This window comes from Serinus canaria, chromosome 17 (genome assembly GCF_022539315.1).
Source record: "Serinus canaria isolate serCan28SL12 chromosome 17, serCan2020, whole genome shotgun sequence".
Classification (NCBI taxonomy): domain Eukaryota; kingdom Metazoa; phylum Chordata; class Aves; order Passeriformes; family Fringillidae; genus Serinus; species Serinus canaria.
This window is the reverse complement of record NC_066330.1, coordinates 1,487,629-1,612,291: the sequence shown is the minus strand read 5'-3', so window position 1 is coordinate 1,612,291 and position 124,663 is coordinate 1,487,629. Positions and strand designations below refer to the sequence as shown.

At 45.8% G+C, this 124,663-nt stretch overlaps 7 protein-coding genes and 1 non-coding gene across 15 annotated transcripts; 3 read left to right on the top strand and 5 right to left on the bottom strand.

The window, feature by feature from the left end:
- Positions 1-6,623: 6,623 nt before the first annotated feature.
- PTGS1 (prostaglandin-endoperoxide synthase 1) lies at positions 6,624-17,073 on the top strand. The gene is made up of 11 exons (XM_030233470.2): positions 6,624-6,762; positions 11,320-11,436; positions 11,559-11,699; positions 12,435-12,578; positions 12,932-13,113; positions 13,200-13,283; positions 13,555-13,801; positions 14,085-14,371; positions 15,021-15,168; positions 15,532-15,904; positions 15,982-17,073. Exons 1-10 carry the CDS (start codon positions 6,654-6,656, stop codon positions 15,885-15,887), a joined length of 1,815 nt encoding a protein of 604 aa, XP_030089330.1. The 5' UTR covers positions 6,624-6,653; the 3' UTR covers positions 15,888-15,904; positions 15,982-17,073.
- Positions 17,074-19,919: 2,846 nt separating this feature from the next.
- Positions 19,920-24,023, bottom strand: PDCL (phosducin like). 4 transcript variants are annotated; one of them, XM_009093340.4, is made up of 5 exons: positions 23,932-24,023; positions 23,380-23,423; positions 22,895-23,069; positions 22,220-22,401; positions 19,920-21,559 (listed from the first exon to the last, which is right to left on the bottom strand). In XM_009093340.4, the coding sequence occupies exons 3-5, from the start codon at positions 23,061-23,063 to the stop codon at positions 21,008-21,010; spliced, it is 903 nt and encodes a 300-aa protein (XP_009091588.1). In that variant the 5' UTR covers positions 23,064-23,069; positions 23,380-23,423; positions 23,932-24,023; the 3' UTR covers positions 19,920-21,007. The 4 variants fall into 4 exon arrangements, with proteins under 4 accessions (XP_009091588.1, XP_030089345.1, XP_030089346.1 ...); XM_030233485.2 differs by lacking the exon at positions 23,932-24,023 and adding an exon at positions 23,805-23,927; XM_030233486.2 differs by lacking the exon at positions 23,932-24,023 and adding an exon at positions 23,825-23,921.
- A 179-nt stretch (positions 24,024-24,202) lies between these two features.
- Positions 24,203-50,258, bottom strand: RC3H2 (ring finger and CCCH-type domains 2). Of its 3 annotated transcripts, none has more exons than XM_050980879.1 (21): positions 50,119-50,258; positions 42,726-43,022; positions 41,248-41,365; positions 40,565-40,798; positions 39,561-39,736; positions 39,259-39,459; positions 38,745-38,877; positions 38,387-38,505; positions 37,893-38,005; positions 37,122-37,430; positions 36,163-36,377; positions 34,776-35,203; positions 34,185-34,355; positions 32,954-33,109; positions 32,467-32,680; positions 32,217-32,301; positions 31,623-31,704; positions 31,341-31,475; positions 30,718-30,825; positions 30,158-30,306; positions 24,203-29,548 (listed from the first exon to the last, which is right to left on the bottom strand). In XM_050980879.1, the coding sequence occupies exons 2-21, from the start codon at positions 42,954-42,956 to the stop codon at positions 29,350-29,352; spliced, it is 3,576 nt and encodes a 1,191-aa protein (XP_050836836.1). In that variant the 5' UTR covers positions 42,957-43,022; positions 50,119-50,258; the 3' UTR covers positions 24,203-29,349. The 3 variants fall into 3 exon arrangements, with proteins under 3 accessions (XP_050836836.1, XP_050836837.1, XP_050836838.1); XM_050980881.1 differs by having other exon boundaries at positions 29,385-29,548; positions 30,177-30,306; XM_050980880.1 differs by lacking the exon at positions 32,954-33,109.
- On the bottom strand, positions 38,966-39,079 carry LOC115484730 (small nucleolar RNA SNORD90). Its single transcript, XR_003945438.1, has one exon. It is a non-coding gene; the product is annotated as a small nucleolar RNA SNORD90 (small nucleolar RNA).
- A 782-nt stretch (positions 50,259-51,040) lies between the features above and the next one.
- ZBTB6 (zinc finger and BTB domain containing 6) lies at positions 51,041-54,250 on the bottom strand. Its single transcript, XM_050981109.1, has one exon. The coding sequence runs from the start codon at positions 54,070-54,072 to the stop codon at positions 52,777-52,779; it is 1,296 nt and encodes a 431-aa protein (XP_050837066.1). The 5' UTR covers positions 54,073-54,250; the 3' UTR covers positions 51,041-52,776.
- An 83-nt stretch (positions 54,251-54,333) lies between these two features.
- ZBTB26 (zinc finger and BTB domain containing 26) lies at positions 54,334-61,972 on the bottom strand. The gene is made up of 3 exons (XM_030231549.2): positions 61,908-61,972; positions 61,628-61,690; positions 54,334-59,790 (listed from the first exon to the last, which is right to left on the bottom strand). Exon 3 carries the CDS (start codon positions 59,778-59,780, stop codon positions 58,464-58,466), a length of 1,317 nt encoding a protein of 438 aa, XP_030087409.1. The 5' UTR covers positions 59,781-59,790; positions 61,628-61,690; positions 61,908-61,972; the 3' UTR covers positions 54,334-58,463.
- Positions 61,973-61,989: 17 nt separating this feature from the next.
- RABGAP1 (RAB GTPase activating protein 1) lies at positions 61,990-122,506 on the top strand. 3 transcript variants are annotated; one of them, XM_050980853.1, is made up of 27 exons: positions 62,036-62,062; positions 64,817-64,875; positions 68,357-68,558; positions 72,831-73,062; positions 73,472-73,676; positions 74,238-74,412; positions 74,686-74,843; positions 75,066-75,176; positions 75,806-75,872; positions 76,813-76,915; positions 78,112-78,281; positions 80,864-81,038; positions 81,665-81,758; positions 84,456-84,606; positions 105,343-105,456; positions 106,175-106,249; positions 108,419-108,544; positions 109,470-109,613; positions 111,161-111,202; positions 111,527-111,655; positions 114,247-114,339; positions 115,293-115,403; positions 118,094-118,198; positions 118,671-118,754; positions 119,566-119,637; positions 120,121-120,318; positions 121,128-122,506. In XM_050980853.1, exons 3-27 carry the CDS (start codon positions 68,409-68,411, stop codon positions 121,248-121,250), a joined length of 3,207 nt encoding a protein of 1,068 aa, XP_050836810.1. In that variant the 5' UTR covers positions 62,036-62,062; positions 64,817-64,875; positions 68,357-68,408; the 3' UTR covers positions 121,251-122,506. The 3 variants fall into 3 exon arrangements, with proteins under 3 accessions (XP_030087407.1, XP_050836810.1, XP_030087408.1); XM_030231548.2 differs by lacking the exon at positions 62,036-62,062 and adding an exon at positions 64,054-64,132; XM_030231547.2 differs by lacking the exon at positions 64,817-64,875 and having other exon boundaries at positions 61,990-62,062.
- GPR21 (G protein-coupled receptor 21) lies at positions 90,970-99,644 on the top strand. The gene is made up of 2 exons (XM_030231551.2): positions 90,970-91,051; positions 91,418-99,644. Exon 2 carries the CDS (start codon positions 91,786-91,788, stop codon positions 92,830-92,832), a length of 1,047 nt encoding a protein of 348 aa, XP_030087411.1. The 5' UTR covers positions 90,970-91,051; positions 91,418-91,785; the 3' UTR covers positions 92,833-99,644.
- Positions 122,507-124,663: the final 2,157 nt, after the last annotated feature.

The following is a 124,663-nucleotide window of genomic DNA, read 5'->3' as shown; positions in this document are numbered from 1 at the left end:
ACATGGGCCAGAAAGCAGCTGGGCTGCTTCAATATGGATCAGTGATGCCACATCAGCCACCAAATGGTCTGGCCTTGGCAGGACAGAGGGTGAGGGAGGGCCATGGCCAGACCCTCTGCTGTGCCCTGGGCTGTCCACACCCTCTGCTGACAGCACCTGCCAGCCTGGGACACTGGCAGGGTCCCTCCTGGTGGGCACTGCTGTGGTCTGGAGGGGTGGGGGTCCCCTGGGGGTCACACTCCCAACATCCCTGTGCCCATCCCTGCTCAGGACAGACCTGTGCCCTGCCCAGGCTGCCCAAAGCCACTCTTGGCTCCACCAGGATGTTCCAGTGCTCCAGGCTGGACCCACCAGGGCAGGCCCCGGGCTCCTGGCAGCCGCTGGCCCCAGCCCCGTGGCCACAGGGGCACACGAACAGAGGCACAGGGAAGGAACAACTCCAAGGAAGCTGGAAGCTCTCGACATAGTTAAAAAACAACATTGCTCTTCAAAATAGATGTGATTGCGCTCCTTGTGAGTCACGGAGCAGAGACACCGAGATTGCTTTGTGCCAGGGACGGGCGGGCGCTGATTGTGCCGCCCGGATTTGTATCCACAGCCCTGGATGGCATGTCAGAGTTTACAGCGAGCATACATTTTCAACAGTGAGCTTTGCAAAATGTATCAATGTAATCTCTGCCTCCTATATTCCGTGTTGATTAGACACGATTTCTGGCTGGATTTTCAGAAAGCTCAAGTGCTTTTTTAATCACTACAGAAGCTCATTATTGCTTTCCAGTGACTCTTATGTCCTTCACTTCTCCTTTCAGATTAGAGTCTATAGTCAGATGAATATTGGATGATTTCATTACATACAAATGCAATCAACAGTTTTGCATAAATTTCTCCTCTTTTCTTGAGTTTCAATTGACCTCAGCACCCGTGGAGGCAGGCGCAATACACATGTAAATGAGCTGGCGTTGCTGCAAAGACACGGATTCGAGAAACAAGATAAACTGTCAGATAATATTCAGGATTTTTAACAGATCAAAAAATACTTCCTCGTTCAGCCCAGCCATAAAAATGGCACCTTCAGCTGCTGGGGAATTTGCTTTTGTTTTGCTCGTGTCTGGCTGTGGACAAAGAGCAGGAGTGGCAGGAGGGGCTGAGCGGAGCCGGGCTGGCCGCAGTGGTGGGGTGGGGTGGGATGTCCGTGGGGTGTCCGTGGGGTGCAGAGGTGGTGGCACAGCTCTCCTGCCACTCCTGCTGGAGTCGTGTACCCCCGGCACTCTGGGAAGGTGCCCGTACAGCCCCGTGCCTGCTGCAGAGCTGGGTTTGGTGCTGCCTGTGGTGGTACCAATGGTGATGCTGCCATCCCATTCCTGCCCTGCTGGGACAATCGCAATGGTCAGTCGAGCATTGGATGCTGGATGCTGAGTTCAGACCCCTCGGAGCCCTGACCCCTCCTGGGCAGTCCCGAGCAGCAGCCCAGCAATGGGGGCACATGGGGAGCAGGGCTGGGCCAGGGGCTGCCCTCCTCACCCTGTGCTACCACACACAGGGGAACCACAAATATATTTAAGCTAACACTCCACACGAACAATCAGGGCTAATTTTAAAAAAACTGTAATTAAAAATAAAGGACCTCTTGGTAGAGAAGTCGGGTAAACTGTCAGCAGTCACTTTGGATGTGAAGCCCTTACCTTTAAAAGAATCATTTTTGTGCTAATGTGAGCAATCCAGCACTCCCACACTCGCCTTCGGGGGGCCTGTGGGGAAAGAAACTCGTGGGTTTCTTTTGATACCTTTACGTGCTAATCTTCTTAACAGATTTTTAATTAATGGGAACAGAGCACTTTGCAGCCGTGAAATCTATTGGTGTAATTGCCTGGTGGATTAGTCCCATTAACCACACAAATTACCTGTCTCCAGGCCGCCAGCCCCACCGGGGAGCTCCCTGTGCTGGACACACTGAGCAGCCCCATTCTGAAGCAATTTTGATAAAATAAACTCTCTAATCAGGTAAATAATTCCATAAGGGAAATTGCTGCCTTCCCGCAGCCCCCCTCCAGCGGGACCTGGCTACTTTCAGGGGAATGCAGCACGCCTCCAATTACAGACAAACCTCCAGCTCAGAGACCGTTTGGGAGAAGCCCACGGCACACGGGACCCCCTCGAGCCACAGGGGCTGAGGAATTAGGGCATTTAAGCTGTCAGCTGGAATCTGGCCCGGCCCCTGATTACCTGGGGGGACGTGCAGCCTATTTAGGTTGGTGTCCGTTGTAATTTCCTGACCCCCAGCGTTGATCCCGAATGACTCCTGGCCGTGTCAGTGTCGGGTTCCTGCCCCGCAGTCCCTCCGACACGTGGCCCCGGGCTCGGGGACACCGACCTTTGGGCAATTAAGGACATCCAGGCCAGCCTGAGCCTGGAGAAGTGGGAACGTGCAGCTGTCCCCAAGAGCCACCTGTGCCCATTTCACCACCATGCCTAGCGAGGCTGTGTGGCTGCGCTGGCTGCCGTCCCCCTTGGGATGGACCCTTGGACCATTCCCAGCCCTGTCCGTGGGTTTCCATGTCCCATTGTGATTTTGGGCCTGAATCTGACAAGGCTCGCACATCTGTCCTCTGCTTGGGGCCTGAGGTGGGGGTGAGCTGCCCCAGGGATCCTGTGGGACCCACACACAGCAGGCCCAGAGGGGTGTGGGGCACCCACGTGCTGTCACACGACCATGCACAGCCCCAACACGCTTCTCCCTGCTTGGTGAAGGGCTGCCCAGTGCTCAGGGCTCTGCCAGCCCCTCGGCCAGGATGTCTCCAAACCTGCTGTACCAGCTGAGGCCCTGCCAGGGAGCAGGGAGGAGGGTCCCCGTTGTGAGCACGTGTGTGGGGACAGCCTGAGAGGGAGTGGCAGCAGTGACACGCTGGTGGGGACAGCCATATGGTGAGGGGGCCTTCAACCATGACTCGAAGCGCTGGGATGATCAGTCCCAGTGCCAGGCCCTTTTAGGGGATGGAGGAGCCCAAAGCGTGGGGTTCCTGGGCTGCCCTTCCCCCGGGGCAGAGGCTGGAGCTCTCCCCTCGGCTGCCCCCATCGCTCCTGGCTCTGGGAGCAGAGGGTGACCCGTGGGGCCACCCCGCCCGGGAGGGGAGGTGTCGGTGGCCGGGCAGGCTGTGGCCGGGGCAGAGCCGGAGTGCAGGAGCTGCCCGGGAACCCTACACCGCGGGTAATTGGCATCAGATGCTCCCTGACCTGCCGCATCCACCGGGAAGCTGGAAGCATTTATTTGTCTGAGCCGGCGGCTCTATCTGCGTGCGGGAGGCGTTGGCGGTGGCGGGGCTGGGCTCCGGAGCCTAATGAGCCTGAGCTGAAGATGATGAATATGATTGCTGAAAGCGCTTTCCTGAGTCCTCCTTTCCTGGGGCTCAGGTTACGAGTTCCCAGACAGCCTGTCCAGCCCCGGCTTTTCAATTCTGATTTGTAGCCCCCCAAACTGTCTGTCAGCTCCCCATGCCGGAGGAAATGCTGGGTCCTCCTCTGCTGTGCCCCCCGGAGCTGGGGAAGGGGCCGCCAGCCCTGTACAGCCACCAGGGAGGGTTTGGCCCCCCGTGCTGTCCCACTTGGCCCTGTGCCCACACAGCCCCCTGAGCCAGAGGGGACTAGCCCTGAGCACTGTCCCGTGAGGGGTCTCCAGCCACCAGCATCTGCTGTGCCCTTGTTTCTGTGGCTGTTGAGGACCTTCCCCACAGGGACTTGCCACCGGTGACCTCTTAACCTCAGAGCAGAAAAATGGGGGGTTCACCTTCCGTGTTCTCTGCCCATCCCCTGCAGCCCACGGCCAATGTTCCCCCGCTGAACCACATCCCACAGAGAAACTGCTCAGGAATGGACAAGGATGGGTTAGCCCAAGGATGCTCCATGGCCATGCAGATCCCCTGGGATTAGAGGGACACAGTCCTGACAGGCCTGGTTTGGGATCTGTGGGGTGCCCCTGCCTGGTGCCCACAGCTCTGCTCCCTGCGTGGGGCTCAGAGTGGGTGGTCTCCCTGGGTGGCTCCTTTGCCCCTTGTCTCACAAGGCAGAGCACCAGGTGTCCCTGTGGCACGGTTGTTCCCATGGCTCCAGCATCCTCGGGCAGATGGGGGGAAGGATTTTATGAGGGGAAGGATTTTGAGTGCTGACCTGCCGCAGGTTCTTGTGTCCCGCTCTCCTGTTCCAGTCACGTTTCAGATTCCGGGGGCAGCACCACCCCAAACACGGGGAATGAGGGGCTCATGGGACCGGAGGGGAGATGCGGGGCGGCCCAAGGCAGAGCAGCAAAGGACCAGAGATGCTTCGTGCCTCCCAGCACCTTCCAGTGCCTCCCAGCGGCTCCCAGCGCCTCCCGCCGCCGCCGCCGCGCTGCCATCGGCGGTGTTCTGCTGCCTCCCTACGGAGGACGCGCCGGCAGCACCGGGGCCCCGCCGCCCCCGCCGGGACAGACACGCGGGGCCGTGACCGGGGCGGTGACCTCTCACCGGTGCCTCAGGCGGGGCTCTGGTGCATCCCAGAACGGCTCCGAGCCTGCCTTCTCCATCCTGTCCTGCACCGCGGCCGAAGGGCCGCGGCCATTCCCACACCATCCCCTGGGTCTGGGGCCGGCACATCCCCGGGGCAGCACTGGCACATCCCCGGGGCAGCCAGGGCCCCAGTGGGGTCTGTTTGTCTCCTGCTGTCCCCCATGACATGGCAGTGAGGCACACACGGCATTTGGCAGCACCTCTCTGGAGATCCCCTTTCTACCCCGGAACGGTGTCAGAGCATTTGCTGGCCAGACCCAGTTCCCATTTTGCCTGTGGCAAATGCCCAGATGTGCCCTCTGTGTCTCAGGTGGCCCTGGCCTTGCACCAAGGCTGTGAGACCACAGTCTCCCACAGCGCCCCAGCAGCACCACCCTCCTTTGCCCTGGCTGGGGACAGGAACTCCTCTGGGCACCCAGGGCCGGCTGCCACCCTGGGACTTGAGGGCAGACACCCTGGGCCACAGCTCAGACAGAGCCACGCGAGGTCTGGGGGCAGCCGGGGCCAGCACCAGGGAGTTCAGTGGCTGCTGGTTTAGAGCTGAGCACTGAGCACTGGAATGAGGGGTCTGGCTACTCGAGAGACACCAGGAGTGGTGGGAGTCTGCAGAGCCCCCTCCCTCCCCAGCAGTGCCGGGACAGCCCCTCCATGGCAGCCCTGGCGAGACGGCGGCCCCGGGCTGTTGCAACCGTTTCCGGCATTGTGCAAGAGAGCGGTTATTGGAACCTGGTGACAGGGAAAGGAGGGGGCAGTGAGAACGGAGCGCGGCTGGAGCGGGACATCCCCAAGGGCTGCGGGGCTGGCCCGCGGCGGGAGGGGGTCAGGCTGTGCCGGGTCACACGTGCTGCGGTCAGCAGCGTCAAGCATCGGGTGCAGGACAGGAGGGGGACCGGCCAGAGCTGGGGCTGGTGGTGCTGCAAGAGGAAATGGAGGGGAAATACAGACAGCCACAGGGTGGACCACTGCCTCCCTTGGGGCTTCGACACCCTGGGGAGGCTGGCAGGGGGCAGGAGCAGCTGTGACTGCACCGACTGCACACATACAGCAAAACCTGCCCAATTCCCGGTGTGAGCTCCTCAGTGGGAGCAGAGGCAGTGTCCCCACCCTGCGTGAGCGCATCCAGAGCCTGCTGAGCTCATGTTTATGTCATGGCTGGTGCATTTGCCTGCTGAAGCTGGATCTGGGGCCCTTGTGCATTTCTGGACACCTGTGAAAGCCACTTGCCCTGTGAGGACACTCCCTCCCTGCTGCTGAAACCACCACAGAGGAATCAAGCGGGATCCAGGCGGGAGCTGCGCTCCCCCAGCCTGCCAGGGCTTCCTGCAGCTCAGTAAAACCCGCGATAATCCTCTCACACAGCCGGCCTGCGCTGGGGTCTCTGCCACTGAGAGGCTCAGCAGGCTCTGAGCTCTGGGTTCCACAGTCTGGGGACATCCCAGCCAGGTCTGCAGCTCACCATGCCCTCGCCTACCCCAGAGCCATGCAGAGCCTCTCCCAGTCCCACACGATTCCTGTGGGGTGGCTGGTGCCTGCCCGGGCCGGGCTGGCTGAATCCTGTCCTGCTCCCAGCGGCTGGTGCTGGGAACAAAGCACCCGGCAGGAAACACCCAGCGATGGTTTCACCGATAAACTCAACTCTTCTGGCAGCTGGCAGCTGTGGGCAGCCGGGCTCCTGGCATAGCCGGGCAGCACTGCCAGGGCAGCCTCTTGCGGCCACTCGGAGGAGCTGAGCCAGGCCAAGGAGATCGGGGGTGGGGGGCATGGAGTCCTGGGGGACCTGGGATGTGGAATTGGGATGCAGGGGGACGTGGGAACAAGGGCGTGGATGTGGAAACCAGAAGTTGGGTATGGAGATGTTCGGGTAGGTGGGCACTGGGAGGGAAACGAGGCAGCCTGGGATTCCTGGGAGAGACACGGACCGGGGCACGGCTGGGGATGCAGGGGGGGGCAAGCGGACCAGGGAGGGGAGCGCAGCCAGGGCAGTCCCCCGGCGGGCCGGGCTGTCGGAGGCGGCCCCGTCCCGTCCCGTCGGGGGCGGGAGGCAGCGCGGCGGGGGCGGGGGCGGCGGGGCCACGCCGGGTGCGACGGCGGGACGCGGCGGAGCTGTCTCTCGCCATGGGCGGTGGGTGCCGGGCCCGGGCCCCGCCGGCCGCGGGGCTTCGGCTGCTGCTCGCCCACGCCGTGCTGTTCTGCGCCGCCGGGAGCGCCACCGGCACCGGCTCCGGTACGCGGGGCGGGACCGCACCGGGAGGGAGGGAGGGAGACGCGGTTAGTCGGCACCGCTGGAGCGGCGACATCCCGAACGGGGGACATTCGGCACCGGGGGCCGTGAGGGGTCCTGGTCCCTCAGGGTCCAGTACCGGGAGTCCCGGGGAAGCGGGGAGCGCTGCGGGGCGGGCGCTGCGGGACCGGGCCGCGGTCCGGCGGGTCCCGGCCGGGATCGCACTGGCCACCCCCGGCTCGTCCTCGCCTGCCCGTGCCCTCCGTGTCCGGGGCGGAGGGCAGGCAGGGTGGGCAGGGGCGGCTGGCAGGAGCCCCACGACCACCGCCCGGGTCAGGGTGCCCGCAGGTTTTAAGGCCCGTCACGCACGGCTGGGAGCAAAAGCGCCCGGCTGGAACAAACTTCCCCTCCGCCTCCCGCAGGGACCACACGCAGGGCCCGGGGGAGACATCGCTGGCCCGAGGCGGCCGGGGACGCACGACAGGGCTGGGCCCCCGCCAAGACCGCGGCCACCCCGGGCCGGCTCCACCACCGGGCTGAGGGACAGTGCCCGGCTGCTTCCTGCAGCCTCCCGGCCTGCCGGGGCTTCTCGAAGGAGAGGGGTACAATGCCCGTGCGTGCTGGCAGCCAGGGGCCCTGCCGCTGTCCCCATACTCACGCCGGGTGACACTGCGGTAGGGAGCGAGGATGGAGGGCTGGGAGCAGCAGGGATGGCTCTGGTGGCCTCAGCCATCCCTTCCTTCCCAGCACCACGTGCTGCCCAACCGCGGGCACACCAGGAGATGTTGAGGAATAATGCTGACTATGGCAGGCACTCATGGAGCATGTGGTTCAATAAAACCATCCTCAAACCCATGGCCAGCTCTGAAGGGGACTCCAGGAGTTGGGGTGTGACCCAGCAGGATGTAACAGGTCCAGCCACAAGAAACAGTGGGGCTGGGTGACCCCCGTGCTGAGTGACCGCAGTGTGGCTGGGGAGGTGGCAGGCACCCCATTGCAGGGAATATCAGCCACATCTGCTGAAAGGAGAGCCCCCAGGGGATGGACCTGGCTGTCACTGGATGGGCTGGACCACAGGTGGTAGGGACAGGCAAGGGACAGCCTCTGCTCTGCTCCTTCTCTAGCTTGGCCATCTCTTTACATGTTTTATCTTCCTGAGAAGTTCCTCTGGGAGCTGAGTACAGCTGGGTCAGCATCTGTGTGTCCTGCTGATCACAGGACAGGGCCTGGGGACGTGCTGAGGACCCACGTGCCTGAAGCAGCTGGGACAGATGCAGCGCTGGAATGGTGCAGCCCTGGAGCTGACTGCTGCACAGCATGATCAAAGCAGATTTCTTTATGTGGGGGAAAAATAAATACCTGCAATACATGATGTACAGGAAAAGACTGCTTTTTTCCAAGGCTTAATTAGGGAGGAAGATATCTGATTGAGAAATTAGGGGAATTGTGCTGTGCCCCGAGGTGCTGTCAGCAGAGCGTCTGGGCTCTGCTCCTCCCCAGCGTTGCACCAGGAGGACCACAGCCCTAATCTAGTCCTCGTATCTGCTCTTGAAGACCAAATAACAGGATGTTGGGCTGAGGCTGGGATCTCCTGCTCACTTGATATTTGTTGCTCAGAGCACTTTACTTGACTCCTCACTGGCTTCACCTTGGCTCTGAGCCATGGTGTTTGTTCTCTGTAGACTTTTCCTCTGGCTGTGAGCAGAGCCAGGCTGCTCCCAAGGTGTTTCTCAGTTTTCCCTGCAGATATTGCCCTTGGCTGCTAACTTGCCTTCAGGGGTGTAGTTTTGTTCAAGCCTTCTTGCAAAGTAAACTTGACTGTCCTCTCAGCAGCCATTGCACGACTCACGCTGCCAGACAGGAGCAGTGGCAGCACCCCAACATTGCTGTGTGCCCGAGCTCCAGGCATGGGGCAGGTCGGGCACAGGCCCCGCTGTGTGGAGACAGGTGGGCACCTCTGGCAGAGCTGCTTTGCATTCGTGGCTGTTTCCACTGCCTGTGGTCTGCATCTCCTCCCAGCACATCCCCTCCACAGTGGGGCTAACAGAGAGCCAGCCCGGGCTGCAGAGTGAAGCCAGCTACCACACGAGAGCCCTGGGGCTGTGTCACCCCTCCAGCCCATCCTGGGCAGGCAGTCTGGCTCAGGTGCAGGGGGAGGATCACTGAGCCCATGTGGAACGCAGCTGTGGGCCTGGCACGCTGCTCCTGCTCATGGTGCTGCCAGAAGTGGTTGCAGATGACAATCTGGCTGTGGTGTGTGCGCTGTGAATAGTTCGTGGGCCCGAGAAACCTTCCAGGATCAGACAAACAAGTGCGTAAGCGTTCCATGGTCTTCAAAGCCCGCGGCAGCGCGGCCGTGTCCCATGGAGCAAGCCCGGCTCCGTCCCGGCCGTGATTCACCCCAGGTTGCTTTGGCTGCGGTTTGTGGAGCGGATGTTGTCCCCGAAATCTGGCATTTTTCAGCAGTGATGGAGCGTGTGCACCAGCCCTGCCGGCACGGAGGGGTCGCGCTCCCCGCGCACGCTGCAGCGCCTTTCCCCATACCTGGAGCCGTCCTGGCAAGGCCAGCGCAGGATTCCTGGCCGGGGTGTGGAGAGGCACGGAGCTGCTGCAGAGGGAGGCTCCGTCAGGATGTGATGGGGCTGGTGTCGCGGGCCAGGACACGCTCCAGCCCCTTCCCACCCTTTTGGCTGGAACACGCTGCTCCCACCCCGCCTCGGGGACCCGGCGGCACTGACACTACGGTGAACCGTGGGAGGCGCGGCCCGGCCCGGCCCGGCTCGCTGCCAGAACCGCCTCGGAGGAGGGCTCGACACGACGTGCCATCGAGCCCCGCACCGGGGAGGGCCCCGGCGAAGCAAAATTCTCCTGACTCCCCATATCAGCTGGAGAGACGGGGCAGGACTCGACCTGCTGTGCCGGAGCATCCTCCCAGCCCCGTGGCTGCGGCGGCCGCAAGAGCCCGGCTTCCCCCGGGTTGCGGCGGGCACGGCACGGGGCTGCTGGTCGGGGCTTTCACCGGGTCTGCAGCAGAGCCAAGTGTGGAGCGACCGGCGTGGGAATAGCCCAGAGGATGCTCCAGCTGTGCTGCAACACCTCCCCCTTTCCAAAAATTCCCATCTTGCAAAAATCTGAACGGGTGGTCTGACCTTAATTTGTCTGAGATAAATAAGATCCTGCCTGCTGCCTCCCGTCTGGAGACATGAAAAGATCCAAGATGAAAGGGAGCCTGATGGAAGTGCTGGGAGCTGAACACGTCTTTGCAAGTTGGGTCCTGTGCCGGGAGGGCTTTGGGACCACAGGGCTGAGCACAGCCAGGCAGAGCTGCTGGCTGAGCCCCGGGCTCCCTGCCCTGCCCTGAGTATGTGCCTGCTGGGAGACTGAGCAACTTCACAAAATTACCTTTATTTTCCGAAGATGTTAATTTTTAGCTGCAATTTCCTATGGAAAAAATGTGGTTTCTGTTCTGCATGCCCATCCCACCACGCTAGCAATGGAACCTGTTCCCAAATTCCAGAAGAATCTGAAGCAAGTCTGGCAGGAATCTGGTGAGGTCAAGAGTCACACAGAGCAGCTGATGGGCTCAGGAGACCTTCCCCCATCAGCTGTGGCACTGGGCACACTGGCAGTGGCTGTCAGTCTCTTCAGCACTCGGGGTGTGCTGCCTGTCCCCCATTCCTGCAGCCAGCAGCTCCAGAGCTGGGCACTGTGTTGGTGGCACCTTGTCCATGAGTGCTGTGTGCCCTGGCGGGGCTGGTGGCCTCCAGTGTGCTCTGACAAAGCCAGGTGTGCAGCCAGCTCTGGGCTTTAGGCACTTCCCTCCTGGCACAAAGGCTCTGTCCAGACCTGGCTTGGTGAGCTGAGAATGCCACTGGTGGGGATTTTAGGAGGCAGCAGTGACAGAGAACATCCCAATTTCCAGAGCACTCCCTTGGCTGATGGAAGGCAGAAGAGTCTCTGGCCACCCTGGACTTTCTATATCTCCTGAGGATTGCTGCCCTTGGAGGGGCTGCAGATGGTGGAGTTACAAGGATCTTCCTGCTCCAGGACAGCCCGGAGAGGCTGGGTGGGGATGGAGCTGTTCGCCGTGGGAGCTGCTCTGTGCCAGGGGGTCTCCCTGTCCCACGTGATCCCACCACCCTGGGAAGGGCTCCAAGGGGCCTTATCTCATCCCTGCAGGCTGGGCATGAAGGTGGTGGAGGAAGGGGCCGGGCGGGAGCCGGGAGTGAGCACAGAGAGGCCCTTTCCATCCGCTGGGGGCGGCGGGGCCGAGGGGCCCTGCCAAAGCAAACGGCCCTGACAATGGCTGTTGTCATTAGCACAGTGGCTGTTTGCATGGCTGTGGCCCGGGCTGGGGCTCCGGGGGCACAGCAGCCCCCAGGAACGGGGGAGACCACCCCAATAGGGCAGTGCTTGGCTCCTGCAGCACTGCACCTCCTCTCCTGAGCTGGACCCGGCTGGGCTGGCTCCGAGGCACTGAGCCCTTGCAGAGCAGGGAGCCAGCAGATGCAGCAGTGTGCTGGCTGCATGGTGATGTTCTCTCTCTCTCTTCCCCTGCAGTGAATCCCTGTTGCTATTTCCCCTGCCAGAACCAAGGGGTGTGTGTGAGGGTCGGCCTGAGAGGATACGAGTGTGACTGCACACGGACCGGGTACTACGGGGCCAACTGCACCTCCCGTGAGTCCCTGTCCCCAGGATCTGGCACCCCTGGGTGCCAGGGCAGCACTGTGCCCACAGCACTCACTGCTGTGGGTGGGCTGGCTCCTCAGCATGGAGAGTGACGGGTCTGTTTCCCCCAGCTGAGTTCTGGACACGTCTCCACAACTTGCTGAAGCCCAGTCCTGCCTTCTACCACTTCATCCTGACCCACTTCAAGTGGTTTTGGGACATTATCAACAGCACCTTCATCAGGGGCACGCTCATGAGGCTCGTGCTAACAGGTGAGGGGTTGGAGAGGGTCTTGGGGTTCAGCAGGACTCGAGGACCCCCTGGCATGCACAAATGTGTGGGTGGGGATAGCAGGGCTGCAGCGATGCTGAGCAGCTCCTGTGAGCAGGGTGGGCATTGGGCTTGAGTCACCTCACCAGGAGACCCAGAAGGTTGTCACCCTGTCCTTCCATCACCCTGCCACACTGTCACTGTGCCCGGGGAAGCTGCCCAGGCAGGTTGCAGTGGGGTGTAGGGGGTCCCCAGCACTGTGCCAAGCTGCCAGCTGGTTGGAAAACACAAGGAGTTCTTAGCATGCTGCACTCCCTAGGCCAAGGAGCTGTTTCACAGCTGCACAGAAAGCAGCCTGTGGAAATGTGGCCCTTGTTACTCATGTCCCCCTATTCATCACTTTGCATAAATATTTAGGTTCCAGCTCTTGGAGCCGTGGTGACAGGCTTACAAGGCTCCGGCTGTTGGCTTCACCATTTCTAAGGGTTTGTCATCTCATCCATCATCCAAGAATCCACTTAGCACATTAGCAGGAGCCCTCCTTTTCTGCAGGGAATTGCAGCCTTTAAAAGGCTCGGAACAAAGCCCAGGACACCCCTGTGCCTCCCCTGCTGGTAGCTTTCTGGGTTTTGGGGTGTCAGGGGCTGTCTGGCAGCACAGAGCAGGCGGGCAGGTACCAGGGGCAGAGCCTGTGGTGCCTCAAGCCCCACAGTGGTGATCCCCCTCTCTCCTTTCAGTTCGTGCCAATCTCATCCCCAGCCCCCCCACTTTCAACTCTGACTATGGCTACATCAGCTGGGAGGCCTATGCCAACGTCAGCTATTACACCCGTGTCCTCCCGCCCGTGCCGGACGACTGCCCCACGCCCATGGGCACCAAAGGTACGTGGCTGCTCTGGGGGACCCACACCCTGAGTGTTTCCCACCCAGCCATGGCCAAGTTTTGCTGCCATGGACACATGTGCAAAGCACCACTGGCAGTGCCACGTGCTACCACTGTCCTGCCCAGACTGGCTCTGCAGCAGGAGGAGATTGATGGCATCTGGATTGCTGCTGGGACAGCTCAGGCTGAGCTGTTGGGACATGTCACAGCCTGTGTGAGAGGGCTGCAAGGTCTCTGTACAGATGAGTCTGTGCCTGATGCTGCAGCAGACACCACCAGCAGTCCTGCAGACAGCACCGGTACCCGGCTGGGTCGGCACTGGGCATCTTCCCTCAACCTCCATCCTTTGCAGGGAAGCTGCAGCTCCCTGACCCCCAGCTCCTGGCAGAGAGGTTCCTGCTGCGGCAGAAGTTTGAGGCTGATCCCCGAGGCACCAACATGATGTTTGCCTTCTTCGCCCAGCATTTCACCCACCAGTTCTTCAAGACATCTGGGAAGATGGGACGTGGCTTCACCAAGGCTCTGGGGCACGGGGTGAGGGCGTGGGGGCACCAGAAACGAGAGGGTGCTGGGGTCCCTGTGCCTCTCAGAGCAGCCTTGATGCCCTGCTCTCTCCACAGGTGGACCTGGGACATTTGTATGGGGACAACCTGCAGCGGCAGCACCAGCTGCGACTCTTCCGAGACGGCAAGCTGAAATTCCAGGTACCACCCAGCACAACAGAAACACATCCCAGCCCTGTGAGCCAGGGTTGTTTGAAGCCTGTGTTCCTCTGGGCAGTTCTTGGCAGACCCCAGCCCTGATGCCCTGCGTGGCTGCTGCCAGGGGACAATCTTTGGGGTGCAGCTGCTCAGATGGCTGTATGAGGTATTTCCATTCCACACACCTCTTGCAGGAGAGCAGATGTGGTGTCCTTAGGGAGGCTTTTACTGGGATGTTTTTGTCCCCTCTGCCCTTTCTGCCCTGCGTCCCCAGGTGGTGGATGGAGAAGTGTACCCGCCCATGGTCACCGAGGCCCCGGTTCACATGGTGTACCCGTCGGGCGTGCCCCAGGAGCAGCAGCTGGCGGTGGGACAGGAGGTGTTTGGGCTGCTGCCCGGGCTCTGTGTGTACGCCACGCTCTGGCTGCGCGAGCACAACCGCGTCTGCGACCTGCTCAAGCGGGACCATCCCACCTGGAGCGACGAGCAGCTCTTCCAGACTGCACGGCTCATCCTCATCGGTGAGGAACTGCCCCCGCCCTGTCCCACCCCCTGGGCAACCCCCAAGGACTCACACGCTGGCCACCCTCCTTTTGAGGGTAATGGCCAAACTGCCCTTGAGGCAGTTCTTCTGGCATCCTTCTGGGAATCGTTTGTTTTGGTCCACATAGCAAAAAAAATGGCTTTGGTCCATCCGGAATGGTCAGGAGGAGGCGGATGGCTGCTGTGGTAGATGTGGGTAACCTCTCAGGTGCAGAGCTGGTGGCTCCTGCTGCTGCCAGCTGCTTCTTTTCTCCTGCCCAGGGGAGACCATTAAGATCGTTGTTGAGGACTACGTGCAGCACCTCAGTGGGTACTACCTGAGCCTCAAGTTCGACCCCGAGCTGTTGTTTGGGTCACAGTTCCAGTATCGGAATCGCATCGCCGTGGAGTTCAACCAGCTCTATCACTGGCACGGGCTGATGCCCGACTCCTTCATCATCCAGGGACAAGAATACAGCTACAAGCAGTTCCTCTACAACACCTCCATGCTCATGGACTATGGTGTGGAGGCACTGGTGGAGTCCTTCTCCAAGCAGGTGGCAGGAAGGGTAAGGTCCTGCTCTGCCCTCCCCAGGAGGGACTCGTGCAGTGGTGCCCGTGTCACACCGAGTCTGCCCAGGGCAGCACCCGATGGGCACGTCAGGAGTCCTCCCACCCAGCACCGTGGCAAGGCCGGCCCTGGCAGCCCCAGCTGCTCGCCCTTGCTGCTCTGCAGTAAACATTCCGGTGATGCCAGGAGCCTGTGGAAGCCGGGATGTCCCCGCCCGGCTGTAAAGCAGCGCCTGGCACTGTTCTCTGCTGCCATCGCATGGATGTTTTCCTCCAAGCGATTGCAGCTCCATTCCTGACCCTCTTTGCTCGTGCCAAGCAGCCCAGCTGAGGCAGAGCCTGAGGCCCTTTGGGCATTTGGGTTCTCCCAGTGAGCCTGAAATCTCTCTCATCCTCCCAGGTCAATGGGTCACTGTCCATCGGGGACTTCTCCTGCCCTGTGCCCTACCCCAGGAGCAGGGCTGACCTGACCAAGCTGCTCCACAGCTGGTTTTTGCACTGCCCACCTGCTCCCCCTCCTCCTGCTGCTGCAGTGACCTGCTGGTGTCACAACACGAGCCCAGGATGCTGTAGTGAGGCGGCCCTCTGGAGCTGATGCTGGTGCTGCCTTGTGCCTGATGTGTGCTCCTCCTTGTCTCTCCCCTCCAGATTGGTGGGGGACACACCATCAATGCCAATGTCCTGCACGTGGCTGTTGGGGTCATCAAGGAGTCCCGGCAGCTGAGGCTGCAGCCTTTCAATGAGTATCGGAAAAGGTTTGGCATGAAGCCCTACAAGTCCTTCCAGGAGCTGACAGGTAGGGCTGCACTGCTGCTCCTGGGGCTCTGCTGGGCCAGGGCAGGGGCTCTGTGCCCATGGGTGAGTACAAGGCCATGAGCTGCCCCTCTGCCACTGGGCTTGGAGCAGCTGCTCCTGCCCATCCTAGCGCTGCTTGCTCATGGCCCCACAGTGGGGCAGACTGGGCTGAGGCAGGGGTGTCAGGGGATGCAGGGGTCCTTCCTCCTGCGGGCTGGAGCACTGGTCCAGAGTACAGCCCCTGGCCTGGAGGTCAGCCTTGCCACTGCCTGCGAGGGAGCCACCCTCCCTTTGCCCGCTGCAAGGCCAGTCCTTGCCAGGTGTGATTCTCTTGCTAAAGCACTCTGATGTTCACTTGGTACAGGAGAGGAAGAGAAGGCAGCAGAGCTGGAAGAGCTGTATGGAGACATTGATGCTCTGGAGTTTTACCCAGGCTTGCTGCTGGAGAAACCCCAACCCAATGGCATTTTTGGGGAAAGCATGGTGGAGATCGGAGCTCCATTTTCCCTGAAGGGGCTTTTTGGAAATCCCATCTGCTCTCCAGAGTACTGGAAACCCAGTACCTTTGGTGGAGCAACTGGCTTTGAGATTGTGAAGACGGCATCCCTGCAGAAGCTCGTGTGCCTCAACGTGAAGAAGTGCCCGTACGTGGCGTTCCACGTGCCGGACACTGCGGAGCACGGCAGCCCTCGGGCTGCTGGGTCCTCTACAGAGCTCTAGCGGGCTGACCTGCCCAGGTAGGGACTGTCCTTGCCCTCCTGCAGGCTGAGCTGAGCTCCCAGCCTGGTGCTGAGGATCCTGTTCCTTCCTACAGCGAATGGTGGGGATGCAGGAGCCTGCTGCCCCTGTGCCGAACAGAAACAGGACAGGAGACGGTCCCACCCTGGGTGTCCTCCATGCCAGCCCTCCAGGAGAGGCTGCTCCCTGCTCTCTGAAAAACTCGAGTGCCTTGGGAGTGTGGCTGCCAGCTCTGTCCTCAGCAGACCAAGTTCTCTGATAGTGAATACCTTGCACAAAACAGCTTTGGAGTTCCCCAGTGGACACTCTGGGCTCCCCAGTGCTTTGTCACCTTCCGTCCCCGCTGCCTCCCGGCACCAGGCCACCAGCAGCCCCTCTTCAGAGGGGTCATATCCACGTTATGCCTGAAAACCATGTTTAGAATTAGTGAAAAGTGTAAGACTGAAAAAAATTGCATTTTAGTTATTAACCAGTTAGCACTGACTTAATTCTTACTCACCAGGAGTCCAGTTTTTCTTCACACAACATTTATTTCCAGTAGAGACTCTCTTTCCTGCTCAGAACAGGAGCCCAGAGCCCAGGGAGCACTCCCTCCTCCCCTGCTGCACCTGGTGAAGCGATGAGCTGCCCAAGGGATGCAGAAGAGGTGGCAGCATGCAGAGGGATGGGGAGGACACAGTGTCTGTGCTGCCCAGTAGTGGCTGAGCTTGTAGTAGAAGCCTGTTCTGATCCAATTCTGCAACAGCCTACCCAGCACACAGGCACAGCTGGGAGAAGGAACCAAAGCAGTGTCTCTCCTGGAGGAGACCAGAGAGAAGGATGAGGTCAGATCCCCAGACCTCCTGCGTCATGCTGGCTTGGACCCTGGCACGTGCAACTGGCTGCCAACCCGGGGCTGCTCAGAGCAAGATGCTACCTCTGTGCACACAAAGGGATGGAGTCTCTTCCATCCCAAAATCATCACCCTTCTCTGCACTAACAGCTCAGCAAACACATCCTCACAGCACACACAGCCTGCTTCTGTCCTCCTCCTGAAACAGAGCTCAGGCCTTGCCCAGCCCAGCCATGTGGTAGCTGGCAGCCACTGTCACTGGCCTTGATCCCCATCAGATTCTGGTTAAGCTCCAGGAAAAAGGACATTTAAAATAATAAACTATTTTAAAAACTCCTCTAGTGCCCAACAGCGCTGTGCTGGGCCATTGCTGACTGCACCTGAAACAAAAAATAGAGCAACTTCTCCCTTAGAAGCTTCCATGGGGGTCTCTGAGTGTCCTGAGGCAGTTTGAACTTTGCTCTCCTCTAGCCACCCCCCAGCCCTGTGCTGCTCAAATGCCACAAATCAGTGTTTGGCCACTGCTCTCAGGCACAGGGAGGGATTGTGGGGGTCATCCTGGGCAGGGCCAGGGGTTGGACTGTGATAATGTTTGTGGGTCCCTTCCAGTTCAGGATATTCTGTAAGTCCATGGTGACACTGCTTAGACCAACACTGTGTATTTCTCTCACATAAAAACTATCCACACATAAATCTGGCTGCCTGGGTGTTTTGTAGATCCTCCAGCAGGATTCCCAGGGAGGTGTTACAGGAATTTTAAACTAGGGAGGTTTAAAGGGCTGCTGCCTTGGCAGGGATGTGGTAGAACATCATAGCAAGGGAACGTGTGCAAGGAGAGACTCCCAAGGCAAGAGCCTTCTCACTCACTCTCTTTAACCCTTCATTACCAGGATAGCATCTGGATCTTAGTTTCCTAGGGGATGTGGGGAGGCAGAGAGGCCAGCAAGACCCCGAAGGCACAGCAGGCAGCTTCACCTGCCCTGTGCTCCCCTGGGCTGGCCCTGACCAGTCCTGGCACATGGAAGCCCAGTGCTCCCAGTCCCACTGTGCCGTGCAGAAGTGCCGAGCAGCAACGCGAGGAGCGGACACGGTCGGTCCTTCCCCCGCCCCCAGCCAGCCGAGCACCGAGCACGCTTCCAGATGTGCCTCCAGCTGTGCTTGTGACCGCCCTCCCCGGCAGGGAGCTGCTCCAGCCCCGAGCATCCTTCCCTTCCATCTGGCGACAGGCACAAGCTCGGCTCGCTGCAGTTAAACCACAAACATCCTGCGTTTGCTCCTGGCTATCGGCGGCTGCCAGCGGGGCTTTGGGACAGCTGATAACTGCACGAGAGCCCTGGGGCACAGCGAGAGCTCTCTCCAAGGAGGAATGTTCCACTGGGATAGCTCGGCTGAGCCACCACTGGCAAACCTGGCACCTCTTCCAACCAGTCCAGGACAGCAAAGCATCTCCCTCCTGCTAGCAGGAAAAGCTTTGAAATGGTTTCTTTGAAGGACCAACATGTACCAGCCCCAGGCACAGCATCCAACACACTACTGAAATCTCCCCCAGGAGCCCAGGCACCCACGGCCCTGCACACAGAGCTTCCCCTAGCCCAGCACTGCTGAGCTCTCCTGTTTTCTGTGCTGGTTTTCCAGCCATGGCAGCAGAAATTGCTCCCACCATCACCAGTTTGTCCAACACGAGGTACAGCCACATCCAAGTGGGATGCACCACCTTGTGCACCCACACATGGTGGTGTTTGGTGTGGCCACCAGCATCACCAACCATGACAAGGGCTCCCTGCTGTGCTCTGGAGAGAAGAGTGCTGCCAGAAGTGCCCTCTGTTTGAGCTCTTGGTAAACACAGCTCGTGGGACAAGCTCTGTTTTTAAACATGCCTCTGAGGAGCCCAGCTGTGGCTTGCCTGTGGTGGGGATGGATAGGGACAGGAGGATGGGGCTGCCTGGGTTCCTGCAGCAACAATGAAAACATGCATCTGGGGTTGTGTGGCCTCAGAGGCAATGATTCACTGAGCAGGAGGAGCAAAGCAATCTCCCCTTGGAGGGAATCTCCAGACTCTCCCAGCCCTCCCCAGCAGGCCCCCCTGCCACAGGATCAGGCCAGTGACTGCTCAGGAAACCTTGTTTGGATTTTCAGCAAAGGCATATTTTGAACATTTTACAAAGAAGAGGGAGATGGGAGGCCAGAAAAACTCAGGTAATCTTTTGTAAGCTAAATTTTGTCCTGCAGTGTTGCTGGATTAAATGTCCATGCTGAGCTCATCCTGGGATCTCATTCCTGCTCTTGCCAAGCAACCATCCACACTTCCTTGTGCCCTCACATCCCGTGCCCAAGCTCTGCTGTTTGTATTGGACCATGAACTGTGAGCAAAGCCAGGTGAGGGCTGTAACACCCACCCTTCCTGGCTGCCTCCCTGCACTGCACTGCTCCTTCCAAAACAGAACATTTCCCAGAGGCTACACACCTACATGACAAGTGCTTTTTCAACTCCTATTTATAGAACTCCTTGAAAATTCAGCTTCAGGAAAGGGCAAAAGCAGCAGCAGCTTTTCCCCAGCTCAGCCTCCTCTCCCTGCTCACAGCTGTGAGGCCTGTGCATCCACGAGCAGCAGGGTCAGGGCACAGCTTCTCTCCCCTCACTCCCTTGCTTGTTCTATTCTTCCAGATCAATGATTAATTGGATTCACACCTTTTTTTTCTTCTCCTTTTTGCTACTGGCACTGCAAACCACCTCTCCCCTACCTGAGCACAGGAGGTTCCTCACCAGGAGTCACCTTGCTCCAGGCCAGTGGACACAGAGCAGCAGGGGAGGGTTTGATCCTGTTACAGTTTTGCTGCCATAGGGGGCAAAAAAAAAACCACTTTATAAAAATAAAACCTCAAAGCAACTCAAGCAGACAGCTCTGCCTTGATCCCCTCTCCAAGACAGGTTTTATGATGATGCTAAAATGCATCTTGTCTGCACAAGAGACTTCACTGAATCTCACCCTGGATATGAGTTACAGTTGCTTTGATATTTTCCTTAAATGTGCTGATATCCACGCTCAATGATTTAATTCCATAGAACTTACACAGGTTTCTTTTCTGCAATTCTCAGATGAAAAGAAATAATCTCTCACCACATTTGAAAACCTGGATTTCTGCCAGTTTCCTTAAAACAGCTACAATCTGTGCCAACTCAGTCATTTTAAATGACAGATTATTTATTTTTCTGCTCATACTACTTTTTAAAACACAGTTCAAATAGATACAGTTAGAAAGTCTTCTTTTTCTAGCCCAAGATCCATTCTTATTAAGATCCTATTAGGATCCACAGACACATTTGCAATTCTTCCTGGTGTTCCAAAGTGCTTTACATAAAAATTGCAATTAAATTTAATCATTAAACATGGCATTACACTGGGTCATGTATTTAGGTAATGATAGTCTACTTACTACTCCTGAAGGCAGACAGAAAAGAACTTTATCACTGATTTAGTAATTTTAGCATGGGATGAAATTCTGAGGTTATTCAAGTCCTAATTCTGCATTTTGCCAACAAAATTCTCCTTGCTGCTGTTCAGCACACACGCTGGAGCTCTTTGTAGCAGGGAGTCTCTCTGAAGAGGCAGAGCTCATTTTCTCATCAAGTGACTACTATGAACTACAAGGATGGGTTTTAGAACCCAAGAATGGATTAAGAGCTGTAATTGCATTTATGTCTCAGGGAAAGTTAAGGGAAGAAGAACTCTGCAGCTGAAAAGTAATTTTCAGGATGAAGCCAGGGGTTGCTGTTATTTGTAACTGAGAAAGGAACAAAAATTTAAGGCCAAGTGTTAGATACTCCCAGGAAGGAGACTGCAAACTGTGGAATGGAACATGGGACCTCCCACTTGTAAGTGGCGCAGTTCAGCACTAAATTAGTAAGTACTGAATGTTAAAAACTCTTTTATTTACAGTCTCAGTTCTTGTCTTAGGGAGTTGGTGGCCACATCTCAACTGAAACGTGCAAGGATGCTGAGACATTGCAACAGACAATTTCCTAAACCGACTGAATCATGTTAGAACTTTGTAGAACACATTTGAATTGCATAGAAATGAGACTGTTTTAGTTGTAGCTATGGAATTAATTTAAGAAAATGTTAGGAATTTGTTGTTATTTTTAATGAGCAAAAGTCAAAGTGCATGAAGGGGAGGAATACATACCCACACGATGGAGGAGAGAGAACAATCCCTAGCACAAGAACATCCCACAGCACAACTACACCTACGGGCCCTTGGCATAAATGGCTCAGTCTATTTCCAGATCACTGTCTTCACTGTAACATGCAGATGGATTATGTATAGAAGTCAGGAGCAGTAGGTCTTTTTCTGGCAGCAAACCACATTCCTGCAGAAAAGCCTCCAGGTCTACAGCAAAAAAATCTTCTCCAAGCTGGTCGGTGATGCGCACGAAGTTGCCAATGAGCTCCCCTGCCTTGTAGACCAGCAGGGCTGGCAGGGCATTGTTAGTGAAGCGAGTGCTGGCACCAATGAGAGAACTCTTCACTCTGCAGAATTTCACTGCTGGGTACTCTGCAGCCAGGCAGATCATGCAGCCATTCAGGGATTCAGTGCCAGGGATATCATCTTCATAAATATGGATCATGATCAGTGTGCCCTTATGCTCTTTGTCCACGGTGTCCAGGAATGCTTCCCCACTGGTGATCTCAAACACCTGCTTGAATTGCTGCCCACTGTACAACTGCTGCCTCATCTCCTCCATCCGCTGCTTCCTGTAGCGCTGCAAGAATTCCTCATCATCCTCATCATTGTGGATCATGCTGTATTCCTGTAAAGTCATCTAAAAAACACACAGAGATTCCTGAAAAAAACATCTGCACCACTATATGGGTCACTTACATAATGAGAACATAAATCAAGAGGATTAATGTGGGTCGCTCATCTTTAATAACAGCAAAGTGCAACCCATGAAGGCTCAAGCACCCTGTGTATTACACTCCATTCTGATCTAATTAGAAACCATGTCCAGGGGAACAGCGATTTCAGCCCTGGGTATTCCAGTTTCCACAAGCTGCACTAATAACACAAGTGGCTGCTCCCACTTTAATCCAGGTTAATGGTGGCCATGTGGTTTCACCGAGCTGGGAGCGCTGATTTGGAAACTGTGCTTGACCTGAGATGAGCTTCTTTCTCATCAGCTTTTCATTTAGTTTTTCAGTTAACATTTGTGGCATCACTGTGCCTGTATACTGAAACACCCACTTACTAAATAGTAAATTAATAAGGGCTCCTAGTTTCGGGCAGGGGAGGCAGCATTCACAGTTTTGCTGTACAACTCTTCATTTTAATCCCCTGAAGTTGACTTGATCAACAGATGAGAAATCTGGAAAAAGCTTTTGGACTTCTTTAATGTTGCAGCTAAATCACTTATTTGTTATCACAGGTAAACAAAACTGTTAAAATACTTAAGTAGCATTTTAATTCCTTTGTGCCATCCTACCTTTCCATTGATTTTTTCCTGAAGCTCTTTCTGCTTCTGCTGCTCAGCCTCATCATCCAAGTGAGACCTGCACGTCATGGAGAGCTTCTTGATGAGCCTCTCCATCTCCCTGCGCTGCTCCTGCCGCTGCTCCGTCTCCAGCTGCTTAAACCTCCGCCAGTCATTGATCACTCCCTTGGGACCTGCAATCAGGTGTGGAGCCATTTCGTGTAAAAAAGACAATACAATTTTACCTACCAGTTATAATCAAGGAGTAATTTATAAATCAGTAAAACCTGGTCATAAATGTTTTTGTAACTATGCAAAACACTGAAGTAAGTAATTTGCCACTTGCAAGTCCTTGAGTTTCTATCTATTTTTTTTAATAAGAAGGCTACAATTTACTTAACTAGGCTACTCTTGTAATTGTCCCAAAGATTAATATCTGTGCTCTTGGAATAGAACCACCAGCCCACAAGAGTCCCCTATTGTTAGCATGGCTTTCATCAATGATATATTATCATCCAAACTGTACGAATCAGCCTCATCTCAGCTTTCTGTCAAAAACCTGATCACCCTCTGACTCAAACATGCATAAACCCATGAATTTCATTTCAAAAAAAGAGTTTTAGAAGAAAGCACAAAATTTCCAATCAGCAAGGGATTTACAAAAGAAGTACACTGATATGATGATACCTGTGTTGACAGCGCTGCCATCGCTGCTCAGCTCCACCTCGCCCACACTTTCAGGAATGCTGCTCTCCCCTTCTTTATCCTCCTTCTCACTGTCTTCATCCTCACCCTCACTACTGCTGTAATAATACTGCAGCTTCTCACCAAGCAGTTTATCATCCGCAGTAGTCATTATGCTCTAAAAATAAGGTAACAAAAGAGAGGACGCGTTTCTGATCAAACATGCATCACCAGGGTCCTTTATTTCCTCATGGCAGTTTTCAGCCCCAGGAGAACACAGCCCACTCTCAAACAGCCCTTGATGCTGTCAGTCACACCTGGGTTAATTCATAAGCCACAATTTAAAACTCAGTTTAAAACCTCAAAGCCTCACTGGACAGCTCCATCAGGCCAACTCCCAGCTACTGAGTATTACTTGCATTATTTAACAACAATTTATTAGAGCTGAAAACCTATCAATGTAATTAAGCAAATTAAAGCGTTCTGACCTGTATTCCTTTCCAGTCTTTCAGAGACAAGCTTTTAGCAAGACCTGGAAGAAGAAATTTCAATCAGATCAATTGATGTGGACTCACGCTCGATGGCGCAGGGGTCTCCCAGCCAGCCCAGGCCGTGTGTGTGACACAGCCCCGCTCCGGTTCTCCTGCTCACGGACACAGCCCGGCTCCCGGTTTTCCAGGCGGACGCAGCAGGCTCCGCCGGAGCTAACCCCAGATTCAGCCGATTACAGCGCCAGATGGCCCGGGATTACCGGGACCGCCCCGCAGCAGGGCCGAGCCTGGGGCAGGCTGGGGTTGATTGGGGCCGGTGATCCCGGCGGGCCCCGAGCGAACCGGCTCGGCTCCCCGCGCCCGGCCCGGCCGAGCCCCCGCCCCGCGCCCTCCCCGGGCTGCCGCCGCCGCCCCTCGCCCACCCGGGGAGCCGCGCCCCGACCCGGGATTCTGCGGGGCCCCGGAGCACCGGCCCGAGAGGCGCTTCCCGAGCGGAGCGAAGCGAAGCGGCCCCGCCGCCCCGGCCCGGCCCCGCTGCCACCGCCTCACCGATCGCGCCGCCTTCCGGGGCCGCTGCGCGGGGCACGGCGGGAAGGAGGCGGCCGGAGGAGGAGCCGGGCCTGGCCCCGCTGCCCCCGCCCCGCGACGGGAACAGCACTGACACTGACACTGACACCGACACCGGCACCGCGGGACCGCCCGCCCAGGGAACGGCACCGGCACCGGCTGGGCCCCCGTACCGTTCCCTCCAGCCCGAAGTGGCTCCGTTCCCTCCGCTCCCCCCGGACCTCCCCAGTCCCCGCTGACGACAAACAGCCCGTTAAGGTGGACAAATAATTTTTATTCGTGCATGCAAATACATGTCAATACTGCAAACTTCTTCCATCGAGTCTCTCAAACACCGAACCGGGATGCTCTATCCGTGCCCAGCCAAAGCTACAACCTCTGCACGTCAGTGCTACAGCGACACACGGGCCCCGCCGGGGCCCCCCTACTCTAACACGAAGGGAAACATTACCATTGGGAATCAAAACCGAAATAAACGGAATAGAATTTACTCCCCCATATATCCCCATTTCATTTTACAGATTTTTTTTTTCTTTAAATTATAGTTTTAAATAGAAGCTGAGAATGCGCCATAAAAATGAGCATTAAATCCATCGTAGCGATGGTGCCTGCTTTATACATGATGGGTGTACACCATCTTTTATTTCATTTACATTTCAATCGAACAATAGATTTGCAAAGAAAATGTCTAATACAGACGTAAAAATATTCACACTAGAGCTTCACAATCGGTTGTACAATTGACAAACAGGCCTCTTTTCCCAAACTTTCCAGCTAAGCAAATTTATAAAATGTAATCAATGCAACAAGAAAAAAAAATTTTCTTTAAAACTTCCAGGGAAAAGAATACGCAGTAAACAGTATCAATGCGACAGCAGATGCTGCAAGCTAACCACAATACTTCGGAGTGGCTGTACAGTGGGTATGTGCAGTACAAATCAAAGCCACGTGTGTTGTATCACAACTACTGTATAATGTACTTGTTTGCCCAGCTAAGAAAACGCATGCATTCCCATGCCTTGGGTAACGGAGATCTACTCTGGAGAAATCCATGGGCTATGTGCAAATGACCTTGGCTTTTGGCAGTAAGAAACGCAGCCAGGCTCTGCTTTATTTCAGCTTTTACAGCAGAATCTTGAGTGATTAAAAGCTTCCACAAGCATCCTTAAATAAATGGGGTGTAGAATTATGTTTGGGCATTGGGCACTGAGATTATTCAGATTTGTTTCATTTCATCAGTGACAGTTTTGGGGTTTTCCCCCACCCTTGTCCTGCTCCCTTGCCAGCAAAGAGATGCAGGGGGGATGACTACTGCCAAAGTCAGCTGTTCGTTTACACTGGGAAATTGGGTCATTTAAAAAAGCACATTTATTGTGTTCTGCTTGCAGAAGAGGTCCCTCAATGAGAGGGAACTTCCTAACAAAGGGATTAAACTACAACATAAAAATGGACTTTTACATCCTATAGATCATCTGATCATTTCTCATTTTGCTACACTCTCAAATTCAACACCTTCCTTTAATACCAGTCTAATAATGAAAAGTCTGTTCACAAATATGATCAAGGAGCTGCTGGCATACAGTGTTTATGTACAGCAACAGGTACAACTTGACAACTTGTGCTTTAAAAAAGCAAACAAAATCAATGTTTGGAACTATTCTGAGTTTAGATTGAGTTATTTTAAGCGTTCTTTCCTCAGCTGTTTCTGACCACTGTGCATTATTTTGTACCTCATCCAGCCTAGTACACTATTATACAAGAACAGCATTCAGCTCTTGAGTACAGGAGAAATTAAAATTTCAATTGAGTTATCAAAGCACTAAAACCTTCCAAATTAGACTTCTACAAAGAGCTTAATTAAGAGGTTATTCAACATAATCAACTGTGTGCAACTGTTTTCTTTTTTCTAAATCAAATGCCAAACTTTAGTGTCCCTGTACTAGACTACCAGGAACCAACGCCAGTTTGCTTTGCAAAGAGTCTAACCTTGCCTTTGAAGGGTCTAGTATACATTCTACAATGCAAAATCTGCATAAACACTAAGATTCATTTCTTGTCACCTGTTTACAGGAACAAAATATCAGCAGCAGGGCAATAACTCTGCTCTAAGTATATGTTAAGAATGTACAGATAGTTACTTTCTCACACAAGCATTCTCCCAGCACAAGCATTAGTCTCTTTTAAGACCTATGTGGGAAATGAGGCAAACCAAGGAATGAATCCAGGTAGTGAGGCAACACAATTAACTTAGATACTAATAATTCCTGTCTCTCTTGCATGTGAAATCCCTGCTGTACCCCTAATGGGGAAAAAAAAAAAAATTAACCAAACCAAACCAACCCAAAATGCTTGTCCAAGCAAAGCAAAAGAGCCAATCTCTTTCCCCGATCTGCTCCGGGCCTTCTTTTCTGACAGCACAGTAAATTAGGCCAAAACCTAAATGGGCATCACTGCTATTGACACACAAAGGTAAGCCACTCTCTCAGTGTCAGAAAATAAGCCCTTCCATAGCCCAAAGGCACCTGATTTACAATTAACAAATGAATACATACTTTTTTGTAAAGGGTCACGGGCTGAAATTTCAATAAAGAAGGAAGCCAGAGCCAGGTGCTCCCACCTGCAGCTTCTTCTCCCTGCCAGGGCACTGGAGGGCATTAGTTTGGTGGCAAAAACCACTCAGTCAGTGTTAAAACCGTAAGACAAAGCCAACGTGCTGTTAAACCCTCAAATAATTCTTTTGCCTGTCATTATAGGTTAAAAATTCAACTAGGAAACTCAAGCCTCAGTTGAGAGCCAACTTTGCATATGAAGTGTATGGTCATCCTAGAGAACTGCTCTATCACGGGACCTCCTGCTGCAGACAAGAGTCTAGAGATACACTTGGTCTTAAATATGCCAAGACCTTGGCAGGAACATGTCAGGCTTATTTCACTGGACAAACAGGCAAATGTGTGTAAGCAGCTTATCCCAACCCCCTCCAGCAGAGCACAACCAAGTTTTTAAAATTGCCATTTTAAAATTAAAAAGTTAAGGTAAATACACAATCAATTTATGTAGTATATATTCACCCTCAGATCATGCTGAAGATGTTCTGTGGAGTTCTGGTGCACAGAGGGCTCTTTCCCTGAGGGCAAATAAGGACTTCTCAAACCTTTATATTTTCTCTATTTTTGTAACAAAATAGCAATTTAAAATTTAAAAATCTTTTAAAAAAATTACATCACCTTCAACATGGAAGATCTCACTGTTTAAATATCCATGAAAGAGACATACTTGTTTGCATATCTGTTTTGGAATTACATTGTACAGCAAATAATAATATCTCAGAAGCATTTCAAAAGTAATATAAATTCGTATTTACAGAATGGTCTTGGTATAAAATATACAACAATCATATTTATGTCTAACATTCTAAGTTAAAGTTAACATCAATAGGAAATAAGTTAAGGTGACAAAGGTGGTCTGGTTCTTGTATCCATTCACTTCACAGAGCGAGTGAAAGAAGCGTCAGTCTAACCCTAGAGTGAGGTGGCACTGGCTGGAGAAGGTACAGCAACAGCCAAAGGAAACTAAGAAAAGACTACTTGACTGTTCTACATACATTCCTTGACATTGGAGTATTAAATAGATGTGTAAGATCTTCCATACTGACACCAGAATATCAAAACTAACCCTTGGATTTGCAGGTATATTTACAACATAATTATTTCATGGACAGGTTCGTTAGGAGAGATATCAAACACCAATATTTACTTAGTCTAATCAGTAACCCTCAGGGAAATGCCAACCCCCACCCCCCAGAAGCGTGCACAAAACAGTTATCAAAATCTTACCCGACCACATAGCTGTGATTTTGTAAAATAACAACTCAGACGACCAGTAACATGATCCTCTTTAAGCATTTTGCTAGCAGGAAAAGCCCTTACATGCAGTACACCTGGTGAAAGATCAGCTTGGCTTAAAATATTCCAGTACAATTTTCAGAGTAAACAACTTCACAGAAGTTAATAAAAACATAAAAAAAATGTAAAACTTGTCACAAAGAAAAGTAAGAGGACAAACAAGAAGATAGTAATCATCAGGAAGGAGAGTCCTGCTTTCTTAAAAGAAAAAAAAAGTGGATTTTTAAGCTTTTCAAAAAAAATATGCCCAGGGCTCTAGTTCATGTGTATTTATGAAAACCAATTTTCAGTTGACATGTCTAACATGATTCTCAGTCACCTCTAAACAGGGCATAAATTCATACAGTTTTCAGCACTCTGAAGGTCAGATAATGCTATCTCATTGTATTTTCAAGGTCTTTGAAAATAAGTTGCCACTGAATAAACAAAAATTAAATCTGAATACAAGATTATGATTAACAACATTTAACAAAGGTAATTACAACCACCTTAAATTCCCAATATTTAGTTTAAATTAAAACAAAACAGTACAAAAAACAGCAATACCATCTTGTTAGTCAGTGCAAACACTAGATACAGGGTTTTCAAAGGAAAGCCAAGAGCACCTGATACTTTTTGCCAAGTCATCTGGATCCTATAATCTCCAAGTTGAGAACTATTAACGAAAAAAAGAAAAACAAGAAAAAAACCCCAAAATTGCTGTTACATTAGTGCATAACCTCTCAAAATCGTTGAAAATTGTTCCATGTGTAGCTTGGGGAAGCCAATAGCTAGTACATTAGCTGGAGGACTTAGGCACTTGATTTACTACTGATAACTTTACTTGGACAAGTAGCCTGTGTATGTGTATCTACAGTACTAAAGCCTAAACTGGGGGGAATGGAAACCAAAAGCTGCAGCAAAGCACTGCCCCACAGACCTGCAAATAACACAGCAGTGCAAAGCTAATGGTGTGTTAACCCTGTAAAAGCCTCAAGTCCAAATCTCCACCTCTCAGTCTTCCAACAGGAAACAAGACTCCATGCAAAGTTCCACAACTAAAGAAAAAGCAGCTGCAACAAGACAAAAGTTCTCTTGTGAAACAAAATAGAGACAAATAAGTTAGTCTTCCTTTCACTAGATGTATCATCGTAGGATCCTGCTAGTTTAAATAACTGAGTTGTTAGTTTTCTACAGAAGCCATTTTCAACAAGAATGGCTCAGATACCGCACCGGATTGCTACAAACTCATAAAAAGCTGCTTTAAGCTTAAGTAAAACAATGTCCAAATTCCATTCATTTGTGGAAAGTGAACGCCTTACCCTACTAAAGTAAGTTTTTTTTCTTCAGAATGCTAATGCGAGAGGGGCTTGAAGTATCAAAGAGTCCACAGGAAATGCATGACCCCAATATTATTTTTTTAAAAAAAAATATACATTATATAATATATATTATATATATAAAAAGCTAGTGTAAATGCTTCCATGGTGTGGTCACAAGCTGGAAAGATGAATGCCTTTCAGCTGTTAACCATCCTGCCATTTGCAACAGGCTTTAAAAAGTCATTTTTATCCTCAGACATAATGTGAGCAGTTTTCAAAATGAGGCTGCCAACACTGACTGATGTGCTGATGGGCAGGCAGCTTGCATTGCTAACAGATGTTGTGATCGGCTGACTGAAGCAAGAAGTTACGGGCAGGATTGTTTTCTGCTCCTCCCTGAGGAGAAAAATAAGTTACACAAATATTAAACAAGGACATGCACAAGTATCCGGAACTGAATTGTGTGCATTAAATAAATACTGACAAACTCATTTTTAGCAACAGGCTAAACATCTTCCTCTGGAATGGTACGCTCAAGATGTTAAAGTAGTCTGCCTCATTTTCAAAGGCTGCTTTACTCATTAAAGACTACAGAACATATAAACCTAAAATAGTGTATTTCAAAATCTACCTCTCCGTGGAGATTTGTGCAAACAGTCCGCCATTTAACCTTTTGAAGTTTTTCTTAATTTCTGTTAACTATAAAAATATTCTGCATTTTTTGCTTACTGACTGTGAAAGGTATTTTGAATAGCTGTGACACGTTTCAGTGTGTACGATTACAACGATGCATACGAACAATGGAACCAGCCTGGGACATTCAGCTTTGTGGCCTAATTCTATTTCTTAACAGGTTCTTCTCACTCCACCATGTACAAACAATGCAGATGTCTAATCCAAGTCTGAGCAGGTACGTAGTTCATCCTTACACAACCATGCTTCCACTATTCTGATGCTTCTGTTTGTCTAACACTGGCAGACACTGCTGTTTTGTCTAACACTCACAGAATCACAAGGTCTTCACCTAAACTTTGTCTCTTCTGCTCCATAGATTCTTTCTGGTGCTGCTTTAGCAGATGCCCATTCTCTACAGTTGTTCCATTCAGCAGCTGATCCTCTTGGGAGCTAATCCCTAGCTGTATGTCCAGAATCTCCTACAAGAGAGAAGGAGAAACGCCCATCAACCCTGTCCCTACCACCTTTACATTTTCCTATTAAGTTCCACTACATTATGCTAATAGAAACAAGAGTCTGGTCATAAAACTCCTTCATTTTATGTCATACTATTAGAATGTCCACCACATTTCACTAAAGGAAAAGCCAGTTGTTCAAAGATGGCTGTGAATGACAGGAGCAGTATAAACTGTGAGCTGTTTTTAACTTCACCAGTATTAACTGCCAGGGTATACAAGTGAGAAATGCAAGACCCCAGGTGCTAAATAAGGGAGATGCTGGATGTCATTACTGGGACTAAAACCAAAAGGCTTTGCTATCAACATACTAATCTATAAAGCCTAATTGGAAGACCCAGTGACCTCTTCAGGCACACAGATTTCTGTACTCACTTCTATCTGTTCCCCTTGCCCATCAGGTTCGTCTGTATCGAGGGCTGACAGCTCCAATTCAATGTCTCGGTCTGGCTTTGTGTCTGCACAGTCTTCAGGATAATCAGTCTAAAAAAGAATTAGTATGTTCTCTAAATATCAAGTTGGCTTTTCACTGGCTTCACACAACACTGGAGAATTAAAGTGAAAACAGAAGATGCATTTCTAGCACACAACATTTCTACAATACAAGAGAGCTAGTCAGACAAAAATGAACGTCAGGCATGGACAATATAGGATACAAGGCTAAATCGAATCAGAATAAAGTACTGAAACAGATAAAACTAATACTAAAGAAATTTGAGTCTATTGGAAAAATGTTTAGATTTATAACATGTACAAATAGACAAAAAGTAATGATAGCATGAAAATGATTGTTACATTCTTCCCACTCTGTAATGCATGTTTGGAGCAGCAGCATAGCAGGTGCACCTTTCTAATAACTGAGAGCAACAGCGACTTAGCTTGCAAACAAGGTGCTATAAATATTTGGGAGTGTTAAAACCAAGTTTCAACTCCTAGTTACATACACACACACAAACACCCTCCAAGATTTGTTTCATCCCAATTACCCCTTTCTTTACCTCACCATTCCTCAAATCAATTTCCTTGCTTAAAAGGTTTAAGGTAAGACGACTGCCCTCATCTAGAGAATTCCACTTCTGCTGCATGGCAAGAGCGTTTGCCTCTCTCTGAAGGAGTAAGGAGTTGCTTTTGGCCTAGGGAAAGAAACAGCTCAGTTACCAAACACTACACCTAAACCATGTGTAGTCAGACAGCTACACTAAAAAAATTTATTTAAAAGCACTTTACTAAACAACTTCTTTTAAATTAAAAACACCTGATGGTATAATAACTGGTCTTACCTGCTGTAATTCTATACTCAGTAGATCTCCAGTGCTGGAATGCTTTCTGTGACCAGACAAATCTGTAACTATGAACCTGTCCCTTTAAAAGAAAGAAGGCAAAACTAGGAATTAAAAGAAGTTCTCTAAATCAAACACCCCATAACTTCATTACTCTATCAATGTTAGATTTTTAGACAAACTAGATGTGATTTAGACAATGTGTTCTTCACCTTGGCTGTGGCTCATAATACTTCAAGGCATTGTATGAAGCAAATATCTTTACACATGGGTAAGATGTGGCAAGAAAACCTGAAACCACTCAAGATTTTGACATGACAACTTGGCAGTACCTGACTCCAGTTCTTTGACAGATCTCTCAAGGGATACACTGCTAGTAATTGTGCACTATTAACTGCATTAAGTATTAAAGACTACACAATCTTTAACCTAGTTTTTTCCAAGGCTTTATGCTGGATAGGTTAAAAAGTCTTTTACTTTAAAATTAAGAATGTCTATTAATAGACATTCCAGATTTTCCCCACACACAGAGGACTTTGAAGAACTGCAAGCTACAGGAAAAGCTGTGAACAGAGCTCGGGAAGGAGTCCGTACCGTTCCGCATAACGTGCTGAGGAGGCAGAATCTGAGCCATAGGCACTCCATCTCGAGTCTACAGCATTGACATAAGGGACATAATCTGCAAAAGAATTAAGATAGCATTCACTATCTTCTCTGCTCTTCAGTGGGACATGCGCGTTCTTTAGCTCTTTGCATTTCATAGCTGCAGTAAGCACAAAGAGGATGAAATGCTCATGGAGTGCATAAATGATGAATTCCTGTCACACAGAGCCTGAAGCTGTACCTGATACACTGATGGGCTTAGTAGCACTTCCTTGGGAAGCAGTGGCCTGGATTGGATCTGTTGTGTGATAGCCTGTGCGGGATGACCTGGAGATTGCACCCCACTTGGAGATGATGGGTCCATCGCTGAACGGGATGATAGGATCTTCCTCCTTTGCCCTTCTCTGTGTTTCAAATAAATGCACTCTCCTTTTAACGTCCCCACTGTCCAAATCCTACATATTCAGGAGACAGGAGATACATGGACTCATTTGAGGTTATGCACATTCTTCAGCTGGCCAGTAACTTCTCATTACAGTTGCCTATTTACAAAACTGGGAAAGGATATTCCAAACAACTTCAAATGAGCAGAACTACATTAAAATGCTACTAATGGAAGCTATGACCTTTTTTTTTTTTTTTTTTTAAAGGCTGGTTTAACCAAACAGAAGACACTTCAGCATGTAAGGATCATCACACTAATGAGAGAACATGCAGAAAACCCCTACCATTAACACGGCATTGGAATTGGCAATCACATCCTTGGGCTCTGAGTCGATAGCATTTATACAAGAGCCAATAGTGCCACAAGACCACGGTGAATAGTGAGAGAGATGGTCTTCCTCAAATTTAGTTCCACTCAAATCACTGACACTCTCTGAGAACTACAGAAAAGGGAATAAATAAGCAGTGAATAATAAAAACAGGGAATTCAGTTTTAAAATGAGAAGATAATTTAATTAAATAGCAGTAAGTGTATCTCAAAAGTCAATCAAGGAGTTCCAGCCATATTCAAGACTTGACTTGGGGACAACATAAGCTGTTTTGTCATGTTTTAAAACAGTGCCCCTGGCAGCTGTCAGAGGGCAAACTTTGCCATACAAATAACTGCCTGGCCCACCAAGATGAGAGACTGGAATCTATGTTAGTGTCAGGTTTCTTTAGGCAAATATCTACAGTAACTTAACTGAGAGGAAGCCGTGCATTTTCCCTTAATGTATTAGTCAGTGCTAAACAAAAGTACAACTTACAACCCTCCAACCTGGGTGAAAATTACTAAATCCTGATCCACCTTGAATGCATGCATAAGGCACTTCAGGTACACCTAGAAGATCTGATCTGAATAATTATTCTTAACATCTCAAATAGCACCAACAAAAGTCAAACCACAGCTAAGAGTGCTTGGCACAGTGGTTTTCAAACTAGTTTTTCGGATGCATCTTATTTAGAAAGAATAAAGTATTTTAAGGATTTTTTTTTCTTCAAAAGTGCACTGTTTCTATTTCTTGAGTTTCCCTTCTTCTTTACAGGCCTTATTACAGAAGTACACAATGTCCTACCAGTGCTTTTTGCCACTCTTAAGGGAATGCATTCTTTGGGACTTGATAAGCACTTGAAGTTTGATTCAGGCTACTCATCAAGTCAAGCCATTTGGACTACCAAAGGCAATATACTTTTTAATGGAAAACACGACTGCTGTTCCCTACACAAAAACCTGGAGGTTCACAGAGTTCAATAAAATTATTGTTCATTTAGTGAAGCTGAATTGAAACACTTCACTTCTTGACCTTTTTTCTACATTCATGTTATGCATCATTATTAGATGTCATTTTCCTTTTGCTAGAAAATAAACTTAATTTTATGAGCAAAAAATGGCAGCTGGAAAATCTTTCCTAGAAATATTAAATGGCATCTTACAGAAACAGAAAGGGAAAATAAAGAGGATCTTTGGCTTCCCACCTCTGTGCTGAAATCTACACTGAAGAGAGGAGAAGGTGGTGTTGGAGATGGTGTTGCCATAGGAAGGGTTGACGAGACCAGAGGAGTTTTCTGTGTGTGGTATTGTGCCCATTGCTCCGGCTTCCGCCTCAGCTGCTCATCATAACCAGTCTTCACATGACCACAAGGCTCCTAGAAATAATAAATACAGGACTGGATATCCCATCACACGCTAATCAGAAGGCAAACAGTTGCACGGGACACACTTGGGTCCCCAAATTTCCTTGGGTCTGTAACCCTCCACCGATATCACTTGAAGAATTTTACAAGAATTTGTAGGCCCATGTATGGCTACTCAAATCTTAGATATGCAATTAATTCAAGCAACATACATGGCCATTAAAGAGGCAAAGGGGCTCTGGTCCTGATGCAGATGACAGTGGTCTGTTTTGCAAGCCCATTTTGACGTTAAAAACAGAACAAGAACTTTGTCCGAGTCACATGTCTCGATCACTGTAATAAACAGGTCTATGCTAATTATTTACCAACTTTCCAGTAATGAACTTCAGAACCAAGTCTGTATAGAGCCTTCCCTTCCTGGCTCTCACTTACCCTCGGTAAAGGCACAGTCCTCTGCTCGTTTGGAGGCTGACAAGCCACAGAGTAATACCCATCCAGAGAGTTGTACCTCTCCCGCAATGATGTCTGATAGACAGATGAGTGCATCACATCCATGGGAGGTAAAGAATTGCTCCTGATGATATCATCTCGTGGGTACATCTGCGGGCGCCAGATGCGCCTGCTGTCATAGACTGGAGCGTACATTCCAGAGGGGACAGGAGGGACTGGTCCGTAGGGCTGCGGAGGAGGAGGCTGGTAGGGAGAATTCAGTCGGTCTCGGGGGGGAAATGTGCTGTAATGATCGGCATATGGCACGGAAGCAGGTGGGAGGGAGGATTCTGGAACGTTATTGGACCTCACAAAGCGAGGAACACAGGGAGCCACACCAGCTGGTACTGTTGGAGGTGCTGGATAATACCCTTAAAAATTGGAAAAAGGCGTATTTAATGCAACCACAAATGACCCAAAATTTTACACCTTTCAAAACTGTAAATAGCATTGGTAAGTACCTTTAAAAAATGAGGAGTCACACTTTACAAACTTCTTACTGACCCTACCATGTTTCTGTTAAATATCATTTCATGTATGACAACCACATTTGCAGATGCAGTGCTGGCCCTTCACCAACTGGACCCAGTTTAGAAAATATTGCTCCTATGTACTGTGGTGTAACTAAGTAACTGAAAACACAGAATCTTCAGCAAGTCTTTATATAGGAAGTTAAAGGAGTTCTCTCTAAAATAAAAATCTGTATTACTAAAAAATAAAAAGTCTATAAATAACCATTTCACCCTTGATTTATTGCTCTTTCTTTGGAGAGGATTGCCTGAACATCTCTACCTTTTGAGAGCTTGTGAATGACTCAGTGCTAAAAACCACAATTGTTTGCCTGAATATAAACACAGACAGTGCAACCTAAAAAGATAACTGGAACCTTTTGAAAACATTCCAGCAAGCACAAAGAAAGACGTGTAAGCCTCCCAGCAGAAGTGTGCTATGCCTCTGAATCCTGCCCAGGGATACCCTCATGGATGGGCCATGGCAAGAGCAAGCCTAAATAAATACAATTAAATGCTAACAAAGGAAAAAGTAGATTAAAAACCTTGAGGTTCATGTTCTTCTGGAGGCTGAAGTACAAGCTGTATAACATACAGCACACAAAGGCAAGAACCACCAATACTGGGAGCAAACTGCAAGTCCCTCACATACTCAGCAATTAACAAGATTAGTATTCCATTAAGAGAACATTCAGCTGATATTTAATAAAAAAAAATAAAATATACATTGACAAAATAGATGTAAAATTCATTTCTCATAAAAGATATTTTTACAGAGAAAAGTTCAGAGCTATTTCCTAATCAGTGCAGATCTCACTCACCTGTCTGTGGGTACTGTGGAACTTCATATGACAGCTGAGTCCTGGGATCTTGGAAATATTGAACATTATCAGAATGTGGGGGGTAGACAGGTACTCTGGGAACAAATGGGCTGGATTTTGGAGGCACAGAATTAACTTCTGTTCCAATATTAGGAGGACCAGCTGAGGTAGCTGCTGCCTGGCTTACAGGAGTCTTGGGTGGAGATCCAATTTTACTGAAAAGGATTACCAAAAAATCATTAAACAGATCATCACTTATTTCAGTCAGTCACCTCTTTGTGTACACTCCCATGTAACATGGAAATTTGGGCCTTGCCATTTCCTCTGGAATTTTGTTTTTCATACCCTGAACTGATGCTGCATTTTAGACTTTCTCCTAGGAGAACTCAAAAGTGCATATAAATGTTTTGATACCCTTTGTAAGTGCATTCTGGTAAAGACAAAGGTTTAGAGAGAGACTCAGTGCTTCCTGCAGAATTATCTAAAAAGTTTTAAGTGAAAATCCCAAAACTAGAAGGCTTCAAGGAAGTGCAAACTTTGTGCACTTCTTGGTTTCAGGAAATGTCAAATTCTGAATACAGTTTATCGCATGTAGTAACATACTTGTATGTAATAACCCAATAGTATGTGATATGTATATAGTTTATTTGTATTCCATAACTTTTTATTTTTATGTAATAACCTAACAGCAATTAAGATAGCAGGCTGAGAACAACTGAGGTAAGAGATTAAGGGAGAGATTTTCCATTTTGTCTACCTTGCACACGACTACTGAACAGCGAAAACAATGCACTGCAGTGCAAGACCTTACACAGCTCTGCATCCACTGAGCACCAGCATTACTGCAAGCCAGGACCACACTTCAGTATCTGCTGGCCACCCACAAACCCCGTTTATTATTTTATATAATCTAAAAGCAGAATGTTCTGTTGAATTGCCTTGATGTAAAAGTCACCTACTTTTCAGGAAGTGATTCTGTGGGGGACCCAGAAGCGTTCTGGCCATTGGCTCCAGTCTTCCCTCCCTTCTTGGTGTTGTCCAGAGCTCTCAGGGAGGTGTCTGCACAGCGGGGGATCAGCTGGGGAACCCCAGTTTCTAGATTAGCTATTCCATTAGTACTTGGCACCATCTTGCCCGTTGCCTCAGGGCTTCCTATGACAGAGATCACGTTTCCCGTGGTGGTTGAGACGGTGCTGTTTACGCCAACTTTGTTTAGAAGGGGGAATGTTCTCACTGTTGCGCTGATTTTTTTGTTCCTCAAGCGATATCTGCAAACAAACACGTGCAAACACACAAAAGACAGGATGGTATAGACAGTGCTTGTTGAGAAGTTTACTGGATTTGCAAAACTAGCAAAAAGAAGGGATTGACGTGGAATATGACATCAAAAAATTACAAACTTATTTTCAACAACGGGAACCCAAAATCATCTCTCCTCTTCTAAGACCCATTCTCTCTTGTACATAATAGAACCAATCCTTGAAATACACTGAGCTTGCACTCAATTTCAGGAAAGGAAATTTTACCTCATATGGGGTAAAATAAAAAATAAAACTGGAATTAGTCTGGAGACATTGTTTTGCTCTATCTTCAATTTCATATAAAGAACTGTCATGTCAAGAGTCCCACCAAATGAATGAATACACGGAAGAGAATGTTTTCAAAAATCTCTGTAGATTGCTTGGATTTAAATTAAAAGGAGGAAAAAGGAAAAAGTCTCCCACACTCACTTTTCAAGCTCTTCCTGAGAATGAGCAAATGTACAGTTTGTTCCTCTTGGACACCCCCCTTGCTGTCGAAGGTCTCGGCACATACTTGTTTTGTATTTGCTATTTGGTTGTGGCTTAAAAAAGAACAACAAACAAAAACCACAAGACATTCCTCTTACCATCTATCAGACATTCACATCAAAGCAGGCTTAAAATACAGAAAATACATCCATGGCATGTTTTTACATTTTGCATTTTAAATCAGAAAAACAAGGACACTCCTTGTTGAGGGGCTAAATTGTCCTTGTATGGATTTCTCTATGGCCAGCTCTGCTGCATTCCATATTCACAAATGTTGGGTTTTCAAAATCTGAATGCAGTAAATAACAGTATCATCAACTATCCCACAGGCAAGGCCATAAATATTTCAAATCAACAGTAATTCTTCAAAGCTGCATCTCCCAGTAAATGGGAGAGGAAGCTGAAGACATGATGCAACGATCAAGTCTGGTTACCTGTGGAGTTTCATGGCCTTTTCTACTGTAATTCTGAATGAAATCCACCAGCCCATGGACCACAGTCTTTACAGCCACCATGGCATTTTCCAGCTGCTCCCATGTTGGAGATGCTGCATCTAAAATGATGAAAAGTAGGGTTGTCACTCTGTCAATAATTCCAGGATCATAAATAAGAGGCACATCTTGTATTACTTTACAACACCAAGTACTAGGACCGAACTCGGAGAGCCCTGAAGAAGAATTTATTACGTTCATTAATGGGAATTTCAAAACCAGGAGTGGAGGTTATCTTCTTAATTTACTTTGCTAGATATGAAGAATACCAAGAAAAGTTTAAGAAGCTTGATTTGCATACCTGGATTTGGATCTATGTTTGCCAGGAGTTCTAAATGAGGCCTCAGCCTGTTTAAGTTTGCAGGATCCCCCGTGCGCTGTAAGACAATTGTCAATTCCTGTACACTCTTAGCAAAAGATTCTGGAGATTGAAGCTGAAAATAAAGGGAGCATTAGTGTCCTGCATCTTACAAGTGTCAATTACTGATCTTAGAAAGATATTCATGACTCTGGTTCCTAAATGCAATATATAGTGTCTTCAGATGGCATATAGAGAGGATCAGTGGAGAGAAATTTTATTTCTCAACTCAGAATCTGCCCTATGAAGCTTCATCATAAGACACCAAAAAGTTAATTAAAGTACTTCATATGATGAATATGCTACATCAGGGGAAAAAAATTTAATCTAGTTTTTAATTAATATTTGATAGGACTACGAACAAAAAGTTAATTCACGGAGTTCTTTGATTTTTCTTGTAACATTTAATAGTCAAAACTAATCTTACAAAGATACTAAAATCATCCCTTTGACAAACCTTGTCAATAATGGATTGCATGTGTGATTTATGTGCCAGGTCTCCATAAAGAAGGGAAGACCACTGTTCTGGTGATATTCTAAGTCCTGCTTCCATGGCAATGTGAACAATTTGGGCATCGTGCTCTCTCCGCAAAGCCTCGTAACTCCGGAACTCTTCCTTCAGTTGCATCAGAGAAGAATCTTCATCCCTTTTAGTGACCTAAAAAACAGTAATAGTTAAACATTCCTTCTTTAACCAAAAATCTCCACGTTCATCATAAAAACAGCTGCACAGCACCAACCACAATAGTGGTGTTTTACCTTAAAGCATGATGCTCTATACAGTAGCTGCACAACATGACCAATGCTTGTTTTAGAGGCCTGAGGAAATCTTGGTTCCAGCCTTTGAACAACAAAAAGTACCAGAACTTTTCTTGAGAGTGCAGAGCCATCTTCCAGTGCCAGTAATACAAGTTTCAGTGCCTCCTCTTGCATAGCTTTAACACACAAAAATGGAAGTTAGATACATTCCAGAAAACAGCTAGGCTACTGTATTTGAACGGGTAAGCAGGAACATCTAAATCATCTTGAATGTAATTCCTTATTGGTTTTTATTTTACTTTAAAAAAAAATTAAAGAAAGCGGCTAGTTTATAAGAAATATTTAGAACCACTCCAAGCACAGCAAACTTAGGCTAAGTTCCAGTAATAAACACATCAGTAGTGCACTTTTTATACTTTTCTCCACTGTACGGTCTTGCAGCCATTGTTCTTTTGGACACCTCTTCAATGCCACACCACGAAACTATAAAACAAATATGGCAACAGTACTGGGATGCTATCAGCAGTTGCAGGAGTCAAGAGAGGACAACTTCTACTTTAAAGAGCTTCTGTGCTTGCTTTAGCTGCATTCTTAACTATGAATTTGCTTTCTATCAGAGATATAAATCACTATAATTTTCAAAAGTATGCTGCAGCTGAGGTTAGGCTGATTGTATTGACAGCTATTCAATTCCAATAACAGGCAGCAGTACAGCCAGCCTGCTACACTCCATTACAAACTGCACAGCGTGTGCTTATTGACTCCTCTTTGCCAGCATTTTTGAAATACTTCCTCCCAATTTCAAAAAACATTTAATGGACCAGCAGGGGAAACAACCAAAAACTTTATGCCAGAAGATTTTACTACTATTTGTTGGAGGTTTTTTCCCCTTCTCCTTTCTTTCTGGAAGAACATCTTCAACTGAACAGAAGAAATTTCACAACATTTTTGTAAAGAAAAGGTACAGCTAAAAACATTCTGTTGCAGATGTACAGGTCCTTTACCTGGTCCTAGAAACTGGCACCCTCGTGCCCTGACAGCAGCCCAAAGATTGGCAGAAAGCTGCTGAGGATTTTGGTGCTGCAGGATGAGTTCTGTGACAGTTCTCTCTCCCAGCGACCGAGCTGCCCTCATGGCTCTGACCCGACCCTCCTCCTCCACCAGCTGACAATTCACCAGTGTCACAAGCTTCCTCTGCATGGGACGGCTCAGTGCACTCTGATTCAAGCTTGCAACACCTTCAGAGAAAGGGAGAAAAGGCAGAGCAGTGCTTCTCATCAAATTCATCTCAGCGAGACAAAAAATGTCTAAAGGTGCATGTCTTTCTCTAGGACTTGGATACCAGTCACAGGTACCTTCCCTTTTCTAAGGCAACTCTGTGTAATTCTTTATCAAAAAGAACTTTAATTAAAAATCTTAAGCTGACATCAAAGCCATCCTTTGGGGAAAGTTCAGTTTCAGTAGAAAGTTAGCCCCAAGGCAGTTTTATTAAACAGAGTATTTTGTAAACTTAAAAATAAGAAAACCACAAACAAGTGTCACAAGTGTGAATAAGCTTTTAAAGACACAAGGCAATTTTATTAGAAAAATGAGAGTATTATGTCACTGACATTTACAATCAGAGCTGAAAACACAACGCTGTTAAAAGCAAGCTACATCAAAATTCCACTGCTCAGCAGAGACTCACCTTTTCCTCCACTTAATGGCTTTAAGTAGAGTGCCAAATCCTCAACACATTTCTTTGCTACTTCATAATGTTTGTTCTCTCCTACATTACTCAACTTTACTGTCTGATGATCAGGTACCTAAAAAAATGCAAGGGGGAGAAAGGGGGAGCAGAATTACATACACCTGGCTGACCTCCCCGCTGGTACCCACATCACCATTAATTACATAACACTGCAGATGTGCTCTGCTCTGAGAGCAGGGAAACACAGGACCCACCCAGGGCATGTACATGGCATAAGGAACAATAAAAAGGGCCCAAGATGAAGACTAGCGTGATAAAAGATGGTTTTTGTTATTACTCAACACGTTAAAAACAGAAGTAGGGTAGAAAACAATAACCAACGTCTAAAAGATGAAGAACACAAGATCTGAGAAGGTGATCCAGTATACCAGATCAGCGTGATTTACTACAAAAAAAGCTACAGGACAAAATGAACTAGCAAGAATATAATAAAGCAAAGTTTAAAAATTATTTAAGCATTATTTGGGCATGCTGAAATCTTCCAAGAGAAGAAGCAGGAAAATTTAACTTGGTGGAAAAAAACTTGAAGTAGAGTAACAAGGTCAGATAAGGAAAACAGAGGGAGTGTTAGTCATAATAAATTAATTGTTTGGAATACATTGCAAGCAGTTAGGAGACCATGAAAATAAATGTTGTAAGATCACAACAATGATCTGACACATTAAAAAAAGAAAGGATCACGTGAACTTGAGAAACAAAAACACTCTGACATAATGTCATTACCAGTAGCTGTGTCAAGGCATATGCTAGGACATTAAGAAGCGAAGTAAATAAATCACCTTACTGGCTCACCAAGGTGTTAGAGAGAGTAACATGAAAAAGCACATGAATCAGCATAAGGGGAACAGACTTATTTAGTCTCCATAAAGTGCAGTACTGATTATATAATCACTGTTTTGCCACTGCTACGAGACAGCGCAGGGAACATTCCTGGCCTGATTAGCCAGTGTCTGCAAACGCAACTGAAAAGCCATCATCAAGCACATTTTAAAAAAATTATACACACACTTCAGGAACCTGGTTAAACAGCCACTTCCAAACACGTGACAATTAGGAATGAGATTTCTCACAAGGCTAAGATGAACGAGTGCAGTCTGCAGGTTCACTCATTCTACTGACAACTGGGACAGACAATTGTCTGCTTCCCAATGGGAATTATTCTCCAGTCACAGTTCAAGAGCCTTTTTAAATCAGAATTCAGGTTACAATTAGAACACATTTTCATTTTATGAGAAGATGGCCCTGAAATGATGAAGTTGCTTTTGGAGTACGTATGGACTCCTAGAGAGCCCAAAGTTTAAGCCTTACCATTTATTTGGGCTAAAATGAGGAAGAAAGAGCAGCACACATATTGCAGCTGGCACAGAGAAGGCAACAACACGAAGTGGCAAAACAAAGAGCTGCTTCAATCCTACCTGGGCTCCAACCAGCTGGAGGAGTGCAAAGTTCACGGGGAGCACATCGATGTCGGTGTTGATGGCGGTCTGGTCAAAAGGACACGCCTTGCGATGGAGCTTGTTCAGGCAGGTCTTGCACACGGTGTGAGAGCAACCTAAGCTGATGGGCTTGTGCACATTCTCATCAAACTCATTGTAGCAGATTGGGCAGGACAGAAATTCTGTCCACTGAGCTGCCTGCACAGGCATTGTGGAAGCTGGACACTTGTTTAGCAGGCTAGCAGACCATTATTTCACTGTACTATGTTTTGGCAGCTGTAAGTGAATAACAGAGTATTTAAAACATGCTTTCTGGCAATTTAAAATAACTTTTAATTAAAAAAACAGACCACAATTTCAATATTACCAAGAACAAAACCAAATCCTTATGCCAAAGTACTCAAAAACCCCAACTCTGGGTTAGTTTACCAACTGTACCAAAAAAGGCTCATGAACTAAATTAATGCAGACTACCCTAAGTTTAACTCATTTACAATAAATGGCATTAATTTTTTTGGGGGGAGGGGTGTGGTTTAGAATGTTATTTTCATTTGAAATTAAGTAAAACAACACCTTCCTTCTGCAGATCTTATTCAGACTCAATCAGACACCAAACTAAACCGAGCTTTGCCTTTTTTAAAACACATTTTCTCTTTCTGTAAAATACAAATCAACTAACAAATATCAAGAGCCATAAGAAAACACTGAAAGAGTGAGAGACCAGTTTTTAGTTTTATGATTCTTGTGTTATTTCCGCCTTTTTTTGAAAGGACTGGAGCACTCAAGGGCAGAGATTGCTGTGTGCAATTTTGCTTTTCATGTTTCTACCTTACATATAACTATGTCCATGAACTCACAGCAAGAAAATCTTTGATGTATGTAAAATCCAGTTATTAAGGACCTATGATAAGGCAAGCAATAAGTTCAGATGGCTTCCTTGTCTCTTGAAACGTCTCACTCTGTGCAGTAGCACCAAATAAATTGTTTACTTAAGTGTATTTCAAAGAAAATATGGCTTTATGCAGATTGTTGTTGTATCTTACATAAGTCATTCCTGAAAAAGGTACCAGGCCTAAGAAGTTCATTGAAACCCTTCTCATCCAAGCTTCCATCATCAGGATTTACATTCAGAGCTCCACCCTGGAGGGAGCAGCCCCACCCTGGGCTGTGATGTGCCACCGTGTTTGCTCTCTAGGCAACCTACAGACCAGTTGGGTCACTTCAAGGCTATGAACAAGCTTGTTACAAATGCAAATACACAAATGTTTTAATTACATGTTTAGCATTCTATTTTTTTTTTTTTTTTACTCTGATGACAGAAAAAAGGTAATTGTTCTGAGGAAGCTGAGATCTCCCCTCTGTGTTCAAATTCAGAAACTCCTTACTGCAGTTCCATTGTTGGCTGTGCTACAGTTTAATTAATGCTAAAGTACCAGACCATTGAAAGAATTACTAGAAGACCAAATAGACTCTTATCTGTGGATGTATTTTATGTTAATTATGACCATCTGTTTAGAAATCCTATTTAGTACTATGAACATTCAGTGCCCTTTAAGTAACAGGATACTTGTACAAAATGTCCTTATCTCAGCGAGCTTTTCAATATTATGCAGCAATTTTTGCCTCAAGTGAATTCCAATAGTAAAACACACCAAACTGGAAGTTGAACCTCTCAAAACCAAACTGCTGAGGTTACACTTACAACATAAGCCAGAAAATTGCCATGTATTGGACAAATCAGATTTTCCTCCAGCTTCTATGGAAGCAGTCAAAGCTCTAGCAGGGATGAACAAACCCAGTCATCTTTAACATGCTATTGCTACATGTGTCTTTTAACCAAGGAAATTTAAAAGCAAAACAAATAAGAATAAAGCTAAACACTGAGCCAACAGGCCAAGAAAGATTTCTGGTTCCTCTGTTAAGAATCCCACCATTTCCTTTGGCACATCTGCTTCCCTTCCGAAAGGGCCAGACAAGAGATGCACAGAGCTACAAAGCCAGCCTGTGAACACCTCCCTTAAAGCTTTCTGCAGCACCACCAGAAACATTAAAACCCCATCACTACTGCTGACCTAGGGCTGATAGTGGTGCTTTTTCACTTGACTGCAAGTCACAGGTAACAGCACAAACCAGACCACTCCAGGAAGTGTGTGACTGTCATGACTCATACAGGGAAAAGTTTAAGAGACTGGTACACAAAGAGCTCAACTGCTGGTATGTCACTAACGAGCTCCTAATAAACAGTCCCTGTGTCCACACTGCTCATTAATTATCTCAGACACAGGGATCTCTGCTCTGAGACAATACCCACGTTCGGTTTCCACAGGTGCTTCAGAGACTTGCAAGAAACCACCTCTCTGTTTACGAGCTTTTAAAATACAGTTGTTTTCCTGACCAGCATAGAAATGAACTCAACAGATTCTTCAAGTGCACACCACTGGTTTTTAAAGATCTGTCTCTGGGTGTTTAATCATCCCAAACGACAGACTCTACTAAGCATGTGTTGACCTTCAGATTTCTTGACAGGAAAAAAAAAATCTAATTAAGCCAGCAAACAGCTGGGAAAAGCTCTCGACTACCAAAACTTCAAGCAGCCATACAGGGAGGAATCTCCATACTTTATTGAGCCTGCCAGCTCTCCTGCCACTCTTACACCCCAGTGTGTAGGAAAACAATCTCACATCTCCTAATTACCATGTCAACTCCTACAAAAAGCATAAGCCAAATGTTTAATAGATTCCTGCTCCTTGTCAGATACAATGTATTTCAGGGATGTCCTCTTGAAGAACAAATTGCTCCAGCACTCTAAACTGAGCAAACACAAGGAGGAGAGCAAAAATTAAAAAGAAGCTCAACTAGAAATCCTTTGGATTCTGTTTTTAACAGGCAGCACACTCCATTAGAACTATCCTTGCTGTCTGTTCATTCTAGCAGATGTATTATCTACCTCTACACTACACAGGGCTCCTCTTCCCTGTCAAAGTAGAAGCACCCTGCAAAAAAAAAAAAAAAATCCCAAAGAAATGGCTGATACAGAAACTGGCCAGACATACAAGGAAGCAGTCTGAAAAGTCATGGCAGCTGTTATTTAAAAGATCATTACATAGTGAAGTTACAATTAGTTTTGTAGTATTACTACCAGAAGCACTACTTCAGACAAACTGAGAAACATACAAGCCTAAGTTCGGAAATTATGTAATAATAAAACCAGTACAGCTGAGTAATGCTGTGTTTTTAAAACAGTAGTATTTTCCTATTGCAGTAATGGCTGTAATGGATCAGAGTAACTGATTTTCTCATTTTAGACTAGAATATCTGATTAAGTTGGAATGAGAGATGGAAGGGGAGCTAAGTGAAATCTCAAGACCTTCCTCAAACAGCTGTACCACTTACAAATGATGGAAGTTGTAAGACTTAGATGTCTCTAATAATTTTATATTAACTTTTAGCTACCTAATCCCAAGACATTCTCTACAACTAATCTAAATCACTATGTTTACTCAATAACCTCTGGACATGAAAAACAGAATTAAATTCTGATTTCCTGAAGAAACCAAGCTTAGGTGATCATGCTATTCTGTTAGTCTGTTCCTCTCCCACACTGCTCAGTCAGGGAATTTGCCAAAATGCAGACAAGCAAGTTTCATCCCTTATCACAGAAAAGGTTGAAGGCCTAACTGAGTTCCCCCACAGCATCAGCTCTCGGCTCAGGCTGCCTCCATCAGGTCCCTTGTGGGCCATGGGCAAAGACAAATAAGCAGAGCTTGGGTGAGAATGAGACACGGAATAATTCTGTCAGTGCTGAACAAAGGGAAGTCTCCTCCACAGATGAAGGAAACACTTGGAAAACTTGTGAATTATATGGCATATTCATAACTGAGGCTCAATTACAATCCTACTGTGGATTTAAGCCTAAATCTTAGAACTCAATTGATTTTGAATCACAAAATTAAAGAGTCCTTGATATTGACTCACTCTTAATGCTGACTGCAGAGATCTCGGTATTTTCTTTTCTTTTTTAAAGTGTTCTCCATCAAAACTTTTCATTTATGGAGATGAATGGTTGGTTTGCACTACAAGGAGGCAGCTTTTGCCAGCTTTCCTTCCTAAGTTAGGTAGTTCCTGAAAGCATTCTGACTGGGTCAAAAACTCACATATCACATAATTATCAGTATTAATGTATTCTCTGGAATACGTTATTAATTTCTTTTATTGATTTCCCTTCAACAGCCATCATGCACAGATCTAAAAAACTGGCTTCATTAAAGGCTTAGGGAAGGGCCATCCCCGTAACAGCTTTGCATCATTCAGTTACGATGGCTTGAAATTGAAATAAATCCTCTTTACTGAGGTGCCTTGCTTATTTCTACACTCCATAGTATCTGTCACATGCAAATCTCTTTACATCATGTGAAAATTCTACCTGTAAAGTCTTTAATGACCATTTAATACAGTATTTCAATGCAATTATTTCACTGAACAATAATGCTCTTGTGAATATCTGCAGCCCAATTCAAGCTCCAGAAAAGTCACCAATAGAAATCCTGGTGGGAAGGGACCCATCATGTCCAACTCTGCTTCTTGCAGGAGTACCTGACACTACAGCATGTGTCCAGGAGTATCACCCACACATTCCTGGAGCTCTGGCAGACTTGGTGCCACAACCACTTGCCTGGGGAGCCTGTTATAGTGCCAGCCACCCTCTGGGGGAAGAGCCTGTTACCAATGTCCAACCTGAACTTCCCTGAGAGCTTCAATCCATTTCCTCATGCCCTAAATATAGATCTGAACATTTACCTGTACCCAGACTAGGTTTTGCCAGAACACCTATGGGATTCTCTTGTTAACTGGTTAAAAAATCAAAGCTTGAATCCCCTCTGGCTCCTTAAAATGTGTGGCTGAACAGTTCCTATCAACAGGGGTACAATATAAATTTACACTTGTGGTGACTTCGTGACTGCCAAAGTTCACTCAATCCAGGGTTAACTGCCCCCAACCCAACACCAGAGTCAGGGCACCCTCAGCAGGTCTCACCTGCTCCTCTCTGCTCAACCCTTCTACCACAAATCATGTTGGTAGATTTTAAAAGTTTCCTAAATACTTATGTAATGCCACTGTGGGTTTTTCCTTGTGTTTTGTAGGTGTCCCTGAAAGGAGAGCCTGTCCTTGCCACCAGCCTGATACCAACTCAGCTTCTGTAACAGTATTGACTTTTCAGGACCAACTGAAGGGCAAATAAGTGAAAATCTTTTTGGCCACCCAAATCAGTTGAACTCTCTCTGAATGCAGAGAAAGGGAATCCATTTCTAAGCAGATCTGCTTTGACACAGTTACTCCAAGAAGAGATACACTGTAGAACTCCTAACTTTTTGGGACTGTTTTCAGTAAATAAGGACTCCCCTGTATGGTTTAATTCTCCAAGCTTTTTTTTTTTTTTTTACATTACCTCCATGTTTAAACTATAAATTTTTTAGATGAGAAATTCTGTATTTTAATATTTTTAGACCATTTTAATAAAATACCATTTCTATTGAGGTGTAGGCAAGAAAACAGAGGGCTCCACAGGAGCTAGAAAGCCTTTTTAAAGGTTGTACTTTAGAATTACTTTAGATGCCCATGGACAAATAATTTTTTCCTTTCCTTAGGGTAGTCCAGGCAGCAAGGAGAGACCCCAAACATTCATCCCATTAAGGGTATATAAAATATCACCAAATGAAATGCAACATACTCCTAACAAATGCTATCAGCTATTACCATCTGGGTATTGTAAATGTTTTATCTATTTTAAAGCAACAAAGCCTTAAATAAATAAAATCAAGATTAGGACTTTGTTTTGGGATACCTAAAGCACTGACACTAAAATGTGTTAGAATTTAGTATTTTTGAGAGAAATGGCCACAACCTCAAACAAGACAGAAACACAAGTTAATAAAAACACCTCTTCTTGGGGAAACCTTTGCTTACAATGCAGAAACAAGAAAAAGTTCACAAAAAGGGCATGAAGATCTTGGGAAAATGATTCACTACAAAAATTAAGACTTCAGTGTTTCTTGGAATAATACTTATACCAGCAACATAAGTTTCAATTTCTAGTATTTCCATAGATGTTTAGGAAAGACCAAAGGTTAAAGAATAGTATTTTGATTCAGAAGATTTACAGCTGTACTGGTTGCTTCTCATTTAAAATTAGATCTTTTCTGCCACAATTGCAAATTTACACCCTTGTAATCCAAAGGACTACTTTTAATTTTAGTTTTGTTATTATGACGCAGCTATACAGCTCTCTCATGAGAGAACAACCACAAGAGAAGCTACAGGAATGGCAATTAAATCCAAACAAAAATCTAAGTTTGCATGGAAATTAAACAGGCCTAAATCAGAAAATCTCCTGGTTGCCTGTCTAAACTTTGTCATTATTTTCTCTCGTTACAGATCCATGCCATTCCCCTCTGAACCCTGGATGAACTGAACACTCATCACTCTCCCACCACTCTGCTGCCCTTCTGTGCTTTGTGCTGACTCCTACACTTAACTGGAAACCCTCCGTGCACCTCGAGCATCAGCAGAACTGGGACACGCTTTTCCTGCTCAGTCGTTTTGTGTTTTTGTGTTTAAGACGCTTCAAACATGACACGGTGGGTGCAGTCCCAGGGCCAGTCTCCCACCACGACTCTCCTCCACCATTACCCTAACGCACAGCTCCGTGAGTATTCCAGACTGGGAATATTCATGGCTCCGGTGCGACTCTTCCCGGTGCTGGAGAGAGTCCGGACTGCCCGGTGCTGCGGCTCCCCAAGGGGCTGCCAGGGAGGGGACCGGGAGCTGCTGCCTCCGTTCGCCGGTGCCCGGAACGCCGGGCGGCCCCGCGAGTGCCCCCGCGGCTTCGCCCCATCCGCAGGCCGCTGTCAGCCGCACCCGAGCCCGGCCCCGCTCCCGCACCAGGCCCGGCTGCCGCTCCAGGGCCCGGCTCCCGTTCCTGGGCCTGGCTCCCGCAGCCGGGCCGGCTCCAGCTCCTGGGCCCGGGCCTGGCTTGCCGCTCCCGCACCCGCTGCCCGGCCCTGCTCCCGCCGTCATTTCGGAGCCGCCACCAAATGGCTGCCCGGGTCCCCGGGCCGGCCCCGCGGCCTGGCGGGGCCCGCCGGGCGCCGACACCCCAGCGGCCCCTGACGGGCCGCACCGGACGGCCTCAGCCCGACGCCGCTCCCGCCCGTCTCCCGCAGCGCCGGGAGGCAGAGGAAGGACCGGGGTGGGTGATGGGGGTGGGTGATGGGGGGGGGGGCGGGCGGGGCCCCGGCGGGTCAGCGCGTCCCCCGCGGCGGCCGCCCCCGCGCAGCTCGGTAGCTCGGTCCGACCCGTGCGGTGCGGTCCGTACCTGCTGGGCGGGGGCGGCGGCCGGAGCGCGGTCGGGCGGTGCCGGCCTCACGCGCCATGGGGCGGGCGCGCGGCCCGGCGGAGGCAGCGGCGGGAGCCCCGGCGGCGCCGCCTCATCGCGCTGACAGCGGCACCGCCGCCACGCCCCGCGACGCCGCTCTCGCGAGACGCGCGCGCCGCCCGCCACACGTGACCGCGCGAGGGAGGGGAGTTACCATAGAGACGGAGGTGCAGATGCGCCCGCCGCACGGGCCCCGCCGCCAGGGGCAAGCGGGGGTCATAGAGACGGCGTGACAGAGCGGCGGCCGGCGCCGCCAGCGCCCCTTTGTGGCGCGCCTCGAGCAGAGCCGCCTCAGCGGTTCCTCGGTGCGCAACGTTCGCCTCTGGCGTCGATTATTTATTGTCCTTTTAAAATTTATTCAGTAACTTTCGGCGCTAGCACCGATTTTTAATTGTCGTTCTAAATTGCAATTGATGACTTTATTATTGCTGCGTTGAGGAGGAAGAGGGGTTCGGAGGCGCCCTCTGGCTCACGTCGGTTGTCCCCGAGCCGCCTCAGGCCGGCGGGGCCCGCTGAGGTGTGAGGGGCGCTGGCGCTGCTGCCCCAGCACGGCAGCCCCCGGAGCCGCACCCGGGAGCTGCAGCTGCTTCTCCGGTCACGCAGAGATAACACAGCCTTAGCCAAGGTCACGGCGGTGCAGAGCTGTGACTCCTGAGGGGGAAGAATTCATGGCACGAGTAGGTCAGACAGACCTCTCTGAAGGACACAAAAAACGCGTTACTAAATGACCGCCACTGGAACACCGTGTTTTGTTTACTACATCTTGTTTACTCAACACAGCAAGCCAAAATACTAACTGTTAAGGTATGCACAGAATTATTAAGCGTGATCAGAAAAATCGAGATGTATTTCTCACAAAACGCCTTGTTTGCATTTCATTTATTGTGTTATGACAAGACATGGTTACATGTGGGGATAGGGGAGAGGAAACTCCTTTAATGTGAACATGTGCACAAGACCAGGGGTTGTCCACAAAGCTTTCTGAGACACTGCAGCCACTGAACAGAACATGCTGCTGGCCTGTCACACAACACAACTCCCTCTCGTGTTTACATGCATGACCAAAATAACTCTGAAGCTGCTCCCACAGAAGATACACTTCAAAAGATCAGTCTGTTTCCCCTTTGGCACACAGGGAAGTGCTCATGAGGGAAATACCCACACATACACCTGACCGTGCCTGTAACAAATAGTAACAGGAAAGTGCACGGTAGACATTGTACACACCCAACCCCTCACGTAGCTGATCAATAAAACCCCCAGCAGGCTGGTGCACTCACAGACACAGGGAAGGAAAGTGAACTGACATTAAAAACTATTGTCTTAGATTTTAGAGCCAGCCAGATTCTGAAGCATTTGGGCCAGACTTCTGGACTCTGAGCAAGAACTTGGAACAGCACTTCTGAAACTTGAAGGAAAACGTGGTACAGACAGGAGTAAGAACTACTGCTTTTTGCTAGTTGTAAGTACCATTATCTCATATTAACAACTGAAATAACTCTTTATTTATATTACATTGGAAGAAACAAGTACCAGCCAAAGACACAGACTGCATCACAGGGCGCTCGATGCTCATGATGAAACTAAAATGACCTTTGACAAAGCACAAACACATTTCTGCAAACACACATCATTACTGTGTTACTGTGTCACAGAATCAGGGTATGAGACCTCTAAGTAATTGCTAGAAATGCCTGTTTTTCAAAATTAGCATTGAAACTATGATTACCCAACAGCACACAGCTGAATTTCACACAAGTGCATATAGCTAAGATCTGTAAAAAAATGAAGACAGGTGTTATGATGCAACAAACAGGACTAAACTTATCAAATACAGGTGCAAACCACTGGTATGACAGAAAAAAAAAAACCATTTTTAGAAGAAAGAAGTTTATAAAAATTCAGAACTTGATAAGACTAAAAGCAAGTCCTTTTCATGGGACTGTCCAGTTACAAATAAACTGCAAGGCAATACTGTTTGTTTCTTTCTCTTTTACAAATTCTCTATTTGCGAGAGATAAATTGAAAGGTTCCTTGATTAGTTTTTCTTTGTTGTGTGTCCTTAAACGTCACAGACTTGAGTATGAAAACACACCTTCTTTCTGCAAGATCTACCAAAGTTTGGGCAAGGAAGGAGATGATTTCACCACGAATGATCCAGGAACTGGATGGAAACAACTGACTCGCTGAGTAAATACAAACACCCCCCTTTCCTCAGCTGTTGTCACCAACACCATGGCTCAGGCTTCAGCTTATTGCAGTATCAGTAATAGCCTGAAAGTCAGCAGTGCCTGCCCTTGAGACAAGGAATATAAAACATCATTGGGGGACCAGGATATGCTCAGTATAATAGAAGAGAAGCATGAAATAATTTCCCATATTTTGCAGTTTACTTTCAACTAGGAAACACCTTCTTTCACTGACAGCAATAGCAACCTTAAGGGAGCAGGCAGGTTTCCTGCTCCAAGGGCTGTCTTGGATCACCAGCCACCTGTTTGTGCTTCTCTCCCTTAGATGGGGATCTGGAACTGGAATTGCATCTACAATTTCACTAGCCAGGAGTTTTTTGTGGAGTCTGACTCCACAATTGCCCAGCTATCAATCATAGTCTATTTTAACTTTTGTAATAGTGTTCAGGTTTGGCTTTTCACTGCTGCTCCTTCCATGAACAGAAGTCAAATGCTTTTTAAGAGCAGACTTGTGTTTGAAGTCCATGTCGCAGCAGTGGCACTTGTAGGGCCTATCCCCGCTGTGGATGTTGAGGTGATCCTGCAGCGTGCTCTTGGCCGTGAAGGTCTTCAAGCACACCATGCACTGGAAGGGCCGGATCCCCATGTGCCCCCGGATGTGCCTGTTGAGATTCTTTTTTTGCGTAAATGTTTTGCCACATTGCAGGCACAGGAAGAGCTTGTGCATTTTCAGATGTCTGAGATAGTTCTCGAGGTGCAGAAAGCCCCTCGGACACTTTGGACACTGGTGCCGCCATGAGCTGCCTGAATCCTCCAGGCTCTGGAACCCATTCGCTCCACTAGAAGTTCCTTCTGGATTGTCACCAACAAAAGCCTGAAAATGATTTCCTGGCATTTCTGTATTCCTGCTTTCAACTGTAGAGTTTATCAAGGAGTGCTGGGTTTCTGGGAAATATAGATTTGTTTTAGAGGAAGTGCAAGGCTGAGGAAAATGATCATTCTCTGCATTTGCCACACTCATGGAATCCATTCTGAAGATACAGATTTCATCATCCTTATAGCCAATTTCCACTGTTGATATTTCTGGGGATTTTGTGTCCTTCCTTTCCGACCCCAAGCTCTGTGCTGCAGGGTGTGGGCCATCCCCATCCCCATCCCCATCCTCCTGTTTCACGGGGTATTCTTCGTTCTCTGGGCTATCTTCAGAGATCTCGATTATTTCACAATCTTTATCTAAAACCTCATCCCCGCTCCTTAGTTCAGCATCCGAGGAGTGGCACCCCTCAGCAGCCTGGGTTCCGCTCTCCATGGAAGCGTCGATCTCCAAGTACTTGGACAAAGCCTCGGTGCACTTCTCCACAATATGAACCATCTGCAGGTAACTCGCGGCCGTCAGGTACTTCAGCAGCTCCTTCTTCTTGACTTCCAGCGCGCCCGTGTAGCAGGACAGCAGCAGCTTCCTGCCCACCTCGGCGCTCTGCAGGATGGTGATCCGCACCTGCCTGGACTGGTTGAGCAGGAACTGATCCCGCATAAAGGTGGAGCAGGCGGCGAAAATCACCTTGTGTCCCTGGAACTCGGTGTCGTTGATGTAGATGGACACGTCGCAGAAGAGGTTCTGCTGCCGCAGGAGGTTCATCTTTTGCAGCACGGCATCGCCCTGCTGCTCGAACTGGAAGTGCAGCACCTCCGAGTCCGCCGCCATGGCGGGACCCGCGGGCACCGCCGGAGCGTCTCGCCGAGCGCAGCCCACCCCCGCCTCCGGCAGGACCCGCTGTCCCGGGGCTCCCGGGCCGCCCGCCGCCGGCCGCGATCCCGCTCTGCCCCGCTTCCCGGCCTCTCCCCGCAGCCGGTGCCGCTCCGCCGCCGGTGCCGCAGCGCCCCGGAACAGCTTCGCCGCCCGCCCCTTCCGCCCGCCCGCCCCCGGTGCGCCGTGACCGCGGTGGAAATGAGAGGCGGCGGCAGACAGAGTTAGCAGCACGTTTATTAGAAGACTTGGCACTGCTACAGCGGCTGCCGCTAGGGGAAACCGCACCGGCACCGGGGCGCGCCTCGCCCACCGTTCGGTAGAGGTAGCGACGTGTCCGCCCCCGTAAGGCATCCCGGGGAGCGGCTACCGGGGCTCCTCCTCGCCATCAGCCGGGACGCGCCGGGGTAACGGCGAACCGCAGCCCCGAAAGCCGCCGGGACGAGCTGCTGGCTTCTTCACGGCCACGGGGCAATGCCCGGCAGCCGCCGACCCGCCTGCTTTGGTTATCACACGTAGTGTAAGACTTTTGCCCAGTCAGTGAAGAGGTAGCTAATGCTCAGTCCATTGATTATACAATCTCAAAGGAAAGGGTCCGTCCTGCCTTCTCACCCCTTACCAAGTCGGGAGGCATTACTATGTCCCCCTCTTTGTTTATAAAAATTAACATTTAATGTAACTTTAGAGTTCTCTCAACAGTTTCAGTTTGTATCACATTTTGATTCTCCCTCCTTTTATTCTTCCCAGTTACTCCAAAACCATAATCAGCCCACACAATTAATTTCTACGTTATTTCAACAAAAGTTTAGCGGCAGCTAAGTTTTGCCAAAAAGCTAGGGGAGAGAAAGACTGACACTTCAAATTCATCAGTTACTAACTTGCAAAACATGTCTTCTAAAAGAAAAATAAATTAAGGAAAGACTCATCCCTGATCTATGCAGGAGGCTGTGCAGTTGCAGCATGTGCTGCAGGAACACATGCTACACAAGCTACCATCACTCAGAGAAGTGGTGAGCCCAAACCTCTGGCAAACCTAAATTCTAAAAATTCCTTCTTCTATATAATATAAATAAATAAAATGCCAACTTAAAAAAAATCCTAATATACTGAGGAGTTATTAAAATACTTTTGTAATAGACTTCAGTTATTTTTAGGATATGCAGAAAGTTGTACAGCACGTTAAGTTGTGAGACTATCCACTTACCAGCAAATGGTATTCTACACAGTAACACACAGATTATGATAACTGCCATAGTCCTCATCTGAATATGCAGCATCAGTAGCAACAACCAACAGATCTAATCTTTCACTACTCAGGACATTGCAATGAAGACAACATTTTACATACATGGACAATTAAGTTCATCTTATTCTATAATCGAGCTGCCTCTGCATATTCCATTTATCATAATTCTCACTCCATCTTAATCTGTAATTCAGAGGAGCAGCATTAGCCAGATTTTGCTTTTCTATTACCTCTTCTATACTCTTCACTTGTCTTTCCATAAAGGGGCAAATTCTAGATGAACTCTGCCACCAGTGCACTTTGCATCGGCGTATTGCCCTCAGAGCTCCAGTGTTTCTGGAGTCCCACAGCCATCTCCTGCATAAATCTTTGGGTCTGCACCCTTTTGCCAGGCTAAAAGCAGACATTAGTAAAAGTCACTTTTCATCCAACAGATGTGTCCATTTTCAGTGAAGAAAGTCTTCTGTATTTCTGCTTTTTCCTATTGATTTATGCTGTGCTCTTGCCAAACAACCACAGCAGCCTTTCATTGAGCAGCCCAGCAGTCTTGACCTTCTCAGATGTCCAAATCACCACAGCACAGGGTGGATTGAACACCTATGCATCTTGACCAAATGATTTCTTTCTTTTCTTAGGAAACTCCTTGTTTCTTCGTATCAGCTTCAAGTCACCCACAGCTACTTCAACAAGCTGTATTCTCCTTACAGTAACATTATAGCTTCATAATTTCACAAAAACCAAAACTTTCCAGATAAACAAAACTTTCAATACTGTCCATTTTGCTGCCACGTTTTCTAGCATTTGTGCAGTTGTATTCCTTTCTGTGGCAGAAGACCATTTTCTTTTTTGTGTCCATATTCATATTGCCTTGGATTGTTCACTAGTACCTTACAGCACGTTGATCTGGCTCTGCAAGCTCTTGTTCTCCACGTCTATCTTCATTTTGACATAGCACTGTAACTTATTTCCATTTAGTGAATAATAGATTATCAAAATGTTTGAACAATACAGAAGATTTTGCTTGAAGACAGAATGAAAGAGTCAGATACAACTGTCATGGTCAAATTTAGTTCAAAACAACTCTGCAAGTGGGTGGCTTCAAGAGGAAAACAGTTCTCATGCAAACCTATCTTCTACCCCAGCAACCTGAACAATAATTTAAAAAGTCTCAAATAGTTAGACTTTAGGCCTAAATATATTTGCTACAACTTGAAAGATGAATGCCCTGATGTATTTTCCTTTGCTTACTTCATAGCTGTCCATGTAAGAGTTCGTGTAACAGTCAAGTGCAGTAGTTCAAGAACTCAATTGCAAAAACTGATTCACAGAATCACCTTCTTTTTCTACTTCAAAGTATGTGGATTTCTGAAAATGTTCTGCAACATTAACATGTTTTAACGTCCATCAGTGTAATATCTGCGTAAGGAAATCCTGACTTCTACACACACAGAACTCAAGAGCAAGACCAACTTTTGATAATGACATACACGACACTTTTTGCTCTACACACCTTTGGTCATACCTGTTTACATTTTTAACCACACAATAGCAGCCTTTCACCCCCACCCCTCATTCAAACACACCAACAGTACTATGTTTAGGTAGGAAGCATAATCTCAGCCTCACGGCAAACCTTGTGAAAAAGAGCTGCACTGGAAGAATTCCTTATTCCAAACACAAACAGCAGTTCTCTGCCGAGGATCAGCCATTTGATTATTAGTCTATGCTACACTTCAGTACTAACAGTGCTGTTCTACTGGGAATGGTGTGCCTCAGATAAATTAAGCTTCTTTCAGCCTGACTGGGATGCGGATAATTCCACAGCACTTCTGAGAAGCAGCAAGGTATAATCCCAGAATCCCAATTCACATGCCATTCCCGCTACATTTGATGTTTAAGGCGGTATACAAGAGGTATTGCTGAGTACAGTCAATAGCTGATATATTAACCTATAGAAATTGTGCTACCTATACCTCATCCTAGGATCTGTAAAACACTAATGGTCACTTCAAAAAAGTTCAAGAAATCAAAAAAAATTTATGTTAAGTTCTTATAGCAGGTATTTTTGTTTACAGTTAAGTGACACGTGGCCCTTATTAGACATCAAGGAGAGACATACAAAAACTAAGGAAGGGAAAAAGCAAAAAAAAATCGTGAAGTTGTTACACATTGCAGCTTTAAAAAGATTCTTTTCACAGTGTCAAAAAGCAGTATTTCTCCACTCCAGCTTTGCTCTAAACCCAACAGCTGTTGTAGTTTGTGATGCAAAACTTACGGAAGATGGAGGATAACTTTTAGCTTTGAAGTGTTTATCTTGTCTCAGTACATGCACTGGCAAGTGCCCTTTAAAAATCCCAGGTATGCCAGCGTAAGCACAGGTCACATTTGCACTCCAGGCACCAGCCTCTCACATTCCAGAGCTGCAATTTATCCTCAGTTTTAACAGCTCTATGCAATGATCAGCTAACCCTGCCAAATCATTTAGGGTTTCATCTTTTCATAATGCATGTTGAGGTTAAAAACCCTGAGAGTTTTTAAGAGAGCATTGATTGGCAGCAGAAGTTTCTTGAAATAGGTTTAGAAAGGGCAAAAAAGTGACACAAAAATACTTCATTTCAACTGCAGGTCTAGGGGTAAGATCAGAGAAAGGTAATTTTAAGAGGTAAGTTTAAATTTGAGTATATGGAGTGTTTTCAGTTATCCAGTGCCTTTAAAAAAAAATATTGGGTTATCTCACACACTTGTCCTCTTTGCTTTCCTCCATCTGCCCAGACACAGAGAGGCCTCTAACTGCACAGCAGATGGTTTACTTGCAGCCCACAACAACAGTCTTTCAAAAGGTGTTAGTCTTGAGTCTCCTAATCAGAGAGAAATGAAACAATTAACCCCTTAATCCACAGTAGAGACATAGACAGAAACCTGAAGGAGGATTGCTATTCACAGAAAATATCAAGTAAGACTAAGAGCGATGGCTGAAGACCTGCCAGGTTTTGCAATCCAACCATCTGTAGCCTTTCAGGGCACACCACTAGTTTAGGGAAGAAGCCAAACCAACGGTTTGCTCCTCTCAGTCACGATCCCTACACAGGGCGAGTTTAATTGCTTAATTGACGCAGGTACTATCATTTCTTAAACCAAGCACGGCCTGAGGCAGCTTCCCTGCATCCAGTACCTGGCTGGCATCAGCCTGCTGACAGACCTTACTGTCTGTAGCAGCGCTACATGTGAATGAATCAAAGTCCACCGTTATGTCTTGCACGTTTCTTTCATTGGCATTGTCAAAGCTGTTTTTACCGTGCAGCTGTTTGAGGTGTTTCCTCAGAACGGGCTTATGCGCAAAGACCATGTCACAGTAGTTACACTTGTGGGGCTTGTCCCCACTGTGCAGGTTGAGGTGGTCCTGTAAGGAACATTTCTGAGAGAACGTTTTCCCACAGATCTTACATTGGAATGGTTTGATGCCTGCGTGCACTCTCATGTGCCGGTGGAGATTGCCCTTCTGAGTGAACGTCTTGCCACAGAGCAGACACATAAATAGTTTATGCATCTTTAAGTGGTTAGCATAGTTTTCCAGATGCCGAAATACTCTTGTGCACTTTGGACACTGATGGTGCCACTGGAGGCCTTTGTCTATCCCTCGGTTGTTAGGCCCAAACATTTCTTTAGAGGTCAGGATGATGTTATCGCTACCGGCGTATGAAAGGGCATAGTTGTGGAGGTGGTTTTGCTCTATTTCACTTGCTCTGTTCTCAACAGTGGAGTTGATAAGAAAGTGTTGAGGCTCTGAGGAATGCAATGCGGTTTGTTCAGAAGAAATAAACTGATTCTGATCCTTCTTATTCCTAACTTCTGTTACCTCCCCAATGGACTCTACCTTGATGATCTGAATATCACTATCCTCCATGTCCATGCTGTCTTCTGAAGGCTGAATACAAGGTGAGTCTTGCTGCAGAGAGTCATCGTCTCCCTGATGTTCCTTCAGCTCAGAAGAGTCGCTTTGCTGTTCGCACTCTTTGCTCTCCAGCGGTTGCTTGGGTTTGATGAACTTCCACAGGGCCTGAGTGCATCGTTCCACGATGTGGCTCATCTGCAGAAAGCTTGCAGCAGTCAGGTAGTTCACCAGTTCCATTTCAGGGAACTCCAGACAGCCACTGTAGCAAGAGAGAAGCAGCTGTCTCCCCACTTCTGAACTCTGCAGGATGGAGATTTTTACATCCCTGGAATCGTTCAGTAAGAACTGATCTCTTAAAAAAGGAGAGCCAGCAGCAAAGACAATTTTATGCCCGTGAACTTCAACATCATCTATATGGACCACGACATCACAAAACTTGTTTTCTTCCCTCAGTTTGTTCATTTTCTGTAACATTGAATCTCCATAGTTGTCAAACTTGAAATGAAGAATATCTGATCTTTCTGACATTTTGGCACACCTAAGGAAAAGCAGAAGAGAAAAAACCAAACAATGAGTTTGTTTTCTAAAAGTAGGTTATATAAAGTGGGTGTTTATCAGCCATTATGTTTTTTATCCTACGTACACACTGAAGTCCATTACAAGTAAGAAAAAATTCAAGTTTACATCTCGCATCGCAATAACTTTTACCTTTTTTTAATGTAATGAAGCCTGAATATTAAGTGGAGGTGAGATGACAAAAATTCTCCTGAAGCGATAGCCTAAAGAGTTAGGATGTAAAGGGAAATTGTATTTTTAGCAAGCTTTGGGTTTTGCAGCACTGAGTTGAACACATTAGATTTTCTTTCAAGTTCTTCTGCAGGAGGTGGTTTGTTGTGTGTTGTTTTGGCTTTTCCTAAGATTATAGAAAAAAAACTTCACAATGGCCTCCGCTAGGCTCCCTGTTTTGAATACCTGGGCAATAAAGGAAGCCTTGTGCCTAGTCCTGTTCTTCGGAAGATCACTTCTCCAAGAAGCTTGTTCTTGTTTTGATAGGACTTAGAATGAAGAACAGTGGATCTTCCATAAACCAAATACCGTTCTTTTGTCTTTCAACAGTTGTTTTACAATTTATAAGACTACACTGATTCTGGATGCAATACTGCTCACACAATCCTGCCAAAGCACTAGGATTGCAGGAAGTGAAGAAATAACAGGAGACTAAATGATGCAAGATTTGGTTAGATAAAATTACAAAACAAAGCAAAATTTACACCTCCCAACTCTTACAAACACCACATAAAGCTCGAAAGGAAGCTTTGAAGTTTACAGATAAAAGCAGATACTGCTCTCTTGGGGCATGAAGTGTCAGCTGAGTGAACACACAAGAATGGCATTGTGCCCACACAAGACAACTATTCAAAGAATATTTTTGGTAGCATCTGTCAGTAATCAGGGCTTTTTCAGTTTGCAGCTCATACAGCATTTGGAGACACAACCTCCACAGTGATCACACCCATCAAGCGTATCTTCCAGTGTATGGCATGCAAAAATTAGGGGACGATTTCAGAAGACTTCAAAAGCCAGGAACTAGGGAAAGTCTGGAAGCAGGGGGCCTTCATTCTGCAGTACAACTGGTTCTGCTGAATCTGCAGAACCCAGTCTCTCAGTCATCTTCAGCACTGCCTGACTGACCCCATTTCTAAGGCTGAAAGTTTAATTTTAAGAGGCAACAGCCTTTGGCAAATATAAACGACAGGAACAGATCATCCTGATATATCTTCAGTGAATTGTACACATTATCAAACTGGTTCTTTCTGTGTTTTCTCTGGACAGTGATGAGGGAAGTCCAGTTGTGAGTCTCTTTTTTCCACCTTGGAAGTTCGTACAATATGAATGCAGTTAAAGCACCCACTCTAAAATTATACTGTACTGTTAACCACAGCTATCCCAGCCATTCAGCCTGTCTTTGGTAGACTGCAAGAGCCACATCGTGAGAAACTGTGTATCGGAAAGTTGTGACTTGCCTCAGCACACGTTCAGTTTCAACTACTACTGATGTCCAAGAAAAAAGAGCATTAAATGAATCCCAAACCCGTTATCTCGGGAGGGTGGCAGACCAAGGCAAGCTCCCGTCGGACGTGCAGGACTCCCCGTTGGAAGCACGTGCTTCCTCGGCCTTTACCGACCGCGGGTCGCCCCGGATCCCCACATCGACTTCCCGGGGTTCGGGAAAATAATATTCTAGGAGAGCTCCGTTGGGAGCCCATGCAGCATCCCATAACAATGTAAACGCGATGCCCTTTGCGAGAGCGGGAGAAGCCGCTGTCCGCGCCAGGCCCGGCCCCGCGGGAGGGAGGGAGGGAAGGAGCAGGTACCTGTAGCGTCGGGCCGCGTCCCCGCGCTGGCACCCGCGGCCGCTCCTGCCTCCGGCTACGGACCTAGAGAGGGGAGGAGACCCGCCGTGAGCCGCCGCCCCAGCGCCGGGCCGGGCCCGGCCGCCCGCCGCGCCCCCCGGGCGGCCCCGCGCCCCGCCGCGCCCCCGGCCGGGCCGGGCCGCCCTCCGAGCGCGGCCTGCGGGGGCAGCGGGAGCCGCGGGCCGCTCCGCGCCGCGCTCCGGGGCCGCCGCCCGCGCCCCGCCGGCCCGCCGGGACCTACAGGCGCCACCGCAACCCAGCACCGCGACTCGGAACCGCATTGTCCGCCCGCCGGAAGAGCCGCGCCCGGAAGGACCGGCGGGGCCGCCCCTCCGCCCGGTCACGTGGGGCGGCGGCGGCCCAGGCCCGGCACCGGGAGCGGCGGCGGCGGCCGGGGTAGGTGCGGTTCGCGCTGCCGCGGGGGCGCGTCCGCCCCGTTCCCGCTGCGCTCCCGCTGCGCTCCCACGGCGCTGCTCCGCCGCCGCTGCCCCGCCGGCGCTCCCTCCCGATGTGCGGGAGCTGGGGGCCGTCCTGCGCTCCGCTACCGCCGGGTCCCTCCCTCGCCTCCGGGGCCGTGTCTCCCACCCGGCGCGGTGCCTCCCCGTCCCCTCTGCCCGCAAGGGCCGCGGCCTCGGCGGCAGCGGGGCCGTGAGACCGCCCCGGGTCCTGCAGGGCTGGGCCGAGCCCTGGGGTAGGCGGGAGACGTCGGGCCCAGCCCGTCCTCCCCAGCTCCCCCGCTGCGGGTGTTGGGGACAGGGACCACCCGCCTCGGAGCGCGTCCCGGAGCCACCGGCTTTTCCCCCGCGTCCCATCCCGGGCGGCGCGGGACTGTCGCGGAGGGATCGGCCGGGCAGCCGCTTTTCCTCTCCGTGTCGCGAGGTGTCGGTTGTTGCCTGTCGCTTCCAGGTGGATCCTAAAATGTAGCATTTCGTTGCGTGCAGGCATCTTTATTTGGTTCATGTACCATAACTTCTGTGTTTTTTGCGGGTTTTATTCTTCTTGTCAAGGAAGTGTTTCTTTCAGTTAGTGTCCCCAGTAGATAATTTTTAAGGACTGGTTGTGTCAGTTAGGAGTGGAAATTAAGTATAAACAGATTGCCTGAACTTGGTTTAAAAACACTTGTCATTAAAAATTAAGTGGAAATCGAACTGCTGGAAGTAAAGTTGGTGGTTTATCTTCGTGTAGATTTGCTTGATCATTTTCGAGGAGAGAAGGAGAAGTAGAAAAAGTATTCAGGAGAGAATTTGGAGAGAAGGAAAAAATCACGTGAGAGGTTTGCAGCGGAAAAAGATTGTGTTTGTTTCTTGAATACAGGCTGGAGAACAGGTAGGGCATAGAGGTATGGCTTGATCGGCATTTCAGATTCTGTTTTACTTACGGATTCTGTTAAAGCCCAACTTGATAGGATTTTTGAGACCTTTGGCTACTTAGAAAACATTATTACAGGAGCTGCCCACTGCTGTTTGACTTGCAGAAATACTGTATTCTTTTTAAAGGCCTCTACTCAAAAGGTCAAGGACCTGAGCAAACTTATTTTTGTGTACACAGTAAACAAATTAACCAGTGGAGCTTGGCGTAGAGGTTTCCTTCCAATTTCCAGCCCTAAGTGCAGACGGTGTTTAGTAGTACACACCAAATGTAACTCCTTTTTTCTTGGTTCTTCCACAGCGTATTTTTAAAGCGCTCTGGTTGTGTGGTGAGCGTAACTCCCCATTAGTGTTTGAATCCTAATGAGAAAGCAGCTCCAGCAGTACATGGAGCATCATCCCCAGAGTTTGTTTAGCTGCTGGCTGCCCTGGCTTCCTCCCAGCCTCCAGCCCGTGCTGTGTCCTGGCTGCACAGCTCTGAGATGGGGCTGGTGCATGGATGAACCAACTGTTCACAGTTAATTCATTCCAGCAGCATTCCTGTGCTGGGCTGGCTAAGGCAGTGTCAGCATTTCTTTTATAAACTGCAGTTTCCCAGGACAGGCTGCTTGTTTCTGGGATGGGGAATTACTGATTACAAGAGCCTAAAATTAGGGTTTTGTTTTCTGGCAGATAGTTCAAATTTGGATTGAAAGCAAAATTATGTTGGCAATAGCTGTCAACTTGTTAAAGGTTGTTAACAGAGATTGCATTAGCTTAACTCTTGTGTTTTATCTGATGCCTGGTTTTGTATACAGTGTCTAGTGATTCACTCTTCTTCCCAAGATCTGTGAGGAGAGGGGTGGATTTAGAGACACCATTATTTCCAAATAGCAATATCTTTTTTCTTTCTGGCTCTTGAAATTAGTGGGAACATCTATGGCTGTCAGTGTTGTAAAATGAAAGGAAAAGTTAGACTTGTAGTTGTTATTTTTTATTAATGACTCTTTAGTCATCCTAAATCTGTATTTTCACATGCAGTATTCCTCTGGCTTTCCTGCTTCATTTTGAGTACCAAGGACTTCTTGTTGCATTTCAGAGTATGTGTTGCTCAGGGAAGGTGGGTAAAGATCCAAGATGATTAAGCAGACTAATCATGTGATATGTGAGAAGAAAAAAGATTGCTACTGATTGTTTCTATACTGTTTGTTTGGGTTTTTTTCCCAGAGCTGTGATGAAACACAGGCATTGTCCTGGAGTGTTTTCCAGGCTTTTTTCAGGACTTGCAATGTATTTTAAAACAACAGGTGTGCACTAGGTGAATTGTACGGGTAGAAAAACCCACAGCTGTGCAAGGCTTTAGGAGCTCAGAGTCTTACAGAATGCTGGGTTCTTTGTCATAACACAGCTCTGCAAAGTGCTCTGTAAAGCCTCTGAACTCTGCCACAAATTCCACTGCTCACCCACACTAAGATGCTAATGATGAACTCTTGCAAAGCAGAACTTTGTATCTTTAAATTGAACCATACTGGATTTGATTTGTTGTTAAACTGCGCATAGAGCCAGAGGAGTAGAAACAGAAAATACATTATATTTAGGTTTTTCAGCCATCTCAGTATCTTTTCTGCATTTCACCTTCTCGTTTTCCATGGTTTTTAACACTATACTTAGTGGTTTCATATTTTGGAGGATAGAGAATATAAGTTTGTTTTGCATGCCAAGCTTTCTGACTTTGCTTTTTAAGGCAAATGAATTACTGTTCTTCAGTAATTTAGTTAATATTGCTGTATTGTTCTTTATCTAGTGCGTTCTGCATCAGATATATCAGAACTTTGTGGAATCACTTCAGGAACTGCAGCTGAGGTACAAAAGCTGAGAAAGATATAAATGGGGAAAAAACCTTTTCCTCTCTGGTCTGCATACCTGTTCTCATGCTTATTCTCTTTTCTGCCCTGGAAACCCAGAACTTCTTTTTCTGTTGTATTTTCCTGTAAATTCCGTGCTAAGGATGCTACATCTGCTGTTGACTCTCAGACTGAAGAAGTTCATGCCCAAAATACTGATTTTTCCATTCACCCTCTGTCTTTTTGGGTGGTCATGGATGTTCTAAGCACCAGAAATTATTATGGGTATTCCTTGGAAATGCAGTGAGACCAGCTATAGTTACCAGTGCCGTGCTTCACTTGTTGCACGTGTCTCAAGGTGGCATTCAAGCCTCAGCCTCTTCAAGTAATGTAAAATTGAAGGTTTTATATATACTGTTTGCTTTAAGCTCTTTTAAATGCATTCTGGCAGAACTTTGAAGGAAAACTTTGATCACGAATTGCAGGTCAGGTGTCAAATATTGGGGAAAGGGAGGGAAAGTAAAAGAGAAATTTTTACGAGTGTGTGTAACTAATCTGAACTTTTGGTAGGCTTGCTTTCCAGTTGTTGAAGTTTTTAATCATAGTGAATGGGGTCTCTGCTGTTGCTCTGCATATTCTCTTGAGTAGAGAGTAAGGTGTAACAGCAAGGAAGGGGAATTTCACAGAGAACCGGAATTTTAAGTAAAACTGAAAGCAGTGACCAAAGAGCCAACTGTGTTGACTTTCTCATTTTGCAACTTTCTCCAATAGTTTGTTGTGTGAGGAGAGGCCAGAACACCCATTTAATTACACAGATGAGCAAGGTAGGAGGTTGGTAGAAGTTTGCCTCTCTGTACCTGTTTTACCCAGACACTCTGTCTCCCATGGAGGTGTAAATACACCTTCAGGCAAACACTACCTTATTGTGGTGTAGTTTTGTGTCAGGAGCTGAACTGTGCTGAATTCAAAAGCTCCTATTTTATTTATGCTTAAACAAACCAAAGTCTCTTTCCATGGTAGGGCTTGAGACACTGGCTTTCTGAGGGACATCAGAACTTGAGCTCTGTGCTTGACTGAGGTCTTTGGTCCTAAGCTGTGAGAGCAGAAAGCTTTGGGTCTGAGACCAATTGCAGGTATTGCTAAAGAGCACTGTCACTGCTGCTGTTTGTTCTTGGGGTTTGATTCCTGAGCCACACGTAATTGCTCTGCTGGTCTTTGATGTGTGCCCTTCTAGGCTGGCCCTTATTTTAATGGGCTTGGAGGCTTTCTGATGGGGATTCTGCCACTGTGAGCTTTCTGATTCAGGTAAAACGATCCCTGTGGTAACCTCTATGGAACAAAGTGATAGCCAGGAATGGAGGAAATTAAATCCATGCAAGGCAAAGTATGAGGATATAGAAATTTTGTTTAACTTCCGGCAATATTTTAATATTTGAAGACTACTTTTGCACCTCGAGTGTTTGAGCATTAATCCAATGAACCCCTGTGGCTGATTCCAGCTCAGCTGGGTATCTGAGCTTTGCTTGCTGCTACATCAAAAGCTGCTCTCAGTTGCCTGCTCCACTGTCTCCTTTCCTGTGCTCTCCTATCTTGTGTAATTTCTTGAGGTTTCACTGTTAGACTGGCAGAGTTGGGCTGCCTGGGACGTCCTGGTGTTGCAATGGTGTGTTGTGACACTGCTGTGGGGTTAGGCTGGGCTGGCTGCACCCCGGCATCCGCGTGGGGTTTGTTTACACCTCCCTACACCACACACGGAAACTTGCATTGAATTGAAGGTGATGCTGGGGAAAGGTGTCACATTGAAACACTTGGGAAATAGGAGAAATTAGCACTTCAAGACAGACAGACTGTACCAAAATAAAGTGCTAAAGTGATCCTTGCCTGGATGATCTTTACAGCTGGTTGTGATCAAAGCCTGCTTCTCTACTCCTGCTGTCAGTGTGGAAGATGAGTTTGCTCTGTTTGAATGAAAACAGTAAAGCCAAAGAGGTATTTAGTGTTTGATGCTTATTTTTAGTCTGTGTTTCAAGATCTTTGATTTAGGTATTTTCAGAGATCTGTGTCTTATATAGATGGTGCAACACGGAACTTCTATAGAAATGTTTTAATATGAATTCTTAAAAAAAAAAGTATCTTTAACAATAAGAACTCTGCCCTACCTTTGAGATACATGTGACTAATACCAGATAGACATACAGTGTGTAGAACTTCTCACAATGCCTACATTTCCCAGCCAGTAATTCCCACTAGAAGTCAGTGGATCTTAAAATGGTTTTGAAAAGGATATCTAAGTACCACACATGATTTTGAAAATAAATCAAATAATCACAGGTGTGTTGTCATTCATGAACAAACCACATCCATTCTTCCTCTTACACTCTGCTTCAGTTGTTCTCTGAAACATGTTCCAGGATCACTGGGTGATTAGATTGGTAGTTGGTTAGAAGTTGTCCTCCTGGCAGATTTCATGTTGTATTGGTGGTTGTGGGGAGGGCATTGATAGGAATAAAAGCAGGCTTTGCTGTTTCTGGTGCATTGTTCCTGGTTGAGGCAGGAATGCTGTGGGCTGTGCCAGGTCTCCGTTGTTTGGCTGCACTGTTGGAAGCCAGGTTGGGATGATGCTTCCAGGTTGGAAGGCAAAACTGGAGGCTGAAAAAGCATTTGAGTTTGGTTATGTTTGGGAGTTTGTAAAGACCTGAGCCTTTGAGATAAGGGCATATTTGGGTTTCTGGGAATTTAATCACCCATTTTTATCACAGCAGTCTGTTTTGAGCCATGGATTCTGGGAATCTGTGCTGTAGAGTTCAAGGTGTGCAGCTGAACTTCACCTTTTGTTCCTTTCTTTAAATGCCTCTCAGTGCCAGTTCCAGCTTTTTAAAATCCTCTGCTGGCTCTGCTTCTCAGTACTGAGCCAGCCTACGCTGTTCTTCCTGCTTCTTGGAAGTCTTTGCTTTTATTGCTCCTTATAGTACAGAAGATTCAGCATAGATTCATGAAATGCTCCATGTCCCAAGGTTTCAGAGCAAAATATCAGGAGTTAGGTCAAACTCTTGCTTGGGGAAAAAGAATGTGACTGCAGCATGCAGTGAGCTCTGATAAATAAAAGTAACTTTTGCATGAACATAGGTGAAGGCAGGTATTAATTGAAGGAAGTAAGTGGACTTTATTGTGCTGGCCTTAATTGTCAGCAAGTGCAGTGTATGTTCCAGGGCCCTATTTTGTGTGATGTGTAGAAAGTGGTGACTGACATAACCATGAAATACTGCAAAGAGTTTTATTAACTTCCGTTTTGTGAGCTGTGGAAAGCAGTGCTGTAATAGCATGTGCTGCTTAGCAAGATGAGGGCAGGACTTTGAGTGTGCACTGAGAGAGGAGTTGGAGCTTGGTTGTGCTGTCAGATGAGTTAGTTTTTATAATTAGTCAGCAGGTTTCTGAAAAGAAACATTTGAGCATTTAGCATGAAGTTTTATATAAGTATTTTTATGATTTTTGTTTTTCAGGAGTTTATAACATATTTAATCTCATTCATGAATCGAACTTCCTTTTTAAGTCATGGATGACAAGGCTTCTGTTGGAAAAATCAGTGTCTCTTCAGACTCGGTATCCACTCTTAACAGTGAAGATTTTGTCTTGGTTTCCAGGCAAGGGGATGAAACACCATCTACAAATAATGGTAGTGATGATGAAAAAACAGGACTGAAGGTAAGAACCAATAACCTGAGTTTGTTCCCTGTTCTTCTAAATCAAACTAACCAAAGAGAGCTTAAAGAGGGACTTCTTTGTTGTGGAAGACTTGACAGAAGGGAGAACGTATTCAAGAACCAGTTTTGTCAGTAATTTCTTTGCTGCTGATGTCAGAGGTGGTAATTAGGTTTTGAGTAAGAGCTCTCTCCATCACTAGCTGTGGGTTTTTTCCCCACTTTGCAGAATTCTTCCTAAAGTGCTTGGGATGAAACAGGCTGATTGTCAAGAACGTGGAACTGTGATTTTATCTCAGCTCTCAGGTGGAAAGCAATATTAGCATGCATGGATTTGACTGTATCTGTTAATTCAGGTTAAAAGATACACTGAAGTTTTCCCCAAAGTGAAATGTTCTTTTTAGAAACGTAGAAGAGTAGTTAAAACTAACAGCTTGGCATGAATCAGAGAACACGAGCTCTCTGTGAAAGGCTTGTGAGAGCTGGAAGGGCACTGGCATCTTCTCACTTGTAAAAGTGCTGTTCTGAAAAGAGACCCTTGTCACCCTCTACTTTTTTTTTTGCTACTGAGAGCAACATTCATCCCAATTTATATTTCAGCAGTTTTTAAGAAAAGTGGCACAAGTAAGGTAATCACTCCAAATTCCATCACTTTAATGTGTTGAAAACTGGATCTTCCCTAGAGTGAGTCGAGTTTGTGTGTTCTTTGTGGGAGATGGAAAGAGATATTCCACCATTGGAAGAAACTGATGTCTGTCTACAACTGCATCTCTTGTCTTTAAAGAGGATAAGAAATCCTGTGTTCTGCCTGTTGGACTGGGTGCTCCGCTTTTCCTTTGCAGTAGTTGTAACAGAGACTTTATCAAACATTTCTTGATGCTTTTGCTCTTCTTGCTTTTACCTCCCAACTGCTTTGTTTGTGTTTCTTGTGTTCCTTTGAGTCTGGGGCAAGACATGCTTTTATAGTGGCTCTTTTCTTTTACTTAAGATTTCAAACAAATTCTATCAGTTAAGAGTCTCAAAACTGATCTTTTGCTTAAGCTGGCAAAAAAGTTCACCTATGTTTTATGCTGGTTGTAGAAGATGTCACTTTGCATCATAGAATAGTCTAAAAACAGGAACATTTCTTAAGCATGGAGCCTGGTGATCTGTGAAACCTGCTGGAAGGCTGTAGCCTCATGCTTGTCTTTCTCAGTGCTGCAGATACCAGCAGCATCAAGATCAGGACTTAGGGATTCAGATTAGTCTCATAGTGGTACTTACCTTGAGAATGCTTCTGTGTCAGTGTCTGTAATCAGCTCCTGAAGCATCATTTGAAAGCCCAGGAGACAGACATGCTCATGTCAACCAGCTTCTCTGTTCCATCCTGTTATCCCCAACGAAAATTTGGAAGCATGAAATGTCATAGTCTGCAACACTTCTTGCTCCACATGGGAGCTCTTTGTGTCACTGTTTGCCTCTGAAGTGGTTTATGAAATGCTGGCTACAGGTGTGCTGTTTCTCTTGATGAGGAAGGAAGAACATGAGCTCTGCTGCCTCTTGATCATCAGTTGTAAAATAAAGTTATGCTGTTCTCTACTTTGGCACTGAACGCCACAGAGCTTTGCAGGTCTTAAGCTTCTTTATGAATTTGGAGCCTGGACTGAGCACCAGCCTTCAAAAAAGCGATTCACCTTGAGCTTTTCAGGATTCCAGTGTGGAGAGCATGTGCTGTTGGTTATTGGCTGCTATCTGAGTGATTAATGGCAATTTTCTGTCTTAACAAGAAATCCAGTTTGCCTGCTGTCTCTGCTTTCCAGTGTTGTTCCTGTGTCTGCTCCTGCCCACTGGCAGTGGGACTGGGCTGGATTTAGGAAAGCTTTGCTCCTGGAGCACAGTGTGGAGCAGGAGTTCTGAACTCCCTGGCACAGCGAGACCTCTCCCAGCAGAGGTGGCAGCACATGTGTCAGGAGAAGGCAGTAAATCACAGTTCTGACAAATCCCCTGGTGTGCTAATGGAAGTTTGCTACCTCCTAGTTAAAGGCTAAGTAAAGTCAGTTTTGAGTTTTGTGAGAATGGAGAAAGCCATGGTTAGGGTAGTGGTTTCTTTGCTCAGCCTCAAGCTCTGATCAGGTGCACCTGTTACTGTTCCCTTCTGCCCTTGGTTCTGCCAGGCTGGCTCTGGTTTTGGGGCTGCAGTTGGGTTTCAGGCACCTTTACACCTTTGTGTGCCCTGTTCCCCTGATGTGGGGAACCCAAACAGGTGCATGAGGAACTTTGCTTGACATGGATTTCACCTTGGTTTGTGTTTTAGGCCTCGGTGTGCAGGCAGCTGGTTTGTTGCACTTGGGGCTATGAGAACAGCAGGCTCCTCTAGTCCAGAAGTGTGGTTACTGTGCCTTTCAAAATTCTTTTTGAGGGTAGTCTGGGCTGAGAAGGAAAGCTTTCTTGGAGAAATTAGTTAAAATTGCTTTTTAAATGGGGTTTTGATGATGATGTTTGGAATATCTATGAGATGGGTTTTTTATTTTTACATGCCTATTTTCTGTAAACAGCTTGAATTTGTGTTTTACCTGTCACTACTATTTTTGGCAAATTTTATTTACAAGATTATGTTTTATAGATGTAACATCTAGATATGTTATTCATACTGATTATTTTACCAAATAGAGTAGATCACAGTTCAGATTTTTTTGGCTTTTAATCTTGATAGAATAGAACATTTTTCATGTGCATGTTATATTAATACTAATACAACATGTAGTTCTTACTGGATATGAATTTTTCACCTTCCTTTCCCAAACCAAAGTGTTGACTGTGAGGAAAGGTGTATCAGATGCAGATTTTTACCAGAATGAGTTTTAACTTCAGGTTTCCTAGAGAACAGGTTCTGTGAACTAGAAGTTACTCTAGGTTTTTTTGATATATAGCCTTTGAAGGGGCTGACAGAACGCTATAATTAACTAATTCTATTTTGTTGCAAAACATATAAACTCCATACAGAAGAGGAACATGGTGCATCTTCCATCATCATCGTCATCATCCATCATCATTGTTCTGATGACTGCCTGCAAAGACCTGAATAATAAACCTGATGCTTGAAAGCCTTCTGCCTGTGATGACCCCATGCTTGTGCAAGATTTTTCCACAATGAATCATGCAAATTAATACTAAAGTTATTGGGAGGAAAATGGCAATGTGTGGATTTCTGTCACTAGTTGCAGGTTACAGATGCCTCCCTCTGTGGGTGTACAGCTGAGTAGGGCAGTTACCCTGTCCTGCTCCTGGCAGGTGATCCCAGCACAGGAGTGTATTTCAGTCTGTACAAAAAGCGACATTCTGTTTGTGTCAATTTCAAGAGCAGAAATGTCTCGTGTTGTTACTGTTTAGATTCTGTAGGAAAACAGTCACTGGATTGTTACTTTTTGGGCTAGTTGAATAATTTGGATTTTAGTAGCTGGTGTGTAGCATGTTAAAGCAGTGAGTTTACAGAGAGGTGAGAATATGGAAGTGCTCCTAGGGTTGAGTTTTGGTGTCAGCAGGAATAGCCACCAGCAGCTGCAGAAGTGTTAGAAGCAAGTATCTTTCACTGATGGCATCTGGTAAATACTCTGCAAACTCAGTCACTTCCCTATTAACTGCAGAGGAATGGACAGAGTTTCCTTAGAAGCAGTATCTGAGAGCTTCCTGAAATGAATGTCTTCATTCCCTTTCCTCATCAGGACCTTATTTCACACTGTTGAGGTGGCTTCATGCTTTCATGTTGACTTCAGTGAGCTCAAAGTCAGACTGCAGCTGAGCGTTAGGAAACAAAGCAATGATGTTGCTTCTCCTCAGCATGATGTCATAATCTTTTTCCAGATGCTTCTCTTCCTGTGAAACCTTACTGTCTTGCCCATAAAGCACATAACGTATTTAATTATATTTGTCCCTTTCTGGTGTTAATCTCAGAATTGTTTTAGCCCATACTGTGGGCAACTGTAAGTTTCTCTGTCAAAGGTAGTCTTTGTAGTTAGTGATTAAAGACTAGTTTGAAAGTAATCTCCTCACTTTTCCTAGTGCTAGAAAATTCCTGCTTTGAGCTGATAGATTTGCTAGAGCAGAAAGGATTTAATCCATGCTGGTAAGCACTTGCACCCTGCAGTTTGTGTTTATGGTTGTAACTGGGTTAAATTTGTTGACTGCTGCTTTGACTGGTAAATAAAAAGCAGTATGAATGACTCTGTGCCTGAGGGGTGCTTTTTGTTGTTTGAACAGTCTTTTCTTCTTTTTTGTGTCCCAACTCTGTGGCTCTCAGATTGTGGGGAATGGAAGTGAGCAGCAGCTGCAGCGGGAGCTGGAGGACGTGCTGATGGATCCACCCATGGAGGATCAGTCCAGTGACCGGGACCATGGAGAAGTCAGAACTGATGGAGATGGGGAAGAACCTGTTGTCCTTGAAGCGTCAGCATCCTCTACCATTAACCCAGTGTCTGTGGCAGGACTCCAGAAACCAGAAATGAGCTTGCCAGTGAAACCATCCCAAGGAGGTTAGGAAAAAAAGGGGAGGAATGCCTGGTAGTATCTTATGACCTTGGATTTTGTGGGGAAAGTGAAGAGAATTTAGGTACATGTGTGGCCAGTAGCCTTTCCCCATGTCTCACATTATACTCAGTGCAGTAAATTCCAGGTTATGTATGTGATGCAAGAGTTAATATCTGCTGAGCTGTCCTGTATTCTGAAAGCTGCTCTACCAGCCCTGAGATGTGTGCACAAATATTAAGCTTCCTTGCCTGGCTGTATAAAATATAAGTACAGGTCTTTCCTATAGTGTTTTGACCTGGCCTGGCTTTTCTGTTTAGCCTCTCTTGTTGTCCGTTCAGTGGGCAGCTGGTGTCTGACACTTCCCTTGCAGTGCCTTGCCTTGTTTCTGACCTTCCCCCTCGTGTGCTGCCCTAGACTGTGAGGATTTGAGCCCCTTCACGCCCGTGACCGACGAGGACAGCGTGGTGTTCAGCAAGCTGACCTACCTGGGCTGCGCCTCGGTGAACGCCCCGCGCAGCGAGGTGGAGGCGCTGCGCATGATGTCCATCCTGCGTGGCCAGTGCCAGATCTCCCTGGACGTCACCCTGTCCGTGCCCAACGTCTCCGAGGGCACCGTCAGGTACGGGGCTCGCTGCTCTGGGGCCCTGCCTTCGTCTTGGCTCCTTTGGAAAGCAAACACGCTGATGCTTTACCTGGCAGGAGACTTGAGCAGCTTGGATTTTCTTTAGTGGGAGAAGTGGGTTTTATGGACATCTGGGAAAAGGGATCCTTTGAATTTGTTCACTGAACACTCCAAGCTATCACCAAAGCCATAGTGGGATTGGTTATTGGTGAGCACTTAGGAAGTAACCTGGAAAGTAGTTTGGAAAATGTCTGATACACGAGGCCTGACAGAGGTGGGTCTGTCCACTGTCAAATATTAGGGTAACTTTTGGAAGACTAATCTGTGAAAACCATGGGGAATTATTGGTGGAAACATTTGTGGCATTGTATTTTTTTGCGTTGTTCAATTTAAACGTCGTTATGGTGGTCATGCTTTGCAGTAAATGATGGGATCTAGTTTTTGTGGTGTACTTCTCTAGGAGGTATGAAATTGTTAAAGCTTGCAAGTTATGTCTGGCTGAAATAATTCTTCATAAGGTGCAAGCTCGCTTTTTTTCCCTTCTCTCTATTTTAACAGACTTTTAGATCCTCAGACAAACACAGAAATAGCAAATTATCCAATCTATAAAATCCTTTTCTGTGTACGAGGGCACGATGGGACCCCTGAAAGTGATTGCTTTGCTTTCACTGAAAGCCACTACAATGCAGAACTCTTCAGGATTCATGTCTTCCGGTGTGAAATCCAAGAGGCTGTAAGTGCAAGCTTTTTGTCAAATGATAATTACCTACATGTAAATGTTATTACTGAAATTTAAATGAAGTTTTTCAGGCACTTTAGAAGTATTGTAATTCATTCATCAACAAACCTTAGTTATGGGATAAGAATGCACAGTTAACAGTTTATCCTGAGAAGCGCAGAAAAACACTTAATTAGATGCTAAAAAGGAATTGTTTTCATATAATTTGTTGTGAATTAGTGAAAGTCCAGGGAGGTTTCAGCTGATGTTTGTGCACTCTGGCTGCAGGTGAGCCGAATCCTGTACAGCTTTGCCACTGCCTTCCGGCGCTCTGCCAAACAGACCCCACTCTCAGCCACTGCCACCCCCCAGACTCCAGACAGTGACATCTTCACCTTCTCTGTGTCTCTGGAAATCAAAGAAGATGATGGGAAAGGTTATTTCAGGTAGAGATTCTCTTCCATGCAGTATATGGTTCTGTTGGAAAGCGAGTGAATAGAGAGTGTGAGGCTGAGGTGGTCCCTAAATTCCCTTTTTGAGAGTTTGCTATTCTAGTTTAAATGAATCCCAGGTGTAAGGAGCTGCACCCGTGTCTGATTCTGGGTTTGGTATATGCAAGGAATGGTGCTAAATTGAGAATTCTTTTTTTCTTTCCTGATGAATAACAGTGCAGTTCCCAAAGACAAGGACAGGCAATGCTTTAAACTCCGCCAAGGCATTGATAAGAAGATTGTGATTTATGTGCAGCAGACAACAAATAAAGAACTTGCTATTGAAAGGTAATGTCATCAACTTTTAAAAGATTCTTTATCTGTTAATGTTAGTATTTTGCCTCTGAGGGAGCAGGTTAGTAATTGTTCACAAATCCATTTGTATGATTTAGTGCCACACTTCTCTTGAGGATGAAGTGGGACATACCTGTGTGGGCCAAAAGTCCATGTGAAAAGGCCAAAATGAAATCATAAAAGAGGTCCTTGTATTTCATCTGATCCTTGTCCCTACTGAAGGGTAAATTCTATGCAAATATGTCTAAAAAACCAAAAAAAAAGACACCAAAGGAAGGGCAGAAGACTGCAGGCCAAGTGTTGTTGTGGTATAAGGAACCCTTGTTAGCAGTGACTTTATTAGTAAAACGAAGGTAATGGAACAATTTCCAGGCTGTAAACAGAGTAAAACCATCTTGTAAATATAATTCTGAAATCTTGCTCAACATTTTTGATGTTGGCTTGACATTGTTTTGCTGGACATGCTTGATGCTGCTTTCAAATGCCAAGGTTTGTTGATGTTTGTCAGTGGATTCATGGGCTGTTTGTGATGTATGACAGCAAATACTTAGATAAGAAATGTTAATGGTTTGTTTATGAGCATGTCTAAGTTTTGCAGTTACATTTTTTGCCTGGCTTTGCAGATGTTTTGGCCTTCTCCTTAGCCGTGGGAAAGACGTTCGGAGTGGCGACATGCACCTTTTGGATTTGGTAAGGGTCTTAACAAAACTCAGTAAGACTTTGGCTTATGATTGTGCATGATGTCAGGATGGACAGAGAACACTCCTGCAGTTGCTGATGGGAATTGATGGTGTAGTTTCCACTGTTGAGGGAGGCTCTGGGCAGTTGAATTCAATCCCTGCCTCTACTGCTCAGTTAGAACATGATTGGTGCTTGATCAGGGGACTTGCCCAGTTTTACAGTCAGTCATGACTGTTCTCATTCAGGGGCCAGAAATAAGAAACATGGAACCTTATTTTTAGACATGCTGAATATTAAAGTGCTGTGCTTTGAACATGGAAAGTTTTACAGCATAGTTATCACTGTGAGAATCGAGGCCTGAGAGGCTTCAACTGTAACACTGAGAACTAGTGGGTGCTTTGTTCTTATGACTCAATTTTCTCTATAAAGTAATAATAGGGATCATTTGACTTCACAAGTATGAAGTGACAACAAATCTGCTACTATTTATGCAGTACATAGTGACTACTCAAAAAGGTTTAATACTACATGAATAATTTAGTTTTCTACCAGGCTTTGGATTGCCCAGAAAATAAGGTTGGGAACAGAGACAAGCTGAACATTAGATAAAATATTGGTTTGGTTCTTAGTGACTGAATAATGTGTTGTGTTCTCATCCACACCTCTGTAAACTAAAAGTTGCTGTTCAATGGCCACCTCCAAAACTACTGGTCATGCCATGTGCTAATAGAATCATTAGTATTAATTGGCCTTTCTGTGTTATCAGTGTGGACATCAAGAATTGTAGGGGAGCTCTGTTATTTCCCTCAGAGATGACCTCTGCTGCAGACTCTGTCACATGGGCTTGCCCTTTCCTTGCCAGTGCAGTAGCTCTTTCACAGGACTGGCGCTACATGAATTAGAAACTTCTTTAATTTAAATAAAACCCAATAACTTACCTTGTTTCCAGGAGTCCATGGGTAAAAGTTCTGATGGGAAATCATACGTGATCACTGGGAGCTGGAATCAAAAGTCTCCACACTTCCAGTTTGTAAATGAAGAAACACCAAAAGGTATGAATGTTGCCAGGTGTTATCCCTAGGCAGGGAAATTACTTCCATAGTGGGCATTATCTTTTCAGAAGAATCCCACAAAAGACTTTCACAGGATGAGATAAATTCTCAGAAAGAAGACTGCTAAATGCCACATGAAATTTGAAAAAAACCCAAAAAACCCCCCCCAAAAAGGACAAATAAAAGCAAGCTATGTTCAGTAATGTGTTGTAGGAACTGTGTCCTAGTAGGAGGCTCTGCAGGTGTGGGGCAGGATGCAGGTGCTCTGTGCACCACTGGAGCTTTTCAAGAATCCCATTGAGAATTGCACGAAATTACTTTTGCAGGCTCTTGCTTTGCTCAGTGTCTTGTGGTCAGTTCAATTTTTTCCAAACTCAGGTTTTTAATTAAACAGAAGGATTCCCATACCTGTGAAAATGAGAGCAAACCATTCCAGCTGTCATCCAAAACTAGCTGATGTTGCATTGCTGTCTCGAGTCCTGAAAGAGAATGCCATTACTTCTTTTCAGATGTCAGCTGAATTATCATCTTTTCAATCTCTTGTCACTGTTGTGTGCCAGAGGTTGGGAAGTTAATGGGAATTGACTGGGCAAAGTCATGGAAGTCAGCTGCTGGGCACAATCTGGTGCTGGAGTGGATGCCATCCTGCCTGAAGGACACAATTTATCATTCCCTGCCACAGAGATCTCTTAGGTCACTGAGCCCTGTTGCCTCCCCTTGGAGCATCAGAGTGTGTAGTCAATTTTTGGAACTTCACTGAGATGGTCTTAAATGCCTTTAATATCATGGTATTAAACACTTAAGTAACTTCTAAAACCAAAAAAGAATTGAAGTGTAATTGGGCTGGATGGCAAGAGGTCTGCCCTGTGCAGTGAAGTGCACAGATCCTCTGTAATGTTTAATGAAGGTTTTGGATACAATTTCAGTGGGATTTGAAAAAGCAGAATTTTTATTCTCTTTAACAAGATCATTTTTTTGGCTTGAAGGCTGCAGTTTCCTTACTCTCTGGTGGATAGTGCACAGTGATCCAATTTTCCTATTTTGAAACTTGTAGGGTTTTGAGATGTTAAATTAGGGGGAAAATTGATTCTGAAAAGGAAAGTTTCCTTTGTTCTTCCATGCTACTGGGAAAGGGGTTATGGAATTTTTATTTGAAATGTTTCTTTTCACGTTGTGGCTTCATTTTCTCTCTCTAGATAAAGTGTTGTTCATGACCACTGCTGTGGATTTGGTCATAACTGAGGTGCAGGAGCCCGTTCGGTTCATTCTGGAGACCAAAGTCAGAGTTTGCTCACCTAACGAGAGGCTCTTCTGGCCCTTCAGCAAACGGAGCTCAACTGAAAATTTTTTCTTAAAACTGAAACAGGTAATGTGTTAAAAAATAAAGAAATAAAATTGACAATTAATGGGCTGTTTCTCCCTATGATTGCAAAAACCTTTACTGATATAATGTTCAGAATGCAACATTTTCCTCCTGATTCAAAGAAGTAAAATAAATGCACTTCACTTTGAGAAAAGCTGCCCTTTATTGTGCTGATTGGTGCTGGCTATTTGCAGTTCCCATAAAGAGCCTGAAATAGCTTTTTTGATAGCTTTGATGAGTCTGCGAAGTTACAGAGAGGCTTATGGATTTTCCAGCCAAAGCCCAGCAAGAAAAGGAAGGGAGGATTTATCTGCAAACTGGGGCTATGCTGAGACTTGCTGCCATAAGGGTATAGAGGAATAATTGTATAAAATTCAGGGTTAAGAGAAAAAAAGTGTCCTTACTGTAATGCTGGTGACATGGTATCTGATAGATCACCAAACTTATTTTATCATGCCAACTGAAGAATTCTTCTGAAGTGTTTTTAGATGAGCAAACATCCACATGAAATTCCAAAGGAAATTATTTTTTGTCAGTCTATTTTCCCCTTCTGCATGGTTGGAAACAGAGATTTCACACATAGCCCAAGTTTGCCCCGGGGAAAAAAAATCCAAGCAACCACAAAAAATCCCTAGAACTTGTTAAAAAATTTTACTGTTTTTTCCAACTTACTTTTTTACCCATCTCCTAAAAATGGAAGCATTATTTCTGTCCAGGATATTCCTAATAACAGTACAAGGCAATAACTTAGTCTCAAAATAAGGCTGGTCAGTTGAAGGTCCAAGTCACTGAAGAGATCATGTACTTGAAATAGCTGCTATTCTTCTGCTCTAGAAACTATTGTTCTGAAATGAAAGTCATCTTTAAAGAACTGGAAATGTATGAAAGCAAATAACAATGTGGATGTACGTGCTCTCTCAAGGCTTAGCAATTCTGGGTGCAGCCCAAAAAGCAAGCAGAGTTGGAGTCCTAATTTCTTGATAAGTGTTCTTATTTAAAGAGGTTTTGAGTTAAGCAAGAGAGTTTTCTTCATTCTTTTTAGACTTGCCTTTAAGTGCTAACAAAGAATGGCATCTGGGTAGTAACAAAGATGAAGTTCACCAAGGATTCTTTTTCTAAAAAAGAAAAAGAAAAACCCCTTTCCTTCAAAGTTTAAGGTGGAAAAATTCCTCATGGATGAGCTCAGCCTTTTTATTTAGAATATTTTTGAGGTGGAGCATGTAGAGGCTGTTGGGCTATAAATATTCTACAACCTCCAAAAGGTGCCTTTTCTGTTTGGCAGTTTAAAGGAAGCTTATCTTACTGAGCTAATTCTGGATCTTTTGTCTTACCAAATTCACAGACATTGTGACTTATCTTGGCCAATTCTCTTTTTCCACAGACACTGTCAGGTTATCCAACTTGCAGTGTTTACTCATGGAAGATTATCAAAACTCGTAGTGGAAGCAACAAATATAGAATGTACTGCCTGATAAGCCTGGAAGGGAAGCTGTTTCTGTGGAGTCATGATTAGCCCATTAAAAGTCCAGCTGTGCAGAATTGGCTTATCTTACTTTGGCAGTGTTTCTTTATTCGGAAATGGTGAAAGCAGAGGGATTTTATTTGCTCTGATTGCATTTAGTGATTTAGTCATTTTTAGTTTTGATGTATTTCTTTTCATTTTTAGTGCTCCAAAGAATAAAATTGAGCACTGGGAGCTTAGTGTGGAGTATAATTATAAATCTTATTTCTCTCTTTTCTTCACCTTCTCTTTTCTGCTCTGTGTTTTTATTCATTTAGAAAAAAAAAAAAATCCAAGTCCTTAAAATGTATTAAAATTTTAGAACTGCTTCACAAAGAAAAATCCCCTTTTAAGGGAAAGGAAGGTACCAAAGCATTGAAAATTATGGAGAAACGGGATCACAGAGTAGGCTTTGGGACTCAGCAATTTGTGTTCCTGCAGCAGTGTATACCCAGAGTTGGAAGCTTTACTAAAGACCATTGCTGTGGGAAAATCATGGAATCCCAGGCTGGTTTGGTTTGGAAGGGACCTTAAAGCTCATCTCATCTTGTTCAAATAATTATGAACAAGTTTTTAAGACTACTTTTGCCACCATCAGTATTCCCAGAAACCTTTTCTATTTTAGCTCATTTTATAAATTCTCTTTGAAAAAGAATTTGACATAACTGAAAGCAAAAACCTAAAAATTTTCTGCTACTGTTTAAATAAAGGCAAAGTTGCTGCATATGGAGGAACCTTCATCTCTTAGACCACAGATGCATTTATAACTTTAAAAATCAGTGCATTTGTGTCCAGTTCATTGGTGGTTGGAAAGATGAGCTCCCTGTGGATGGCAGATCCAAGTGCCACTTCTGCCTGTGGCAGGCACTTTGTGCCTTTGGGTGCAGCACGCTCCCAGCACGTTTCAGGGAGCACTGACAGCCTGCCCCTTGCATTCAGTGGGCTCCAAGTGTCAACATTCCTCACTGGAGAATGGGATGGAAGTTGTTCCTCAGCTCTCCTGTTCTGGAAAGAGAAGGCAGAGCCTTAGGAAGTGATGTGGGGTTTGTGTATCATCCTCAGTGAAATGAACCTTGTTTCCTAGATAAAGCAGAAGGACAGGAAGAACAACTCAGACACTCTGTATGAGGTGGTGTGCCTGGAAAGTGAGTCTGAGAGGGAGAGAAGGAAAACCACAGCCAGCCCCTCCCTCCGGCTGCCCCAGTCGGGCTCGCAGGGCTCCATGATCCCATCTCCTCCGGAGGATGATGAAGAGGAAGGTAAGAAGCTCCTGTGCTTTGTGGACTTTGAGAAAGGGCAGTTGGTGAATAATGTGGTTATAAAAGATGTAGGATCCTTTCCAGTCAGAATCTGTCTGATTGAGGGGTTTCCTTGCTGGGATACTGCAAGATTCCATGCCCAGTGTCCTGGCATTCCTGGTCAGCCTCTCCCTCATCTGGCCCTTCAGTGTCCCTGCTTTTCTCAGCCCAGGCCTCCTGTGTGGTGTGTTTGGGACAATGTGAAAAAGGGCTCCGAAAAACTGGGGATTATCATGTGGCTTCTGCCCCTCCCTGAGCAGCTGTGAGCAGGTTTGAGAGCAGAAAGGAGAAGCTGGTGTAATTTGGAAGTGTCAGCAGGCAGTGTTTTAGTGGAGAGTCAGACATCTGGGAGAGATGAAACTGTACCAGGACCTGCCCAGCTTGGAACTTAATGCATTTTTAAAAACTTCTGCTTTAAAAAAAAAAATTTAAAGCAAACCACGACCACTTCTGAGTATAGAAACATCTGGCCTTACATCTGGCATGACAGAGATAAAATGGAGATAATTTGGGTTTCTGCTTTTCCACTTTTCCTGCTGGCTTTCCATGTGGCCTTGGCTGTAGTGTCCCTTCTGTTCTCTTGGCAGACAATGATGAACCACTCTTAAGTGGTTCTGGAGATGTTTCCAAAGAGTGTGCAGAAAAGATTCTTGAAACGTGGGGAGAGCTGCTGTCCAAGTGGTAAGTGGCAAAATCACATTCTGAAAATTACAGTTCTGAATATTCTCATTCTGTTTGCTCCTTCTGCTTGGAGTTTTTATTTTCAGAGGCTGTTTGATATAAATTTAGATTGGATTTAGTTCTCTGTCTATCCCCACACCACCCCTTATTCTCTGGCTTGATGTTTTCTGATTTCTTTAGAGAGTGTTATAAATATTTTAATTTTTGAGTGCATGCTTAATGTATAGACATTCACTTATGCTGTGTATTTAGTTGGTTCTGCCTTAAAATTCTACTTATCTTCAGGTTCCTTGGGATTTTGTTAAAGGAAAACCTAAATAAGTAGTGTAGAGAAAACGCAGCTCTTGCTTTGTCTATTCTGCACAGATCACTTCCATTCCTCTTTGTAATTCTGGCTGGGTTCACAGCCAATTTTTCCTGCAGCTGTCATATCTTAGTGACTGTAGCTTAAGAAATGGGAGATTTGGACTTGGATAGAGAAGATGTTTTTCCTCCCTTATCTAAAGGAAGGCTCCAGAGCCTGCCAAGAAGGAAGTACATGAGCTCTGCTGTTTTTCCCTGGAAAATGTCAGTGTACAAGAAGAGTGTTTCTTGACAGTCCAATTGCTAATGCAACACAATCCTCCTTTGGTGAGGGATTTTTTTATTCATCTTGAAGTAGCCTGAGCAGTTCCAAAGTGATGCTGATTGTTGTAAAATTCAGGGGTTTTGTTGGGTTATATTTTTCCCCCACAAAAGGGGGGTGATGGGCAGCATGAGAATGAGCTCAGACAGGCTTCATTTTGGCTCTGCCTTTGATTGTGGCCTTTTTGCTTCCTGAAGTCCAGGAGAGCAGGGCAAGGGCTGAACAGCAAGTCAAAGGCTGAGTGGGGTATTGGATCTAAGCAGCTTAAATGAGAAAAAGTATTGGTGTGACCACTTAGACAGGAATCTCTTTAAATTAAGATTATAACTGTTTAGTATTTTCTGCAGTTATTGCTTATTTGAATAAGTAGTTTCCTTCCACTTTGGTTTTGCACTAAGTGGACACATTTGTATGAGGGGAAGGTTGTGGTAAAATGATATATGATCCCTTTTCCCTCTCCTAGATTTGGAGAAACATCTTTCCCAGATGAGCTCTCTGCATCTGCTGCTGTGAGAAAGTTTCTTTCAAGTTGAATTTTTTTGTAATTCTTCCAAGGGCTCAGAGATAATTAAGCCACCTGACTCCCATTGGAAATGTTTTGGCAGCTCTAAGAGGATATGAAATGCTTCTGTGCTAATGCTGGCAACAGCTTTAATATGTGTTAAAGGGCTTTCCTTCTTAACTAAAAACGTGTATTTGGAAGAAATGATCCCCCAGCTTTTAACATAAGAGGATTGAAAACCATAAAAATCAGACTTCAGGTAGTTTCATGCTAGTTTTTAGAATTGTGTAATTAGATTTGTGTAGTAATTAAATATTTGGTATTTTGTGATACCAAAGAATATTTGGCTGATGTTTCATAACTACTGAGTCACACAATTTTCTCATTTCAAAAATAGTTGGGAAAATCCACTGGTGTGTGGCCTTTAGCCTTCATGACTGTATTCACTGGAACTACTGTTGTACTCCCTCTGATCTGAGATTGAGGCAAAGCAGTTTTATAGGCCTTGACAGAAACATTGGGTATTTTGTATATAGGAAGTATTTTATATAAATATACTTACATATCATAAAAGCATAATAAATGCTCTATAAATATATGTCTATAGTGACATTGATATAAATGTAACTACTGTATAAATATTATTTTTATTTTAGCTGATTTCTTTTAGACAAAGCACGGTGAAGGAGGACATGATGGTCCTGGGTTCTGTGCAATAAATACTGATTTAAATGCCTGCCTTGTTAGTCTCTAGATTATTGTGTCAGAACACTGTAGACTGGAGAAAGGCCATAGGAAGTCCCAGTCTGTGTAAAATTATTATCCACATATCTGTTAGACTGTTACAAACATTAATAAATGCCAGTTTATTGGGAACATAATGCAGTTGATGTGACACAAGTTCATTTTTCTGCCTGGCTTTGTCAGTCAGTTCTCTTGATCATTTTAACCAGAAGTTTGGTTTTTAGTAACTGCTGAAAAATAGTAATTTCTGTGATTTAAGACATGTGTCTTTTAGGGATTTTTATATATAAGCCACAAATGAGCTGTTCAGCTTAACGTCCTCTAAGTGCATAAATTCTATGTAGGTTTAGTTTTTACAGCTTGCAGTGCTGTAATTTATGGGCTGTCAGTGGTCTCGCTGGAAGGAGCTGTTCAGCTGGGGCTGGCTGGTGCAGGGAGGCTGCTCTGATGCAGGGATGCAGTTAGATAACCACGAGAGGGGATTCTCAGAGCTCTGACTCCTCTGTCCCTCCCTCCCTGGGAAGGTCACCTCCTGCTGGGAGACTTCTGCAAGCTGCTCATTTTGGGGTATGGAACTTGGAATTTACAGGCTGTGACCTCTGTCCTCTAGCATTTAATGGAGTGGTTTGGTTTGTTGAATGTTATATATATATAAATTTAATGGGAGTCAAGAAAATAGTTTGGGAAGTAGTTCTCCAAATTGTCTTTATTTTACACAACTTGAATTTCACGTAGGGCTCTGGAGTGCCTGCCAGGGGTGCTGTGTGTGGTGTTCCCCCTGGGTTTCTGTGGTGCTTGGGGCAGTAACTGAGCCCTCCCCGTGCAGGCACCTGAACCTGAGCGTGCGGCCCAAGACGCTGTCGGCGCTGGTGCGGAGCGGCGTCCCCGAGGCGCTGCGGGGCGAGGTGTGGCAGCTGCTGGCAGGGTGTCACAACAACGACCACCTGGTGGAGAAGTACAGGATCCTCATCACAAAGGTACCGTGGCTTTTTTCCTCTTTTCCCCCCATTTCTTAAAGAGTGGGAGTACAGTGGCTTCAGGCATTCTCTTGCCTGAGGGTCCCTGAGTGTACCTGGATGTACCAACGAGTGGCTGTGATTCAATCCTCCAACAAAAACCCTACAGAGACCTGCTGGTGGCATTACACTGCTTTCCTTTTATAGTCCTGTTTCACTCAGCTGAGTTCTGAGTTTGTAAAAAATAAATATCCTATTAATTGCTTTCCTAATGGACAGATTAATTTTCTTTGCTTGTTTGGTTTTTCTGAATGGAAGCTGAATTTGTAATGTTGTCTCAGTGTGCAGAAAAATCCAACACTAGTAGAAATTGCAGTCTTTTTTGGTAGAAAGAAAACAGAACAGTGGAGATGTTTTTGCATTGGACAGCAGTTTTGTGACGTCTCACCTTGAATGCTGACCCCAGTAAGGTAGGAAAAGGATATAAGAATTGTATGTACAGACATCACTCAGTGGTTCTCAAAGTTCAAGTAACAAATGGGTCACAAAATGAAATGTCACCTTCTTATCCAGAAAACGGATGTGTTGGTTTGGATTTGACCATTATCTGTATAGCTACATTGGATGTTATTGCTTTCATCAAACATACAAGTCTAAAAGGGCTGTATTAGAAATTATTAATGATAAAGCTTTAGTACAAATATTACAGAAATTAATTATTCACCAGTTAAAAAGCAAACCAAGTGAATCAACCTTTGTATCTCTATATTTTGATGGCACAGATTCACAAGGAGCAATTAAAGACCTTAGTCCGAGGGCAGGAGGGCTTCTGAAATTAAACTCAGCTTCTGCTGGAGTCATGCAGGAAGGATCCTACATAATGTGAATGAATCATGTTAAATCAGCAAAAAATGTTCTGTATGTGAAAATAAGTGTTTTCATATAATTGGGGAATATAGAAAAAACTTGATCCAAATTCCTTAATACTGGTTTGTGCATTGTAGAGCTGTAACATGGATTTTATGGTGAATAAATCATATAAGTAATGTGGAGGTTGAGTGCTCTGGCAAGGAGTGATCACAGCTATCCTGTTGTGTTATTTTAATTGCCTGGTGAGTAGTTGTCAGCCTCACTTGTTTCTCTGTTTCAGTGTTTTGCTATCAGAATGCAAAAGATGATGTCTTTGTGGCATAGTTGCTGACACGTTCTGCTACTATCTTTGTCAGCTGGAAGGGGATAGTGTAACATTTCATTTTTAAACCTGTGAAACCTTTCCACTCCTTTTCATTTGGCTGAGACAAAGAAAGTAACCTGCATCTGGTGTTGGAAGCATCTCTGGAGTCCAAGTGTTAGGGAGGGGTGGCTGGCCCTGCCCTGTGTTCTGCTGAAAAGCACTGGCTATGCCTGTAGTGGTCGTTCAGCACAGAAACTAATTAAGGAATTAGAGAGAATGGGTCCTGAGTGACCGTGTTCAGGCCCTGCTGTAGTCTCTTGGGGTCTGTGGTGTATCAGCAGCACGCTGCCATAGCCAGCTGCAGCAAATGAAAATTATGTTGACCTCCCTAATCTGGAGGTGCCATATTAGCCCAGTGCCATCCATAGCTGTTTGTTTTGTTGTGACTCAAATATGGAAACAGGCTGGGACTGTTCCTGTAGAAGGACCAGAGGTTGGTGTTTGAGCACAGAAATGTGTGCTTGGTTCACAGGGGAATTGGGGTTTCTTCAGTCTGCAGGCTTGGGAAGAAGTGCAAGGTTTTAAACAGGGTTATCTTTCAGTGCCTGTGTGGAGGTTCTGAAGAGGAGAAAAGGCAAAAAATGTAAGGATTGTTTGGGAGGCTGAGGAGAACATGAATTCAAGGCCCAGCAATACATTTGCAGACCCTTTGGACATAGTCTGTGCCAAGAGTGTAATAAAGCTGGGCTGCACTTTGGCCTTAATTTCTTTTTTCATGCTTTTCTTAGGCATGAAATGTGATAATTTTGGAGTTCTAATGTGACTAATTCTTACTGCTCTTAAAATAGCAGCTCAGTTACAGTCAGTATGCAGCAATGTATAGGAGTAAATGTTCCTGGGAAAAAAATTGCTAATTATATGAAGACAAGGGTCCATTATATTACATTGCTTTCCCATCTTTGTAATGCTTTGCCATGTTTTGCATGTCACTAATGCCAATTCTTCTCTGGCAAGCCTGCAGTTATTTGCATTGCCATGCCTTGGAGGGGTTTATGTGAGAATAGCTGCTGGGGTGTAGTACAGGAGCACAAGAGGTCCATGTAAAACCTATACCCTGCAATGTGAGCAGGAGATGCAGGAAGCCTGTGCTCACAATGCAGTGCCCCTTCTCTCTTCACGTTGCCCTCTATTCCTGTAGCTGCATTTGATTCTGCCGGGCTTTTCCTGACCCCCATGCAGCAGCACAGTCCCAAATTAATAAAGATCTGTGATGACAGCTGCTTCATAACCTTCTGGCCTGTTTCAGGGATTTTTTTCCCCTTGTGCACAGGATGTTGGAGGCAGCACCCCAGTATTTCTTCTGGTGGTTGCTTTCCTGGGCAGGCTCAGGTAATCTCTGTTTTTTCCTTTCCTTTGCAAATTAATTGCTGAAAGAACAGTTTTTTGTTCACTGTTGAGTTGTGGATACTGAAGGATTGAAAAGGAAATGTCTCCTGTTGTGTTCTACCATTCAGGAGAGCTGTGTCTAGCTCTCTTGTCGAATATGACTTAAAAATGGCATTGAAATTGTGTTTCAAGGTGTGCTCGTTGTGTTCCAATCATCATGACAGCATATATTAATTATTTGCTCTGGTTTTCTTTGCCACACACTGGCTGGGGTTTGTTCTCTACGCTTTTGTTACAGTGGGAAGGTTGAAGTTTCACCATCATGGTGCTTCCACAAATTACTTTTGAGAATTTGCACACCATCTGTGTGCAATAATAAAGCTTTTAGCAGCTCCAGATTGCCATGCTGGTGGTAGGGAGTGTGGATGAAAGCCAGCCCAGTGAATTAAGGTCATGTCCCTACTGGGGACAGAAAGCAAGCTCTAGGTAAAATGATCTAGACAATCCCTGGAAGAGGCATCTGGTCCTGGTAGCGCTTTGGCAATCACAGTTAGGGCTGGTAATCTTCAGGCTTCCAGCCACTGAAAGGTAGCAGAAGACCCATGGGGACTCACTCCAGGTGTTTATGGACACCTGCAGGAACAATACTGCATGTTCTGGACAGGTACAGGTGGATGAAAAAAGTTGTTGAGTAGAAAACACGTAAAGCGAGCGAGACTGGCTAAAAAAGAGAAATAATCATCATACAAAGCAAAGGAGACAACAACCACAACAGACAAATTTTAGAAAGGATTAATGCAACTGCTAAATCTGTCAGTGGAGAAGTTCTTCAGGATATCAACATTACAATATTGAGGAGAAAATAAAAAGCTTTTGGATATAGGTCTGTGTGGGAGGAGGTAATGTTGAAAGGAAAAAGCCATGAACTGTTGTACCAGATAAATACACTATATTAAGAAAATTACAACGTGAGAGGGACATCTTGTGGCATAAATAAAATAAAAAGTAATAGTCCAGTGTCAGGAGGAGTATCCTGGAATGTTACTCCGGGGTCACCATTTCTGGGAGAAATCCCAGGCCTGGTAGGAGATTAATTTGTTCCAGTCTTTCTTATAGCAGGACTCCTGCTACCCACTTTCTCATCTTCCCACCTTTTTGTCTCCATGAGACGAGGATTATAGAACACAGATGTTCTACCAAATATACTTGTCTGTCTTGCTGCAAATGATGCTAGCTTTTAATGAAGAAATAGATTCAAATGTCACTGCCGTTATTTGACTGAATGTGTTGTCATCCACAGCATAAAATGTGACAGAACCTTAGCTGTGGGTGGCTAACACTTATTTTCTGCTTGTATCACAATCATATTTCCATATGTTCCTATAAATTAAAAAGAATGCATTGAATTTTCAGGAGGACAGAGGGCCATGGCTGTGTACAATCAACTGAGATGGAACCTACCATGCATTTGTGCATCACACTGTACGATGGCATAGCCTTGTCAGCGTGCCTGAACCTTGAGATTCCTTGTTTGATTAGTTTTGATCACATGGTGCTCAAAGTTTAATTATCTTTTACAAGCAGCAGTTTTCCCAGGAGTTGTCATTGTCAAACTTTGAATAATTTCTGGAGTACTTTCCATTGCCTTAGACAAGGTGGTGCTGTACGATGTAGAGTGGGAGAAGTCTGTACACCACAACATTATTTTCAATCTCATGGCCCTCAGCCACCTCAGCCGCATATTTGGGTGTCTTTAGGAGAGGTTCTCGTGCTGGGCTGGTGGTGCACCCAACCAGAGAGCTGGGGAGCAGGCACTGTACCCCAGTTACCTTCCAGGTGCACTTTGCTTCACCTCCCAGGCTGGCTGCAGGTGCAGGGGCAGGAGGAGGTGGAGCTGTTGCCTGTTTGGGTGTTTTAAGCAAGCAGGAGTGAGCTGGCAAGAGCACTGAGTGGAGTCATTGCTCTCAGCTTCGGAGAAACAATAGAATGTCAGTTAAAGGAAAAAACAGATGTGGCTCTTCTACAGAAATACCTCGGCTCTAAGGGCGTTAAGCTTTTCATAAAAACCTGAACACTGGGGAGTTTTTGATTTCATGGTGCATTTTCTGTTTACAAATTTCATCAACCAGATGTGTTGGTTGGGCTCAGTATTTCCATTGCTACCTTGTTTTTATGTGTCTGACACAGGAAGTTCAGTGCATCAATGTACATTTTCTTGGGGCTGTTTATAAAGTGTCTATTCGTGCCCAAGGATCCAGAAGTACTATTTGAATCAATTGGTATGTAAATCATTCTCTGCTTTGGAAAGATAGGAGATCATTTCCCCAGCAGTAATTCAATCATAGCTTGTTTTTTGTAAATCCACAATACCCTGGCCTAAATTTAATTCAAAGTTTATGTTTCCTAGCTACAGTTCTAGTACTTCAGTTGCTGTGAGTAGAAACACCATAAATTAAAAAAAAAAAAAAAAAAAAAAAAGTTGGACAATAGTAAAGAGATCTTTGGTGGGTTAAAGATAGGGCAGAACCCCCAAGTTTTTGTTTTCAGGCATTTGTACGAGACTAACTAAAAATCTGCCAAGTCATGCTGTTGTCCAGCACAGATTTTTGGCCAACACAAGGGTACCACGAAATGCTTTTTGTACTTACCAGTCAGCTGAAAACCTGAGAGTTGTGGCTCAATGGCTTTGACATCCATTCCTTTGGCCACAATTTCCCGTTAGGTATTCTGGAGAATGACCAATGTTTAGTTTAGGTTAACCAAACCCTTGGGTTTGTTGGTATTGGTTGAATTCAGAGTGTCGACTTAAGCTTGTAAGGATGCCAGTTGCATGCTTTGATATCTGACTAAATGATTTTGATTGTCAAAGAACTTCACTCCGGTTTTTTACTGGTTTGATCTATTCAAATACAAATTCCTGTACTAGGGCTAGCCCTAAGCGGTGGCAGCGGAGCAGTCCGGTGTCACTGTCACGGTCAGAGAATGAGCTCCCACATACCTGGGAACATGTTTTCCAGCCTGTCAGTTGAAGCTCTTGACGAACAATAACAAGAGCTGTACCTTGTTATGCCTTTCTGCCTTCAAAGAGGTTTTTCTGGTTAAATAGTGAGATGGTATTAACTTAGGGTGTGAATACAAGTTTAAGTGCTGTGCTTTGATTCTCTCTCGTGTTTGCTGGCTGGAATGTCGCTGGGTTTTCTGCTTCGGTGTCCGATGTCAGGGACAGCGGTGCCTTTGCGTTCTGTGTGTGTCTCTGTGTATGGAGGGAGGTGCCTGCCTACCTGGACCAGCATCTGGATTAATGGTGGGACATCGTTCTCAGCCCTTGGTTTCAGGTGTCTCCTGTGAGCAGCACACAGTACACCTAGGAAAGGCACGTTTATTCCAGAATAGGTATTTGGCCAAAAGGGCTGGGATGGAAAAGCCTTTAAGTGACGACGAAGCGCGTGAATTCAGGGCGGTGATGGACGGCTGGCGCTCGCCGTGCAGGGTGCGGGAGGAGGAGCGGGCTGCGCGCTGGGTGTGTGTCCCTGCGGCACCGGCGGCGCGGGGACGGCAGGGCCGGGACCCGCGTGCGCTGCCGGGGCGGCGGGGTCGCGCCGGGTGAGGCTCCCACCGTCACCGGCCGCCCGTAGATCCGCCTCGCCGAGCGCCCCCGGAGTGCCAACCCGCCTTCCCGAGGCTGCGGCCGGCGCTGCCCGGCTCCCTGTGCGCTGGGGCGGGCGGATGGGGGCCGGGGCTGCGGCCCCGCTCCCCGCCGGGTCCCCGCCGCGCCGCGCCCTCCCCCGCGCTCCCGCCGCCTCCCTCCCCTTCCTCCCGCCTCCCCGCCCCCGGCTCCGCATCGCCGCGGCCGGAGCGCACGCCGCCCGCCCGAGGATGCTCCGCGCTTTTGTTCCCCCGCCGCAGGTAGGGCCGGGGCGGCGGGGCCGGGCTGGCCCCGGGTCGGGCGCGGGGCGGCGGGGCGGCGGCGGGGCCGGGGCGGCGACGGCGGGGCCGGGAGAGGCGGCGAACAAAAGCGCCGTGCAAAATGGAGCCAGCGGAGAAGGGCTGGACCCCCGCCCTCCCCGCCGCGCATCCCCCCGCCCGGCTGCCGGGGCTCCGGGGAGGCGGCATCGCCTCCCGCTGCCGCCGGCGGGGCGTGGGGAGGGAGCGGGGTTGGAGCCGGGGCCGACGGGGAGCGCTGAGCAGGGCGTGGGGAAGGAGGGGAGCGGCGGAGGTGGCAGCGCGGGGGAGAGGCGGTTCTGTAAAACACTTTCCCCTTCTCTCTGTCAGCCTTTGGGAGGACTCTCGTCCTGACTCGGTGGAGGTTCCTCTCCCTCTTCCCCCAGCCCCTCATCCCTCCTCGGCGCGGCAGCTCACCCAGGAGGGCATCAGTATCAGCCCTCTCCGGTGCGCCGGGGAAGTTGCTGACATGCCTGCCCCTGGGTCCCGGTGCAGCGGCAGCGGCGGGGAGCCGGATTTAAAGGGGAATTGTGCTGCAGACAATGCACAGCAGCAGCATCTGGAGCAGCCCTGGGGACTGGAGCTCCGGTTTTGACATTGCTGCACACACAGCACCAGCCGCAATGACAGCAGCTGCCTGGAGTGGCTGCAGGCAGCAGGCAGGAGCATGAAGTAGAGAGATCACTGCAGTGCTCAAGATGAACTCCTCTTTGGTTGGCAACCAGAGTGGCCGGCCCTTCTGTCTCCTGGCCATTAGCTATTTGGAGACCATCAATTTTTGCCTCCTGGAAGTGGTTATTATTGTGTTCCTCATGGTGCTGATTATTTCGGGCAACATTATTGTGATATTTGTCTTTCACTGTGCACCTCTGCTGAACCACCACACCACCAGCTACTTCATCCAGACTATGGCGTATGCTGACCTCCTGGTGGGCGTGAGCTGTCTGGTGCCTTCTTTGTCTCTGCTGCACTATCCTATTGTTTTAAGTGAGTCCTTGGTTTGCCAAATCTTTGGTTATGTGGTATCAGTGCTGAAGAGCGTCTCCATGGCCTCCCTGGCCTGCATCAGCATTGACAGATACATTGCCATCACGAAGCCCCTGACCTACAACACGCTGGTTACCCCGTGGAGGCTGCGGATCTGCATATTGACCATTTGGCTCTACTCCTGCCTGGTCTTCTTACCCTCCTTTCACTGGGGAAAGCCTGGATATCACGGGGATGTGTTCCAGTGGTGCGCCAACTCCTGGAACACCGACGCCTATTTCACCCTCTTCATTGTGGTGATGCTCTACGCCCCGGCCGCTTTCATCGTTTGCTTCACCTACTTCAACATCTTCCGCATCTGCCAGCAGCACACCAAGGAGATCAACGAGCGGCGCGTGCGCTTCAGCTCGCAGGACGGGGAGGCTGGGGAGGCGCAGCCCTGCCCGGACAAGCGCTATGCCATGGTCCTCTTCCGCATCACCAGCGTCTTCTACATCCTCTGGTTGCCCTACATCATCTATTTCCTGCTGGAGAGCTCCAATGTCTACAGTAACCGCGTGGCGTCCTTCTTGACCACTTGGCTTGCCATTAGCAACAGTTTCTGCAACTGTGTCATTTACAGTCTCTCCAACAGTGTCTTTCAGAAGGGGCTGAAGCGTCTCTCGGGGGCCATCTGTGCCTCGTGTGCTAGACAGAGGGTAGCTAAGGACTCCTCTACCTCTAGGAGCAAAAGATCTTCCAATGGATGTCATGTCTAGGACGCCCATCAGCTGGACTGGGAAGTGCAGGGACAATTGCGTAGATTGCAAAATAACTTGGATACAATTATAAGATACCCAGATTTGCAAAAAGGTTTCTGAGAAATGCTGCTGACATAGAAGGATCAGGAGCACATAGCGTTGTGCTTTCACTTTAAAAAATGATTGCTGTGGAGGAGGCTGTGGAGTTTCACCTCCACATTCATTTTAAAGAATAAAGCTGTATCTTGACACTTACCTCTCCAGCTGGTGTGACTGAATGGAGTGGGTGTCTGAGAGCTTCGGCAAAATGTAGTCTTTCTTACAGCTTTACTGGGTTCTTTGGAGATTCGTGCTTCACATGTAAATGATAGATCTGAAGTGGAAATGTCACAGTCTATGGTATATTACAGGGATTTTTTTTAATATATGCCAAAGTATATTGACACAATGTTCCAGCGTCAGAACAGAAGGGGCCAAACAATTTGTTTTTCAGTGCTACCTAGACAGGACTTGTAGAGCAGGAGTGAACAATGTGAACATTTCAGTGTGAACTCTGTTAATGAGCCGTGAGTGCAGCGATGTGGTCTGGGCAGTCCCACTCCTAGGGCTGGTCTGGCTTCCGTGCCCCGTTTCCCTGGTAGGATGCATGTTTGGATCTGAGTGCAGCATCTGCGTTTTCCCGTTTGTTGTGAAGTAAGAAGAAAAACTTGGATCAGACCAAATTTAGCAGTTAAATAAAATGTGTTTTGATAAGCTAAGAGAAAATACGTGTTGCTTTATGATACCAGAGTTGTGGCAGCCACTCAAGGATGATGCCAACATGTGAAAATTGTTCTCAAACCAGTGGAGAAATGCCGGGGGTTTGTATGTGGAAATTTTCTCAAGAACAACTTTAAAAATAACATGTCCCCTTTTTTTTTTTTTTTTTTTTTTTTTTTAATCTAAATTCTTCTGATATTTTACATACTGGAACTTAAGGGGAAAGGAAAGAAAACAATGGTCTTCTAAACAGCTAAGGGAACTATGTTGTAAATTTAACTGTAGTATTTGAGTTATTCATAAGTGCACAGAGCTAAATCAGAGACATTTTTCTTTAGCCTTCATGGGATTAAAGATGGTTCAAATATAGCAGGAGCTAAATCCTGTTGGCAAAAGCATATCTGACTGGTCAGACAAAGGCAATATCTGAGGAACCAAATCTCATTGACCACAGCTTGTTCAAGCTAGCCTAGATTAAATGTTTTGAGTACTGTCATGCTGTTAAGAAGGCAGAACGGCCCTCAAATTGTTGAATTTTTCCTAAAGAATATCCTTGTCTTTTTACTGTGCCATTTTGGAAATGAAAGTGAACCAAGTATTTCTGTAGTGGTGGATTGCAGTGTCACCCTGTCCCTGGTGCAGGGCTGTCCCTCTGTCTCTCCTGCTCTGAGAGGAGGTTGTGCCCCCCGACCATCTGCCCTCTGTGCCCCTCCTTGTGCTTCCCATCACTGCCTTGGGCTGCTGAGTGGGGAATTCCCTGAACTCCTCTGGTACAGCTGGTGTGCTCTTAGTCACAGTGGGAATGAAAAAAGATAGGGAAAATAATGTGATATTTTTAGAATTGGGGTAATTCTCTTGGCCAAAGGGAAGGCTTTGTTTTTGTTAAATTCTTTCAAGTCTGTGTTGTTCTAGATCAGGATCATATTTTTAATACTCTGCCCTGTCCTCCTGCAAACTCCCCCCTCCTCTCTGCTGTGCTGTGAGCCCTGGCCTCTCCTCTCTCTGCCTTGCCCTGGAGGATTCCAGCTTGTCTCTGCCCCATCACATGCCACGATTGCTACAGCCCAGCCCTGCTGCCCATCCACATTTGCTCCAGTACAGTCTCATGGGGCTGTCAGTGAGGAAATGGGGCAGGAGAGAGAGAGCAGCAGGACGAAGCATTCCTGGCATGGCATGTATGTGTCAGCACTCAGTGCTGGTACACTTGAGTTCCTCTCCTGGATGTGTGTGTACCTGTTCAGGGGAGGATGGGGCAGAGCCCCCTGCTACTGCTGCCTCCTCCTGTTGGAGGGCCCTGGGGCAAAGCATTTAAGTGGCACCTTGATCAACTTCCAGCTATTTCACCCATAGCCAGTCCAAAGCTCTCAAGAGAAACATCCTCTTCAGTTCATCTGAAATTTTAAGAGCACAGGTTGTCTAAACCCTGCTGCCTTCACGCCACCATTTCTTGCAGTCTGTAAGAAGGAGCAGAGGGGCTTGTGCTGGCTCCTGGCACAGCCTGGGGGTTTGCTGGGCACAGGGGGAGTTTTGGGGGAGCACAGGCCTGGAGTGACTCACTTGGAAAAGAAGTGGGATAATGAGCTCCTGCACATCCTGGCTGATTGTCTCCAGTGCTCTGTGGGTGTGATGGCAAAGGTGGGCTTGGGGAACAGTTCAAGGGCTCTAGTTGCTAATATCAAAGTGTGTGTGTGTGGTATTTTTGGAACAGCCTCTCAGGTAAATTCCCCGTAGCCTTTCTCTGACTCTTCACCTTATCTAACATTTCCAAGTCTTTGAAATGATGCAGTGTATCACTGAAATAGCATTTGATTGAACTTAATAGAAGAGAAGAATCTGCTGGGGCCTAAAACCCTAGAAATGGCAGCTTCAGTTTTAAGTGAAAGCTGCAAAGCAAAGATTGTTGCTTTAGGGTTTTTTATGGCTAAATAGAGGATTTAAACAGGAGCATTGTGTGCTAGTTTTTGAAAATTTTGAAAGTTTTTGAAACTGGTAAGGGGTCTAAATCATGGCACAGAGATTTTACTGGAGCTGAAGCAGATACTCCTTCAGCCCTGAGCCTGGAATTGCACTTGGAGCGTGGTGGCTGATCCAGATGCAGATGCATTCTTGCAGCTGTTGCTGCTTTGCAGCAAAAGTTCAGTTCTAACATTCCTGACAGCCAGGCTGTTTTCAGTTGCCTTACTCATCCCCAAGTCTTCCCCAGCTCAGACATTTCCTGTAAGAGGTGAAAATCAGAACCTGGAAGTCTCCTGGAAGTAGAAGGATGGAGAGGAGTTGCAGCCAGTTGATTATTCCAGTTTCATCCACTGTACAGACACTTTTATGTTGCCTCATTAGCTTGGTTTTAGTGTCAAATATTTCTCTTTTTGTCTCTGTTAATTTATTGATATTTGAAAAATTTAAAGCACCTTTTTTCCCTCTTAATTTAATGTTACTGTAGTATGTGTAGTATGTGTTTAGGTGTTTTAAATATTTATAGCATTTGAGTCTGTTGTCTTCAGTGAAATGGCAGGGGGTGAATTCTGTTCACGGTGCCAATGGTGGGAAACATAATTTTGACAAACATGACTTTGTTTCTCAGCAGAGCATTGAGCACCTTTTGTCATGCACCCAACACAGCACAGGGGTTCTTGCTAGGAATGGTCAGGCAGCAGATTTTCCAGCTGGATCATTTTCATCCTCCACATCTGAACTGAATCCACTTCTGGCTCTGTTTGTGTCTGGGTGCTTTGGAAATCGGTGGTGAGAGCATTGCACAGATAAATGCCACGCTGAGGAGAGGACAGAAATCAAATTGCATCTTCATAAAAATGGGGCTGTGATATGATTAAATGAACTAATTTTGAAGTTCCATCTCAGACTATAAATTTATTTTTTATTAGAGTTATCTGCCTCACTTTCAAATTAAGCTGCTGGAAGGTTCAATTTGCAAGATGCAATTCAGTGGCTTTTTTTAGTGCCATGGGAAGGATTTCTATACTCCCAGCTTCTCAGAAGATGGTAACTTGCTTCATGTGGAAGTCCTTTTTTTTTTTTTTTAAAAAAAAAATATTACTGGAAGTTTAGGTTGTGATTATGTTGTCATTTTCCAAATATACTGGGAAAATAGCTGTGAAATATTATTTTTTTATTATCTCAATCAAGGGATAGTATTTTTAAACTCAGCAGAAATCTTTTGTGTCAAACAAAAGTTCTGCTATTATCTGCTGTTAATTTTTTTATTAAATGTTACCAGTTTCTACAGTCTTTATTTGTTGCTGGGGAGTTTGTTTTTAGGCTTTTTATCACTCAGAAATATGTTTCTACTACTTGGAATTCTGACATGGCTCAGTGTCAGAGGGCCAAGGGGCAGTTTTGGATATTTGTCACAAGTCTTTGACAGGAAGAAGGGGTACAAAGTACTGAGGCACAGAGAATTGCAGGAGACAGAGAGTTCCCAATGGCATTGTTCCCTCCCTCTCACATAAACACTCTGTGTGTGAGAACCCTAAATTTCAGTTGGTCTGTTCTGAAAAAAGACACTTCCAAGGCCTGGATGTGATATGAGATGGAAACATTCAGTGTGCAAATTCTACATGGAGATTTTTTGCTATTTATCATGGTGTTCCCAAGTGCTGCGATTATCAAGGCAGTAACTCCAGGAGTCAGGAAGTCTGAAATATTTCAGTCTGATCTTACTTCACATCAGGGTCTGAAGTTGACAGAACTTCTAAGTCTGGTTGGTGCTTTAAAAGATACTTCTTAGGAACCAGTATGTGAGCACAGGAATCTGCCTTCAGACTGTACAAACAAAAGACCCCTCTAAAAATCTTCCAATAATCTGTTTTAGATAATTTAATAAGAGGAGGTGGAGGTTTTGGAAGGCTATTTTTTTTCTGTTTTAGCACATGTTTGGTTCTGAGTTTTTGAAGCACCTGCTGAAACTTTTGCCTGACTTGGCCCTTATTTTATTGCTTGGTTTAGAATTGTTTCTTCTTCCCTTCCATGACTTTGCAGAATACAGCACATCCTTCCCCTGGTGTCATTCAAGATAAACCTCAGATTTTAATCCAAGTTTATCCAAATGTTATCTTTAATATTCCCTATACGCTGGGCCCCATTCTGTGTGTGGGGCTGTGGCCAGGCCAGGCTGGGGAGGCTGCAGCTGGTCAGGCTTTCCAGACTGTCTCCATCAAAGCAAACAGCCCCTCTTTTGGGGTTGGGAGAATGTCCCATTTTCACTGCAGAGAAATGTGTTCTCCTGCCTTCTGAGCTGGTGTCTTACTTCCAGTTGGTGTTTCCATTATTGCCTGGGCTTTGCAGAGGTACTGCTTCCAAAGATGTTTCTGCACATAAGCAAAGGCATTTAATACTAAAGTTATGGTTTTGGAAGGGGATGGGTCTTGAACATTAAAATTTAGTAAGTGTAGGACCAGGTGCTGTTGTGTTCAGAGAAAGAAACTGAAAGTCTGAAAGTTGTGGTTGATGGGAACAAAGACAGGAAGCCTGCTGGAGATGGGTCAAAACAATGGAGTATTGAATGTGAGTTGTTTTCTTTACAATACACACTTTTAAATATGGAGTTTAACCTTCTTGCTTTGGCTTTGCTGCTCCCTGGAGGCAGCTCCTCTGAGCCTGAGTCCCCCACACCCAGCCCAAGGGATTCCCTGCAGACCTGGGGTGATGATCAGCCCCTCATTGGAGTTCAGGTCACGTCAGTCTGTGTCCTGTTGTCTGTCTGAGGTGTTCCAGCCACAGGCAGTTAATCTGATGGGATATGCTTTGGTCAGCTCTTCAGTTTTTTTCCCTGTGGCATTGCTTTCTAGACAGGTGAATTGTTTGTTTCTAGAGGCAGCTTCCCTGAGCTGATCACAGGATGTGCAGGCTCTGCTCCAGGAGAGCCCAGGAGGCACCAGGTCCCGTTGGTGGGTTGGGAACCAGCAGCTTTATTGGCTCAGAAGTTGTAAGAAGTGCTGAGTGGATGCACATTGCATGAGATGATGTTTAGAGTAGGGGTTTAGAGGGACACCCATGTTTGGAAGGAGGGGATTGGGGAAGGCTCCACCTGCCTGTGTGTGAGGCCTGAGCTGCAGCCCAGGGGGCTGGGACAGAGCAGGCACTCCAGACTCTGTTCTGACTTCCATTTCGGAATTTGTAAGATGAAGATAGCAATTTTGTAGTTCAAAGCTTTGGCTTCTTTCTGATGGCCATTACTGGAGATCCTTCCACTAAAAGGTGAAATAAATTCGAGTGGCTCCTCGTGAAGATGAACTCAACTCTTGCTGTGCATATGGGAGTCATTCTCAGTGTTACACAGAGCACGTGAACCAGGCAATCAAATGCTTAATAAACCAAGTCATTACTTTTATGGTAAATTGAAAAAAGTTCTTCTGGGATTTCAACTGTAAATGAATCCTTGAAAATCAATAATTAGATTAGTAAAGGATGACGTTTTAATGTGCTGGCATGAATATAGAGGGATTTGTCAGGGGAAGCAAAACCAGACTTTGCACTAAAGTGGCTTAAGTATATTTATAGTGCTAGTGATTCTGTGTGTGTGTGTGGGATCTTTGGACTATTTTAATATAATGTAAGGCTTTGAGCTTTAGCAAACTCAAGTTGCTCGTTTTATGAAGTTACATTAGTACCACACTGTGAAGTATTTTTAAATATTAGCATTACTGAGTATGAAAAGTATTTCATAAAAACATTTTTTAAAACGTTTTCTGTAGATGCTGTCGAATGAATTGATGTTTAGTGTACAAAGAAATAAAACCTGAGGGCTGTAAGGTACCTGTATGTTTCTGATCACCTCGGTTTTTGAGGGGTTAGGTATTTCTTGAGGTTAAATTGTCATTGAACCCTTCTAAAAATACTGGTGCAGTTAATCCTTTCAGAGAACAGAAAGCAGCATTACCTCCAGCCACGCTTTTGAAGTGTCTGAAAGGATTTGCAATCGTTGTATTGTCTTGACAGACTCATGTCTTTAGAAATGCTGTACAGCGCAGTCTTTTGCAAGTTCCTATGCTGATACATTTCTCTCCATATGTAACCTTTGAAATCTAGTTTCTATTGTAATTCTAGCATGTAAACACTAGATTCAATTTTGTATTCCTCTAATGAATGCAACAGGATGGAAACACGTTTGCAATTGCTAATGATGAGCTTTTTTACTGTTCTTAATACTCGTGGGTATGTCTTTTCTTCAGGGATTTCAGAATTGTATTCGTACCTTTTTAAATTGTTTTTTTCACATGCTGTTTACAATTAAACCACGAGCATGGGAGGCTGTGAGTGCATGTGCTTTTAGGTTGCTTTGCTGAATGAAATGCAGTGGAGTGATCTTACTTTAAAAGCTCTCTGTTGTCCAGAGAGGTCATGGCTGCCCCTGGATCCCTGGAAGTGCCCAGGGCCAGCCTAGAGGGGGCTTGGAGCAAGCTGGGAGAGTGGAAGGTGTCCCTGTGTCCCTGCCATGGCAGGGGGTGGAACTGGATGGGCTTTCAGGTCCATTCCAACCCAAACCATTCCACGGCTCTGTGATGCTCATTTTTCCTTGTGTCCCACCTGTCTCCTTGCACCTTTCACAGTACCTGGTACAGCAGAAGCCACCAGTGGGGTTATCCTGGTGTGTCCTGTGGAGATCTGACATTGTCAGAGGTTGTTTTGAGGAGTTTTGTTTGGGAGACAATCCAGCTCCTTACACAAGCAGTGTTCCAACTGCTGTTTTTTTCCTGAATGTCAGTGACAGGCCAAGAGTAGATGAAATCACAGGTGAGAATGTGTATGTGTGTGTTTGTAAGAACTTGTGCACCTTTTAATGCTGGAAATCGTTTTGTATTAAAAGATGAGAGATCTGGGAGTGTGGAACCCCTGGTAGGAAGAACTGTGGGGAAACCTGCACCAAAGCAGATGGGAAAAGCAGACAGGTGAATCAGAGGCAGTCTGACCCTGGTTTAGTTCTGACACAGTGGGGACTGTCTGGGTGGGCTCCTCGATGGCCCTTGGCTCTGCTGGGTCTGCTCTGCCTCAGCCAAGGCACCTGAGGAAGAGTTATGCTGGGGCTCCAGAATTGCCTGGTTTGTGCCAACTCAGAACTGTTGGTGAAGTACAGGGGAGAGGGGTTCTTCCACCCCATGGTTCTAGTAGACATTTCTGTAGCTGATTTTTCAACTAAGACTAATAATAAGAAAAACTACAGTCGAGCCAAAAATGACAAATGTTACTGACTTAAAATAATACTTGCATATTTTTAATTATTAAATGGAATTAGATAAATCGGAAGCATGTAAATATCTGATTCTAAATCTTTGCATAATTATTTCCAAGAGGTAATTTTGCTAAGAGCTATTAAAACTCCAAGAAATGTATTATTCCCTTTTGAGATGGTGTGTACCCCAGCTGTGTCATACATCTCTTGGCTTGTTTCCTTTTTGCTGTAGATGTACATACATATATATATTTGTGTGCTGTGCAGCTGTACAGTCACTGCCATGCTAAATTGATTGCTTTCCAATGAGTAGATCTGTGTGTTTTACATGTGTGTGTATGTATCCCCAAACAAGCAGTTTAACAGGGCAGTGGCTGTACTCTCACAGAGTTTAGGGCTTTGTACAATATGTAATTTTAAGAATGTCAATGTGGTTCTTAGCGGATTTTATAAACACTTTTCTGACTCTGTTATCAGCACTTCCCATCCTACCAGAAACTGCACATTTTTCAGTGATTGTTCCACTGGTTACATTTTTGTCTGCCATTTGTTCTGGATTGATGTAATCTTGATACTACTAAAATTTCAAGGGCTGTTGACGCATTTCACATAGCCTGGGATTGCCTGTTCTCCAAATATATGGATCATGCATCAACAGTACTAAGTAGCCTTACTGTTCTGCCTAAAAGCCTAGCTAATTTATTTAATATTCTCTCTTTAAAGAGAGGTCTCTGGAAGGGGTGGCATATTTTAGGATGCTCCTTCTCTTTAAAGGGAAACTCAGAATTGACTAGCAGTACTTGTTGATCAGTGATATTATTGTAGCCAAAGGATGCATGGGTGGTTTAATAGGAAGTTTTTGCTTCAAGTTTCTTGATGAAATGTAGTGTTCTACAGAGCTGTGTGAAGAGTGTAGTTTTTTATTCTGAAATGCACTTGTACACTTTATTTGAAAGGTCTGAATGGATCATAAATACATTTAAGAAATAAATGATAATGTCACATGTTTTCACGGCTTGTCTGGGATGACTCTTCTCTTACTGTGCTGCTAAAGGTGTGTTCCTTGGCACTGGGTGGGGCTTTCCCCCTTATCTCCACTGCTCTAAATAGTCTTGGAGTGAGTGCAGGGGCAGGAGAAGCTTCCAGCCTGGCTGCTGTTTGTGCTTTATCCATACATGCTGCAGGGCACTGTAGGCAAACTCCTCGCTTTAATTTTCCTGTGGGAAACTTGAGCCCTAAAAGGAAACGAACGGAGCGAAAGGGCTGGATATCACAAGGGATTCACTTTTATTTTTAGAATTGCACTATATTGCCATATTTGGCCTGAAACTATGCTGTATCAATGCACTATTGTATCCAATTGCAGTGTCTAACCAGTCCAAATTTGTCTAAATTATTCAGGTTTTTTCTACAAATGCTTTTTAGCTGTGAATGTTCTGGGCAAGTGCTGGCTCCAGGTAACACCTTCTGCAGTCAGCATTCCTTGTGGGAAGTTAACAAGTACATTACTCTAAAACTGCTTTGTGTCACTTCCTTGAGGTCTCAGTAACAGGTGTAATTCCTCCTACCAAAACCTTCTCCAGTGGTTTGGACAAAAACAAATGCAGGAAGTGCACTCTGTGTAAAAATGAATGTAAGTATTGCTTAATGAAAGTAATTAGGGGAATGCCATCAGCCTGCAAAATAGACCTGGTGGCACAGGATCCTGCTAACGCTGAAAATAGCTGTCAAAAGACCATTTAATGTATTTGAATGTACTTGAAATGTACAGATCTGCTCAAAATAACTTATCCCCATCGTGTAATGTTACCCCTGCTGCTGCCCATGAAAGCTGCACAGAATTTTGGCTCTCTCTGCGTGTTGGATCTGCTGGAATCTGTCCCTGGCGTGGTGCACTCCAGGGTGGCTTGTCCATGCCTTGCAGCAACACACCACGTGCTGGTCCCACCCTGGCAAAGCAAGGAAAATTCCAGTGGTGGACTGAGACTCCAGACCCTTCCCACAGTAATCTCTGACCATGTGGCAGAATTCTTGCAGGCAGTGGGACCTTCCTAAGGAGTAACTGGAATGTGGAAATGGATGTGGCAAGAGTGAGAGTCAGGCACAGTTTGGGCTGGTGGTGGGTGTGTCAGATAACTCAGCAGTGAGCAAAATTCCACAGTTGGAATCGTTCTAGGGGTTGAGGCAGGGGGAACCTAAAGTTTGGTCCCCTTGAAATTCTGCATTTTGGTGGTGGTTCTGAAGCCAGCCTGGGTCCAGGTCAGGGTTGTTTTACACCCCAGGGGATTTTCTCCAGGAGCCTGGTGCAACGAGAGCTGATCTTTGGGTGATGAGCCATTTCCAGCAGGCAGCTTCCTCTGCTCTCTGGAGGTTTCTTGTTTCATTTTTTTCATCACAAATCTTGTCCTTCAGCAATTCTTTACTGCAGCTTCTTCATCCTCTTGGGTTTATGTATTGGATTAGGAGGAATAAACCTGAGCTCTGAAAACTGCAAGTAGATCAGTCCCAGGAAGAGGGAACTCCAGCTCTTCCATGTCTTTAATTGTGTCTTAAGCTACAGAAAAAGCTTCTGAAGTAACACAGTCTCAGTCTGAATATGTTGATCAAGGCTGGAACTGATCTACATGACAGGTTTGCAGATCCTGAGATGCTCCCTGCAAGATCATGAAAATGCATGGAAAATATCTTTTAAATGTGTCAGGTTTAAGAGGTGGGAACCAATATGCTTTTATATGCAGCCTGACAGAATAAATGGGCTTTTCTCAGCTGGACTGCATCCTGGTTTCCATAATTACCCATGTAGTTTCTGTTTAAATCAACTGGAGAGGAAGGTTTCGATATAAGTCCCTTAATATTTTAAAGTGTATAAAAGAGGGGAGGAAGGGCCTGAACATCTACATTTTCCTGCTTTCCTTCAGAGCAGCAAACTGTTATGAGAATTTTAATCTTCACTACACTTGCCTCAGTTCTCATGGCTGGTTTCCACTCTGTTTTCTTTATTACTTTCTTTTTCTTCCTGTCATTCTTAGCTTTCTATTTTTCAATCCCAGTTTGTGAAGGGTGTGGGTTCAGAAGGGTTTCCTTCAGTTCCCAGTCCCCTGAAAGCATGAGAAATTGCCCATTGAGCCAATTCTCACAGCAAGGTATAAAAATAGGAGTAAAGAAAAGGTTACACAATGCTTGGATTGCAGCAGTTTGTACTAATGGGGAGATTTCAAAGCCATGGTTTGAAAAACATTTTTTAAACCTTATCATTTCCGTTGATTTTTCTCTTCCCAAGCTGTGTTTCAGCTGCAGGAACTCACATTGGATTGCTTGAGGAATTGTGCTGAGGCACAGGAGTCAAGAGCTGAGCGAGTCACGCAAAGCCAGAGAGGCACTAATTAATTCTCTTTAGCCATAGTGAGGGACTCGTTTGAGAATCCTCTCTTAGGAGTTTCCAGGCAGATGCTTTTGTCTCTGCTGTTCAATAAGTGGATTAGAAGGCAAGTGGATTTGAGATGATTTTGCCATTGCAGCAGAACACAGGAGACTCTCAGGAAAGGCCCTGCTGGCAGTGGCCAGAACCTGTGCTCCTGGGAGGGATTCATTGGAATTCAGTCTTGCAAACTTGGAAGAAACTAAAAGTTAGCACTAAGTCTGTATTCACACACTGAAAGTTTGCAGAATGGTTTCTGAGTTTGCCTTTCCCTGCTTGCAAACAGCCAGCCATTAGCATAATTGTCTTTGACTTAAAAGTTGTTTATTTATATGAAATTTATTAAGCATTGGATTTTGTTTGTTTCTAATTTCCTTATAATGAGATAGACCTCTTTACCAGTTAATTATTATCAAATTGGAATGCTGAACAGTACTTTTGATATAATTTCCAAAACAATCTGCTCTTGATTCTAATGGCAGCATAATGCTTTCTTTCCTAATGAAATGTCTGTGTTAAGCCCCAGAGAGGAGCATTAACCTTGGATTAAAATCAGAAGAGAAATGAAGCACACTGAAAATGAAGCACACTGTGGTAATTTTGTTGTTGTTGTTATTGTTTGAAAAATAATTTTGTGAAGAAAAAGAACTACAAGCTGTATTGAATGTTCCTTACACTGATTACATTGTGTGGTTTTTTACCATCTTTTACTTCTAAGCTTTCTCCATTTGCCTAGCAGAAACAAGGGTTTTTTTTGGATAGATTAAACCCCTTTTTTTTGCTGTTCAGCTTTCCAAATGTCCAAGGCATCTGAAACTGACGGTGTCAGGGTGATGTAGAGAACAAAGTTCCATCTTCCTCATGCTGAAATCCTAGCTCGTACAGGGCCTGTCCCTGCATTCCCTTGTGCTTTCCTCCATGACACTCCCCAGGCTCATACTCATCTGTTCTCTCTAACTGAGTTCTGGGGGGATGAGGAGTGGTTCCTCAAGCTGAACCTCAGGACAGCATTTTGGGCAGCTGCTGCTTACAGCTGCCTGGGACTCCTGCAGTTGTGAGATACCAGGAGTGTGCCTGGGCAGTGCTGGCATCCAGGAATCTCTGAAGGATGGCTGCATCTGCACTGCCCTGGCTTTAATTTGCATGTTCTTTTCTTTTCTGCTAGGAGTCTCCACAAGACAGTGCCATCACCCGAGACATCAACCGAACGTTCCCTGCTCATGATTATTTCAAAGACACTGGGGGAGATGGCCAGGACTCCCTGTACAAAATATGCAAGGTATTCTCTCACTTCTTCTGGGCTGCTTTTGGTAACCTGTGTTCAGCATCATCAGCAGTGTGACTGTTGGCTGAGAAGAAGGGGGATGTGGTAGCATTGTCTGTCATGCAGACAGCCTCTGGCACCAGGCTCAGGCTCTTCCCCATGGTAGCTGTTGGGCTGTGTCTGGTTATTCACACAGGAGACCTAAAGCCCTCCCAGATTTCTCTGCACTGAAGTGTTTGGTGCAAGGACTTCACATCATTCCTGACCTGTCAGCCTGGATCAAGCTGGACAAATGATGTAACTGGAGATGAGTGTGTACCTCCATAAAGGTTATAAAGCCATAGGCATGCACTGAAGCTGATTATTAAAAGAAGGAATTAAGCAAAAATTAACAGCTCAGTGTATTCAGGTGTCTCAGCTGGAATGGTTTAAGCTTCCAGCACTTTCTTTTGAATTCCTAGGGTTTCTTCCTCTTCCTAACATCCCTGTGGGACCTATTTAGAGATAAAAGCACTCAGATAAGTGGTTGCAGCAACGTTGGTGCATTACTGGAGCCAGCCATGCCTCTGTGTATCCCAGTTTGGTTGTCATACAGGTTTTCCCTTTGTTGGAATGACAATGGCTGCACTCCATCCATGGAAATCGTGTGGAGCTCTGTTCAATGCACTGTTCTGTTTTATTTGTGTTTGTTGTCTTGAGACAGGTACCAGTAAAGTCTTGATTCCTCTTTTAGGCCTACTCTGTGTATGATGAGGAGATTGGCTACTGCCAAGGCCAGTCGTTCCTGGCTGCTGTGCTGCTGTTACATGTAAGTGGTGCCTTTACCCTCAGCTGTTTCAGACTTCAGAATTAATACTGCTCCAGTTGTCTAGAACAGACTTCTGAGCTGACAGGGCACACATCCACTTATAGGTTGGGCAGTAATAAAGTGGTTTTAAACAGCGAGGAGTACATGGTTTCAAACTTGCTGTGGTGTTTGTCAGGACTCAGCAGCGTTCACGCCCTTGTGTTCCTGTACTGGGACCCCTTCATTCAGGCTTGCACTCATGAGCAGTAGTAGGCATGGAATTTGTGTATAAGACAACACTGTAAATGTTTTTGTTGCAGGGTTTCAAGGTCAGATTTTAGCTTTTTATAAGATGTTTCTATTGGAATCAGTCAGAACTACAGCTGGTGTTTGCCATGTCCTGTGTACACAGAGGAGGATTTAGGACTTTGAAGGGATGTCAGTGCACTGGGTCTCAGTGCAGGCTGTGCTGCCTGGGGGCTGTTGTCCTGAAGGTCTTTGTGCTTCTTGCTTTGAGAGGTTAGGGAAGGATACAATAATACCTTCATATTTTTAAAAGAAACTGTATTATGCTTTTTTAATCTGAATTGCTGTTGATAGAAGTGATCTCATCAGTGTAATATCCTTTAATTGCTGGTGTGTTCAGAAGCTAAAGAGAGATTTATGGTTCTCAGGAGCAAAAGTTTTAGATCCACTCACGCTTGGGAAATACAAGAGCATTACAAATCTGTATTTGTATATTTATAGACTGTTCTGTTTCAAAGTAATGTCTGCTTTTTGTCAGTGTTTCTGTTGCAAGGGTAGTTGGAACTGCAGAGTTCCTGAGCCCAGCAGTGCTTTGAGGTTTCTATTCCCCAGCTGTTGCTGCCATCGAGGGCTGAGCATGAAGAGTTCTCTGCAGCTTTTGGTGGAAGAGGAAGTCTGGCCTTCAGGGGAGGATTTTCCATACTGTTGTAAAGTCAGGGGAGGGTACAGGAGAGATTGTAAACTCCATTCTTGTGAAACAAAAGCCAAGTGATTAATGATAACAACCTTTTAGTTCTTTGTAACTGTAATCTGAAATATTTCCTAGATGAGCAATTAATTCTTTATTTCCTCTCTGAATGAGATAGGGAAGGGCAACTCTTCCTGCTATGAGAACTGAACACTTTCACTGGAACAGATGTGCTTGCTTGTAGAATTTCATTGTCATGGGTCCCTTGCCTTGGAGAGATTCACTCTCATGACTGAGCCCTGTGTTATTCCAGAGTTCTCTCTTTAACAGTGCTTGTGGCTTCTGGGAATAATGTATGCATGTAAGGAAAAGCTAAATTTCAAATAAGTTTCTTTTCTTTTCAAGGATTCTCTTTGAAGTCAGCCTTTGGAGTGTGGCTGCTAGGGAAAATAAATAATAAAAACAAATGTTGCAGAAAAGGAAATTAAGTTTCTGCGAGTCCTTCACTACCAGTTTGGAATGTTTCAGCAAAGTTTTCTGTTTTAATAAACTCCATCTGCAGATTAATAATAGAATACTTGAGATGGATGTTCTGTTCTTTATAGAAACCAGCAATTGACCTGAAGTCAGACTTTACTACAGAAATATTAAAACTGAATTTTACGGGTAGGGAAAAATGTCAAAACACTGATGAGCTTTGAGTTTTCCTTCAGTTTTTGGCAGAAAAGGGAGATTGAACCTTCCCAAACTGGTGCTGAGTTGTGAGGTGTGGAACTTCTGTAAACAGTTACTGGTCTCTCTTATTCATGTCATCTAATAAATAAACATCAAATGTAATAATGTCATTGAAAAAGGGAAATATATAGTTAAGAATAAGGGAAACATCCTGTTTAACATCCTTTAGTAATACTGCTTCAGCCTTTTTTTATGTGGGTGACAAAGGGTTTGGTTGCTCAAAATCTGTAAGATTCAGATTCTGATGAGTTCTGGAGCAAAGACACAGGGGAACTGCTTTGGTTTTCATGTCTGGAAGATGTATTTTTAGTTGAGTGATTGAGAGGTGGTTTATTCCACTGAAATGTCATTTGCCACAGTAAAGCTCATTTTGTGTGGTAATACTCTTGTTTGCACTTAAACTGGATAGAAAAGTAGTGGTACTTCATTCTTTCACTCAGAGGGAGAAGGGGGGTCCAGGCAGATGACCTGATGTGAAAGGTTTTAATGCTGGGTGCTAAATCCACTGTCCTGTCTCACAGATGCCTGAGGAGCAAGCTTTCAGTGTTCTGGTCAAAATCATGTTTGATTATGGACTCAGGGAACTTTTCAAACAGAACTTTGAAGATTTGCACTGCAAGTTCTATCAGTTGGAGCGCCTCATGCAGGTGGGGGCTCACCTGGGGGGTGAACAGACCTGAGCCTGCAGCTCAGCCCTGGCTGTTTCTCGTGGCATGAGTGGTGTTTGTGAGCTGTGGGGAGGGTCAGTGGTGTTTGTGAGCTCTGGGGAGGGTCAGGGGTGTTTGTGAGCTGTGGGGAGGGTCAGGGGTGTTTGTGAGCTGTGGGGAGGGTCAGGGGTGTTTGTGAGCTCTGGGGAGGGTCAGGGGTGTTTGTGAGCTGTGGGGAGGGTCAGGGGTGTTTGTGAGCTCTGGGGAGGGTCAGGGGTGTTTGTGAGCTCTGGGGAGGGTCAGGGGTGTTTGTGAGCTCTGGGGAGGGTCCGGGGTGTTTGTGAGCTCTGGGGAGGGTCAGGGGTGTTTGTGAGCTCTGGGGAGGGTCAGGGGTGTTTGTGAGCTCTGGGGAGGGTCAGGGGTGTTTGTGAGCTCTGGGGAGGGTCAGGGGTGTTTGTGAGCTCTGGGGAGGGTCAGTGGTGTTTGTGAGCTCTGGGGAGGGTCAGTGGTGTTTGTGAGCTCTGGGGAGGGTCAGGGGTGTTTGTGAGCTCTGGGGAGGGTCAGGGGTGTTTGTGAGCTGTGAGCAAGGATGGAGAGCAAGGACCATCCCAGGTGTTCTAGCAGAGGTTCCAGGAGCAGTGTGGTGCTGCTGAAGGCAGATGTGCCTGACAGCTGGAGTGGCTCTGGTGTCAGAGCCACTGCTGGGCCCTGCTGAGGCAAATCCCAGGCTCCTGCTGGGTATCCACCCCAGGAGAAGCCTTTGGCACCCTTAGGAGGCTCCCAGGGCCGTTCCTGTCACACGTGGTGGATGCAGGACCCTTCACTGATGGTCACTTTACCAGCTTCCTTCTGTAGCTTGGGGTTCAGCTACAGTTCCAAAATAGCCTAAATTAACTTCCAGTGCTTCTGTGTGTTTTACTTCTAGGAATACATTCCTGATCTGTATAACCACTTTCTGGACATCAGCCTTGAAGCACACATGTATGCTTCCCAGTGGTTCCTGACCCTCTTCACTGCTAAATTCCCTCTCTACATGGTCTTCCATATTATTGACTTACTCCTATGTGAGGTATGTGTTATAACTGGAGACTTGCACAGCTCCCAGCTTTTGACAGTTTGTCACTAGCTTGGTTCATGTCCTTGTTACTATCTGTTCTCTCAGAGCAAGGCGTGTGATATTTTTATGTGGAAGTGTTACATTTCTGCAATGATAAAAATTCTCAGCTTTTTAAAGAAACAAATTAAGAATCAATAGCTGTATAAAAGGTTAGAATCTCCTATCCCCTGTGGCACTGGTGAGGAGACTCTGCAGCCTGATGAGAGCTGATTTACAAATATGTAGGTTCCTCTTTTCTGGAGTCATGTAATACACAATGATGACTTTTATTTTTCCTATCATAATATTGCATGGAGGCCACTGTGTATAAAATGGCCCAGCTGACTCTCATGCTGGTAATCTAACAAGCTTGAAGCTCTTTCTCCTGGAAAACTTGAAGTCTCCCTATATTTCACATTTAGAGATCAGAGCTCTTTGTGTTGAGACTCTGTAATCACAGATAGAGCAGTGCCTGTAGTGCTGTGTGGGTAAGCAGTGTAATTACAGTCAGCACTTATTGCCATCAGTGAACAAATCCCATTTTGTACTCAAGCATCCTTGAGTTATTTAATGATTTGCTGGGTAACTTCATGCATCCATTCTTCTTGGATCTGCCCTTGTTCCTGTGAAGTGGCTGATTTCCTGCCTTCCCTTTGCTGAAGGCTTTCAGCATTCACAAACCTCCTGGTCAGTGGTTTTGCCCTTTCCTTGTGTCTGCTGCTTGCTTTGTCCATGTGCCAGTGGAATAGAAAGCAGCAGATGGTATGGAGAAAATCAGTTCTGTTTGTTTAGAAACACATTTTCATTTCATAAACAGTAAATGTGTTCACAGAGAAGTTTAAAGGGGTTTTTCATCATTTGAAAGTAATGGTGAAAGAATAACTTGGTGGGAAGAAGAAAAGAAGGATCTTGAAATAAGATGAGCAATGTGTCATGGTTATGAGTGGGACCCCTGAAGAAGGTGTGAGCTACTCCTGACTGCAGAACTGTTTGTATTTAATTTAATTGGACAGTATGAATAGAACTCTTCTAAAGAGTAGAGGCAGAATAGATGAGATGCTGTGGGACTCTATCCTAAAGTGAGTCACTTTCTTTTTCATTGCATGAATTATCCCAGTTTGTGAAGACCAGAATTTAATACATTGGTGTATACATTACTGCATTTCAATCAGTGATTTTAGAAATTGCTGTATGAAAATTAAATTATCTTGAGCTGACCAACTACTCATTAAGAAATAAAATAAAGTGCACAACATAATTTTAGAGTTTCAGACTGCTAAGGGGGCAGTAAAACCAGTGTTGATTGTTTGCTCTCTATAATGACTCTCCAGTAAAGATATTTTGCTAGTTGTTTGCAAAGTTGTTCATGTGCCTTTGATTTATATAGCACCTGGTTACACATGTATCCTGGTTCTCCTTTTCACAGAAACTAGACAAACAACAAAACCCACCAAAAAAAATCCTATCCAAGCTTGTAAATACTGAGAGATTAAATTATTTTGTCATTCTTTTCTTTCCAGGGAATAAGTGTTATCTTCAACGTTGCACTGGGATTGTTAAAAGTGAGTATACAGTGTTGCACCATGGTTTGTGCATCTTCATGCACCATATAAAAATTAAGATGCCTGTTACAAAAACATGTTTTTTTTGAGAAGCTAACAACTGCCTGTGGCACACGTGCTGTAATCTGGCATGTCCTGTGCTGCACAGTGCTTTTTTGGGGGGTGGAATAGAAGGTTGCAGAAATAGAAACAAACACTCTCTGCTGAAGGTTAAGAAGCAGCAGTGTTACTGCAGCTTTCCAAAGCTGTTGTGGCTTTATTGTTTCTGGGATTCAATAACTGGAAAAAATTGGCTTTTCCTGATGATTTTTCCCTTGTCTCCAGACTACCAAGGATGATTTGTTGCTGACTGACTTTGAAGGGGCTTTAAAGTTCTTCCGAGTGCAGCTGCCCAAGCGGTACCGCTCCGAGGAGAACGCCAAGAAGCTGATGGAGCTGGCCTGCAACATGAAGGTGAGCCTGGAGGGACTGCTGCAGCCCTGCCTGGGAGCAGCTCCTGCCTCCAGCTCCAAGGGCAAATGCAGCTTTATTGGCTGTAAGCATGGCGATTAATTTTGAGCCAAATACACTGACGTGGTTCAAAGTGTCCTTTTTCCTTAAATTCCCTAGAGGAATTCTTTGTAGTGTCAGTTTGGAAGTACACAACCTCCCTGGTGTGTTAACATTCCAGGCATTTTGTGATCCAGGTGTAGTAGCAGTGTGGATACCAGTTTTCTGCACAGAATTCAAACATATCTTGTGTGAAACTAATGTAGAAATTACAGAATAATCAAGAATAAAGCTATTTTATCTCTCTAATCATTTAGCATTAGCCACAGATTAAATGTTCCACATGCATCTGGTTCACATCATCCTAATGAGTGCATTTGCCTTTTATGTTTCCAAATAACAACTTGTTCTTCTTCCCACTCTGCTAAAATTCCCAGTGTTCCCAGTGCTGTGTGGAGTGGCACAGGCAGGCTCTGAGTGGACATGTCAAGGCTGCCCGTGGTGTCCTGGGGTGCTTTGGGGCATTAAAGGGGTGGCTGGGGAGGAAGCACTGCTGGGCTTGGCTCAGAACACTTCTGTATCACCTCCTTGATGGGAGTGCTGCACATAATTGCTTTCCTTGACCTAAAAGAGAAGTCCTTTGCTGTCAGTAGAGATCTCCAGCTCTGCATTTGAAAGTGTTTCTTTGAGCAGAAAAGGGCCTGATATCAAAATAAATAATTTATAGGAAGGGAGAAGTAGCCTGGCTAAGGCATTGTGATTAGAGCAGCATTCTGCTAAAAAGGAGGTCAGGAAGTCATCAGCTGGAGACAGCACCAGATCCTTAAAGTCACTCCTCAGTGTTGCCATCAAGTCATAGAATCACAGAATGGTTTGGGTTGGAAGGGACCTTAAAGCCCATCTCATTCCACCCCTGCCATGGGCAGGAACATCTTCCACTATCCCAGGCTGCTCCAAGCCACATCCAGCCTGGCCTTGGGCACTGCCAGGGATGGAGAGTTCACCTCTCTGGGCAACAGATGTTAGCAGAGCTGCTCCTGCCTCCTGAAAAAATGTGGTGGGACATCCGTGTTCATTTCTGCAAATGCAGAATCCTTGCTGACGTCCCCAGGCCTCCAGTGCTCAGAATTTATGACAATGACAAATCTGCTCAAGATCACCTAAAAAAGGCAAAACTGGCTTAATGCACTTGAACAGCAGAAGATGAAAATACCGTGGTAGTGGTGTGCCTGCCTTCCTTTCCTCTGGCATGGTGGATGCCTCATTTGTCAGGATCTGACTTTACATTGTAGGAGGTTTGGGGTGTGAAACCCCCACATCCGGGCAGTTTGAGCAGGGGCAGAGCAGTGAAATAATCTCCTCGAGTTACAGGCTCCATTGTCAGTGAAGGGTTAATTCTCTAGGTGGGTGTCTGGGGTGCAGGAATACCTCCTGCAGTTTTGGTGTGGTTGGACCGACCCCAGGTAATGGCTGGGGAGAGGCGTTTCTGGGCTGCCCTCACTAGAGGGAGCTTGGCCACCGCGTTCTGCAGCTCCTTCCCAGGAAGGTGGTTAGTGAGGAAAGCAGACTTCAGGGAAACCAAACCCGTTTTCCATTCTGCCTGTCATGTGTGCATGTAAAATTCAACCTGTTTCTCAGAAAGGGGTTTTTAAAGAGGAAATCCTAGCTATAGCTTTTAAATTTATTTGGTTTACTGAGATAAAAATGTTTCGGTGCAACTTTTAATGCCAGAGATTTCATTTAGGTGCATAATGTCTTGCATGTGAAATGCTCACAGTGATCTTGGTGTGGTGTTGCTAAACCATTCTGGCACAGATGACACCAGGAAAATGCTGATCAGGATCTGTTACAGCTTCCCTTGTGTTCCCTGTCCCTGCAGTACTTGAACTCTGGGCACAAAATACTGAATTCAGATCACCTTTCTGTCCTTTCTCACAGAAGGGGAGTTGGGGCCTGTGAGAGTGGCTTTGCTGGTGCTGTGTGGGTCAGAGCAGGGACAGAGCACTTGTGCTCGGGGGTGCTGCTGCTTGCCCAGACACCTCGGCACCTCGGGCAGGGGCTGTTTTCTGCTGGGCTTGAGTGACACTGGCAGAAATGTCAGCTGAGCCTGCACTTGCCCTTTCAGCATTTACAGTCTCATGTAAAGTAAACCAAATGCTTCTGTGTGATGATAAATGTTACAGCTGAGGAAGCAGCTGAAGAAGGCTCAGCATCAGGCCAGTCCTAAAATGAACCACATCTCCTGGGGTTCTGTTGTGCTGAAGCTCTGCAGAGTGTGGAGCACCAGGGAGCTGTGCAGCACCAGGGGGGAGCTCAGGCAGGATGCTCTGGGTGCCTTTTGAAACTTTCCCTGCATCCCACAGGAAGAGGCTGCTGTTCTATTGAGTGGAACTGTTTTTGACCACACCTGAAGGTTTGGCACTCAGAGCTGTGTGAAGCCAGGAGCTGTGCTTTGTAGGAGCCAGGACTTGCCTGGAGCTTGTTCCATAACCCTGTGTGTTTTGTGTTCTTTTATTGATGTTCTGGGCAGGAACTAATGGGCTGCTTTAATTTAGATTAGCCAGAAGAAGCTGAAGAAGTATGAAAAGGAATATCATACCATGAGAGAGCAGCAGGCTCAACAGGAGGATCCTATAGAAAGATTTGAGGTAATGCTTTACCTTCTCCAGTCTGGTTTAACAAAAAGGAAGTTGCTACTTTTGACTCTTTTTGAACTGGTTTTGTTTTCTGACCAGTTTGGATGCAAGAGGGAAATCAGCTCGGTGAATGTGAACGGAATGTCTCTCTATTGGCAATGATGATCAGGATGGGGTTGTTGTGAGCCCAGCTGTGCAAGAAAAGGAATAGTATGAACTTTTATTTGGGCTTATAGAACTGGTTCAGTAGAGCCTGTTTAACGTGCTGATTGTACCACAAGCCATGAAGAGAAAGGAAATGCCTGACTGATTCTAACTCTGCCTTCCATGTTTATACTCCCCCTTTTACTCCTCTTTCTAATTTCAAATGATGTATACTGCAGTAAGCATGTAATTTTATAAATAGTTTATTTATCAAACAAACGTAATACAGGGATAAAATACACGTCAAGTTATGTATGCATACACATACCACAATAATTCACACAGAGACATAGATACAATAAATACATGTATTTTAATCAGAGAAGTAAACTTTCTTTAGTATCCATCTGTGTGCTGGGAGCTGTAACAGGAGAGAGAAAATAGAGTATTTTTTTCCAGGATTCTCCTCTCTTACCTGTTCCTAGCATGCAAATTTAATTTTGAACCAAGAAAAGCAGTACTTGTAGGAAACTCCTGGCAAGGTATTGATGGCACAATGATACCCCTACTACTGCAGGCTTCAGAAACGTTTCTGTAGCTCAACAAGTAATGGCTGAGCAGAGTTATTTGTACCTGGTGTCTTCTCAAGGCTAATCCTGTATTTATTTTACATTTGCACTGTGGCTGGAGCTTTGTCCCGGGGAATTTCATGCAGGTAGAGTTGTCTTTGCAGACTGGAGGTGCAAGGTGGGCGTTTGTGTGTGGGAGCAGGGAGCCGTGTGTGGCACTCCCTGGCAGCCCCTGTCTGTCTGTGCCCACAGCGTGAGAACCGGCGCCTGCAGGAGGCCAACATGAGACTGGAGCAGGAGAACGACGACCTCGCCCATGAGCTGGTCACCAGCAAGATTGCACTGAGGAAGGACTTGGACAATGTAAGTCGTGTCCTCAGGCTGTCTAGGGCAGACAAGGGCTCACTCCTTGTTCCTTCTCTCGCTGGAGAGGAGAGACATGGAGTGCTTTTTTTGTGTGGGACAGGATTCCTTCCTCCACATCCCTACTGCACCCTGCCAAGGTAGAGGCCTGTGACAGAGGTCCATGGGAAACAGGAGTGCTGGCTGAAATACCCATTATTCTGAAAAGCATTCAGAGTGACTGGAGGGAAAGGAGAGCCTGTACTTGAGTAGTTGCTTTCTTCTCTCTAAGCAAGTCTGGCAGGAGCTGTGTCAAGTCTTTGAACCATCACAGAAATCATACCATGGATGCTAGCTTGTGTTTTCCTGGGATTTTTATGAATGCAATTTCACAGCAGACAGGCTTTGCAAAGTGCCTGATAAACTTGAAAGTCTGAGTCTGTCTGGCTCTGCATGGATCAGGTTCTCAGGTACCTCAGGCAACTCTGAAAATGTTGTTGTGGTTTCCATTTGGCTTGTTGGAATCTGCCTGTGTGAACTCCTCATCCTGGGCTGTTTCCAGATCAGTAGAGCTCTCAGGAGGAAGATTCAGGTTTGCTTTGTCTTACAGCAGTTTTTTCAGCTTGCTGGCCCACTCCCTTCTTTACATATTCAGTTGTGGGAGATTTTATTAGGATATGCTTTTTCTTTTTTTCCAGGACAAGCAGAGACAGAAAGGTACTGGCATTTCTAGCACAGGGGAGGCTACAGCACATTTGGTCTGTCTGCTTGGGGAGCTGAGGGGAAGAGTTCAAGTGCTCATGTTTTGCCATTCATGTTCTGTACCAGGATAAGTGCATTTCTGAAATCTCAAAGGAAAGTGACTTCTGAAAGTTGCCCAGTGCAGGAGCTGACAGGCTTTCAAATGTTTCATTGCATCTGCCTCAGACAATTTAAGGTTTCCCACGGTCTCCTGGAAACTTGCTGTTGGAAAACTATTCGCAGTAAATGTTGATGCCACTGGGTGAAGGTTGCTTTAATGAGGTTTGGTTCAGGACTTTTGAGTTTATTACATCTCCTGTTCCTAGGTGTTAAAATGGGGATCATAGAAGAATGTTCTAGAAGCAGGATTTCCCCACACATTGGTACGTTCACTTCCTCTTACCTGGGCTTTTTCCCTTCATTAGTGAAGCTTCCAGAAGCTTCACACTGGTGAGAGCCCAGCAGTGGCACTCAGGAGGTGAACTCCAGCAAAAATTGTCCTGAAGAAGCTTTTTTTATCAGTTTTAAACTGTTGTTTGTGGCTGCTTGAGCCTGTATGAGACACACTTATATTTTTCCATTGTTTTTTTTAATGGAGAGCTGGGAGAGGAACAAAATTAGGCAAAATTGGTATGCTTAATTTGATATATAATAGTCTTGTACTCAAATGTGGCAAATGATGTTGGCAGCATTTGGGTTATCCCCTGGGAGGAGATAGGTAGGTTTGATCCTACTTCAGGATGTGATTAATTCTTCTAATTGGATCCTGAAGTGATAAGTTTCATTGTGCCAGCCTGAGGTCCTGAAAGGAAAGTACCAAAGGACATTGTTTAACACACCTTTTCTGATACCTACATGGCATGTCTGAAATCTGCAACCCAAGAGATCAAAACAAAGCATTTGGAAATACAAGAATTTCCTTAATATCCTTTCACTAGGCCAGAAAATAGGCTTCGTTTTTCTACTGTTGTTGGGCTCCTACATCCCAGTGTTCTTTAACTTTCAGTTTAAACCCCATTTGTAATGAAAAGATGTCCTCTTTGCCTTTGCCGTCTGTTTTAAAGGATCAGCAGGACTTTAAGGGACTAAAATTCACTTTTTGGTTTTCTTCCTTTGAAGGGAATTGGTACAGCTACTTTCTGAAGATTTTATATATCAGTTGAGTTATTGATCTATTTTTATGTAGAATCCATACACCTATTAGGAAGGGCTGTGTTGTGTGTATGAGACAGGAAAAGATGTCTTAACTTTGCAGAGTTTTAGTGGTTTATAAAGAGCTTGAAATTTTTCAACAATATATTTTTATGTTTTAAAAACTGCAGTAAAAAGGGGTTGTTGATTTCTGGTGGGACATTTCTTTCCCTTAAGGAGGAAGGAGAGAGGTGCCTGACTTATGTTTGCTTTGGTAGCTCAGTTTTTCATGCAGTATTTTCTGGGGTGGTATTACATCCATTGGGATGTTTCATAGAGTTCTGGGGGCTTTTTAAACGTTCTAGAGGCATTTTTCATTAATTGTGTTTTCATTGCAAGGTTGAATGTTTGCAAATTAAACTTAGGTCTGAGCTGGTTATAGTCTTTTATTGATCTTGCACATTGTGAGCTGTTCTGTGCCTTTGGTTGTCTTCAGAATGTATTGGTCAACTTCCAGACTGGACAAGAAAATGAAACTTATTTCTGGTATTGGATTTCTTTGGAGCAATCCCTACTCCAGTTTTGCTAAAATGAATCACTGAATTCAAGAGGCATTTTAGAGGGCTGGAGTATAGTGGTACATGCCATTAATTTTGATGTTTTGCTGCTTTGCTGTTGCAGATGGGAAGTTTTAGAAAAATAATTTTCATAATAAAGTTTTATTGTTTTTAATAGCAATGAACCAAACCTTAATAAAGACTGGAATGGCTGCACTCTTGGCTCTGTCCTGGTGGAGGCACAGCAGGGGAGCTCTGCTCAGCCTCCACTCTGTGTTTCAGGCAGAGGAGAAGGCAGATGCCCTCAATAAGGAGCTGCTAATGACCAAACAGAAGCTGATTGATGCAGAAGAAGAAAAGAGGCGCCTGGAGGAAGAATCTGCTCAGGTTGGGGCATTTCTGTCATTCTTGCTGTTCTGTACAGTACAGAAATGATAAAAATAAAAAGTGACAAGTGTGGGAACGGCTTAATGTTCTAAGTCATGTTTGTCCCTCTTCTGTGGTGTAAAGGACGTCAGCAGAGCAGAATTTGGCATTTTCCTGCCAGGTGCTTCCTAGGGTGGGGAATTTTTAACGTGAAATCACAGTCTCACAGCCTGTGCCAGATGCTGCACAGAGAGGCAGTGCAGGACTTCAGCTGTCAGCACTTCTTGAATCCCTCCTTTCCTTGGCTAGCCCACTGCTCTGGCAGTGATGGCCACCAAAGCCTGGCTTTACCCTGGAGCATGGAGCTGAGCTGGACTCTGGATCCCTGGGTAGAGCAGAGCAGTGAGGTTAAGGAAAAGGAAGAAATAGCACCTGGGTATTTTTCAGACTACACCAATATAAACCCTTTTTTTCTTTTTTTCTCCCCCTACAGCTGAAGGAAATGTGTCGTAGGGAACTAGACAAGGCAGAGTCAGAGATCAAAAAGAACAGCTCTATTATTGGTGACTACAAACAGGTAAGTACAACTTTGTGATGATGTGGTTTGCTATCAAAGCACAGGACTTCTGGGTAATTTAGTAGATTTCTGGAAATCAATGTCATCTGTGCCATGCATTTGAGGACACAATTTAGCTGTTCTAAATGGGAAGCCTGTGGCTGGTTTTGCATTTTCTTTGGCTGAGATCCTGAAGTGGTCAGTCCTGTTTGCCCCTGATGTGGGGATTTGTAGATCAGCCGTCACCACAGCCTCAGTTACAAAGACAAACCTTGTTCAAATGGGCTCTTGGATATCAAAGGTTCACTTCATGCCAAATAAAACTTCTCTCTCATCTTTGCTTTGTCAATCAAATGCACCTCAGAAATAAAAAAAAAAAAAAAGCCTTTTTCCTTTCAGGGCTTTGCTTTGGCATTCCAGCTCCTGATCAGAAGGTATCAAGGGAGCAAATTCATGTATCTCTTTAGAAGGCCCATATCAGGTCTCAGGGAATGAATTAGGGTTTTTTAACTACTCTGTCTTGCCTGTTCTTTTTTCCCAAAGGCAACAAAAGGTCATGCTATTCCTAACCTTTTCTGGCTCCTTTAGCAAGGCCAAACTGTTAATAACTTGTGTTGGAACTGCACCTTTTCCTGTGGGGATAGAAGAATATGTAGAGAATGGGAAAATGTACAATGAGACAGCTTAATGCCGCATCCCAATTTTTCTAGCTTTCTAAGGGTCCTTAGACTATCCATGTTAATATTGCAGCAGCATTTATTTGTGCTTTAGCATTCATTTGGGAGAGAATTTACATTTATAAATGGTCTGGTAACATAATTTTGCTTGTCAGATTTGTTCCCAGCTGAGTGAGCGACTGGAAAAGCAACAAACAGCAAATAAAGCTGAAATTGAGAAAATACGGGTAAGAGACCAGATAGATCCAGAGTCTGTAATGTTTTGATCCCTTAGCAAAATCATAGCAGCAAACACACAATTTATTTCATTACTAAAATGGTGGCTGAGAGTCCCCATAGATGAAAGAGAAGATTGTAAGGGGGAGATCTGGGAGAAAAGGTGAGTCCTCTTGTGCCGTAGTGGTTACATGCTAATGTTGATGCTGGGGGGTTTTTTTTTGAGGGGTCTTTTTTTCCTGGAAGAGATTCTCTGACTGTCTTTTTCCTTAAAGTAACAGTGGGAGGGACAGAGCCCATTATTGTAGCAAAACAACACAGCAGTGTTTCCAAAGCCGTGAGTGTGGGGCTGGCAGGAGCTCCTGCCTGGCTGTGCCTCCCCAGAAGTTCCCATGAGTGGTTCCTCTGGTGGGGAGCTGCTCTCCCAGAGCAGAGGCAGGATCAGGCTTTGCTCACAGCCCAGCAGGTCGCTCACAGCCAGGTGTTTACTTCAGCAAAAGGTGGATGACTGCGAGCACTGCCGCGAGTTCTTCAATAAGGAGGGCCGTGTGAAGGTGGCCAGCACTGCCAAGGATGGTTCAGACGAGGACACGGATGAGGAGAAGGAAACACTGAAAAACCAGCTGAGGGAAATGGAGCTTGAGCTGGCCCAGACCAAGCTGCAGCTTGTGGAGGCGGAATGTAAAATACAGGTAATGCTCTGGGAGTTTGTTTTGTAGTCTGTACAGCGTGTCTGCATTCCTAGAAAAATGTGAGTGTGAGCTGCAGAGGGATTGGAATGGATCCTGTTGGTTGAAACCATAACCTGCTATTTCCTGCATGGGTTATTTAACCAAACACTGCGTCTGAAACTTGCTGTATGCAGACGATATAATTGAAATTGCATGAACTGTATTTAGCAGCCACTACAGCTTCCAGACATCTGCCTGTCTGCAGTGCAGTGCTGGCTGCCTGATCGCCTGCAACTGCTTGGAAGGAGCCCAAGCTCTGACAGAGTACTGAATCATGCATGTCTTTATCTCACAATCAGTGCTAAATGAAGAAGTAACATTGACAAATGTTAGACATGTTTCTTAAAACACGATTGCAAAGCGCTCCAGGTACCTGAAGTATTTCTGTAAAATATGACAACATTGTGCTTTTAGCCTAAAACAGATATGTCAGTGCAGCTTGTTCACAGAAAGGTAAAAATTACTTTGTAGGAAGTCCACTTCCTGTGGGAATAGCTCCTCCTCAGATGGAAGACAATTAGAGAGTTTGGATGTACTGAAGAAAGTGGAATGTTTCACTAAGGGCAACGACACAAGTCTTGTTTTGCTTTTCAAAGCTTTTTTTTTTCTTCTTTGTCAGCTTATTGTGCTGCTTTTAATTTATGTAAGACTTGTTTAACTTCTGAAGTGGCCAAGAGTTTGTAGATGTTCTAGAGCCTTCTAGCTTTAACTCCTATAATCTTGTGCTGTGAATATGTAACAAATGAAGGAAATTACTCTTCTGTTTGCAGGATTTGGAGCACCATTTGGGTCTGGCCCTGAATGAAGTACAAGCTGCAAAGAAAACGTGGTTCAACAGAACAATAAGCTCTATAAAAACAGTGACTGGAGTCCAAGGAAAAGAGACTTGTTGAAAAGCAGTTCTGTCAAACACACCTTCTTAACACCTTTTGTTGCCTTCCTTGGCCAGATGTTTAATTCTGTGACATGAGAGGACCAGAATGTAAATATAATAGAAACACAGCATGTCAGGATTTCAATAGGTCAGTGATACAGAGGATGGAAACACAAGAGAGGTTTTATTGCTAGACATGGGATGTTCATACTACTGATATTTAACAGGTGATGTAGCTAGATTGAAGCTCTTCCGAGAAACACTCCATTCTGCGTCTGGCTGGAGGCTTTTCACAGACTAGGTACGAGAACTTACCAAACCCTAATTGTTAAGTTTACATATGATAGGTTTTTTTACAGTTATAACCTTTTTTAATATTTTATTTGAAAGGAAAAGTGTCACTAACAAAGTTAAAAAAGAAAAAAAGAAAAAAAAAGGAAAAAATGCAACAAAAAATTACAAGTTTATCAAGAACTACATCAGTGCCAGAAAGCAGTCCCCAGAGGTAGGAAATGGAGAGTAGGAGGTGACATGTTTTGCTTTATGAATGGGGATGATTTCAGCATTCCTGTCGAGCAACCCCACTTTGTTTTAGTAGATGCAGCATCCATCTCTCTGTGTTTGGCATTTCTTTCTGTTACTAATCAATTCTATGCAACTCTGGGCTTTTTTGGCATGAGCTGCCAAACCAATTTGCCACCGGAGGCTGGGAGACTTGTCCAAGCGCTAGACAAGAACAATCGGAATTGTGGGCAAATTTCCGTTTCACTTGTGTCATATTGTTTGCTCCACATATCAACAGCGTTCAAATCCCCAGCACCAGGACTGCTGATAACATGAATTATGTGGATGGTCTGACATTCAATGGAGTCTGTCTGGGTTTTGTCAGGTTTCTGTTTTGTTTTTGTTTGTTTGTTTTTACCCGGCTGTAGCAGGCCTTCTGCGGGGCTCCGACAGAGCTCCCAGGTTTTAGTTTTGCACATAGGTATGAATGGGACAAAGAAACAATAAACTGAGATATATCTGAGGCAAATACCACAGCGTGAGTGTAGCTGCGAGCATCTCTAGCTGTCCAACTCGCTTCCTGGTAGCATTCTGAGGTGGTGTAGGTCATTTGTCACGCTCGATGCAGTTGCACTGGTAGGTGCTAAACGTGCTTGGAGTTCTCATTCCTTGGATTGTATTGAGTTCTCACCAGAAAGCTGTAGAATGGAGTTTTGCACCTTGTAATTTTTTTAATTTATAATGGTTTGTGTTATGCTGAAGTATCTATTGCATCAGTGGATAAATTTTGTGTGCAGTGTGAGTATAAGCTGGTAACAATATGAGGCACTGGTTTGTATATAAAGATATTTGGTTTATTTTGTATTTCTAACTTTTTCTTGTTTACTGTACTAATGCTAGCTAATGTACTCTGTAACTACAGGATAGAACATGCTATGTCCAAGCTTTTTTCCTTAACTGCATACATTATCTCTATTGTTTAATACCAAAAAAAAACTTACTGTAACTCCATCAATATTAGATGCGTGGACATTGTGGTAGCATAGTTGCAGTGTGTATACTTTATGAATTGAAATATAAACTAGTAAAATTGTATAACTATTTTGTTGTTTCATTTCATTTGAACTGAAAATTATTAAATATTTTGCAATATAAAGCTAATTTTCTTCTTAAAGTAGAAGCAGTAGCATCTGCAGGCTTCTCCAAGACTGAAACCACAGTCATGCTGCAAAGGGCTTTGCTAAAAAAGACTGCATGTTCTGAGTGCTGCCAACACTGGTTTTATATAATAAAATCTACGGTTTGCTTTGAAAAAAGAAACTGCAAAAGTGACCTTGTGCAGCTTGAAACTTGTGACTCAGTATTTCTCAAACATATCCAATTTAGAACATTTTTTTTTCCCATGGCCCTCCAAATTCTGCTTGAATCTGCAAAATAAATGTAGACTATCTCTGCTTATCACCATCAGTAACAAATTCTGTGGGGTCAAGCGTGGTTCATGTCATCTTCAGCAGGGTTTTGTAGCCGTGGCTGAGCCCGCACGACTTCAGGGCTGCAGTAATTGGGTCACAGCAGCTCTGCTCCCCAGCCCTGTGCTCTGCAGAGATGGCCAGGAGAACAAATACATTCTTGTCACCAAAACCACCAGAGGTGGCTCGGAAAGCAGCCCTGCTCTAGGAGGCTGCAGTGGTGTCACCTTCCCAGCCATATTTTGCTTTAAGAGAATGGCATCATATGGCTGTGTGTGGTCTCTGCTGCTTGGTCTTCCCAGAGGTACATCCCTTGCTAAGGTCAGCTCTGCAGTTTCTCAATAATTACAACCTTTAGAGAAAGTTCAAAGGTAAGTAGGGGACAGGAGGAAGCAACCCAAGAACCCTTCATCCACTTGTCTTTCTCAAAGCGACTGGGAAATAGTGTAATAATGCATTTTCCTCCAAAAATTGAGGTACTTAAAGGAAGAGAAAAAGCTGCTTGATTGTTCAGATGTCTTCCACTCTCTAAATAAACATTATCTTCAAATTCTATGCAGCATATACTCCTCTTTTAGTATGGATGCAGAACATGCATAATTGTTTCACAGCATTTCATCCAAAACACTTTATAGTCAGTTTCCAGTCATGGATTATTTTACATGCCTACCTGAAGGTTTTTGGTGCTCAGACATAAATATTAACAATGTATTTCACATCCAACTCCATCTAAAATATCCACAGCTAACTAAGAAAAATGGATCCAGTGCTGAGGTGTGCATCTTTGGAAGCATAATTACATTTGAAAGACAAGGAAGCAGGTCAGTTTTAAGATGAGGAAATGGAATTTGCAGATGTTCAAAACTATGAATAAGGAAGGTAGAAAACCACATAGAGTCAGAAATGGTGTAAGCCCAAGTATTTTACAGCCCTATAAGAGAAAAGGAATGAGTGTGTTTGGTAGCATTTGGGGCATTAATGACATGGTTGTTTTCTGGTAGTCACCTTTCTGCTCACATGTGCCTCAGCTGGGTTTGAGTACTGAACTCCAGCTCAGTGCCAGTCTGCTGATACTGGGATTAATCTCCTCTGCCCCGGGCTCCAGCTTCCAAATGCTTTGTGTGTTTGTGCTGTATCGTTAAGTTCCAGTGGTCTCAGTGTGGGAGCTCGAGTGTCACAATCTCATTTGTGTTGCAGAACTTCTTGGCAGCTCAGGGTCTGCAGCTGGAAGTGGATATTCAGGATCTATCGGAAAGTTTTACCTTTAAGCATTGCTGGTAAGCTGTCTTGAAATTTATGTAACTACCTCCCTGACTTTTTTTAGCTGCCCTTCTTATCTGTGGCAGTGATATAAAGTTCCTGTTATCTAGAGGAGGATTTCACTCCATCTGTTCAACAGCTTGGCTCACATTCATCCAGCCTAACTTTAGACACTTTGGAGGTGCCTACCATAAGAGTT

Excerpts from the sequence above, each read along its gene's own strand:
- ZBTB6 (XM_050981109.1), bottom strand. The coding sequence starts at position 54,072 with ATGGCGGCGGACTCGGAGGTGCTGCACTTCCAGTTCGAGCAGCAGGGC.
- GPR21 (XM_030231551.2), top strand. The coding sequence starts at position 91,786 with ATGAACTCCTCTTTGGTTGGCAACCAGAGTGGCCGGCCCTTCTGTCTC.
- PDCL (XM_009093340.4), bottom strand. The coding sequence starts at position 23,063 with ATGACTACTGCGGATGATAAACTGCTTGGTGAGAAGCTGCAGTATTAT. Across the intron at positions 22,402-22,894 it reads TGGCAGCGCTGTCAACACAG|GTCCCAAGGGAGTGATCAAT; the intron begins GTATCATCATAT and ends ACCTGATTGCAG. Across the intron at positions 21,560-22,219 it reads AGGAAAAAATCAATGGAAAG|ATGACTTTACAGGAATACAG; the intron begins GTAGGATGGCAC and ends TGTGTTTTTTAG.
- RC3H2 (XM_050980879.1), bottom strand. The coding sequence starts at position 42,956 with ATGCCTGTGCAGGCAGCTCAGTGGACAGAATTTCTGTCCTGCCCAATC. Across the intron at positions 32,681-32,953 it reads ATTCCAATGCCGTGTTAATG|GATTTGGACAGTGGGGACGT; the intron begins GTAGGGGTTTTC and ends CTGAATATGTAG. Across the intron at positions 30,307-30,717 it reads GGCAAGGGGAACAGATAGAA|GAGATTCTGGACATACAGCT; the intron begins GTGAGTACAGAA and ends TCTCTCTTGTAG.
- ZBTB26 (XM_030231549.2), bottom strand. The coding sequence starts at position 59,780 with ATGTCAGAAAGATCAGATATTCTTCATTTCAAGTTTGACAACTATGGA.
- PTGS1 (XM_030233470.2), top strand. The coding sequence starts at position 6,654 with ATGGGCGGTGGGTGCCGGGCCCGGGCCCCGCCGGCCGCGGGGCTTCGG. Across the intron at positions 6,763-11,319 it reads CGCCACCGGCACCGGCTCCG|TGAATCCCTGTTGCTATTTC; the intron begins GTACGCGGGGCG and ends CTTCCCCTGCAG. Across the intron at positions 15,169-15,531 it reads GTCCTTCCAGGAGCTGACAG|GAGAGGAAGAGAAGGCAGCA; the intron begins GTAGGGCTGCAC and ends CACTTGGTACAG.
- RABGAP1 (XM_030231547.2), top strand. The coding sequence starts at position 68,409 with ATGGATGACAAGGCTTCTGTTGGAAAAATCAGTGTCTCTTCAGACTCG. Across the intron at positions 74,413-74,685 it reads GGTGTGAAATCCAAGAGGCT|GTGAGCCGAATCCTGTACAG; the intron begins GTAAGTGCAAGC and ends CTCTGGCTGCAG. Across the intron at positions 108,545-109,469 it reads AGTTGGAGCGCCTCATGCAG|GAATACATTCCTGATCTGTA; the intron begins GTGGGGGCTCAC and ends TTTTACTTCTAG.